At 35.8% G+C, this 122,090-nt stretch overlaps 8 protein-coding genes across 13 annotated transcripts; 3 read left to right on the top strand and 5 right to left on the bottom strand.

The window, feature by feature from the left end:
- Positions 1-5,096: 5,096 nt before the first annotated feature.
- On the bottom strand, positions 5,097-6,763 carry LOC132600032 (uncharacterized). Its single transcript, XM_060313167.1, has 2 exons — positions 6,630-6,763; positions 5,097-6,262 (listed from the first exon to the last, which is right to left on the bottom strand). Exons 1-2 carry the CDS (start codon positions 6,684-6,686, stop codon positions 5,675-5,677), a joined length of 645 nt encoding a protein of 214 aa, XP_060169150.1. The 5' UTR covers positions 6,687-6,763; the 3' UTR covers positions 5,097-5,674.
- Positions 6,764-20,459: 13,696 nt separating this feature from the next.
- On the bottom strand, positions 20,460-24,320 carry LOC132645710 (uncharacterized). Of its 2 annotated transcripts, none has more exons than XM_060362856.1 (7): positions 24,198-24,320; positions 23,621-23,855; positions 23,098-23,192; positions 22,914-22,994; positions 22,546-22,621; positions 22,369-22,461; positions 20,460-20,863 (listed from the first exon to the last, which is right to left on the bottom strand). In XM_060362856.1, exons 2-7 carry the CDS (start codon positions 23,847-23,849, stop codon positions 20,700-20,702), a joined length of 738 nt encoding a protein of 245 aa, XP_060218839.1. In that variant the 5' UTR covers positions 23,850-23,855; positions 24,198-24,320; the 3' UTR covers positions 20,460-20,699. The 2 variants fall into 2 exon arrangements, with proteins under 2 accessions (XP_060218839.1, XP_060218840.1); XM_060362857.1 differs by having other exon boundaries at positions 24,204-24,274.
- A 17,126-nt stretch (positions 24,321-41,446) lies between these two features.
- On the bottom strand, positions 41,447-45,736 carry LOC132645707 (uncharacterized). Of its 5 annotated transcripts, none has more exons than XM_060362850.1 (7): positions 45,513-45,736; positions 44,294-44,673; positions 43,577-43,749; positions 43,418-43,498; positions 42,427-42,502; positions 42,268-42,345; positions 41,447-41,916 (listed from the first exon to the last, which is right to left on the bottom strand). In XM_060362850.1, exons 1-7 carry the CDS (start codon positions 45,719-45,721, stop codon positions 41,780-41,782), a joined length of 1,134 nt encoding a protein of 377 aa, XP_060218833.1. In that variant the 5' UTR covers positions 45,722-45,736; the 3' UTR covers positions 41,447-41,779. The 5 variants fall into 5 exon arrangements, with proteins under 5 accessions (XP_060218833.1, XP_060218837.1, XP_060218836.1 ...); XM_060362854.1 differs by having other exon boundaries at positions 44,294-44,676; positions 45,462-45,671; XM_060362853.1 differs by having other exon boundaries at positions 45,462-45,669.
- Positions 45,737-49,734: 3,998 nt separating this feature from the next.
- LOC132645706 (probable protein S-acyltransferase 14) lies at positions 49,735-56,074 on the bottom strand. Its single transcript, XM_060362849.1, has 7 exons — positions 55,673-56,074; positions 53,648-53,867; positions 53,467-53,558; positions 52,474-52,597; positions 52,293-52,378; positions 51,302-51,367; positions 49,735-50,219 (listed from the first exon to the last, which is right to left on the bottom strand). The coding sequence occupies exons 1-7, from the start codon at positions 55,886-55,888 to the stop codon at positions 50,094-50,096; spliced, it is 930 nt and encodes a 309-aa protein (XP_060218832.1). The 5' UTR covers positions 55,889-56,074; the 3' UTR covers positions 49,735-50,093.
- Positions 56,075-56,355: 281 nt separating this feature from the next.
- On the top strand, positions 56,356-60,058 carry LOC132645705 (vestitone reductase-like). The gene is made up of 4 exons (XM_060362848.1): positions 56,356-57,043; positions 58,380-58,904; positions 59,404-59,605; positions 59,712-60,058. The coding sequence occupies exons 1-4, from the start codon at positions 56,914-56,916 to the stop codon at positions 59,851-59,853; spliced, it is 999 nt and encodes a 332-aa protein (XP_060218831.1). The 5' UTR covers positions 56,356-56,913; the 3' UTR covers positions 59,854-60,058.
- A 999-nt stretch (positions 60,059-61,057) lies between these two features.
- LOC132600031 (protein transport Sec1a-like) lies at positions 61,058-73,403 on the top strand. Its single transcript, XM_060313166.1, has 22 exons — positions 61,058-61,320; positions 63,155-63,213; positions 63,951-64,032; positions 64,403-64,481; positions 66,881-66,931; positions 67,045-67,141; positions 67,237-67,269; positions 67,539-67,667; positions 67,966-68,151; positions 68,239-68,322; positions 68,398-68,496; positions 68,579-68,649; positions 68,893-68,989; positions 69,481-69,606; positions 69,700-69,795; positions 70,646-70,759; positions 70,850-70,927; positions 71,602-71,816; positions 72,087-72,177; positions 72,273-72,362; positions 72,918-73,019; positions 73,134-73,403. Exons 1-21 carry the CDS (start codon positions 61,245-61,247, stop codon positions 72,972-72,974), a joined length of 2,010 nt encoding a protein of 669 aa, XP_060169149.1. The 5' UTR covers positions 61,058-61,244; the 3' UTR covers positions 72,975-73,019; positions 73,134-73,403.
- Positions 73,404-75,438: 2,035 nt separating this feature from the next.
- On the top strand, positions 75,439-104,608 carry LOC132645704 (uncharacterized). Its single transcript, XM_060362847.1, has 10 exons — positions 75,439-75,775; positions 76,694-76,799; positions 96,979-97,039; positions 97,205-97,497; positions 99,888-100,027; positions 101,063-101,137; positions 101,633-101,723; positions 101,817-102,020; positions 103,466-103,510; positions 104,085-104,608. The coding sequence occupies exons 1-10, from the start codon at positions 75,551-75,553 to the stop codon at positions 104,168-104,170; spliced, it is 1,326 nt and encodes a 441-aa protein (XP_060218830.1). The 5' UTR covers positions 75,439-75,550; the 3' UTR covers positions 104,171-104,608.
- A 1,070-nt stretch (positions 104,609-105,678) lies between these two features.
- LOC132645703 (methylsterol monooxygenase 1-1-like) lies at positions 105,679-109,501 on the bottom strand. The gene is made up of 5 exons (XM_060362846.1): positions 108,932-109,501; positions 107,033-107,358; positions 106,773-106,920; positions 106,490-106,522; positions 105,679-106,008 (listed from the first exon to the last, which is right to left on the bottom strand). The coding sequence occupies exons 1-5, from the start codon at positions 109,259-109,261 to the stop codon at positions 105,943-105,945; spliced, it is 903 nt and encodes a 300-aa protein (XP_060218829.1). The 5' UTR covers positions 109,262-109,501; the 3' UTR covers positions 105,679-105,942.
- Positions 109,502-122,090: the final 12,589 nt, after the last annotated feature.

Raw genomic sequence — 122,090 nt, 5'->3', positions numbered from 1 at the left:
CTAAGCCTTCGGACCACACATAAAAAAGAAGTACGATTCTTAATATTAAAAAGAAAGAACAAAAAAATACTGGAGCCATATCTTCTAATGTATATGTGGATAAGATTTGATGAATTCCACAGATTATATATATAAAACCACATCTTATGGAGTAATATATATTTGCATAGAATAAGCTGATGATAGCTGAAGGCTTAGAAAAGTACAAAACTCCTTCACAGTTTATGAAGTTTGACACTTCGCTTTCATATTTCAATGTCCAAAATGTGTCGACACTCTAAATGTGTCATAATAAATGAGAAATTGAATTAGAAATAAGAGCATGATATCAAGGAGACAGATATGTGATCGTCATCTAAAATATATTAGTACTACATATAAATTTAACTAATGGTACAAGAAACTAAAATAGGTCTAAAATTAGATAAAAACTCATAGACTCTTGAAGTACCTACACTAATTAGCTACATATATATATTAAGAATGTTGTTTAATTTTCTAATTAGTGCTGACAAACTTTAGACAAAAATCCTGACTGCTCCTTTTTTTTTTTTTGGATCATTTCTCGATTTATGAATGTCACCCTTCCTCTGTTTGCTCCATCTTCTTCTGCTTCCTCTTCTTACTTATTGTACAACAAACTTTTACCTTAAACAACTTTCAAGAGGTTATATGTGCACTTGGCCCTTATGCAAATGTAACAACTCGAAATTTTCCGAGTGAATTTTAAAATTATTTTCTTAATTATAGTTTACTAATTTTAATGAGTTTCACATCAAAGTGATATCAAAGTAAGTACTATTAAAATATATTTATATAATATATACGTGCTACTAAAAATATTGCTTTTACACATATAATGTATGAGATAGTTTATTAATTATAAGTAGTAGAGGGGCAAATTTATGTTAGTGGACGTTATATATATTTGGTTAATGAAAAGATAGTGGGTCAAGCCCACTTCTTTAATGTTCACGTGCAACAGTTGGCTTAGAAGGGTAATAGGTGTTTTGGGGGGTTTCTTTTGAGGAGAAGCATTAGTAGAAAAGATTTCATAAGGCAGTTCATGCTGCTGCTATAAGAACCAATACAGAGGAATATTTTTTGTTATTTCTCTTGGTGAAGAAAGACAAGCATTCAGGTACATATTGCTACTGTTTTTAGTATGAAAGCATAGAATTGGTATTGCAGAGATAGGTAGTGGTGTATAGCTGCGTGCTTGAATTGGCTTAGGGGGAAATAACATTAAATATTATTTTAATATAGGAAGCAATTATTATGCAATCATTGGAGGGACTAAATAGCATTAGATTGAAAGTGGGTTTTCAAAGTGTTGAATTTGTGCAATTCTCGTGCACTGTGTCAGTGCCAAATTTTTATCTCAATTCTTTCCTTCTTTATATATTACGGTTATGACTATTTGGAGACTAGATCATATTTGAAATTTGTTTATTAGAAGTATTATTAAGATACAGTTTGATCGTTCTATGGAAATCATGAAATTTAGTATAAAATATTGACATTGAACCTTTAGCTTACAAATTAGGAACATGAGATTTGACCCATTAACTTGGACCCGTTATTTATGATATTGAATAGATTGAGGCTATCGGAAATCGTTTGAAGAGAACTTGGCATTTCGAGAGAGATTGCGTTCCGGCTATAAGGCAAGTGAGACTTAAACTCTTAGTTTACTTGCTTTTCATAAAAAGCATATGGTTTGTGTTGTATGTATGCATTTAAACCATTTAGTTCGTGTGAGTGGGCAAGCATGATCTAAATTGGATAATTTCCAAGTTTCTAAAGTAAAGACCGTATGAGTCCTTTAGCGTAATTTCGCTTAAATAGATACTATTTATATAAATGTAAAGTTTAGAAGTGGTATTGATTGGATGTATGTTCCACTTATCATATCTTCAGAGGGGCATACTTCCATAGGTCCCATTGATGTTCGGTGAGAGATAGATGCTAGAATTTTAAGTAACCCGGGTAAGATGGGAGTAAATAATGCTCTCTTCGGATGATGGGGTAAAACATAGACAAATACGTACTATGTCCCGTGAGCATAGATTCAGATTCAGTGTAGTGCGTCTATTGCTCGTCCGGGTAAGATGGGGGTAAATAATGCCCTCTTCGGAAGACGGGGCAAGACATAGACAAATACGTACTATGTCCCGTGAGCATACATTCAGATTCAGTATATTTCATGTATTGCTCGTCCGGGTAAGATGGGGGTAAATAATGCCCTCTCCGGAAAACGGGGTAAGACATAGATAAATACGTACTATGTCCCGTGAGCATAGATTCAGATTTAGAGTATTTCATGTTCTGCTTGGTTGTGCATCATGATTTTAGCTTTAGCTTCAGTGTTTGTATATATTTAATATACTTGTACTGTGTAATTGCTTTTATGCATTATCAGGGATTTCAAAGACTTGCCCCAGGAGTAAGCTGAGAGTGTCGATGATCTTGCGGGGTCTTTTAGACTCACACTTGTTGATGTTGTATGTGTGCAGGTGTGGTTAACGGTGACCAGATAGCCGATACTTGATTCATTCCAGCTTTGTTCAGTCCAATTCAGTAGAGGTGAGCCACCATTAGATCATGACGACCTCTTCTTCTTTAGTTGACTTAGTAGTATTCCGAGCTACGTCTCATACTTTTATATTTAGACTAGCAGTTCCATGACTTAGACATTTTTATGGGGTTTATTGGCAAGACTCAATATTTGTATTTCGCTTCTGCATTTTTCTTTATATTATGAGACTTTGCGTATTATTCATTTTATTCGTTAATTTTCGCATGATTTGCTTAGAGGGTTCGCCTTATGGGTAGAAGCTCGTCAGGTGCCCGGTCACGGCCTGAGTGTCAGATTTGGGGCGTGACAGTGTAAGGCTTGCCTTAGGCGAATCCCACATCGGTTTAGGCGAATCCCACATCGGTTGGGGAGGAGAACGAAGAGTGCTTTATAAGTGCTTGGATACCTCTCCCTTGTAGACGCGTTTTAAAACCGTGAGGGGCAAAGGCTCCAAAGCGGACAATTTCTACATGCGGTGGCTTGGGCTGTTACAATTGGTATCAGAGCCGGTGCCGGGCCGTTGGTAGGGCAAACTCGGTGGTGGGGCAAACCTCAGCGAGGACGCCGAGTCCAAGGGGGGGGGGGTTGAGTGTAAGGCTTGCCTTAGGCGAATCCCACATCGGTTTAGGCAAATCCCACATCGGTTGGGGAGGAGAACGAAGAGTGCTTTATAAGTGCTTGGATACCTCTCCCTTGTAGACGCGTTTTAAACCCGTAAGGGGCAAAGGCTCCAAAGCGGACAATTTCTACATGTTGTGGCCTGGGCTGTTACAACAAATCACTCAAAAAGATTTCATTAATGATTCTTGAACCTAAAGTCCAAGAGCAAAAGAGTTTAATCCTAAAACCGAGCCAACTGCCAAGTGCGTTTTTGACTTTAAGCTTTTGCAATTATTTTGTAAAGAAATCGTTAAAAGACTATGTGCTTATTCACAAAATACGCGATAACTCACTTCTCTAAGTGTATTATCATAAATGATAGTACTTTTTGTTTATTCCTAAATGGCAGATCTTTTGACAAATTTAGCATATCTTAACTCTTAAAATAACTCACGGATAAACAAGGGCCACTAATTAAGGAATTCATTTAAATCTTGATTAAACAGATTAATACATATCATTTTCTCTTTCATCATCATCTTTTTCACTAATTAAAAAGTTAGTAGTATACCACTAATAATCCTAATCCTTTCTTTTTCATCATTATTTTCTCAACTATTTAAGGAATTCTTTTACCATTAATGACCCTTGTTTTCAGTTTGGTTATAGTATAGTATGTTATACCATGTATATACATGGTATAATAATAATAATATACATGGTACATAACATATAAATACGTATGTGGTCTAATAAAATATGCACGGTATAGCATATATAACCATACAGTGTAATAAAGATATACATGGTATATATATATATATATAATTAGCAGATGTGCGTTATACTTAACATATACCACTAATACATGTTTTGTTACATATATTATTGAAATAGAAAATATGCAATTACCACCGATTAAAGTTATAGAAATGTTAAAATAAAAAGTTAATATTCAAATAAAGGAACAATAGGAAGAATTTGCATGTATAAAAAGAAAATAAGATAGAAAGGCAGGAGAAAAAAAAATGACAAAAAAGAATGAAATGGCTGTTGTGGGAGATAAAACTTTTACCGGAAAAATAGGATCCAGCTGAAATTTAGGAATTTTTAGTTGGAAGTTGTTTTATGTGTTAATATTTAGTTGCCATGGAATGATAACTAGCTAATGCTGCTACTGTTATGCAAATACTTTAAATACAGCCTTGCAATGTTTTTAAAGTTTCTTTAGTTTGCTATTGCTGGGCTTTTCACAATGCTTTACGGAGTGGGCCTCACGTATGTTCAAAAGAAGATCCTAACTTATTTGATTTTGTTCTCTTCTTTTCATTTCGTTTTTTCTCTTGGAGAAAATTGCGAGTATAAATGTATAATTGACTCAATTGAAATTAGCTATCATGAAAGAATCTCAACATCTAAATCAAAATACTAAAGATATAGATGAAATAGTTTAATCGTTATAACCCCCTTTAAATACCTTCAAACAACTGATGGGAACGTTATATATATGAAGGAAATAACAATTCAGCGTAAGCGTTGAATATTTTTTTTTTTCATCGGTCAACGACAGTGTTCTTAAGCTTATACACAATCTAAAGATATTACCGTATCATACGTATAGGTGAATTTTGGATTTAATTTTATAGGCTTATTTTAAGGTTTTTAGCGTTGAATTCATTGAATTTTTAAAAGTATCAGTTCCTATATACTATTTGTTATACAATTTTAATAGATTTTCACATTATAAATTTATGTCTCGCGTCGAAAACGTTGGGTTCAAATGAACCCCGTGCTGTAATGCTGCATCTGCCTCAGATCATACAACACATAAGATTTCGGACTAAAACAAGTTTATAACTAAAAAGATTAAAGCTATACTTTAAATTTCTCTAATTAAGTACTGACTGGGCTGAAAAAATAAAAGTTACTGGGCGGAATTTAATTATCTCTCTCACTAGTGAGAAAACGACAGTCATATATTATCATACATTTATCTATTTCTAAGGTCATTTGCCCTTTGCGTTTCGTTGTCTTTCTTTTTGTGCTTTTGTTAATGTAATAAAACGGAAAAAGGGGAAGAAATCAGGATTTTAACAGATGCAGTCATCAAAGCTAGTAAACAAATAGACACATATATCAATTTTCAAACCTCCTCTTAATAATTATAAAGGATAGAAACTATGGCAAATTGGCATTTGGCAATTGGATGTATATTTACAACAGTTGTTAGTAGTCATTGGATTTACTGATGCATCCGAAGTTTGATGTAACCGTCAATAAAGTGGATGCACGGTACAAATTCCACCAGATGCAAAAATAGTTGAAGATATATGATTCTTGCGATGCTCATCTGCTTAAGTCTTGATGGACACACATAATAATTCGATGCTAGTACTGGTAAGAGATAACAAATATGTTGTGAGAACGTCCAAGAACGAAACCTGGCTCGGACACCACATCACCAAAATCCACATAGACCTTAAAAGTTCTAGTACTTTAATTTGTATTTGGAGAAGTACTGACCCTATAAACATGTTCTTCCCCCGTGAGTTCATCAACCTCGACAATCCAATGGCTCCTCCTTCCACTAACAATATTACCTTCTGAAACACTAATTTTACTAACTAGTAACCCTTCTCCAATTGGTAGAAAGTAACCCTTGTGATCAAAATTTAACCTAGGTCCTTCATGTAGGGCGTTGTACCCTACAATAAATGCACCTTTAACACTAACACCTTGTTGTGCTGCTTCAAATACTTCTTGAAAATCCTCCAATTTGCAATCAATAAGTACAAAATCAGCTCCTTCATAGTTACTTGCCAATAAAGTTTTAACATCATCACCAATCACTAACTCAAGAAAATTTGCATAGTCTCCCAATAATGTTTCTTTAATTGCATGCATTTCTTGCTCTTTACGTAATATACACACCACCCGGCCACCAGTTTGTTGAGCCGCCGCTGCTAAGCCTAGTAGCGCGGATCCAGGGTGGCCGGAGCATGCCATTACCATGAGCTGCGAATTATTTCCAGCAGCCATGGCAGATATGAACTCTGTTACATCAGGCACGTTTCCTCTTTCACCCTAAAATCTCCAAATAAAAATCAAATTAATGATGAGAATATTACTGAAGAAAGACGAGCTTTAGAACAAGCAGGTCAAATTATTATACACTGTATATAAAATGTCAAAATTGTTTCTTATGTCTATATGCTAGAAGTTGAATTCCCTTGACATCTTCATGTGTGCTTTATATTTTGAATCTCTATAGTGAAACAGCTCCGCCACAGACGACATAAATATCATAGATTTACATAGCTAACCCAATTAACTTGTTTGGGATTAAGATGTAAATATAGCTATGTTATTGTTATACTACTGAAGAGAAAATAGCTAGAAATCAGAAAATGAGTACAAAGGAGAGGAAAAGATTAGATTGCGTGTTACTTACCATTTTTAGAGTTTTGAGAAAAGCATTGGTAGCATTTTCAGCAGACCAGCAATCCATTCTTCCCGATTCTGCTGTTAGTGTTATTTTGGATTGTTTAAACTATTTATAGGAAGGGTTTACAAGATTGTCTTCCTTCAATTCTAAATAATGAGGTCAAGTTACAATAATAGTTGCATAGGAACAACTGAGGAAGGTATTAATTGAACAAGATTTCAAATTTGTTGACCAAAGTGGAGAACGTCACTTTCTTGTTTGTGTTGATGAGGAGTATTTTATTGGAAAAGTTGAACTTATTCATATCAACGTATGCTACAAAGTAATAAGTGAAACACGAGTCTTTTGTATGAGAAATTTAATCATAATGAACTTTACTTCAATTAAAAAATTCCAACATCAACTCAGATAGTGTCCAATTGCCTACATTCTATTAATTTAATATTACTACATCTATTTATCACTTAATTTGATGTACGTACCTGGTCCAATTATCTGTGTTCCCTATTTTATTTGTTTGTATGCTTCTGCCACCTAATAAAATATGGTTAATCCATTAGATACGTTCTTATTAGGACGATAAAAGGTCTAAAGAAAGTTATACTATCTTTATTTTTCTTGTTAGGTCAAGTCACATGATTCATCTAAACTCTTTTCTAAGATCCGGAAATTGAAAGGGAGAACGAAAACTAGAACTCCAATTATTCGGTGTTTATACTAATGACTACACGAGATATGTAATCAAATATACTCTTATCATTAAATAATTAACATGTATTCTCGTCTTAATTTATGACTTAATCCTAACTTTGTAGTCCATAAAGTGAATTGAGAACCATGACAGCTCAGGTTCAAATATCAGTAGAAGCAAAACACTAGGTGATTTCTTCTTATATGCCCAAGTCTTAATTGGTAAATAGAGTTACTAGGTATTTGTACTAGCTAATGGGAAGTAGCAGGTACCCCGTAAAATTAATTGAAATGCGTGCAAGCTAACCTGGACACTATAATTATTAAATTATACTATATAGTACTATAAATAGCAAAGGGATGCGAGTAAATATTTCATATCTAAGACTCCTTTCTCAACTACTAGCAGTTTGTAGCCTAATTTTCTCTTTTTCTCATACATGTTTTCACTAGAATTTGGAGTCCTTTTCTTATGAAAAAATCACTTTTAGTTTTCTGGAAATGGAAAAGTCTCTTTCTTCTCATTTTGATTCTCCATGGCATGGCAATAAACTAAGATATATATGGAATAGATGACACCTCGCTGAATTACTTAATTATTTATATATAGATAAAACAATTTAATTGAATTAGGTTCGGCAACTTTCAGCGGGTAGGTAATGCAGCACAAAGAACTCTGAATCCACAATTACTTCTTCCCATATCTTGTCCTAATAAAATGACACATACAAAACTTTTTCTCTATTACGTATTCTTTAACTTTTCCTTTTAAACTAAAATATGATATTAGTTTGGCAGGGTTAAACTATGTTTAATTGATATCGATTAATTATTAATCAGATTGGACACACGCGAACTCTCCCAGACTAAACTCTATCCTCTTCAATTGGTGGGGGTATTCCAATCAGTTCAATTTATACATTTAATTTGTCAATTTCATTGAATATATGTATCTTTTGACCGGTACACATCTAGTAATTTCATACATGATCTTCATTCCAATTTCATTGATAGCTACGCCATAGTCTTAAGTGGACACTCTTGCAGGCTTATCTAATCATTAACTTTTAAATCACATTACTATAATGTTTATGTGTAACGCAAAGTGCGCTCCAAGAGTGAAATGTTAGATATTACTACTATATAGAAGCATGGGTCTCAACCCATGCTTCGTCGTCCGTAAGCATTAAAAAAAATAAAAATAATGATGTGGTCCCCATATTAAATACCAACCAATATTAAAAAAATTTAAAAAAAAAAAACCAATATTAAAAAAAAAACTAAAAAAAGTGGAACCCACCATCTTCAAATTCACAGAAAAAAAAAAAGTGGAACCCACCATCTTCAAACTCACAGAAAAACAAAGTGGACTCCACATTAACAAAATCAAGCAATATAAAAAAAAAAAAAAAAAGTGAATCCCATATTAAAAAAATAAACAATGTCAAAAAAAAAGTGCAGACTTTGTATTCGTAGCAAACACTAATATAATAAAGTTTTAGATACGGAGCACAACTTATAATGTTATATTAATCGTGTTTTGAACATAGTATCCCATATTGACAAAATCAAGCAATATAAAAAAAAAAAGTGAATCTCATATTAAAAAAACAAACAATGTCAAAAAAAAAAAGTGCAGACTTTGTAATCGTAGCAAACACTAATATAATAAAGTTTTAGATACGGAGTACAAACTACAATGTTATATTAATTGTGTTTTGAACATAGTATATATATATATATATATATATATATATATATATGCATAAAAATAGTGCAAATTAATAATGTCAAAAAAAAAGTGCACTCCATATTAAAAAATCAAATAATATTCATGTAATTTCCAAAGTATCTCATTAAGTCAATAATGATGGATTCATTTCCACGTGTGTATCAATCCATTAGTGGGTGCAAATGAAATTGCTTTTCTTCAAAAGGTTAAATAGTCAAACCATAAAATTTTCTTTCCTTTTTATATTAGTCTGAGATCTAATCTAGATATTAAACTGTTGTATTTGCTATTCCGCCATGTCATTTATTTGTTATGTTTATATTTATATTTTAAAATAAGATAGAATTTAATTATTTTTTTATTTTTATTCTTACTCTAATAAATGTGAAAAGAGATTAATGTCATAAAAAATATATATCAAATGGAGATCAAATAATGAATAAGGTAAATTAGTCAAATTATAATTCTAATCGATGTTTTCTTAAAGAACCATGCAAAAGACAACATGACAAGTAAAATGAGCTAAATCGAGAATATTTACCAAAAATTAAAAAGTAATATTTCTTCGTTTAAATAGAAAATTAATTTCTACTTTGTTTCATTTTAAACATGTAAAATTAATTTAATAATTTAAATTAGAATTATCCAAATCAAAATTTGATAAAAAATAATAAGTATTTTACACCTTTAAATTAATCGAATTAAAATTGAAAGTATCAACTGATGCTTAAATATTGCTATTGTTTTATCTCAAAGAGAGGAAAATAGTTTCTTTTTAAACAAGTCTTCTCTTTTAAAAAATATCAATAAATTTGTCGATTTTGATTCGTAGCAAACATTAATAAAATAAAATTTTAGATACGGAGCACAAACTACAATGTTATATTAATCGTGTTTTGAACATAATATATACTCTCTCTCTCTCTCTCTCTATATATATATAAAGATAATCACTATTCAAAGACAACTACATACACATAGATGCACTCTAATCTAAAGTGTTAGGTCCGTGCGCGGCACGGGCATAGGCCGTCTAGTACGAAATAATAAAACATACTCGTACTATATAAGTGCAGTTTTCGAAGTCACACGCGTTTAATACAAAAACATAGTCATATCATATGATTTAATTAGCTATTGACGTAACCCTAATTAATTTAAACACCCGGCCCGTTTATTCAGATTTGATGAAAATAACTTTAAGATTACTCTCCTAATAAAGGATTAATTTCCTTCCGACAAGCAACTTGGAACTGGTGCACATCCACTTGATTTTGACTAAAACCTATGCTATTTTCTTAGGGAGGCAAGATCTATGTATTATAATTAAATCTAAGTTTTCAACTTTGTCGGCATATAAGATTTTTTCTTATGGAGCAGAAATTTTCTAGAATTTGAGTGTCTACTTGAGGCGAAAGGGACACTGGTAATATGATACTACTATGTTTTTGGTAAGACAATAATTCATATGGAAAACACTGGGTGGAATTACACGGTTTGACGGGGTTTAGTTAATTGATTCTCCTTTCTCAAAAGTTATACTGTGCTTAAGGGTAAAACAGAAATCTTTGCATATAAATAAATTATTTAATCCTCTTAACATAAGGAAATTTTTTAGTGTAACAATAAAAATGTGTCAAAATTTATTTCATGGGACATATTTGAATCCCAAGTGCAGTACTCTTACTTTTATTTCTGTTCTCCTTGCTGGCATTCTTGACTCTGTTACTGAAAATTCCTGTTTGATTAGAACCCAAGTGACTTCGACATGTCATCTTATGACTTCAATTTCTCTCACTTCGAACTAGATTTTTTAGAAATTGAAATAATTCAAAAAAATACTTGTCACAAATTCAAAAATTGAATTTCCCGAAGTACTCTCACGTGCGGTATTAGCTATTATGTCTAGTTCCAGGTGAACCATAGTACATTTAACTGCAAAGGGAAGAACAATGCTCATTTTAACTTACTTTTCTAGCAATTTTTCCTCGGACAAGTTGTTCAATGTCTGCGTTATTTTAGGCACAACCCTACATGCTTGGATCCTGTCATTTTATAATCATATGATATTGGAATTAACTGGTTCGATTAATCTAATTTTGCACAACAAATTGCCAATTAAATATAACTGCAAAGGATAAGTTCGAATTGGATGGGAATCCTAATTTAAATGTAACACCTCGTGCATTCGGGTTAAGATTTGACTTGTAAAACAGGGGTATAATGAACCCAATTTGAGTAGTGTATAAATGGTGTTTGAAACCCAATCAAGACATGGGAAGAGTCCTTGAGCAAAGTGAAGTCGGAAGCTACCCTACGGAGCGTGTTTTCAAGTTAGTTTGCACCATATCTCAATTAAAATGAGTATACGGAAAAATCTGTAAGGAATTTGGGAAACTTTTCTTCTTGAAAGTTGTAGATCATTGAAATACCTTTCCAACAGTCTATTATGGAGGTCAAACAAACATATGTACAAAAAGTTATGCCTGTTTTACTAAAACAGTGTTCTGTCGATTTACGGTGGAATCTACGGGCCGTAGATTTGGGCCGTAAAACTGGTCCAGAAAGCCCAAATCACTGTGATTGATTTACGGTGGGATCTAAGGACCATAAAACTTTTACGGGACGTAAAATAGGGAGTAAACTGGGTCCGACAGCAATTTTAAAACTTCGTTTTAAGGCTTTTTCACTTCATTCTTCACACCCCCAAGCCCTAGAACGGCCTTCTATTCTCTCCCATCATCAAGAACACCAAGGTAAGCCTATTCTAATCATTCCAAGTCAATTCTAATACATATCCTTGTAATCTAAACAAGAAATCATCATTTCTAAACTAGGGTTTTCAAGAAAACCCATCTCAAGGTTCAAGAACTCAAGATTTTGGAAATCTTCTTCAAAGTTAAAATCTTTAATTCAAGTTTGGAGCATTACCAGGTATGTAGAGTTACTATCTACATGTGGGAACATCATTGTTCTTCCCCACGCCTCCTAATCCATAAATTATGATTCTCTACTAAAACTAGGGTTTCTACACCATGTTCATGACAACCCTAGGTCCATGTCCATGAATAGATTATGTATGAATTGCTATTATTCTATCATTGTGTTCTTAATAACGCCATATGATTATTGAGAATCAGTCTGTAATCTATGAAAACTCATATCTTGTATTCTATGGGTTCTTGCATGCATGTTTTTAACTAAGAATGATTATTTCATGAATATTCTACATGTCTACAAGTTTTCATGCAACTATATTATATAATTACTTTCATGCCATGATACAAGATACATACAGGCTAAATACAAGCTATTTCATGAAACCATGTTTACAAGTTATTTCGTGAAACCATGATTACAAGTCAAGTACAAGTTAATTCACGAAAATCATGGGCTTCTTAGCCAATTATATCATGTTTATGTTTTTGGGAGTTGCACGAATTACCGAGAAGGCTCAGATAGCCTGAAACTACGTAGCCACCGTAGGACAAGAATCGCTCCGCCCAGTTAGGACGATTCCTTAATTTTACACTGAATGGATCCATCAAGCACGTTACCACCCTATACCCTGGCAAGGTATGGTGGCTCTGCTGGTCCGGCGAGGTACCAGACTCCACGTACCCACGTGGTGATATTATATTGTCGGTTATGAAATGCTCTCCCTACCTACCATGTTTTACTCATGCTTTATATTATATATGTATTCATGTTCATGCTCATAACCAGGTTTCAGTTTCACGTTCAGTTCTTATCTTTATTATTTTATGTCTCATGTTATTTCATTGAGTTGCTTTACATACCAGTACATTCAATGTGCTGACGTCCCCTTTTATTTGCCTGGGGGCTTGCATTTCACGATGCAGGTACTGATTTACAGGACGACACATCTCCTCAGTAGGACAACATTCGTATCAGCTTATTGGTGAGCCCCATCTCATTCGAGGTTTAGTCAACTCTTTATTTAATGATTAGCTATGCATTTAATGTATGCTGGGGGCCTTGTCCCAGCGAGTATGTTTTCCATGCTCAGACTTATGTTAGAGGTTTCATAGACTAGACAAGTCAGTTATGCCATGTCACACTTTCGGAGTCGTATAGCCATTTTGGCTCATTCATGTTATTTCCGCACTCATGTTTAAACAAGTATTTTGATTAAGTATTATGACTTATTGCATTTTGTAAAGGCTCATCATGCATTCACATTATATTTCGCTCATGTTATGCCTCATGATGATTCAGCAAGCCATGTGGTTTCCTCGGTCACATGCAGTAAAGCACCGAGTGCCATGTTTCGCCCAGGCCATGGTTTGGGGCGTGACATTAAACTTCTAAAATTATTGTCGGAATCTTGGACCCAAAACTTTACTAAGTGCTTGTTTGATCGTCTTTAGGTGTTGTTTGATTCCAAATTTGAAATAGAGCTGCATGCTTGGATCTTGTCATTTTTTAATCATATGATAGTGGGAATTAACTGGTTCGATTAATCTAATTTTGCGCAACAAAATGCCAATTAAATAGTACTGCAAAGGATAAGTTGGAATCGGATTGGAATCCTAATTTAAACCTCTAAAATTATTTTTGGAGTCTTGGACCCAAACTTTACTAAGCGCCTTGTTTGATCGGGCAATTTGCAGGATTGCCCTTCGCTGGGGTGGTCTTTAATTTTTACCCCTCAAATTTGTGGTCTTTAACTTTTGCCCTTAAGATCCAAATTTTGCCTTAGCATGGACAGTTTTGCAAATTCTGCAGAATTTGCGAAATTCTGTCTTGTGAATTTTTTATTTTATTTTGCTGAGCTGAGGTTCGAACCCACAACCTCGGGGTATTAGGCGAAGGGCAAAACTTAAAGACCATCAATTTGAAGGACAAAAATGAAAGACCACCCCAAATGAAGGACAATTCGCGCAAAAAAAAAGTGTTTGATCGTCTCTCGGTGGTGTTTGATTCCAAATCTGAAAAAGAGTCCTTGCAAAAGAAAATTTAGATTTTCCCAAAAACATACTTTTTCAACAAAAGAAAAGTTTTTAAATTGTTATAAAAATCGACAAACTATAACTATTAATTAAATATTTTAAAAATAAAATAAAAATAAAGAACAGAAAAAAAAATTGCAAACGTATTTTCAGGCACTTTTTTCCGTATTGTTTTTATTGGATTCAAGATTACTTTATTTTAAATTGATTCTCGTTCGATTTTGTTTGGTGAAGACTGCAAATTAGGTTGAATTCCATAATATTCTGCTTTGACAAATCTACTATTATCCAAACTTAAAGTACCATTTAATGTGATATTAAGCAATAATCTACATTAAGTCCAAGAATAAAATCACACCTTAGAATAGTGTTATTATGGTACAGGATAGAAAATACAGCTGTATTCATTATTCAATGAATTTGTAGAGTGGTTAGATTCACCCCTTCATTGTCATTCGTCAAAGAGCAACCACAAAGAAACTTCCATGAATAACATAATATTCGATCAATCACGTCGCACTAAACCCGTCAACCGGTCCGGTTTTACTGGTTCAAATCGGTAACCGGACCGATAAAACCGGAACCGGTTGAACCGGTTTACCGATTCCGGTTAACCGTATATTTTGTACCGGTCCGGTTCCAATTTTTTTGAAACCGGAACCGGTTAACCGATAAACCGGTGGAATTTAATTTTTTTTTTTTTTTAGTTTGTAGCCGTTGCGGCTTGGGTCCAAATTGGACCGTTGGGCAACGGTCCATTTGCAAAAATGGCCGTTGCCAAACGGTCCCCAACTCTTTTTTTTTCCCCTCAAACCCCCCAAACTTTTTTTTAACATTTTAACCCATCCGTCACCCCTATATAAACCCCTCTCCATTTCTATTTTAATCCACACCAATTCACTCTTCTCTTTCTCTCAAATCTCAATCTCTCAATTATAGTTATTTTGCAACAATTAGCCACTTTAAATTTCTCTCAAATAAATATTATAAAGTCTTATTATAGTTTCAATTATTAATTTTGCAATTATAATATTGTTGGTGGAGTTGGTGATTTTGCAACAATCCGAAGTAGCTTTGGTGGATTTGCAATTATAGCCGCCTTCACTTTGTTGGAAATTAGTCCGGCAATTTGGTACCTTCGTTCCAACTCTATCTTTATTTTTCGCAATTTAATTTACGCAATTTAATTTGTTGCAATTCATTTTCTTGTGATTTATTTGAGTGTGATTTAAATTAATTCTATTTAATAATGGCGAAGAGATTTAGACGTGGTGCCGGTAGTAGTGGTATTGTTAGGCGTGGGCTTAATGAGGAAACATTGTGGAAGAAACACCTAATTTAGGTATTGATATTGGTGGAAATAATCCACTTTTAGGTCATAAGGCAATGCAACAACATTATACCGACACTTTTAATGAAATTGATGATGATGATGATGATGAAAGACAACCCCCCGAAAATCCCATACGAGATACATGTCCTGCATAATCACATACACAAGACAAACTGCCTAGAACTCGTAAGTCAACCGCTAAAATTTGAAAATTTATGACTAAGGATTGGGAAAGCCAAACAGCTAAATGTACCCTATGTGGACAAATATTTACTTTTAAGCAAGAAACTAGTAAGGATGGTGGAACGAGTACACTAAATGGCCATATGAGAAAGAAACATGTGGATGTTTGGGGAGAGCAAACGGGTTCAAATGTGGGGGGTATTCAAATGACGATAGACCCACGAACCGGTAAAATTTTTAAGTATGACAAGAAAAAAGAGCGTGTAGAAATAGCTAAAATGGTAGCTTATGATTGTTTACCATTTTCCTTTCCTTCGGGTTTGGGGTTTGTTACTTACATTCAACGTTGTTATAATCCGTTATTTGAGGGTATTCCTAGAAGTACTTGTAGAGCGGATGTTATAGATTTGTATACAAAATATAGATTTTATTTGCGTCATGTATTTAATTCTTTAAATTGTAATGTTTCTCTTACCGCTGATTTGAGTCTTAGTCTTAACAAGTTAGATTTTTTTGCTATTACATGTCATTGGGTTGATGACAACTGGATTATGCAAAAAAGAATTATAGTTTTTTTATATGATGAAGGAAAAGGTCGTTACGATGGAAAAAATTTAATGGATTCAATGTCTACTATTATGAGATTTTTTAACATTTATAGAAAAACACTTTGTATTACTTTAGATAATGCTTCTAATAATACAAAGGCGATTGGTCTTTTAAAAAGAGAACTAAACCCTCCGCTAAGAAATATTTTTCATGTAAGATGTAGTTGTCACATTTTAAACTTAATTGTTAAAGATGGTCTTGTGCGTTTTGACGATTCTATTCAAAAAGTACGAGATGCGATTGCGTTTCTTTTTTGTAATGCTAATAAGGGAAGAATTAGAGATTTTAAGAATGCTTGTGTGGAAAATAACCTTAGACCTATGAAAATTCAAGTAGAAATTGAGACTAGGTGAAACTACACTTACATTATGTACAACAAGCATATGAGTATAGGATTCCCATACAACAAGTTCACAACAAATATAATATTAATAGTGATGATTGGTTAAATTTTACGGATTGGGAAGATGTTAAGGAATGTGTTGAACTCTTAGAATTTTTTTATAATGCAACTCTTGCTTTTTCTAGACAATTCTATCCCACGGTAACCGAAATTTTAGCCTACTTAGCGGAAATAGCTAGAGTTTTACAAGAGTATAAATATAAACCCGGTTATCAAGCGGCTATTTTTGATATAATAACAAAATTTAAGAAGTATTTTTTCCCATCCCAGCTTTATTTATATTGGGTTCTCTTTTAAATTCTTGTTTAAAAGTGTCTTATACTAAAGCATTGGTTGGTCAAATTTATACATTTTTAGAAATTGAAGAGGGAGTTCAACCATCTTTAGCTGAAGCCGAAACCGCTATTGATGACGAGTTTAGAAAAGTTTTTACTCATTATTCTAATTTGGAAGAACATGCTACACCCGTTGCTCCACGCCCTACCACTTCTCAAAGTAGCAAAAAGGGCTTGTCGGGTTTAAAAGTTTTACATTCACATCCCACTCCTTCTTGTAATGCAAACTTTGATGAATATCACTTTTATTTGATGCAGCCAAATGTGGATATCAAGGAATTAGATGAGCTGGACGTCTTAGCATGGTGGAAGAAATACAAGGCAAGTCATTCGATACTCTCAAGAATGGCTCGAGATATCCTTACGGTTCAAGTATCAACCGTGGCTTCGGAGAGTGCATTTAGCCAGGGAAGACAATAAATTGGAGACCATAGACACTCATTATCCGACTTTAGCTTGCAAGTACTAGTGTGCATTCGCGATTGGATTAGATCGGAGCGATGCAACCAAAACTTAGAAGCGGAGGAAGGCGAAGAGGAAGAGATTGAAGATTTGATAGCAAGTGGACCGGACCAAATGGAAGACTTTGCAGATATCTCCATGACCGAATATGATATGGGGGAAATTAATCAAATGATTGAGAATTAGTGATTTTATTATTCTACTATTTCTTTGCAACTCATGTATTATTTGCAAGTTAAAAAAAAATTACAACTTGCAAATAAATATTATCCAAGAATGAATAAAATAATTGAGCTTTCTTCTATTTACTTGTGTTCATATTTTTACTTATATTAAGTTAGGAATACACCTAAAATATACTAAGAACATACTTATAATATACATGATACATCTACTTAAATTAAAAACTAGAAAGTTATATACTTGAAAAATAACTAAAATATACTAAAAATATACTTATAATATATATTATACATATAACTTAAATATATATATATATATATATATATATATATATATATATATATATATATATATATATATATATATATATTAAGTTATATGTATACTATATATATGTATGTTTAAGTCATATAACCTAAGTATATTGATATATATAAGTATATTCTTACTATATTTTAGGTATATGTAGTATAACTTAAGCATATAATTTAGGGAAAATACATTAAAACCCCCCTAACGTATAGCCGGATTAATTATGACGCACCCAACCTTTGCGGGCGACCTATTACCCCCCCCCCCCCCCCAGTCTACATTTTTCTGTATTTTTGTAACATTTTCTGGCTGACGTGGCAAAAAAATAAATGAATCCCAGTTGCACGGTGGAGAGTGTGCAACACTCTCCACCACGTCACCGCCACGTCACTGCCACATCACCGCCACTTTTTTTTTCATTTAATAATTCAAATTAAAATAACACATTAATAATTAAATTAACACATTAATAATTAAATTAACACATTAATATTTAAAATAACACATTAATAATTAAATTAACACATTAATAATTAAAATAACAAATTAATAATTAAATTAACACATTAATAATTAAAATAACACATTAATATTTAAATTAACACATTAATAATTAAATTAACACATTAAAATAACACATTAATAATATCTCACCCACCCCCACCTCCACGTCACCGCCACGTCTCCGCCTGTTGCTGCTGCTGCTGTGTGACGGCAGCGGCGGTTGAGGAGAAAGAAGAAGAAAGAGAAAAAGGAGAAAGAAGAAGAAAGAGAGGGAGGGTGGGGTGGGTGAAATATAAATAAATTTTTAAAAATTATTTTTTATTAAAATATCTCGTTTCACTCACCATATTTTTTTTTTGCCACGTCAGCCGAAAATGTTATAAAAATACAGAAAAATGTAGATTGGGGGGTAATAGGTCGCCCGCAAAGGCTGGGTGCGTCATAATTAATCCAGCTATACGTTTGGGGGGGGGGGTTAATGTATTTTCCCTATAATTTAATATATATATATATATATATATATATATATATATATATATATAGACACACACACGTATATGTTGTATTGCTGACTTGCTGTTAGCCTGTTAGTCAGTAAATATATAAACTTTACTTATAAACTTATATAACATATGTAAATATACCTACAATATACTAATAAATACTATAATATATATATACTATACAAAAAACATAAACAAAAAAGAGGTTTTGGACGTTTTGAACCGGACCAGTTCCGGTTTCGGGTTTCTAACCGGTAAACCGAAACCGGTGGCAGGTTCCGATTTTTAGACCGAAAACTGGCTGGTTTTATAACCGGTTGCCAGTCCGGTTCCGGTTCAAACCGGTTGACACCCTTACGTCGCACGGTACAAATTTTATTTCTTAAATTTTTGGGGAGATTTAAATCTCCTTGATATACACACACACACACATCGATAAGTACAGCCACCCCCCTTAAATTATTTCTAATTTATCTGCGTGTGTCTTGTTGCTTTTGCATGTTTCCTATGTAATTGATCGGTTTTTAGCCTTTGCACTTGTTGTCCAGTAGTAATATTTTATTTTTCTATTGGAGGACAAGTAAAAAGAACCCAAGAACATAAAAAGGCAAGGCAGATGTACAGTTAACGGAGCCAATAATTCATACAAGAGATCAGAAGATTCAAAAAATACTAAAGCGTCATACCGAGGATTTGGATTTATGATCTGATACCAGTGTTGAACCTGTTTGCCACTATACTAAAATATTCTCTAACGTCAATCGGATTCAACAATTAATACTCTATATGATAAAAAATGTTTTTATATTATTATTGGGTAAAATTTTCTGGTTATAGAGATTCAATTGAAACCCTTTTCCTTCCTCTAATTCTGCCACCCTTAATCAGCAGTGTGTATAATGCCGGCCAGCATGCATTGTAAAATAATAAAAGGTTCCTCCACTTTAAACGAGATCGTACGTTTGGTACAACACGCTAAAACTCCTCATAGATGACTTTTTACGCGCGAATAGAGTCAGTCAGGCTAATGAAACCAACAAAAAAAAAAACGGTGTATGAGTATACTCAATCCTCCCTTTGCGTGATGGAACATCTATATGGAGTCATTGACGTAAGTCACAACTCAGAGACCCTATGCTCAATTCATCTTACAGGTTTCAAACATTAGCAGCAGAGCCTCATTGGACAGACAAGGTCCAACAAATCGAACAACGAAAAGTAAAAATACTCCGTACACCTGTATATTGCTTGGTGATAAATAAAAAGAGTTAGTTACCAAAAAAAAAAAAAGAGCTGTAGTGCTTTTGCTGCTTCAAAAACCAATTAATTTAGCTTTGAAACCAAACACGTTCTTCTACTATCGTAGCTCCAACCAAAAAAGGGCACCGAAATGTACTGCATTTGTGCTTCCCTTTGTTTATTTAACTGATTTCCCTGCTTGTTTTCTCTCTATTTGATGAGTATTTCAGTAGCTAATAAAGACAGATGTTTATTGGGTTTTAGCTTATCAATTTTCACCAAAATTAGAACACCTAAAGCATTTCGTCTTATAGATATAATTTTCAAACCAACTTATCCAAACACACATAATTCTTTTCTAAAAACAAACCAAAATCAGAAGCAAAATGAGGCGGACTTTGACATCACAATCTCACACAGTATTAGTGATACATGGTCAATGCAGGAGCCTTAATAGTCTAACTTCTTAAATTCAGTCTTTAACACATAATCTCACTGAAACATGCTCAACGCGAAAAGACAAGAGACACTAAGCTCTGCTAATAGAAGAGGTGTTTACACTGGTAGGATGATATATGTTGTCCCATTAACTTCATCATCAAAAGAAACATCCCTTTACTCCACTGGGACGACTCTTCTGGCTCTCCTAGAAGAATTTTCCCCTGATTCACCGGCTTGTTCCACCAGTCCTGCATTTCCATAGTACTCCAGAGCTGGATGTCCCCAACCACCCAAACCCTTCCAATTTGCAAATTCATCCCACAAGCTGCTAATAGACCCTACACATGTTGAATAGACTGTCAAAACTACTCGTGCAACATATCAGTGCAAAACCATACAGCACAAGCATAATACTCTTTACAGGATACACACAAGTTAAAAATGCGCATGTCCAAATTCTATGACTACAGGGAACAAGGAGATTGTATATAGTTTCCTATAACTGCGTAAGTCAAAAGATCAACAAGTGTTACATCTATAATTGCAGCAATGCTGCACATTCATCAGTATGTAAGATATGGTCTTCGTGCAATGGTCTTCTTGTAAGATAGTTCAGTCACAAAGTTACGGTCTTGATTTTGATCTCTGACTTTCATGTAAGATATGGTCTTCTTGCAATGAACTCTAGCTGCTAGAAAGTTCTGTACTCGGTAAAGTATGCACTTTATGTTTTGATAGGTGCATTCATGCAGGGAAAGTTCAGATTAATCTCAACTCTTATAGCTGGTTTAGTGTTTCTCATCTGAAACAGCTACTATTTGCTCATTTTCTTTATGAAATGAGAGTCCCTGGTAAACAAAGCGGACTTACTGAGCTGGTACTAATTATTACCCGTTAACGGTATTCAGAAGTATCATGTGCAAGGAGAAGCATGTCAACGTTACTTCTGCTTTTTAATAAAAAAGTTGGATGAAAACTAACGTAATCAAATATAGCATAAACACTGACAAGCATATAAAAAGAGGCAGTATTCTTCATATGTCTAAACACGCTAGCAATTAGAGGAAATTCTGAAATACAATAACATAGTTAGAGCTGTTTTAGACATGAAAATGCAAAGCTTTAATCATAAGTATATGGTGAGCTTTTGAGTCAGAGATATTTGTGTGGGTGCACTGATCTCAAGTGGTTTTAATCTTTTACAGTAAACACAATGTTGTCATGGAGTTAGGATCAGCCTATATAGTTAGGATCAGCCTATATAGCTAAGCAGCTCGAGGAATCATATTCTTTCACCCATTTTTCTTCTTCTGCTCCTAAGCTGTGTTCAATCAATCATTTACCATAAGTACATTGTTGTCGATTTATCCTATCAGAGTTCAAAAGTAGTCCCATCTATCAAACTGACTTGGGGACTCATTTCCTTTCACCTATATGTTTTCTTCCGCCTCATTAGCAGTCATGGATTAAATGAACGGATTTGCCAATATTTGCTAGGACTCAAACAATTCATATGGTCTTAATCAAAGTTACTGTTCATACACTAAAAGGTGCCACATCCTAAACAGGCCCTAAATCACCTTCTTAAAAGAAGAAATAATTATTAGCTTTTGTTGAGTGCTGAACTGGACACAGAAAATGAAATGCCTGTGCAAAGAAATATGATTATAGCTAACTAGAGAGTCCACCGGCTGTAACATTTGAACAATTAGGTTAACTGGAAAATCATGTTAACTGGATAGAAGCAGCAAAATCAACGATATTTCAGTGTTTGTGTATTCTCAAGTATCAAGTCTGGAAATTAATGGCACGAACTCAAGGACATGGAATTCAAACAACCTACCTTGATTCTCCAGCAAGCTGAAACCCTTATCCCATTCGGGCAAATACTTATCAGCATTAGCTTTCCAATTTTGTTCAAAGTCGCCAAGCTCATCTAAATGTAAATCAAATACCATTATATTAGCCCTCCTCTAACTCAAAAGGCATGGCATCTATCACGTTGTTGAAATGGAAATACCTTCATTGAGATTGTGCAAAGTCTGCAATGTGTCCTCTCGCCCATCTGAACTATGCTTTTTTGTGACAGAATGGCCCTGCATAAAGCTCACGGATATAATCAGGACAACAATACAATCTCTACTCAATTTCTATTTACTACCGAGGGATAACAAACGAGGCACTTAGTTATTTTTTGTAAGATAAAAAAGTAATTGCATTATAGAGCAAACAAGGCAACTTAGTAGAATTCGATGTCTTGACAAACACCTAAAAGAAGAATTTCAATCTCGAAAAGAGTTTAGTAGTTTATATCTAAATAAACAAATAAGTTAAAGAGGACCAATGAACTGTGCCCTTTAATTATACATTTATTAAGAAGAGAAATACCTTGTCATGAATCCCTTTGGATATTGTGTGCAGGGACTCGCCAAGCCTCTTATCGTCTTCTTTCATTTCTGCTAGAACCACCTATGCAGTAAAAAAAAACATTGCAATTTGTTTAAACAATGTACTAATAATCATACAAGAAGCACGAGTAGTTACTTCTCTGATCCCGATAAAAACTACTCACCCCATCAGGACCAGTCATTCTTCCTTCCGAGCAACTGTAGTACATCCCATTTAAACCACCATAAGCAACTCTGCGGTAGCTTAAACTGTGGCTCCCTATAAATTAAATTCACAAAAATTCAAACAACAACAACTACACATCAATCTCAAAACAAGTTGGGATCGGCTATATGAATTTGCACTTTCATTCAAGCTCATTTCATATCATCAACATACTAAATAAAATAAAGTATGAACTATAAGTAATATATATACATATATAATAATATTATTACTACTACTACTATTACTACAAATAATAATAATAATATTAATAATAACGACAATAACAATAACAACAACAACAATAATAATATTAAAAGTTCTCTAGTAAGACCAAAACTCTCCTCAACTAGTAGCTATCAACCTATCACCTATATGGAAAAAAAATGAATTCTATAATTTCACACAGAAAAATATGAATTTTATGTATATACTATAACCAGGTAAGCTAATTGAACTCTAAGTTAAAGAACAGCACTAACCGTTGGAATTTTTACTTGGTTTCTTGTTCTTAACAACCAAGTCTTTACTTGGTTCAGAATTTTCCTGAGCCTGATCACCATCACCTTCAGGATTTAGCTCTTCAATGGTAATTTGCTTCCCAGAGCCTTGTTGTCCACCAAACGGGTCGTTCCGACCAAACCAACCACCAAATGGTTCCTTGAAAAATGGATCATCAAAAGGGTCTTTTCCTCCAAAGAACTTCGACATTATTCACTGTTCAAGAAAACGATCATTACAAACAAACCCCACCAAAAAGGAAGTAGCTTTTTCACTTCTTGTATAAAACAAATGTTATTTTTTGTCACAGGTTAAGCTAATACCAGATGAAATTTAGAATACATATTAGTTCCTCCGTTTAAATTTTGTTTAAAGAATGCAAAGAAACTTTTGAATTTTGCAATTGTTAATTAAAGATATGTTAGAATGTATCAAAATATTCTTTAATTTTGTGCTCTAAGTTGGAATTAAAGAGTTGCAGAAAGGACAAGCCAATTGAAACAGACTGTGTAGTTACTTCAAGATTCAGAATTGAGAAAATCAGTTGAAAGAATTCACCTTGACCTTGAGAGCTTGTGCTACTTGCTTGCTTCTACTTCCTTGTGTGAAACAACGAAAAGGACAGTGCTTTTAGTATATGGTGTCATATTGATAATGAGTGAAGCTTCTCGAATTTGCATTTTACAAAACTATTTTGACCCACCGAATAATTCACTGGCCCTCCATCAGTAAAACTTACATAAATAACTATCTTTTAATAGCTTCTAACAAGTTAATAGTTATAACTTGAAAATTTATAATTCGTAGCTGCTTTTAGCTGTATTTCAATTGTATCTCACGTTTTTTAAATACAGTAAAATACAGCAAAATACAGTGCATCTGTTGAGTAAGAAAATGCTATATTTATGACAATAAAAATCTTTTTCTAATTATATGGTAATTTGTATTAATGGTTCCATGATTCACGCAAACCTAATGAGGTTCCATTACAGCTAATGTCTCTCTATCAAAATCACTCCATTTAAAAGTTTTTTGATAGTTTTTATTGTATTCGGTTGTATTTCGCGTTTTTGAAATGCACGAAAATACAAAATTCGCCAGAATTCGCGTTGTTGAAATACACGAAAATACAAAATTTGACAGAGTAAAAATAGACTGTATTTATGTAACATATTCTCTTCTTTCGTTTTAAATGGTAAGTCAAATTAAATTAATCATGTATCACGCATGACGATTGAAATTTCATAACAACCCACGTTTCTCTCTCCAAATTGCTCCATTCCAAACTTTTAAAAATACTTCCAAATACAAAAATATATACAATGAAATATGATTGATTGTTTAAGAAATATAAAATTGTAATATGTATATATACAATGGAATACAATGAAATGTATCAGAAACTGTTTCATAAAATAGAAATACATTGAAATATAGCGAAACATACTGAAACAGTACACTGAAATATATTGAAATATACTAAAACAGTACATTGAAATACACTAAAAAAAAATGACGAATATACATTTTCTCCTTCGAAATACAAGCGAATACAAAAAAATACACTATAACAAAAAAAAAATAATACAACCGCCACAACCACAAACCCTACCGAACCACCACATCAACTGGAAAAACCCTCCTCCTTCCTCCGCCGCCTTTCTTCGGATCCACCATCCTGCTCCATTCCAAAAACCATACCGAACCACCACAACAAACTAGAAAAAACCTCCTCATTCCTCCGCCGCCTTTCTTCGTTCCACCACTGTCCTCCTTCACTCCAAAAACCATACCGAACCATCACCAGATCTAGTTTCTCTCTTACACGATATTTCCCTCCACCAAAAACCTTCATAATAGACCTGAGTAATGGAGTCCTAGATTGAAGAACCTCAGAACATGTAACATCTTTTGGACTCACCACCTGAGGAGTAGCTGAAGGCAGCTGAGTTGGCGTTATAGGTTGTTTCCTTATCTCCCTGGATGACTTAACCCACCCTCCAATCACAACTCTCTGTGAAGGAGATGAGATGAGAGAGGTGTGAAGGAGATGAGAGGAGAGACGCGGCTGTGTGACAGAGACTTTTTCTTTTGGGTTTGGAGAAAGATGAAAAATCTTAAATGTGTAGTGAGGGAGAATCGAGAGAGGTATTTGTATTTTGAAAGTTATTGAACCAGTTATGAAATATAATTTTGAAAAAATAAAGCTACGAAAATTAAATAAAAAATAAGGTAGTTATTATTTATAAATAAGTTTTAGAGATAGCTATGATAAGTAAAAATTACCCTAAATTACTCTCTTTTATTGTGTGTGTAATTTATCTTTTTTTTGAAAAAAAAAAATACAGTATGCTGTTATACCAAACTCTCTGGACGTTTGAACTTTTGAGAATTTTGTAGAAGTACCTCGCTATTACTGGTGCCTCTGTGAGTTTAGCTGATAAGTAGCTAATAAATAGTAGTAATCGGTCAAAATATCTTTAAGTAGGCTTTTTGCCATAGTTTTCAGATATTTTTTATTTTATTCGGACTTTTTAAAGTTGGAGTTGAAGAAACAGTTGTGTTTTAATTATATACTTTTTGCAAGGAGAAATAGGCATTTTATTTGATTTTAAAAAAAAATTATAAGTGGTCTTGGAACATTTTTTCAAATTTAGAATCCAACTCCAAATTGGATTCGAAGAGACCTCAACTAGCAAAAAGAAACAATCTTTTCGTTAAATATCATCCATTCCATTAAAGAATAAAAAATTCTAATAAAAACCCCTTTATTCAAATCATGAATTCTACCTTACCATTTATGAAATCATTACCCACTCCCCACGCCTTAAATTAAAGACTAAAGAGAAGAGGTTGTTCTTTGATTTTGACAAGTGGAGAGAGTTTGAGGAACAAATTGAAGTGCCAATATACTTAATATTAGCACTACACTTGTCAACAGAAACATTTACTACTTGAAACATGTTATCTGATGGAGGCTAGTAGGAGTGGCATCAGAAAGAGGTATGGAAAAGGGGAATAGAAAAGAGCAAAAGAAAAATAGAGTTAGAAATGGAGGGGTACACATCATGTGAGATATATCGTGTATACATCACAGATGCTATTTGTATGGCTGTGAAACAGAAACCATTAGTCACCCTATTTGTATTGACTCATTATTGACCAACTATGTTAGTTATTTCTCAACTTTGCCGCATCAAAGGCTCCATGCCTGGAATACATAAAAAAAAATAAAAAATTGAGTTGTTGATATAGGCAAGAGTTGGAACAAAATACGAAATAATTGAAGGCATACAACTCCTCCTTGTATGTGGTGGATGATTTGGAGAGAAAGGAATTCAAGATATTTTCAAGACAATCAATAGTTAGTCAAGAGATTAAGAATTTATCTTGTTATTTCACTTTCGTGCAAGAAGGAATATCCAATTAAGTTAGAGATTCATTCGAATTTATAGAATTCCTCCAACATTTGCGACTTGTACAGAAAATTCCACACCTACTTCTCTGTCATTTGCGAAATAATTATTATTGTTCAAGAAAGAACCAAATACATGTGAACCATCACATGTATAACGTATAAAACACATTTTTTTGCACGCTTGTATAGAAAAAGCACTACTTTTATGTCGTTAATTACCATCTAAGAAAAAACAAATTCATGTGATATCTCACATGTATGGTGTTCATAACACGCATTTCAAGAGTATCTTTTCAATTGAAGACAGACTTTCATGAAACAGATTCCTTTAGTGGAGATTAGTAAGACGGAAAAGGTTAGTATCTTGGAGGGAAAAGGAAAATGGAGAAAAACAAAGATAATAAAAAGTCAAAAATGGATTACAATGTACAAAACACGTGAGACGCGACGAAGAGAGGTGATGCATCCGTGAGATATGGGAAATAGGGAAGAACAAAAATAGCAGAAATTAGAATTAGATGAGTACAAATTCATGTAATATGGATTGTGTATGACATTCAAATCACTGTGCAAATCACGTGCTTTGAAAGTATCTTTTTGGAAGAAAAACCGCTTTCAGAAAAGAAATTTCACACCTACGTTTTTGTCATTTGCGAAATAATTATTATCGTTTGAGAAAAAACTAAACACAAGCGAACTATCACATGTATAACGTTCAAAACACCTTTTTTTTTTTTTTTTGCTCTTGTATAGAAAATTTAAGCACTACTTTTTTGTCATTCATGAAAAAAAATAATTACCGTCTAAGAAAAACAAATTCATGTGATATCTCATAGAATGTATAGTGTTCATAACACACATTTTATGAGTTTCTTTAAAATTGAAGACAGACTTTCATGACACAGATTATTTAATTTAGTGGAGATTAGTAAGAAAGAGAAGGATAGTACCATAGAGGGTACATAGGGGGTGTACCTGTTTTTGCTTTTGGACAAACATATATTTGTACACTTTGCTAATTTTGTGTTTCATTTGTGTTTCAATCATCAAATGAGAGAGCTGGACGATTGAGACGTAATATGCCTTGAAAATTTTTAGGACAGTTTTATTAACTCTGAGATAGAGTTAGATTAGTGTAACACAAAAGCGGTGGAAGGGTTGAGATGTAATAGGAGAAATGAAAGGTTTGAGAAAAAATTCCCAGGATGCAGGCCATGGAGAAAAATAAAGATAATATAAAGTAAAAAATGGATTAGAATGTTCAAAACATGTGAAACGCGATGAAGAGAGGCAGTGCATCCGTGAGAAAAGGGAAATAGGGAAAAACAAAAATAGTAGAAATTAGAATTAGATTAGTACAAATTCATGTGATATAAATTGTGTATCCAAATTACGTGCAAATCACGTACTTTGAAAGTATCCTTTTGGATGAAAAATAGCTTTCATAAAAGTTCCATACATACTTTTTTGTCATTTGAGAAATAACACCTTTCAAGAAAAAAAAATACATGTGAACTATCACATGTATAACGTTCAAAACACGTTTTTTTGGTCCCTTATATACAAGCACTATTTTATGTCATTAATGAGAATAGTTATTATCGTCTAAGAAAAGTAAATTCATGTGATATCTCACATGTAAAGTGTTCATAACACGCATTTCTAGAGTATCTTTTTAATTGAAGATAAATTTTCGTGAAACATATTTCTTTAGTGGATATTAGGAAGACCGAGAAGGGCAGTATCTTAGCGGGAAAAGAAAAATGGATAAAAACAAAGATAATGAAAAGTAAAAAATGGATTAGAACATTCAAAACACGTGAGACACGACGAATAGAATTAATGCATCCGTGAGAAAAGGGAATCAGGGAAGAACAAAAACAGCACAAATTAAAATTAGATGAGTACAAATCAATGTGATAAAAACCAACCCATATCAAGATTTTGGCTTGATAACACAAAAAGCATGGGTAAACAGATAGAGTTTAAGATATATACCTGGATACAAGAAGTTTGGGAAAATGACACAAGCTGTGAGTGTACAGTTTTGTGAAGAAGCCATGGAAGTGAAAAAACAGAAAGTGAAATGAGAATGGTTCGAGAGAGAAAAGAATGAGTAATGAGGAAGCTGCACAAAGGTGAAATTCGAGAGGTGTTTTGCATGAGCTTCAGTTATCACTTCCCCAAGCATATCTGTATTTATTGTTCTTTTCCATTTCTTATGTATACTTATTGGCCTTTTTTCTTTTTATTCTTAATTTTCGTAATCCAAAGTAGATACATTTGTCAAAATTAGTATTTTTTGTTTCAGAGAAAAAATTAACAAGAATGAAAGTATTTTCACTTTTTGAGTTACTATTTTTAAAAGTTTTTAAAATCCTTTTTGGTGTTTAGTTGAAAAGATAGTTTTTCCAAGAAAAGTAAAATAAAAAGGGATGAAACACTTCTTGAGATTTTTTAAGCAAACGCCACATTTGGGGGAAAAAATAAAGGGCTTAAAAACACTTAAGAGTATCTGACTTTTTATATTTTAAAAATACATATTGATTCAATTTACTTTCAGTTGTCACTCCGCAGGGCGTAGCATTCGTATAAAATTCAACACACTTAATATAATGTTTGATTTGTAATTTAAGAACCCGCATAACTAATATATATAAAAGTTATGAGAAATCTATGTATTTATTTATGCAGGATAGAAGATGGATAATCAATACATAATTACTAAATCATGTATAACTAAACCCTGTATAATTAATCCCTGCATAAAATAATACATAATTTTCTCGTAACTAATCTCTGTTAGTACCTGCAAAATCCTAACTAGCTATCTAAACGACCCCTTAATGCTCATGCAAAACATCACGCGTTCCATCAAAGTTGACAAAAGTAAACTTAAGATTTACCAGCGAACTTTTGAAACGCCGGCAGTGAAAGAAGTGATTTTCTTAGAAGCAAAATAAATGAAGTTGTTATAAAATCTGGGGAAAAAATGAACGTGCTAGCGAAAGAAATGGAAAATGACATGAGCTTTTGATTGCACGTTGGCGACGGTGAAAGAGCCTCATAAGCTTCATAGGCCTTTACTAGATCTACTAATATCGAAAGCTTCGAGCTTATATTGGTCATGGGTTGGGAACGGGAGTTGAACTCTATGAGATCGAATCTCCTGTTGTTCCTCAGTAGCTCAGTGGTAGAGCGGTCGGTTGTTAACCGATTAGTCATAGGTTCGAAACCTACTTAGGGAGATTTGATTGATTCTGAATTCTTTAATTCAGAATAAAGGGGCTCGCTTTGCCCGTTAAGAGTAGGTAATCCGACCCACTTACTTCTATTATGTCAATATTAATCACTACTGTTGGAATTATGGTTCTTATTTATAGTGATAATTTATATGGCTCATGATCAAGGCTATTTGAGATTTTTTGCTTATATGAGTTTTTTCAGTACTTCCATATTGGGATTAGTTACTAGTTCGAATTTGATACAAATTTATATTCGACGGCTCCCTATTCAGTGCTATGCATGGTTCCTTGGTAACCTCTAGTTTGATCAGGGAAACCACAAAAAATGAATATGCTAATGAAGGTTACAGATATGGTCGAAAGGAAGAAACTTATAATATCATAGCTGCTCATAGTTATTTTGGCCGATTGATCTTCCAATATGCTAGTTTCAACAACTCTCGTTCGTTACACTTCTTCCTAGCTGCTTGGCCTGTAGTAGGTATCTGGTTTACCGCTTTAGGTATCATCACTATGTCATGGGATCCTTTTCTATCAGATAGGAAGGGCTGTAGCACAAAATGTACTTCTAAGTAATTGCTGCATAGATCCTATATCTATCTATATGAAGAAGAAATCATGTAATGAAGGTGATTCTTATTTGTACAAATGGTACTTCGAGCTTGGAACGAGCATGAAGAGATTAACTATACTTCTTTTTCTTTTGAGTCATCATTACTGAATTGCAAGACCTCGGAAAAACGGACATGGGTATTGTGGAATAGTACTTGTATGTAAAGCAACTAAATGAAAAACAATAATGGGATGCTCGGGGGATTGGGCAACCCAAACCAATAACATGAGTCATAAGAGAATACTGAACATAAACATGGACATAATCTGACATGAATATAATAACATGAGTAAATCATTTAGGTTGGGGGAGCCTTAATATAATCGACATGACAAATTGCGTATGATGTTCAAATCATGTGCAAATCACGTGCTTTGAAAGTATCCTTTTGGATGAAAAATAGCTTTAATAAAAGAAATTTCCCACCTACTTTTGTGTCATTGGCGAAATAATTATTCCGTTAAAAAAAAAAACAAATACATGTGATGAACTATCACATGTATAACGTTCAAAACACGTTTTTTGCTTGCTTGTATAGAAAATTTAAGCTCTACTTTATGTCGTTAACAGAAATACGTCAAAGAAAAAACAAATTTATGTGATATCTTACATGTATAGTGTTCATAACACGTATTTCAAGAGTTTTTTTTTTTTAATAGAAGAAAATTTGCATGAACCGGATTCCTTTAGTAGAGATTAGTAAGGCTGAGAAAGGTAGTAGCTTAGCGAGAAAAGGAAAACGGAGAAAAACAAAGATAATAAAAAGTAAAAAATGGATTAGAATGTTCAAGACACGTGAGACGCGACGAAGAATGGTGATGCATCCATGAGATAGGGGAAATAGGGAAGAAAAAAAATAACATAAATTAGAATTAGATGAGTACAAATTCATGTAATATCGATTGTGTATGACGTGCAAATCACGTGCAAATCACATGCTTTGAAAGTATACTTTTGGATGTAATATAGCTTTCATAAAAAAAATTACACACCTATTTTTGTGTCATTTGCAAAATAATTATTACCGTTCAAGAAAAAACCAATACATGTGAAATAAAACCAATACATGTGAACTATCACATGTATAACGTTCAAAACACTTTTTTTCCGCTTGTATAGAAAATTTAAGCACTACATTTAAATTGTTAATGAAAATAATAATTACCGTCTAAGAAAAAACAAATTCATGTGATATCTCATAGAATTTATAGCGTTCATAACACGCATTTTATGAGTTTCTTTAAAATTGAAGACAAACTTTCATGAAACATATTCTTTTAGTGGAGATTAGTAAGAAAGAGAAGGATAGTACCATACAGAGTATATATGGGGTGTGCCTATTTTTGTTTTTGGACAAAAATATATTTGTACACTTTGCTAATTTTGCGTTTCAATCGTCAAATGAGAGAGCTAGACGGCTGAGATGTAATATGCCTTGAATATATTCAAGATAGTTTCATTAACTCTGAGAGAGAGTTAGATTACTGTAATACAAAAGTGGTAGACGGTTGAGATGTAATATGAGAAATAAAAGGCTTGGAAAAAAAAAAAATCCCAGGATGCAGGCCATGGAGAAAAACAAAGATAATAAAAAGTAAAAATGGATTAGAATGTTCAAAACACGTGAGATGCGATGAAGAAAGGTAGTGCATCCGGGAGAAAAGGGAAATAGGGAAGAACTAAAATAGCAGAAATTAGAATTAGATTAGTACAAATTCATGTGACGATATAGATTGTGTATCCATATTACGTGCAAATCACGTGCTTTGAAAGTATCCCTTTGGATGAAAAATAGCTTTCATAAACGAAATTTCGTACCTACTTTTATGTCATTTGTGAAATAATTGTTACCTTTCAAGAAAAAACCGAATACATGTGAACTATCACATGTATAACGTTCAAAACACGTTTTTTTGCTCCCTTGTATAAAAAATTTAAGCACTACTGTTATGTCGTTAATGGAAATAATTATTACCTTCTAAGAAAAAATAAATTCATGTGATATCTCAAATGTATAGTGTTCATAACACGCATTTCAAGAGTATCTTTTTAATTGAAGACAAATTTTCATGAAACAGATTTCTTAATGGAGATTAGGAAGACAGAGAAGGGTAGTATCTTAGCGGAAAAGGAAAATGGATAAAAACAAAGATAAAAAAAGTAAAAAATGGATTAGAATGTTTCAAACACGTCAGACGCGACGAAGAGAGTTAGTGCATCCGTGGGAAAAGGGAAATAGGGAAGATTAAAAATAGAAGAAATTAAAATTAGATGAGTATAAGTCCATGTGATAAAAACCTATCCATATCAAGATTTTGGCTTGATAACACAAAAATCATGGGTAAACAGATAGAGATTAAGATATATACCTGAATACAAGAAGTTCTAGAAAACGACAAGAGTTGTGAGTGTACGGTTTTGTGAATAAGCCATGGAAGAGAAAAAACAAAAAGTGAAATGAGTATGGTTTGAGAGAGAAAAGAATGAGTACTGAGGAAGCTGCACAGAGGTGAAATAAGAGAGGTGTTTTGCATGAGCTTCAGTTGGCACTTCCCCAAGCCTATCTGTATTTATTGTTCTTTTCCATCTCTTATGAAGAGTTATTGGGCTTTTCTCTTTTTGTTCTTGATTTTTGTAACCCAAAGTAGATACACTTGTCAATTTGATATTTTTGTTTCAGAGAAAAAAATTAACAAGAATGAAGATATTTTCAGTTTTTGATTTACTATTCATAAAAGTTTTTCAGTTTTTTTAAAAATAAAATCCTTGTTGGTGTTTAGTTGAAAAGATAATTTTTGCAAGAAAAGTAAAATAAGTTGGATGAAACACTTCTTGATATTTTTTAAGCAAACGCCATTTTTGGGGGGAAAATAAAGGGCTTAAAAACACTCCAGAGTATCTGACTTTTTATACATAAAAAGTACATATTGATTCAATTGACTTTTAGTTGTCACTCCACAGGGAGTAGTGTTCGTATAAAATTCAACACACTTAATGTTATATTTGATTTGCAATTTAGGAACCCACATAACTAATAACTAATATATGTAAAAGTAATGAGAAACCTATGTACTTATTTATGCAGGATAGAAGATGGATAACCAATACATAATAACGAAATCCTGCATAACTAAACCCTGTATAATTAATCCCTGCATAAAATAATACATACAATTTCTCATAACTAATCTTTGCATTGCTAGTACCTCCTGCATAATCCTAACCAGCTATCAAAACTGTCCCTTAATGCTCATCCTAAACATCACACCTTCCATCAATGTTGGCGAAAAGTAAATTGAAAATTTACCAGCGAGCTTCTGAGATGCCGCCAGTGAAAGAAGTGAATTTCTTAGAAGCAAAATAAATGAAGTTGTTATAAAGCCTGGGAAAAAATAAACGTAATAGCGAAAGAAGTGGAAAATGATACGAGTTTTTGGTTGCATGTCGGCGACGGTGAAAGAGCCTCATAAGCTTCATAGGTCTTTTACTAGATCTACTGATGATATTACAGAATTGCAAGACCTTAGAAAAAGGGATGTGAGTACTGTGGAATAGTACTCGTACGTAAGGCAGCTGAATGCAAAACAGTAATGTGATGCTCGGGGAAATGGGCAGCCCAAATCGATAACCGGAGTCATAACGTAATACTGAACTGAAACTGAACATGAACATAATCTGAGATGAATATAATAACATGAGTAAATAATTTAGGTTGGAAGAGCCTTAGTATAATCGACATGACATATTGTGTATGACGTTCAAATTACGTGCAAATCACGTGCTTTGCAAGTATGCTTTTGGATGTAAAATATATTTCATAAAAGAAATTCCACACCTACTTTTGTGTCATTTGCGAATTAATTATTCCGTTCAAGAAAAAACCAATTACATGTGAACTATCACATGCATAACGTTCAAAACACGTTTTTTTTTGCTCGCTTGTATAGAAAATTTAGGTTCTACTTTTATGTCGTTAATGAAAATAATAATTATTGTCTAAGAAAAACAAATTCATGTGATATCTCACATGTATAGTGTTCATAACACGCATTTCAAGAGTATACGTTCATGAAACAGATTCCTATAGTGGAGATTAGTAAGACGAAAAAGGGTAGTATCTTAGCGGGAAAAGGAAAAGAAAATGGAGAAAAACAAAGATAATAAAAAGTAATAATGGATTAGAATGTTCAAAACTAGTGAGACGCAACGAAGAGAGGTGATGCATCCGTGAGATAAGGGAAATAGGGAAGAAAAAAATTAGCAAAAATTAGAATTAGATGATTACAAATTCATGTAATATCAATTGTGTATGACGTTCAAATCACGTGCTTTGAAGTATCCTTTTGGATGTAAAATAGTTTTTATAAAATAAATTACACACCTACTTTTGTGTCATTTGCGAAATAATTATTACGTTCAAGAACATACTAAATACATGTGAACTGTCACATGGATAACATTCAAAACACATTTTTTGCTCACTTGTATAGAAAATTTAAGCACAACTTTTATGTCGTCAATGAAAATAATAATTACAGTCTAAGAAAAAACAAATTCATGTGATATCTCATAGAATGTATAGTGTTCATAACATGCATTTTATGAGTTTCTTTAAAATTGAAGACAAACTTTCATGAAACAGTTTCTTTTAGTGGAGATGAATAAGAAAGAGAAGGATAGTAGCATAGAGAGTATATAGGTGGTGTGTTTGTTTTTGCTTTTGGACAAAAATATATTTGTACACTTTGCTAATTTTGCGTTTCAATCGTCAAATGAGAGAGCTAGACAGTTGAGATGTAATATGCCTTGAAAATATTCAAGACAGTTTCATTAACTCTGAGATAGAGTTAGATTACTGTAAAACAAAAGTGGTGGAAAGTTGAGATGTAATATGAGAAATGAAAGGCTTGAGGAAAAAAAAATCCTACGATGCAGGCCATGGAAAAAAACAAAGATAATAAAAAGTAAAAAATGTATTAGAATGTTCAAAATAAGCTCTGCTTTTATGTCGTTTATGAAAATAATAATTACCGTCTAAGAAAATATAAATTCATGTGATATCTCACATGCATAGTGTTCATAACACGCATTTCAAGAGTATCTTTTTAATTGAAGACAAATTTTCATGAAACGGATTCCTTTAGTAGAGATTAGTAAAACTGAGAAAGGTAGTAACTTATTGGGAAAAGGAAAATCGAGAAAAACAAAGATAATAAAAAATAAAAAATGGATTAGAATGTTCAAAACACGGGAGACACGACGAAGAGAGGTGATGCATCCATGAGATAAGGGAAATAGGAAAGAGTAAAAATATCAGAAATTAGAATTAGATGAGTACAAATTCATGTGATATCGATTGTGTATGACCAAATCATGTGCTTTGAAAGTATCATTTTGGATGAAAAACTGCTTTCATAAAAGAAATTCCATACCTCTTTTCTGTCATTTGCAAAATAATTGTTATCATTCAAGAAAAAATCAAATTCAAAACATGTTTTTTCGCTCACTTGTATAAACAAATTAAGCACTTGTTTTATGTCGTTAATGAAAATAATTATTATCGTCTAAGAAAAAATGAATTCATTTGATATCTCACATATATAGTGTTCATAACACGCTTTTCAAGAGTATCTTTTTAATTGACGACAAACTTTCATGAAACAGATTCCTTTAGTGGAGATTAGTAAAACTGAGAAAGATAGTAACTTAGCGGGGAAAGGAAAATGGAGAAAAACAAAGATAATAAGAAGTAAAAATTGGATTAGAATGTTCAAAACACGTGAGACGCGACGAAGAGAGGTGATGCATCCATGAAATAAGGGAAACAGGAAAGAACAAAAATAACAGAAATTAGAATTAGATGAGTAAAAATTCATATGATATCGATTGTGTATGACGTTCAAATCACATGCAAATCACGTGCTTTGAAAGTATCATCTTGGATGAAAAATAGCTTTCATGAAAGAAATTCCATACCTCTTTTCTGTCATTTGCAAATAATTATTATCATTCAAGAAAAATCAAATCCAAAACACGATTTTTCGCTCACTTGTATAAAAAAATTAAGTACTAGTTTTATGCCATTAATGAAAATAATTATTACCGTCCAAGAAAAATGTATTCATTTGATATCTCACATATATAATGTTCATAACACGCTTTTGAAGAGTATGTTTTTAATTGAAGACAAACTTTCATGAAACGGATTCCTTTAGTGGAGATTAGTAAGACAGCGAAGGAGAGTATATTTTAGCGGGAAAAGGAAAATGGAGAAAACAAAAATAATAAAAAGTAAAAAAATGAATTAGAATGTTCAAAGCACGCGAGACGCGACGAAGAGAGACAATGCATCTGTGAGAAAAGGGAAATAGGGAATAAAAAAATAGCAGAAATTAGAATCAGTTGAGTACAAATTCATGTGATATAAATTGTGTATGACGTTCAAATCACGTGTTTTGAAAGTATCCTTTGGATGAAAAAAAAAAGTAAAGTTTTCACAAACAGCTACCTTTTAGCTCCTTCTAACAACCTATAACTACATGTTCTACATTTACAATTCGTAGCTGGAGGACCTATATTTAGCTACTAGACACGTCGATTTAAATATAAGATAAATATAAAGGAAATACACACGCTGAGAAAACTGAAAGTGTTATATTTATGGAAACAAAATCTATTCCAATTTAAATTAAAATCAGTTTTTAATGTTCCCTGATTCACGCAAATATCCTCCCATTCCATATCTGATCTCATATCTCATTCAAACAGCTAGCAAATTAAAAAAAAAAAAATGAATTCAAAAAGTACATTCATATTTTTAACCAAAAAAAAAGGTTCAAAAACTAGTTCATCAAAAAACTTTGAAAAATAACAATATCAAACCAGTGAACAGAGCTCGTTTTTAAACGACGAATATATATTTGAATTCATTTGTTGAAATATCGAATTCAAATTGAGTTCATAATTGAGGTAACAACGTTTTCACTGCAATTTTTTTATATTTTTTATTTTTCTGAAATTTTGAAAAATATAGTCAAAATATATGAAAAATATATCTGAAATATAATCAACAGAAACCAGAATAAGTAATATTGAACATAATAATCAAAATACAATTAAAATATAGCCAAAATATAGTCATAATGGAGTTCATAATTGTAACACCACGTATCTTTGAACTCGTGTTAGACTCGTATCGTTAGAGTTTTAGCAAAAAAAAATTGAAAGTTTGTACGTATTACGAAAGTGGTTGACCAGCCTACTTCGGGCACCCGTAACTCCTTGATTAGTTGATAATTTGAGAAAGTTTAAAACATGAAAGTTGTATCCCTTTGGAATAGATTTCCAACGGTATCTTATGGAGCTCAAACGGAGCTCTGTGCTAAGAGTTATGCCTGTTTTACTATCACTGGTCGGAGCAGAATTTTCAGACTTTGGTTACGTTTTTAGCCTTTTCCTACTCCAATTGGGACTCCTTATTTTATTATTGTATGAAGTAAAAACGTCCCTAACACTATTCTAAACCCTAAGAGACTATTCTTTTTCTCTCTATCTCCATACCTAAAGAACCTAGACACTTCAATCTTGCAAGAAACTCATTCTTGCAATCAAGAAAAATCAAGAAACCTTCAATAATTTGGTTTGGCAATCTAGTTTCCTAAGGTGTCCTCCAAGGTAAATATTTTAATCAAGAACCTTTTCATTCTACAAGATTTATCATTTATAAAGACTAGAATAAATCCATCCATCCCGTTACCCTAGAAAAATCAAGAGTTGTAAAAAAGTTGGAGAAAACTCTAGTATTTTTCTGTTGAGTTTCATTCCGACCAGTCATATTAATTTAGTATTTCCCGATAATCTAACCGTTGGATCAAGCCCAAATTTTAACAGAGTGTTCATAACACATAAGTATAAAATGTGATTGGTGGAGATTGGATTTGGAGGTCTGGAACAACACCATTTGAGCCACGAACAGTAGCTACGAAAATCAGTGAAAATCCTCTCAAGGTTTCCAAATTCAAAACTTTTGGAATTCTTCTTCAAAGATTCAGACTTTTCTTCAAGTTTTGGAGCGATTAAGGTATGTGGAGTTACTATCTACGTGTGGGAACATCATTGTTCTTCCTCACGCCTCATAATCCATAAATTATGATTCTCTACGAAAACTAGGGTTTCTATATCATGCTTATGATAACCCTAGGTCTATGTCCATGATTATATTATGTATGAATTGTTATAGTTCCATCATTGAGTTCTTAATATTTTTTTATGATTATTAAGAATCTGTCCGTAATCTATGAAAAACTCATATATCTCATTCCATGGGTTCATGCATGCTAGTTTATGATATATTATGATATTTTTAAGAAAATACTATACATGTTTTACAAGTTCATGCAAGCAAGCTATAATTCATGATATCCATGTACAAACAAGTTATATTCATGAAAACCAGGGGCAACAAGTGCCACTTATTTTACATATTCATGTTTTTGGGATTTGCTTAGTTAACCGAGAAGGCTCAGTAAAGCCTGAAACTACGTAGCCACTGTAGGATAAGGGTTGTCAGCAAGGAGACAACACCTTCATTATGCAGTTTGGATCCTTATATGCTTATTATTACTTAAATCTCATATTCCTGGCAAGATATGAGTGTTCAGCTGGTAGGACGCAAGTACCAGATCATATTGTCGGTTATACTATAGCACTCCCCATGTTACAAGCAGTTATATATACATGTATTTCCATTGATTTACTGTTTTCAGACTTATGATTATTGAACTCCATGTTTTCACAATTCATGCATGTTTACTTTATATTCCGCATCAGTTCATGTCCCATGTAGACTTAGCAAGTCATGTGATTCGCTCGGTCACATGCAGCAAGGCACCGAGTGTCGTGTTACGCCTAGACCATAGTTCGGGGCGTGACAATAATTGAGGTAACAAAGTTTTCACTGCAACTTTTTTATTTATTTTTAATTTTTCTGAATTTTTTCTAAATATAGTCAAAATATATGAAAAATATATCTGAAATATAGTCAACAGAAACCAGAATAAGTAATATTGAACATAATAACCAAAATACAATTAAAATGTAGCCAAAATATATATGAAAAACAACTATTAAAATATCAATCCAAAACATTAGGAATTGAAAATTCGTGAAGTAACGAAAAAAAAAACCGAAAATATAGGTTAAATACACGGTGAAACGTAAAAATCAGTATAAAATCTTACCTTTTTTGGGAATTAGATTTGAATTATGAGTGAAATTAATGAGTAGTTAATTAGAGATAAACAAGGAAGTTGAACTATTGTAAAACTGATTTGAAATTAAGGGATATTGAGCATAATGGCGTGTATTTAGGGGGATAGGAGAGAGGGACGCTTTTTTTGGTTTAAATTTAGGGGTGTGAGAAGTTATCAGATGAGTGGTAAAAAAGTGATAGCTATAGGAAGTAAATATCTTATATTTTAGCTACTAAATATAATTATTGTAAAGTTTAATTATGTTCCATAAATAGGTAATAATGTAAGTTATGCCAAGTAAATTTTACAAAAAAAAATTCCTTTAATGGACAGCAGCACATTAACAGCGACAGGCCCAGAATTTGAACAGCGGAGGCCCACTAAAAGAATTCAAAGTACTTCAGAGTTAAGACATTGAAACCAAACCATCTAACACGAGCAGAACTTAAGCAATAGACTTGGCCAATGCCCCTAACCAACTTTCGTGTTTTCGTGTTGAATACACAGAATTCGAATACCTCTGTTGCAACTAATACGTAATGAATAATTTCTTCCCAGAAAAATTACAACCAGCGAAAAGAAAATTTTATATTGGATAGACCCCCGTCAAAATAATAACTGAAAAGTTACTACTAAGTTATATAGCCTAATTTGACTAGCTTATAGACTTACTCAATCACCTAAAAAAAAACAGCTTTTCCATATTTTTCTGGTCTGATAAAAGAAAAAAACAAAAAAAGCCGAAGTCATGTTATGTAGGTCAAAGAGAGTCGATTTCTAGAGGCACAAATAGATCGTACTACTGTTGCTTAAAATTACTTCCTATCTTTTCGACGTCAAAAGTGAAAAAGCGAATAAACTATATATATACATATATATAGTCAGTCTGAGACACTTCATAACGGATCCTTTCACTAACTAAGAAGAAACAATAGTGCCAGATATCACCTTTGATTAATACTCTAACATAATCTTCTTTTAAATAATTCTCTCGGTATCAAATGGCTTTTCTTCTCCGACTTTGGAAATCCAACTTCAATGTAATTTTTACTACTGTGATTTATGTAAGACGTGTGTAACAGAGCCAATACTCAAAAGCACCTTTTAAAGTACCTTCTAAATGAAACGTTGTTTCTTCTTTTCTCAAGTTTTTCTCTTCAACAATTGTGTGATGTTCACAACTAAGTTAGTGATGATTAATAAGTCTAAATCTAGATAAAGGAATCACAACCACTATAATGCGTACATAACAAGTGGTCGCCTACACGAACTCCATAATATCGAAATGTCACTGATGACAAAAAGCATTGATACTGCAAACCATCCAGATATGTTTATTCTATCAGTCATCTTCAGAAAGACGAGCAATCTAAAATCACTATGGCTAAACAGATTCTAACCAACACTAACGTCCAGAAACAAAATATTACTAACATACTAAATCCCTTCTTTATAGACGTACAACTGCTCTTGTCACCTCTCACCATGACTCTAAGCAACTACCAAATATGTAGATATTTTTTTTGTTGTTGTTGTGGCTTGACAGGTATAGTATAGTCTACCGGGAAGTTCTCCATTCCCGGGCTTGATGTTGATCTGGCGAATACGTACATTCACTCTATATTGATCCGGACGACCTTCTTTGGCCTTCCACTTTGAGTCCCTGACTGAGCACAGTTATCAGGTCTCACACCAATAAATTGATCTCGGACTCCAGGATTCCAGTTCGTCAGCCAATCACTACTTGTTCCTGGATAACCGAAACAGCATACCGTTACAGGATCATGCAAGCATAAGTTTCATCCAATATAAGAAAACCTCTCATTCCGAAGTAGCCTAGAGGGCAACAAAAAGCATTGCACGAGATTGGCTGGTCTTCATTTGTCATAAACTAAGAAAGAATAGGCCTAAAAATTGTTTAATGCCTCCATACTTGAGCGTGCATTTAAAGCCAGGTCAAGTAATCAGCTCAAGTCTGGCGTTAGGAATGCAATATACATATACTGAGGAGACTGCAGAACTTCATCAGATACGTTGTTGAAGTATGTACTGTACCATTACTATTCATGAGTAGAGAAAGGCATATCCTTTGCTTACAAACCTGCATTTGCGCTCTTCCAGACAGGGATTTCCTTATTAGCATTGCCATTCCATGTCTGTTCAAAGCCAGCTAATTCATCTGCACAATAAAGAAACAAACAACACAAGATGCAAAATAAGAACAGAACATCTAAGTAATCTTATTGAAGATGCTTGCTACCTTCTTCGAGATTATGCAATGTTTGTGTTGTGTCCACCTTACCATCGGAGGCAAGCTTCCTTGTCAATGAGTGCCCCTAATAACGACAGAAGAATGTCAATGAGAAACTCTTTTCCTATCCGTCAAAATAAGGTCACTGTTATCAGAGCAATGAAAAGGGCCAAAATTCAAATATCCCTCAACTATACACATGGAAACTATGTTTGAGAATATCACATTACCGCCACCGTGGACAAAGTAGTGCCAGTCTTGCAATTCATATGAGAAACTCAGACCAATTAATACTGTCCGCTTGATTATCAATATTGGGATAGATTATTAACATCTCTCTGGCATAGAACACACAACAACTAGAATCCACTAAGATGTACATAGCAATCTAGGAACTCGATAGTCAGGTCGCAGTGGTGGACCCAGGATTCAGTGGTCCTGGGTGCCCACCTTAAAATCAACAAAAAAATATATTGCTTTGAGTGGAATTCGAACTTGGCTCCTCCATGGGTTAGCCTAAAGCCTACAACCTTTTAACCAAAGCAGCAAGATCTTTTATTGTATCCTGGGTGCTATTTATTATTTTATACCAAAATTTCAATATTTGCTATATGTCTACATGGGATATCCGCCACGGTTAATGGGTGCTTGAGCACCAAAAAACAGTACATGGATCCGCCCCAGGGCAGGAGTCAACTCCTTTAATCCTCGCAGCCACATTTACTCTCTCCGGTTTGTTTTTCCTATCGTTTAAGCTTTAAGCATACCTATTATGAAATTCATTTGACAGCATCAATCATAAGGAGCATTTGACTAAATTACCATTACCTCTTCCTTAAATAAATGATTAATGATTATATGCCTTCTTGGAATAGGAAGTACACTGCCAAAAGTATAAGTTTAATAAAACTTAAAGCTTCTACACATAAAGAAGAAGATAGGTTTATCAAATATTTTAAGAACATTGCCAAAAGTATATGATTAACTTATACAGTTATACCTTATCGTGAATGCCTCTGGAGACTCTATGTGTTGCTTGACCAGTTGTTCTATCTGCTTGCTTGCTCTCCTCTAGCACCCTCTGTTTCACAACATATGCACTGTTAGAACCAGCAAGAACAAGATTATTAAGCCAGGTCATCAATGGAAGAGAACATACTCCATCATTTCCAGTCCTCCGTGTGGTGGTGGCGCTGTAATATGTCCCGTCTATTCCACCATATGTAACTCTTCTATAGCTCATACCCTGAGTCTTCGATTGTGCTCCTTCCAATTTTAAGTCTTTCATTCCATGAGTAACATCTTTGCTTACGCTCTTGCTCTTGCTATGGTCTGGAACATAAGTAGAATTAATGATGATGAGCAGCAAGAATATTACTATGGACAGACACCAAAAACTGCAAGAATCGAAATAACAGAACGTCATCTGAAAGCTAACAACATACCCAGTGAAGTCCCACAAAGTGGGGTCTTGGGGAGGGTAGAGTGTACACAGACCTTACCCCTACCTTCGTCATGCTGAAGCTAACGAAGCAAATCAGACAACAAAAAAGAAGTATACTAAAAGAGGGATAATACTTTAATATGGTTTGGTCAATTGACCTACCTATGAGATAACTAATATAATAGAAAATATATCGGTAGAATAACCTCTCGTCAAGACTCTTTTAATGACTACACTGTAGACGTTATTATGTTATAATATAAAGGAAGGATCCTCAAATTGTAAAAGTGCAAAGACTTTTTCTCCAAGAAAAGGATCAGCTTCCTTTTCTTTTAATAGTAAAACACAATTATGGTAAGGAAATCCTAACAAGCTAAGAAATCAGGGCAAACCCTATTGTACAAAAGGAAGATGAATATAAGCAAAATTTACCATCAGTTTGGTCTTCAGGGTGTTCAACAAGTGGATTTCTGTTAGCAAAAGCCCTATCTCTTTTCTCCTTAGAGCCATTAACGTCCCTGTCTTCCTCCTCTAGTTCAAGCGATACTTCTTCCTCATCATCCATATCTATCTCTTGAATTACTGGCCCACTGACTTCATCAACCTGCTGCAACTCATCAGCAGGAATTCTTGGATGTAACATGGAAGACGGAGACAAGTTTGCGAAAGGGCGAGTGAAAAATGGGTCATCAAAAGGGTCTCTTCCTCCAAATATACTTGACATTATGCCTCCAAATCTATCAAATTGACTGCTAAAGGAGTTGAAATTGTCTCTGCCACCTCTTCCTCTCTGCATATTCTCACGCCAATCCCTACTTCCAGAACAAGGAAACTTAACAACTCAGTCTTTTAAAGCTGTTGAAATTGATTGAAAATTGGATGATACATACAACTAGAATCAGCAACAAAGAGGAAATTCCCAAGGTTTTAACTCATCCCCTAGTGCCAAAGCCGCCTAATTAGTGACGGAGCCAGAATTTTAAATAAGGGGTTCAAAAATATAAAGAAGTAGACAAACGAAGAAGCCAAAGGAGTTCAACATCTAATATATATCCATAAAAAATAATTTTCAGTTTGTATATACAGTGTAATTTTTGGCCAAACCCTTGGCCCTTACTGGCTCCGCCCTGTCCTTAACCCCGAAAATTATACCGTGTAGTTAGGTCATATTTTTCTTGAATCTCATTAGCTTCATCGTATGTTTACTTCTTTATATTTTCATACTCTTTTGATGAAATTTCCGGCTTCGCCACTGCTCTAACACCAAACCTCTCAAGAAGCATAGAGGCAAACCTATCTATCTATATCTACGTAATTTGGTTGTGTGTATCGAAATCAGCAACATCTCAGCTCCTAATTTAGTATATTATACAGTATTGCAACATTTGAAACAGTTCACGGAAAAGCTAGTTTAAGCCTTGAATTTAACAAAGATTTATTAAATCTCTGGACACATGCACTAGAAATTAATCATAGAAAATCTCTAGAACATTCATTTTAATCAAAGATCAGTGGACAGCTAGTGCAGAACCTACCAGTTACATGACTGGACAATGATCAAACACAACCAGAAACATAAACATCGAATATTGTTCATTACCTTTTATCAGGATTGCGAAATTGATGAAGTATGAAGAAGACGTTGAATTACCTTGGGGGCAGAGTCAAAGAATAATATATAAGTAGTAATAAATTGCTTAAGATGAATGAATGTACGTGGCTAAGCTTTTGTATATGAAAAAAAGGAGTTGTGTGAGAGTGACACGTGTTATGTTGATGAGAGGTTAGAATATTGGAGCGTTTGGAGCCTAGATCCTTCCTTTTTTTCCTTACATTTTCTAGTATTCTGTTTCTCTCCATGCAGTCAGAACCTTCTAGTTCTCTCTCTCTCTTTTTTTTTGTTTTTTTCATTTCTATTCTAGCTAGAGGTGTATGAGGTAGAGGCGTAGCATAATAAAGAGCATTATAGTTAGGTAATAAATACTCTCACTGATTCAATTTATGTGACATCATTTGAATAAGATGAAATTTAAGAAAGAAGAAAGACTTTTAATATTTGTGATTCAAAATAAGCATTAAATATTTGTGTAATTATAAATCATCTCATAATTTTAAATTATTTTTTAATATAGAAATATAACATTCTTTTTGAGACATAACATAACATAACATAACATATTCAGTGTAATCTCACAAGTGGGGTCTGAGGAGGGTAGGATGTACGCAGACGTTACTTTTATCTTTAAAGGGACATCCTAAAAAGAAAAATACGCCACATAAATTGAGACAAAAGAAATAATAGATATAAACACATATCGTAAAGGATATAATAATGGTTTAATGCTAATAATCTTAAAATTAAACCCATAAAATTTAAATTTTGGATCCGTCCTTGCTCTTAGCTACCTTGTTTGTTCCTTTTTTCTATTTTTATAACTTCAAAATTATTCTTTACTCGAATTCATTAAAAATTATTCGTGGTTGAATAGTAACAAATAACATTTGTAAATAATAATCAGTGGATGGAATCAATGTTTCAACTTTGAGATTGATGATACCCCTTTATGGATGCTTATAAGTTTTAATGTGAAAACCTTGCAGGTAGATTTTGTATCTGTCACATGAAATAAGTTAAGCGGCAGTATAAAGAATTTACTTAATCAATAAATTAAATTGTCAGTAATTTAATTTAACTGATTGATCTATGTAGTGTTAGCATGGGGAGTCAGATAAAATTTAATGAAAGACTTCAAAATTGAGCCAAGGAGTGCAATTACAGTTTTTAGTGAAATAATTTATAATTTATTGTGATAAGATTAATTCATATATTTCAAATTAATGCCACAATTGGAAGCCTAGTAATAAACTCTATGGTCCCGACCGAAATGGAGTTATCGGAAATTTTGGAATTAAGACAGAAAATAGTGTTGGCTTGTAAGTTTAGGAAGAAAAAAGAAAAAAATTGGGTTTTGGTTGGTGAGGTGGCATGTCACATGGTATTTACTTTATTAAAATATTAATGTCACGTGGGATTGGGCTCCATCTTGATCAACTTTAACGGTGGAGGGATATATTTGAGTCAATAGTATAACGTTAGGGGTATATTTGGATCCAAAGTATAATGAGGGGTATATTTGGCATTTTTTCGATCTTACAGGGGTCTATTGGCCCTTTTCCGTTAATTAATGGACTTGGAAAATAGTTCTGCACGTTTTGGACTCGGGTTTACACCCTAAAAAGTGAGTTATAAATAGAATACATGTTCATCTGTAAGACTGGCCTTTTTTTAGCCGTAATACTTGCCCACACGAGTATTCTCTATCCAAAGGCTAGTTAGGTTACACAGCAGAGGACTGTAGACTGTAGAACTGGAGGACGATCGCGTGAATAATTTGTTGCTTGTGCTTGAAGGTTTAATTTGCGGTCACGAGCACGCTTCAAGAGATAAGTATCGATTTTATGTTTAATTAAAATCTGTGATTATATGTTGTCTATTATTCATTTAAGCAGTATGTTTTTGAAATGCTTCTTGTTGTGCATATTTTCCATCAATGCTAATTTTTTATCTAGAATGGCTTTTCTCGCACTTTCACTGAGATTTCCTAGTGTTTCTAAGCCTTTTCTAATCATATTTGGTATACAGAAAAAGAAGCAAAGTACATCTGAGTGAGTACCTATTTCTAGAATAAGAGTGTTTGACTGATATATACAGATGCCTCATAAGACCACATAATTAAATAACTATAAAGTTGATTGAGATAATTTGACCAGATTTAGAAATAAACTAATTGCGCAATCTGGTTTGGAAGGTATTTATTAATTACTTTCTTAAATGGATGTAATCAAAATCCTAAAACTCAATATTGAAGTTGGAGAAATAATCATATTTTCATATATTCGAATATGATTAAGAGTGAAAGTTGCTCTAAATAATCATATCAAAAGACCAATTTTTTACACAATATCGTAGGTGTATTAAGAGTGAGTCGCTCTAAAGTTTTTACCTTGCCAACTCTTTATATGAAATTATGATTATTTCTTCAACTTCAATATTGAGTTTTAGGAATTAATTACATCCATTTAAGAAAGTAATTAATAAATACCTTCCAAATCAGATTGCGCAATTAGTTTATTTCTAAATCTGGTCAAATTATCTCAATCAACTTTATAGTTATTTAATTATGTGGTCTTATGAGGCATCTGTATATATCAGCCAAACACTCTTATTCTAGAAATAGGTACTCACTTAGATGTACTTTGCTTCTTTTTCTGTATACCAAATATGATTAGAAAAGGCTTAGAAACACTAGGAAATCTCAGTGAAAGTGCGAGAAAAGCCATTCTAGATAAAAGATTAGCATTGACAGAAAAAATGCACAGCGAAGCATTCCAGAAACATATTGGTTAAATGAATAATAGACAACACATAATGACAGATTTTAATCAAACATAAAATCGATACTTATCTCATGAAGCGTGACCGCTACCGCGAATCAAATCTTCAAGCACGAGCAAAAGATTATCCACGCGATCATCCTCCTGTTCCGCAATCTCCACTTTTATTTTTACAAATATGTACTCACTCAGTTATACTTTGCTTCTTTTTCTGTATACCAAAGATGATTAGGAAATGGCTTAGGAATACTAGAAATCTCAGTGCAAGTGCGAAAAAAGTTATTGTAGATAAAAAAGCATCATTATGTAAGAAAGCAGAAGAGCCTATCTATTGTACATGATATAGAGTCGTTCTAATTGTTTTTATTTTCGAAGAGATCAATGCTTCTTTTGCTTGATCACCGTCTTTAACCTAGGCTAATGACATAGTAAAGGACCATTTAGCTTCCTCCGAGGCCCAAAGAGAAAAAAAGTTAAAGTAAACATGAAGCCTAAATTCAAAAAAAAAAAAGTGAATGCTCAAGAAATAGAGCAAAGGTCCGAAGAGAAAGAAGTGGAAAACCTCTTGAACCAACTTGTTGAGGACAAAAACTTCAATGAACTTGATGCTAGAGAAATTAAAGAGTTGTTAAAGCTATCTACTGTTAAGAGGACTAAACTTCACATACGGAGAAAACAACTCATTGATGAACATGTAGTTGGAGATGTTGCAAACAACGTGCGTGTTAATGACAACAATGCGAGAATGATGGGCATCCGTAGAATGTTGATCGAGCATGTAATATTTTTTATTTTCTATCTCTGTTTTGTCATTGTGTCTTCTAATAGCATGTCCTAGTTATAAGTTTGTTGTTTATCGTTCACCTATTTATGTTATTGTTATCATCTTAATGTTATATAAAGGATATTCTAAAATAAAAACAAAAACTAGTTATATGCGGTCAATGAAGTGAGTTGAGAATCCTGAGATCTCAAATTTAAATTCTAATGGAGTCAAAAACATTGTGATTTCCTGTACTTGTGCTGGTGAAAGGTAACAAATACTCCTTAAAATTAGTCGAGGTACGCGCAAGCTAATCTAATTGTGTAAAACATTAAATAATAAGCAAGAAATTAATAAATTACATAATATTAAAGTTTTAAAATCATTCAACAAATTAATTAGAAGTATGAAATTGTAAAGCATAACATTATTAACGGAATATTATCAATGATTTTGGCACGTTATAAAATAAAAACAATATTCCGATTCCTTCCAATTAAATAAATTTATTAGTGGAGTTTCATTTGTGCATCCAACTTCAACTCATTATTTCGGTTCCAAAGGTGTGTACATACGCAAAAAGTATATGTACATATTTATGTCTATAAAGTCTATTTATGTGACTAAATCGTGACAATACCGGATTATCCAAGGGATGTTGCAATTTTAAGACAATTCCATGAGAGCTTAGAACCACTTTAGACAAATCCAAGACTAGGAAAAATCGATTTACATTAACACTTACACGTATGAAAGAGTCATTGAAGACCAATCTACATTTCTAATCAACCAGTTGACCTTACAAGAAAACCTGTTGTCAGACTTGAAACATAAACAAACCTACTATCTTACAGAACCCATTTTCCCTAACGGATACTCAAACGAAATGAACATATCAATACATCATTGCATCCTTTGGCTGCTCGGGCCGCCTCTACTATATCTTCGCGTAGTTTCGGCACAGCGCCAGTAGAAGTGATCACACCGGATGGGCATCATTAGGTACTACTCTATAATTGTTACAAAAAGAAAAGGAAAAAAACAAACTCAGCTTGGTCATGTACTTGATGACCCTTAGAATTCTTGGGATTCTAGTTCGGGCTTTGATGGGTATTCAAGACCATGAAGAGCGGGTATCCTTCTTAAATCTTCTTCTGAGTAAGCCGGGATGAACCAATACTTCTTGTCTAGGCCAAAAACCTGATGCAAAAATATTACAACTTTAGAAGGGTGAAATGTGATGGACATAACATATAGTAACACAGATGAAGGTAACACCACAAACTCGAAGAGCGGATTCTAGCTAAAGAAGATATCAAGCAACTGTACATGGATTTGAGCAGTCAAAAATCACACAGGCAGAGTCTTTGTTGGATAAGCTTGGGATTTGGTTCTTTCTAACAGTAAGTTGTTTTGCTGTGGCCAACACCAACACCTCATATGTTCCATATCAACACCAACACCTCATATGTTCCATATCAAGGGAACGGGGGATCAGTATAGAGTACAAATTTCGAGAATGTGTAGAAGATTCTTGCTCTGGCATCCCTAATAACAGAGTTAAATTTACTAGGAACCAGGGTTCTGTCGCGAAGAACCAGTTAATTCCCAACGTCTCTACTGCTCAACTCAAAAACAAGATAAATAAAAGTACAAACTGTTTAGACCAAGTTGGTTCCCCATATGCTGAGGCACATTTGGGATTCTAGAAGTAATGTGATATAACTGCTAGAAAACAAAGACAATTGAGATAAAGCAAGCAGGTTAAGAAGGTACAATCAAGTTTTGCTCCAACCTTTCCTATCTAAAAAGTACATGCATACATCAATGTATCACTTCTTTATAGGATATCCTCACTTTTCAGAATTTGATTCAAACGCATGTGGTATGCATGTGTAGATAGATATACACGTTCTGAGTTGCTGTCAACTGCTTCCTAGTCCTACTGCTACATGAAGAAGTATTCCCCCTTTTTCCCCTTTATTGCTAAGGCGAAGCTTTATGTCCGATTTTCTACAAGTATACTTTAGAATAGATAATTGTGATGCACAATTGAAAGTATTTGACCCAGCCGCAAACATACAGACCCCGCCAATAAAAGGATACCACTGATAGCACCTGGTACAAGAGATTACCTCCCTTGATCTTGCACCTTTCTATGAGTTTTATCTAATTTAGATCATAATGCTACATGAGATGCATCATTTTTCACATTGCAACTGAGAAAAACCTCCATAAAAGCAGACAAATGACAATCACAATGTCTTCCGCAGTCAACTAACCTGTTCAAAATTCCTCTTCCGACCAAGATCATAACGCCATTTTGGAGTGGTCTTCTTCTCATATGCCTGCAAAGACAAGACGTGTTTTAATGTGGCCAAGGATACACATAATCCTGTCAGTCAAAGGTGTCAATTAACTGCCGAAATTTCAAGTTCAAACGTCCCGAGTGATTCTTCTCCGAAAGATTCTTCATTTCTGATTTATTTAATCCCAAGGGAAGTACAAGCAGTAGCCTCAAAGGAGCAGTTGGTTCATGAAACCAAGAAACGAAAAATAAGAGCTTGAGCTTCAACCATCTAATTGGAGGAAGCTTATCATTAGAAGATGTAAGCTGTGGTCTCATTGGGTAAACCATGTAGTTTAGTCCAATAGCCAAGGCAAATGTATTTTCCACAATTTCAGAAAGTAGTTTGAAGGGACAAAGTTAAATTTTGAGTTGCCATCGGCAGCAGAAGGATTCTATGCAAGGAGGCGACCTATGATCAAGAAGAATACAGTCCAAACACTGATAAGAAGTCCATTAAAATGATAACCAACTTTGTATTTTCATCTGCTATCCGGCCCAACTCTGGCTGAAGAAGAGTTTCGCGATCAGTTTCTCCTATGAAGCCACCACCGGATCCTCTAGGTAAAATCAAGGTTCTTGGTAGATTTGAGTTTTAGAAAAGAAAAAAGATGTGGCGAAAAGTTAAATGGATGAGGAATCACTCTACTTCAATTTTGTTTATTTGTTTCTTTTTGTGGGGTGAAGAAAATATGAAGAGTGTGACCTACGTGATTCTGCAATAAAGCAACTTTAATAAGGTTGTCGATCAAAACGAACCAAAATAAACACGCTTAGATAATTGATCTAGCAAGCACACCTTCCTAAACCCAAGACATGGAGAAACAACAAATTGTAGCAATAGTTTTCCCCTTATGATCAGATAGCAGTTCACCCATTATACTTTCAACCCAAAAGTAAGGAAGGTATTAAGGAAGGTGTAATACCTCAATGGTCGTGGTATTACCAGCCACCAATGATATGTGCATGATCAGAAACCCCAATACACTCAAAGTAAACGCAATGTTAAAGACTGCAATTGACAAGAATTGTGTCAATAAATAGGAAATTGCATGCCTATGTAAGAAATTACAGGAGAAGTTTGGAAGCAGGGTTTCTACATCTTACCAAAAGCAAGGAAAGTGGTCGCAAGAGTGCCCGGAGTCCCAGGTATTTCTCCATCATTGAAGAATGCAATAAACTGTGGCAGTAATGCTAGGCTCACAAGAGTGGTTTCAAGGAATGTGTAGACCTGCATAAAGAAAGGACGTAATTAATTCGGGAAAAAGGGTCAATAAAGTATTTATTGTCAGCCAATGCAACATTAATAGTGGATATGTATCTCCATTGAAAATTGATAAATACAAGTATCACTTGACAGGCATAACATGAAGGAATAAGGTGGAGAATATTAACTCAATATCACATGCAAGTCAATTGGTGAAACAATTAGGAATCAAATCCAAACTAGGTAGGTTGGTTCCATCATAATTTGATTAATATTACGCTGGCCAACAACTTACCACAACTCTCCTTTACCCGATCTTGGTGCCAACTATGCAAAGCTAACATAGACAGATTTGCAAACCAACATAAAAGGAGAAGTAAAATTTGGCAAAGAACAAGGTCACAGAAATTTGAAGCAAGTAAAGTGGTCTTTCAAATTTTCCAAATGAAAATAGCCAGTTCTTTCCATACTTGTACAACTGGCAGGATAGAAGCTAGGAGACAAGTCATATACTAAGATTCTAGGATGATTGTACTTACGATCAAGAACTCACAGCTGCTCACGATTGTGCACTGTGGATCAATAGGTGAATATGATTTTCCAGTTGCAGCTCTTTCCTATTGTCTGTTTAACTTAAGGAGTTGGTCTAAAATAAAACCTTTGAAACTTTGTGGTATATCCATTGAAGAACGGGAAGGTGCAATCAATGTAACACAGAATACATTGCATAGCAAAAGGGCTAGTAGCTATTACAACAGAAAGCTAACAACAAAGGCTGAGAGCAGTCAGTGCAGAAAAACCATCAAGAAATTTCATATTTGCTGGTAGACTATCAATTTTGTTTAGGTTGCTGATAGTAGAATCTTATCAACAATTTAAGAATAGTAACTTACCAGAAAAAGAAGGAAATATTTGTAGTTTAGTGCTCCAACGCAATTGACAACCCACACGCAATGATGGTCCATCTTTAACACACACCTTCCACCTAAAACACGGAAACATGTACAACTCAATCTCGAATGAATAAAAAACAGAAACAAAATTCGTCACAGAAGGTGCATAACAAGAACTCACAAACAGAACAATGATGGCACCGAGGTGGTTTCAACTGGTTGCACTTTTTACAAAACCGTACTCTTGGGTTTGCTGGATCAGCTGGTGAAGCCCCAAATTCAGATGCGGTTAAAGGATCAGTGTCACCTCTTTCTTCATCCAAGACCGGCTTCCAATTTGGAGGTACGCTACCAGGATCCGTAAAAACGACAGAGAAGTAACTCCACAAAAGCATCACCAACTGCGGTTATTAAAGAACAACGACTCTTTCAGATAGAGAGTATAGGTTGCCACAGCCTCATTTGGCTTTTATATGAACCCCAACATTAGAAGATACAGAATTTCTAAGCGGAGAATAAGATTTTCCATGATGGTTAATGAATACTATTAACCCACGTGAAGATTGTGAATAAATGATTATATGATCACGATCAAGGAATATCCATCTTTATGCTAAAGAGATTGGATCGAACTCGTATTTTGTTAGATTTTCTGTGAGTGCCAACTAAGTAATGCAAGTACATTGTCGATCTTCATTTCACGCAACGTAATAAGAACTATCTCTGAGAGTTTCTATAATAATTGGCATTTTGCATTACCAATGATCAGTCTTCTCAATGTTTGAATATAACCTAACTTGACTTAGAAGGTATATTTTTTTTGCGCAACGCTCATTAATACCTTCCACTAGAAGTTGAGAAAATTTACCATCTAAAATAGAAAACTTGGAATTCAATGCATCTAAGCTACAAGAGTGAAATTTGTGGACAAGCACGTCTCAATCTCATATTAGTTCGGGTCAGCTATATAAATCCTCTTAACTCTTCCAGTGTTGACGACAAATGGACAAAGGAATTGAAAGAAAACTATTCTCAAGGGAAATAATTATTGTCTAGAGTCATCTTCTTCAAGTCAGAGCCCATGGGTAATGTGAGACATGTGCCTTAGGAGCGTTGGTGCCTTACTGAACTGTTGTCTAAGTGAGTGAAGAGCTCAGCTTATTTTGCACGTAGCTTTAGTGCTTACGTGTGCCTGAAAGCGAGCCTTCGATAATGCCAAATCGTCTGGCTCCATTTGGGCCTGTTTCATTCACTACTCAATAATTGGCATTTAACTATGATCAGTCTTCTCAATGTTTGAATATGACCTAACTTGACATAGAAGGTATATTTATTAGGTGCAACGCTTATTAATACCTTCCACTAGAAGTAGAGAAAACTTACCATCTAAAATAGAAAACTCGGGATTCTTCAACACAATCTAAGCTACAAGAGTGAAATTTGTGGACAAGTACGTCTCAATCTCAATCTAGTTAGGGTCAGCTACATAAATCCTCTTAACCCTTCCAGCATTAACAGCAATTATATCGATAAAGGAATAGAAAGAAAATTATTCTCAAGGGAAATAATTATTCATCCTCTTCAAGACAGAGCCCATGTATAATGAGACATGCGCCTTAGAGGCTTTCGTGCCTTAACAGAACTGTTGTCTAAGCTAGCGAAGACCTCAGCTTATTTCACACCTAGCTTTATTGCTTACGCGTGTCACAAAAGCGAGCCTTCGATATTCATTTGGACCTGTTTCATTCACTACTCAACATTTATCTTTCATGACAAATTAGAAGTTCCCCGAAAATTAGGATTCTATAAATCTCACACATATCCCTTTACTATCATCTATTTCTGACCATCCTAAACACACCCATGTACATTCAGGTGTGCATGATACAGAAAAAAAAAATCTTCAAATATTCCCAAAGGCCTAACTTTTAGGTATAAGCATACGCTTGGTATGTTGTTGTTGTTGTTGATTCCCAAAGGCCTAACTTCAACAAAGATCCCAAGAATATACTCATACATCCTATAATCAAAACCCAATACATCCACATTCCACACCATGTAGCATCATTCTCAAAGAACAAACTTTAGTCAAATAAAACACCTAAAAGCACCCAACAAAAAAAAAAAAAACACATTTTTCACAGTTTCTTGACAAACCCATTAAAACGAATGATAAATAAAGGAACCCCAAGTCAAGAAATTTTACCAGAGAATGAAACAAGATAAGCACAGCAAGAGAGATAAGGGCATTCAAGAATCCATCGCCACTAACAAGGGATGGACCATAGCAGGTCAAAACGACAGCGTAATAGGTAACACCGACAACACCTAAGACTAACAAGATCATAATTGAACCTAACCCTTTTAAGGCTGTACAAAATCTGAATACATTCCAAGCCATCACTGTTCCAGATCTATACATAATAATAAAGAAAAGAATTACACAAAATAAGAATCAAAAGGGGGGTTTAATTTTGTTTTGTTAATTGAGAGTGTTTTGTTTTGATTAATTTGGTCTTAATATTTTTTTATGGATTCCTAGTTGAGAAAAGTGGAATCCATGGTTGATGAAGAGTGAAATTGGTTGTGAGGAAGAAGGGAAACTGAGAAGCGGTGAAGGGGTAAATTTGGAATTTCAACAGCGCCCATTATATTGGGATGTTCGGTCAAGCTTGGCAAGTTCCCAACTGCTACTGATAGATGGTGTGTACTTAATTGGTTAATTAGAAGGTTCTTTTTCTTACTTTGGCTCATTCTCATGGGTGATGCAAAATTGACTTCTTTTATTAGGTAGTACATATATAAAGATTATTCTGTTTGCATGTGTAAAATTAATTAACTACTAGCAATTTGACCTTTTGATGTGGTTCTATTTTCTTTCTTGAATCCCTACTACTAAGTCCATCTGAGCTTGGTCGGATGGAAAGAGATAATCTAGAAATTTGAACCTAACATTCATAATTTTTAAATTACTTTATTGATCACTGTATCATATTCTTAGTTGTTGATTTGGTTTTATTATATTTTTTTTATGTTCATTAAATTAAATTGGAGAAAATTGTATTAAACAGAATAAATAGAATAGATTTGGGCTAAAATTGTTCATGTACTATACGATATTCGCCCAGTAGCGGAGTCAGGAATTTATGTGTAACTAGTAAAGTTTGGAAAATTAAATGAAATAGTTTCATAATTTTATAAAGGTACAAAGCAATAACTGCTGGAAAATGGTTGTTTTCTTTGGAAACTTGTTTATATAGAGAACATCGCTCTCTGCATATGTTTAATTTAATACATTTCTTTCTCTATTACCAACTAAATTGAATAATTAAATACATGATTAACAAGAAACAAGATGTACTTTCATCAAATTGTCAATCCCAATAGCTATATATCAGGTGCTAATTTATCATTAGTTTCACATAAGATACATAAATTGTAAAAGGGATGGAAGGAAAAGAAAAGGGTAGCAGCAGAGTATGTGTAACAGGAGGAACAGGATTTATTGGATCATGGCTCATCATGAGGCTTCTTCAACATGGCTACTCTGTCAACACCACTATTAGATCTCATCCAGGTTAATTGCCTTCCATTCAAAATAGGCTTAATGCATATGCGGCCCCTTAAACTTGCCTTTTTTTTTTTTTCATTTTAGCATCTCAACTAAGTGTTGTTCCTATTGAACCCTTGAACTCGTCTTCAAGAGTGTCTATCAAACACAATCCGACTTACATAATATTTCATTTTCAATGTAGCAACATGCTAATATATATTCTAATTTAATTATCCATCTTTAGCTAAGATTAACAGTAATTGAGAGGGAAAAAAAAAGAATAGCTCTTAATTAAGTTGACCTAAAGAATAGCTTATCACATGTCTAAAATATTACTCCACCTTCATTTTTCCAATTTAACTTTTGCTTCTAATAAAAATCATTTAGGGGGTTTGTACACACTTGAGGATGAGTTCTGGGGTTCAATAGGAACAATACTTAGTTGAGATGTCAAAATGGAAAAAAGAAACAAGTGTAGGGGTCGCATATGCATTAAGCCTTCAAAATATCTCTCAAATAACTCTCTTAAAATAGAAAACTAGAGTTACACATGATTGCCATGCCCATTCGTATGTGAGATCTGGCAATACGCACGGAGAGTGTCCGCCTATATCCTCATCAAACAATACCCCTACTATCATGGGGTAGCTAACCCTAACCCTTTGGGGCACTCACGTAAGGGAAAGTCAAATACAATGGAGGATATAGCCTATTAGTTGTTGGTTAATTTAATCCAGTATTTTCGATACGAAATACGTCTTTATATGCAAAAAGTTGTTAAATTTTAATAAATGTATACTCCAAACTCATATTTAAAAAAGGGAAAATGCTCAAATATGTCATCGAACTATCGGAAATGACTCATTTATGTCACTCGTCAATAGTTATGCTCATTTATGCCATCGAACTATCAGAAATGGCTCATTCTGCCACTCATCAATAGTTTGGTTCAATTATGTCATCACCGTTACCAAAATGACTCATCCATGCCAATTTTTCATTAACGCCTGTTTTACAATACCAGAAATGACATGTGACCTCCAACTAAATTATGGTTGTGGCTGGGTCGGGTGTATGACTCGGATTTTTTATTAAATTGGGATTTAAAATTTAGCTGGTTTAATATTAGAGATCTACGTCGTTTATTTAAATCAGCCCAATTTTATTGAGCCTTTTCCGTTTAAAAAATACAACAAAATAGTAGTAGTAGTAGTATTTTCTGGATATGCTTTGTAGACATACCTGTTTGGCCATCAATAATATACTTAACTTCAGTTTCAAAAATATTGGTGAAATACTGGAAAATTTGTTTGACTAGTATTTCAAGAGAAATAATAAGCCTACTTCAACCGCATTTCAGATAGGAAGAGAGATATTAGCTACCTCACAAACCTAGAAGGTGCATCAGAGAGGCTTCAAATTTTCAATGCTGATATCAAAAATCCAGAAAGCTTTTCTGCAGCAATTGCAGGATGTGTGGGAGTTTTCCATCTAGCTCAACCGATGGATTTTGAAGATGAAGAAGTCGACGAAATGAAGGTCAAAAGTGTCATTGCAGCAACATTGGCGATTTTACAAGCATGTATCGATTCAAAGACAGTTAAACGAGTTGTATACACTTCTAGTGATGTTGCTGTTTTATTTAATGATAAAGGCTTAGACATAGTAGATGAAAGCTCTTGGAGTGATGTTGATTTCATCAAATTTGCAAAGACAATAGTACCATCATATTCAGTGTGCAAGACTTTGACAGAGAAAGCAGCAATTGAATTTGCAGAAAAAAAGGGACTTGAACTTGTTTCTATACTTCCTTCTTGGGTACATGGACCCTTCATAACTCCTCACTGTCCCGATACAGTTCGAATATTTTTGGGCATGATATTTGGTATGTATATTTCCTTCACTAGACAGATTTAACTTATATACATGGATAAACAGTGACGGAGCCACAACAAGTCAACAACTAAGGAAAGGGGATCCTCGTTGTTGGAAAATAGACTGTGTAAAAGGATAGAGATTTTTTTGGATATATATTAACTTTTGAATCCCCTTATAGCGGCACTGGTAGTTCAAAAATTATTTTAGGTCACACGTTTGAATTTTTTAAATCTCCTTTAAAACTCTTGGTTCTGCCAGTGCTAACAATATAAAGAATTTATCAGCATGTTATAACAGATAATTTGCTTTATATCCAGGTTAGCAATCCCACTTTTTATAGGAAGTTACTTGTAGTTTATTTAGGTGACTTAATAGTACTTATAAATATTCTTTTATACTGTAATTAAATCACTTTTCTACACATGTCAAGACAACAGACTGATAATCATTTATTTAACATAATCGATTGCCGTTTTTCAATTATAGCTTTTCTTATGTTATTACAGGAAATCGTGAATATGTGCTAGAGCAACAAAAACTCATTCCTTTTGTACATGTAAATGATGTGGTGAGTGCACATATCTTTCTTTTCGAGCATCCAAATGCAAAAGGGAGATATATTTGTTCTTCTGCAGAGACAACAATACATGAACTCTCCAAATTTCTTTCAGTCAGATGCCCTGAATATCAAATACCAATTATAGAAGAGTAAGTCCATATAATGTCTGTCATCAATATTATTTCTTTTTGGTTCTTGAAATAATTAATGATCAACAATATACAAAACATAAATTGATTATCATCTCTTTTGTAGTTCTTTGGAGGAGAGTAGTGGCCTAAAATATCCCAGACTTTCATCTAAGAAGCTTTTGGACACTGGATTCAAGTTCAAGTATGGACCAGAGGAAATATATGATGGAGCCATTGAGTGTTGCAAAACAAGGGGTCTGCTCTAGTCATTTAATTTAGGTTCAAACCTCTAAGATATATGGGTCTATGTTTTCACATTCTGGAACTGAAGAACACCATGATCTTAATATCTTTTTAAAGATCCTGTAGATGGCTTTGTGCATTTGATTACCATTTACATATTTCGTTGAATAAAGAAAAGGTACAATTGTACTTCACTCCTCATTTTTTGAGGGGGATAGCATCCTCCCCTTTAACTATGCGTATTGGCCGAAAATTTCTTAGCTAAATTGCACTAGACACCTCTTTAATGCGATTCAATTGCATATATATACACCCCTTATACTTTAAAATCATAAACTTGATCCTCATACGCAAGATTAGTTTAACTAATATTTCTATTTTGCAAGTACGTCAAGTTTTTAGTTTTAAGAATATATCCATAATTGAGTATATTAAGAAAGAACAATTAAAAGGCAAATTAAAATTACAAAGAGAAATTACCTATGTATTTAAGTTTTGAAATTTAAGAATGAGAGAATAATTTTTTTTGTCGCCCACTAGAAAATTTTATTGACAACTGAATTATTTTATATGAGTGTTTTAGAATAATTTACTCAATTTCTTATTCAAGTAAGAGAATATAACCTTGGCAAATTGAATAAAAAGGCCAAAAAAAAAAAAAACGCAAGATTAAGGGAGTAGAATATTTTTTAAGCACAAAAAAAGAGAGAGGTATGTCCTATTCAGTTAATGCACGATTAGTTGGTCGCCAATAGCAGTTTGTTGGAGAAACCAACATGCACGTCCAAGTCTAAATACAAATTACTTCCTCCTATTCTTAACTTTCTTTTTTCCCCAACTACTTTCAAATATGTATGAAAAAAAAAGTGGCACTAATTAAACTCACTCAAGATTTGGCTCTAGCAAACCTAATAATGATATCTTGAGCGATATTTTAAAGTTTTTTTTTGTTGTTGGCCTCTTATTGTAAGAAATATTAGAAACATAGATGGAAATAAATACTTAATAATTTTCTACTAGCTCAGTCTTAATTTTTTCACGGTCTTGGTCAATTGCAAGTGTGTTGGAACACATATACAATCGATATTTATAGCATTAATAATATAGTTAGATGTATAACTAATACTAGTTGGAGAATCGGAAAGGGTCGAAATATATAAATAGAAATAAGAGAGAATTGGAGGAGGAGGATGAGATATATTTAAATTCACCGTTAGAGCTCTTTGTGCGTCCCCACGAAGTTTTAACGACCTTTTCAGACACTCTCTGATTCCCTCCTTAAAAAAACGAACTCCCTCATTTTTCTCCTTCCACTTTGTATCTACGTGGCTCTTCTCTCTCACAAAATTTCAATTCCTGATTCATTCACTTCATGTTCAGATAAAATTCAGTGAATAGAATTTGCAAGGAGAATATGTCATTTTCAGATTCGGAGACGTCGTCCTCTCATGGCGGAGAATACAAGAATTTCAAGCAAATCAGCCGTGATCGTATGCTCTCATCTTTTCTTATATTGCATTTATTTGTTTGTGTAATGAATGCCCAAATTTTGAGAATGTGCGTTCGTAGCATACTTGTATTTCAACTTATAAAATGCTCTCCGTAAATATATTGGTGACAGATATGAAAAATGCGCATTTTGGTTCTCTTTCTTATAAAATCAGTTGACGGTGTTAATTTCGTTTTATATAGCGACATTGACATGAGAAAGAGGTACATCATGCTACATAGTCTATGTTTATTCTTAAGTCATTTAAATTTCTGAGGGGTTCAACTGCTGATATTTCCCACGACCAAAAATCTATCCTAAGTTGTACCCCATTTTCACCAATAGGATAGATCATAATGAAGAACAGAAAAGTAAAGACATAGTATTTTTACGCGGAAACCACCCGGCTCACAAGGGTGAAAAAAACTCATGACCTACACCTCTACAGGATTTTTCCCAAAACTTTAATACAATTGTGAGCCTTTGCAAATTCAGATTACAAACTCTGCAACCTAGCAACTAACTCTAATACTTATCTCAATGATCTCCCTAGACTATTGAGCCCACTTCAAGTTGCTCTCAACTTGAAGCTGAATTTGACAAGTGTTTATACCTATGACAATTGCTTCTATGAAAGCTGGAAAAGTACAACTTGATAAAACAATCCTAATATAAGATTCTAGACTTGAAGACTGTATAACATTACACGATGAAATAGGTTCTTCAATTTTGTTCTTTGTATCAAGCCTGCACTTCAGGAATCAGAACTCACAAATATTGTGTTGATTGTATTTGCTCGAATTTTGTTTCTCTCTGTGTGAGTGCGTGAGATTCTTCAAGAGAGGACTTGGATATATATAGCTTTTGGTGCGCAGTAAGTCGGCTGAACACAAAACCTACATGATGAGGCCCAATAGGAGAATTATTGTTTGAGTTGACTTAAGCTTCTTGCGTGTCATGCGGGCTTCAATATCCCTTTAAGAGTCTAAAATTTATCCCGAATGATTATGGAAAGGACTCCTGTAACTTGTCCTCCAAGTTCCTACCTCAGAACCTTTTCATTCATGAGTTCTACTCGCAGCAGGACTTTCAGCTGGAACATGTTCATAGACCTGGTTCATTCACTTTGTCTCGCATCTGTTACTGAGATGGAACATGTCAATAGACCTGGTTCATTCACCTTGTTTATTCACTTTGTCAATCATCAAAACATACAAGTGCTTTCTGTTGGGAATTGTAGATTTGACCAAAACTTCTTGGATTTCCAAGTAGGAGCTGGTAGGGTTCAAAATTTGTTGCTTATACAACTTCTTTCCCTTTCTTTGAAACATCTCCAACTGTAATAAGTGGTTGGTTGCCTTCCTAATCTATTGTATAATAAGCTGAATCTTTAATGTTGATGCACAGCAATGAGTAGCTGATAGAGAAATAATCTCAAGCAAGACAACTCTTCAGGAAATCAGTCAGGTCATATATATAATAGAAGCCGTTTTACGCATGTGGTGTACAACTCTTTTAATAATGCAGTGGGAGTGAAATACTGAAAAATGGAAGAACAGAAATGCAAAATGGGAGCCAGTAAAATCATCTAACCTTTTGTTAGCATCTTTCAATCTAGCAACAAGAAGTACGTTATCCAAGAAGCCTTATAATATATGGAGTAATGAATGTAGACTAAATTTGTTTAATTAAATTATATTGCAGCATTAAACTATGTTAATACCACCAGATTGCTCTATGTCCCTTCATCACCGTGGCTGTGTATGGCACTTTACACTACATTAAAGATGAGTTTCTACTAATGCACTGACTGTGTAGATGTATTTTTGTTCTAGGACTATTACATGAAATGCTTCGAACTTCGGGTTCAGGAGATTCAAGATCTTCATGGAAGGTATGTTAACAGGAGGAATTTATTCCACGAATCAGTTTGTTAAATTTTGTCTTTTCTCCTTGAAACAATTTTATTTCATAGCCTTAAATACTTTATAAAAAATCTTGTCTCTTAAAGAACTACTCTCATCCAGATGTTTGGGGAAAGCTAGTACGTCGTATTTTGTTATGTTGTTTTTTGCACCAGCTCCAAAATGGCTTACCTTGTGTCCGAAGTGCTTCCCAACTAGTGGGGGTTAGGGGTAGAGTGGTGTATACTGTAGGCAGACTTCTCCTTCCATTTCTATAGAGAGGTGGTTTCCACTGCTTGAACTTTAAATCAAAGGAGCAACTTATCATAGTGAAAACTCATCAGCTGTCTTGTCAATGCCAAACTTTCTATAGTATCTCTTGTTTTACCATCTTATCAAGTTTTGACATGCATGATTTGTAGTAAAATATCTTACCAATATGACTTGATTAATTTAAAATGAATAGCCTAATTTTATCTGTGTTATTACGCAATGCTTGATCATATAACAGCGGGAAGTCTCTTGGTGAGTATGTCAATAGTCAAAGTGGATCATGAACTTTTTAAACCTCTACCATACCTTTGCATAAGAATAAAAGTTAGGAGTTATTGTTGTTATTGACTTCTTTCTCTATTTTTCCTTTCAGTTATGTGCAGCCCTTATGTCTTGACAACACAGGAGACTTGCATTTCAAAAATTTATGCTCTGCTTAACTAATTCTTTGCAGGTTCTTATCATGGATAAAGTAACGGTAAAAGTGATGTCTTCCACATGCAAAATGGCCGATATCACTGATCAAGGAGTTTCATGTAAGCTCCGCATGCAATGAACTCTTTTAGTTTATCTGTGTCATTGTAGATCTAGTTGACAATCTAGCCTCACTAAATTATCAAACCCCTTCAGTAAACCAAGAAGTAAGAGCATTTTTCAATGAGAAGTGAGTGATGACTAGGTTCATTAGGTTATGTTTCTACTCCTATTTCTGTAGAGAAAAAAAAAAACATTTTAAGGCACCACAGAAGTTAGTCTGTGATTTCTAGTTCTACTCAGTCAGAAACATAAGGTTTATTGACTTTGTCACCAAACCTGGTGCAATATGAGTCACAAAGTCCCATGTAGTGTATTCATTGGTTGTAAGTCTTGCATGTTCTAATGCATAATGTGTATTTATTGTGACAGTGGTGGAAGACCTTTTCAGAAGAAGGCAACCTTTGCCAACAATGGATGCCATATACTTCATCCAACCGTCAAAGGAGAAGTATGATCTTTTTTCTCAAAATCCGTTCTCTACATAATCATCATGTGCTTGATTTTTTGTAAACAAAGCAAGAGAACTGCATATTGATTTTATACATGATCTTGAATGTTCTATTTCCCCACCTGCCTGCCCCTCACACTTAACTCCAAATTCTCATATGAGTTGTACCCATTTCCAAAATTTTCTATTCATCATCTGTGTCAGTCATAAGTTTTCTATATATTTTGATTAACTTCATCAGGTAAGACGAAGGCTGGTTTGCATTTAGAATTGAAACAAGACTTTTGTTTTGGAGGACCTTCATTTGGTCTTTATACTTTATAGTATCTGGTTGTGACCCTGCTGCTAAGGATACAAGGAAAGCAGGACAACATTGGTGCACTGTTTGGTATTTATAGATTAAGAATAGTATAAAGGTATAGCCCTCTCCATAGGACCATAACCTGTTCTTTATTTAAATGTTGAGAATAATAAGGAAAATTCTGGGACGTTCTGATCGTGTCACTTTCCATCAAAGAAATAAACTTTTATAGTAGAGACACAAATTACTTTGATTGCAAAGCTTACCATTGCAGACTATAGCTTACAGATATCTGACTTGCTACTCCTTTGCTAGTGCGACCAGTCTTCCATGATCCAGACATCTCAAAAGCCTATGGTAAGGAATATTCCAGTGGTAATAGAGGGAGATTACACTTCCCATACTTATGAAATAAAGTTACAATTGAATCAAACAACCCCCCTGTCCTCCTATTAAATTTAAGTCTCAGAGTCTTTGTGGGGGCCTCTTGAATCCTCCTTTTCCCTCTTCCTGCAAATTCCTCTCTCCTTCAGTTATTAAGTAGAAAATGGTCATAGGCATTCTATAGTCTACTTGACCGGGTTTATGAAGCTTTTCTTTCCTGTAGTCGACTGGTAATGCCTCCATTTGCTTGCCTCCTTTCAGCTCAGGATGCCCTATGCCTATTATGTCTGTCTATAATGCCTATTATATCTGTCTAAAAATGAAGTATTAATATTTTTGTGGTCTTACGGACCTTATATCACCTGGAAAATGAAATAGGAAAAAATGACCTAACTAGTTTCAGACTAAGAATTCTTTTATGCGGCGATGAAATTATTTATGCTTTGGGAGGACGTAATCCAGGGATCTTGGTCATTTTTCATTCCAGTGGAATTTCTGGGTCAAAAGCAGGCTGGAGAATTTGTCTTATTTTGTAACTGTACTTGATAATCTTAGATGTCTCGTGGTCTGCTATTTAATTTCTGATCAACAAGATGAAAATTCTCTGCTTCTCTGCTAAAAGTTGAGAAAAATATTTTCAAGTGATCAAAACATTTACCCAGGATTGCAGGTCGAAAGCTTTGTGCATTTAAGCTTTACCAGTTCCTGTAATGAGAGATTATTCTGCACTGAGATCCCTACTGGTTTACTAAAATTTATTGTCCGGCCTGTCATAATAATGTAGAAGAGAACCTTTTTTCGCACTTTGGGATGTTTGAGCAGGTGGAAGCCATATTCCCCTTTTAGCTGTTTCTCAAAGTAAGGAAAAGAGAATCTATTTTAACTCTACATAGTTCTCAATAGTCAGGGACTGGGCTTGGATGCCATCAATGCTGAGAACATTTATTGCACAGCAATTTAGATTAGACTAGAGATGATGTGCTTTCTCTCTCTTTCTTTTTTCTTCTAAATATCCTTTTGCTGTCCATTTTCCCAGTTTAACTTTAACCTAGCTCATGGCCATGCTTTGCATAGGATACAACTTGTCTTCTATGTCTGTTTACATGGATAACTTTTTATGTTGTGTATCTTCTCTTTTCAGGAAATAATACTTAAACTGATAAACAAAACCGACGGAATAAACTTGAGAAGACTGTAACTATTAGGACAAAGATTTCATTTTAGAATGAGAAAATATATGTACTGAGTAGATGATTAAAACGTAAGCAACCCTCTACTTCACATGTAAGAAATTTATTTGATTTGACTGAATAAATTAACAAACTTGGATGAAATTACAGTATTGGATGAAATGGATGAAATTACATCAGCAAATAAAAGAATGTGCCTGCCCTTGGAACTACTAAATAACAAGGAAAGTAGCTGAATTAGATACAAATTGTCCATTTGAATAAATAAATTTGTCTAGTTACTTAAAGAAGCAAATTAAAATATTACTGTCCATGTGGAATTTGATGGAAGAGGACCTCATCCATGGCTTGCATAAGGTTTTACACATTTTGCTACATGATGTGGATTTTTGCTTGTACTTTCTCCTCCATTATGTCTGATCTCTAAAGTTAGTTAATTCATTGATTCTTGCCCGAAACATGAGTACTTTTTCCCTCTGCAGCAGTTAAAACTGAGAACTAACAGTTAAATTTTGAATTTGCAGTGTTGTCATGTTCTTGTCGGATATGTCAGGAAGAGAACCTTTGTACAGGAAGTATGTGACAGGATCTTGTTCTCTAGAAAATTTAGTGTACCATACTTTGTTCACTTAATTGAATCTTCTTGTTCTTGTCTTCTTACTCCTGTTATTTCCCTATTATTTTTCAGAGCATATGTATACTTCAGCTCCCCAATACCGAAGGACCTGGTTGCGCGCATCAAGAATGACACAAGTGTCATACCCCGTATAGGTGCACTAGGAGAGGTAATGATCATGTGCCTGTCTACAACACTGCATGCATCATGAAAATGATCTCTTCACAAGTTTGACTGAATATTTTTTGTTTTTGCACAATGCAGATGAACTTTGAGTACTTTCCAATAGACAGCCAGGTAATTTGGAAAATCTCTGGACGAACACTTTTCTTGCTTTACTCAGAGTATTTAGTTCTATGTCTGTTTATAAACTGGGAGTTAAAAGAATTCTGCAATTTTTATGAATGAAATATTATGCAGACATGAAATGGACCTGAATTGATAGGCATAGATATAGAAGATTCACATAGCCGACCCCAACTAATTTGTAATTGAGTAGTTATCTGTTGATTGATTTAAGAATTATGCAGATTGAGACTTTATTAATGCGTCAGTTTTTATCACAGGGATTTGTCACTGACCATGACAGAGCACTTGGAGAGTTGTTTGGTGAAAGTGCTCCAAATTCCCGGCGTGCTGAAGTGTGCTTGAATGTAATGGCCACAAGAATTTCCACTGTTTTTGCTTCACTGAAGGTAATATAAACTTCACTAATGCGATGATTTGTTCTTTCGTCTGAAGTTCTCTAAACAAACCAAAAGACTACTGGTAAAAGCCTTGTATTAGTTTATGTTACAAATGCTCTGTCAAATAAAATTTGTTGATAAGGTTGGTACAATTGTGATTGCTCTTTAGCTCAAAGTAAAGAGTTTTTGGCGGCAGAAAAGACGTAGCATTATCACAAATGTCTTCGATGTTTATTTTTGTGTCTCTTCCTGTTACTGTTCCCAGTGACCAACTTAATGTTGGCTAAAACTCTGTCTTTACATCCAGGAATTTCCTAATGTGCGTTATCGAGCTGCCAAGGATGGATCAACAGCAACAAATTTCCGTGAATTAGTTCCTGGAAAGCTTGCTACAGCCATATGGAACAATATCACTATGTATCGGTCTAGTATTCCTAATTTTCCAAAGAAGGAGACATGTGAATTACTGATTCTGGACAGATCTGTTGACCAGGTTTTGAATTGATTTGTTGATAAAATAATAATCAGCATTGTCTTTTTTCATTATCAACTTGATACAATGACGAATCTTCCCGTTTAGATTGCTCCTGTGATTCATGAATGGACATATGATGCCATGTGCCATGACCTGCTTGATATGGATGGAAATAAATATGTACATGAGGTATGCATTGCTTCATGTTCTGGATCTCTTATATCAATATTTTCCTGAAGTTTGACCGAAATGTATTCACATCAGATTCCTAGCAAATCAGGTGGTCCACCTGAGAAGAAGGAAGTTCTTTTGGAAGATCAGGATCCTGTCTGGTTGGAGCTACGGCATACTCATATAGCTGATGTAAGTCTCGTGAATTTCCTTATTCCTCAGATGCTGGTGCATGTCATATGTACTTCAACTCCTAACTTGAAGACTTTATCAGGCTAGTGAACGACTCCACGATAGGTTTACAAACTTTGTTTCTAAGAACAAGGCAGCACAGATGGAGCAGAGGTTGGTATTTTTAAAGCTGTATATGATAATTTTTGTTCCTTCGGTAAATTTGTGGAAACTTGCATCTTAATGAGTATAGCATCTGTGGCTGATGCAGCATTCAGTGACTTATTAATTGTTTTAGTTGTTACCAATTGATAATAGCTGTTATTTATTAGCTACAGATGAGTAGATGTACAAAATTTTATTCATGAAACTTCCATTTTTCTGATAATTTCTCAATTAAAATATATTTTTACATAGGGATGGAGGTGAATTATCTACACGGGACTTGCAGAAGATGGTCCAAGCCTTGCCACAGTATAATGAACAAAAAGAGAGACTCTCTACCCATGTCGAGGTTTGTTCCTTGGTGAACTGGATCCATGCGCAAACTTCTTCCTCTCTTTCAAAAAGCAAACTTAAACTTTATCCCTTCTTAACAATTAGTAGTTATTATGGAGTAACACTTTAACAATTCCAAATGCTAAAGTCATTCTTGAATAGAGGTGGACTACAAGAAATTAGACTTTGAGGTACTTTTGGATGTATGACTTTTAGGAGCTAGTTTCATTGGTTTAGGGTTGTATTTTAAATTTGTATAATGCCCAATAACAACCAGCTTCTTCCTGACTCCTTCTGCGGTAAACTAGGGCTCATGGAGAGAGTCATCTGTTATTTGAACACAAATGCAGGTGTTTAAAAGACATAACAGCCTCCATGTCATTGATCTTACCAATGTTAATGTCCATATAGTTATTCTTTGGTTATTTAGGACCAATTGAATTTGACTATGTGATGAACCTACCTGCAATAAAATGCTGAAGATTAATTCATTACTTGATTGATCAGATTGCAGGAGAGCTTAATAAAGTTATCCGAGAAACAGGTCTTCGGGAACTTGGCCAGCTAGAGCAGGATCTTGTCTTTGGTGATGCAGGAACAAAGGAAGTTATCCATTTTCTAAGGACGAAGCAGGTGATAAATTTGTGCTGGCTCAGAATATGTATTCAAACTCATTGTAATTTCCACCGCCAGGCATGGTCTTAGTAGCAACTTTGCTGCATGCAGGATACTACTGGTGAAAATAAGTTACGCTTGATGATGATTTATGCATCTGTTTATCCAGAAAAATTTGAGGGCGACAAAGCAGCGAAACTGATGCAGGTATTTCCTACATGCTAATATCTTGAAACAGTCTGAATTCCATCTACCCTATCATTGAGGTTTTGTTCAAACGTTATGGTGGATTGGCATGCCTGTTTTATATGGACACATAATAAAACAATTGGAGATTAGTAGTTCCGGCCGTTGCTTTAAGGGCAAGAAAGAATCTTCTGAAGAGCAACTGGAATTGATTTCGGTAATGCATCGAGAAAGATGATGCCCGAAAATTACTAAAGAAGTAACAGAATGCATAATATCAGAAGAATATGAATAGGGTGTTGCGAACAACAAGGTTTCCAAGTTAAAATGTTGGGGTTTCTATGCATTTTGCCAAATAAGACAAGAACAATAAAAAAAGGTAAAAGAAAAAAATGGTTCCTCTGAACAATAATGCAGTTAGCTTAATTGAGGCAGTTTTCTGTTTCGACTTTTCAAGCAGTTTTTTTCAAGTACATTATAATGTGTCACTGGGTGTAGTTTAGGGAATTTGAAGCAAATTCTGGAGTGAGAAGAGTAGATCAAGAGGACAATTTCTAGTTCATGTAACAATTTCACCATGTGGGCCAATAAAAGTTATCTCCTTTGTATCAATGCTCTCAGGATTTCTTGGCCGCTTGGATACTATTTTGAGAATTAACCAGTTTTTGAGCAAAAGTTCTCAACCAAATGTATTTATGCCATAAGAAAATACGGTCATCCCCAATTTATCCATATTCTGTCCTAGAATCAACTTGTAGAGTTGTTATTCTTTTTCTCAAATGCATGGCTATATTTTGTATTGGTTCATTTGTACTGCTATTGAAGCTAAGGAAACTTTGAAAATTTTAATATAGAATTTTTTTTCTCTTAGTTAGCAAAACTGTCACCTGAGGATATGAAGGCTGTGAAAAATATGAGAATGCTAGAGGGCTCAGAAAAACGGAAGCCAAGTGGAAGCTTCTCCCTGAAGTTTGATTCACAAAAGGTAAGCACTAAAACTTTCCTGGAGTTTTCAGCTCACTTAATGCCAGAAATGAGACCTGACAGTTGCTAGATTTTGTTGTTTGCATATTAGAAAGGGAATGCAGCTAGAAAGGATCGAACTGGAGAGGAAGAAACATGGCAGCTATTCCGGTTTTATCCCGTCATAGAGGTTAGCTATAAGATTTCCTAATCCTCCTTGAATGTAATTTTGCAGAAGTAAACTGGGGAGATATTTTCATCTTTAGTTTAGTACTTATAAGCTTGTTACTGTAAGAGGTCACAGTTTTTGTTACCATCCATATGATTATATCTTCTTTATTTTCTAGATTAAGCTGACTTTTAGTATTGGAATAATAAATTAACTGTCAATTTTGTGACCAGAGAGAGGTTAATTAGCTTCAAATTGCTACACGAACTGTAGGATTTAGTCCTAATTGACTGCTGAATCCACTGAACGACCTAGCAATAAATATATATATATATATATATATATGGTGGATCATTTGACTGGACTTAAGGACCAATTTTACCTGCTTGCCATTGGAGGGTTCTGAATCATATTCCAGAAAACTTCCATACTTGGAAACGCAGGGTCCAATTGCTCTTGCCTCTCTTATTGGAACTCTATTTTTGAGTTTGGGGACTACAATGCTTAGAAAGAAAGACATAATGCTTGTACAAGAAGAGATGCTTTTTCAAATTGCCATTGTGTGAAAGCAGAATACATTCAGCTTCGATTATTTTCCAGGCTTTCAAATGATTCAATGCTTGCAAATAGCTCTTTCAATGGCTTAGCTCGTACTTCATGCTTCCTAAATCATATAACCATCCTGCTTCTTTCAGGAGTTGGTTGAGAAAATGTGTAAAGGTGACTTGTCAAAAGATGATTATCAGTGCTTGAACAATCCTCAATCAGCTACTCGTGAGGTCAATGGATCTTCTGCAAGGAATATCCCACCAAAGGCCACTGAATCTACTAATTCTAATCCACGCTCAGTGAGATCAAGGAGGACTCCGAATTGGGCACGTTCTCGCACTTCGGATGATGGATATTCAAGGTTCTCCCGTAGAACTCATCTTTAATAGAATTTCTATTTCTTTTTAAACCGAGAAGATCCAGACCTCATTGACTCCATATCAAGGAACTGTCACTTTTCAGAAACAAGAGTACCATATTTATTCATTTAATTGTTCATCAGTATTCCATGGTATAGGATTTGCATAGCATGCAGCATTAATGTACTTAATTTTAAATATGTTCAAGAAATTGATCATTGCAATTTAACATTCCTCCCCTTGTCTTGTGTCTTTGTTGGAATTTTTTCTAGTGACTCTAGTCTCAGAAGTTTTTCAACTGATTTTAAGAACATGGGACAACGGATTTTTGTTTTCATTATTGGTGGTGCAACTCGATCTGAGGTAATTCCTTAACTTTTAATTTCCATCCACTGGCTTTCCAATAAGTGAAGGCTTACGCATCTGAAATGGTGTATCGTTGATTTTCGTCTATGCAGCTTAGGGTTTGTCACAAACTTACATCAAAGTTAAGGAGGGAAGTGGTCCTCGGCACGACTAGTCTAGATGATCCACCTCAGTACATCACGGTAATATTAAGTCTTTGGCATGGTGCCTTTGATTACAATTTTCTCAGAATTCTGACAATCTTCCTCTCTTAAACAGAGAAAGAAAAGACTTGGAATAGCTCTTAACATGCTTGCAAAACATTCATATTAAAATGATCAGTCTTGGTATCAATCACTTGGAGACTTTAGGTTGTTCAAGATAATCATTCCATGATTCATGAGCTAAAATTTTACATATGTAGAGCTATTCCATGTCACATTAACTTCAATTTTGGTTGTATGTGAATATTGGATCTACTATTAAAAAAAAACTCGGTTTGCAAAGGCATGGAAGAAAAATATTCTATTAAGCTCCAATAGGCCTTCTAATCAATTCAACGTTCAAATTGTTTAAACTGCAATCTGGCTGGAGAAGCAGCTTTTCACAGGCAATGATAGCTATAAAATTTGCCAAAGTTAGAAACTGTGGTGATGGCTACGATCTGAAAAAGGAATTAATGCATCGCTTTCGTAACACTAATAGTCAAGTGAAATATATCCTCAGTCTGAACTCATTCTTCTCATCTTGTTTCACAGAAACTGAAATTGCTATCAGAGAAAGAGCTTTCAGTAGATCATGGCCTCGGAATTTAATGTGTTATTTGGGATTTGTAGACGTTTTTCATTGACACCCGAAAGGTCAGTGAGAAAGCTAAACTGATCATTGTTTTATGTTTTTTTCTCTCTTTTTTCTTCCATTTGAGGAACTACTCGATCCCTATAACTAAAACTTTCTTTCTTCCAATTTTAAAGTGCAGGATGCAATTTATATTCAAGAAGCAGATTGTTTAGTTTCTGGTGCTTCTCTTATTGTTTTCGCGGGAAGAACTTGATTCACTGCAAAGGCATATATCAATTTTATAGAAGGCTTCATGATACTGGAATTTTGCAGTTGGGTAACTGCCTTTATACTAATCTGCAGCTTAGGTAGAAAATTATCTTTGAAAGAAGATGATATAGAAACTTCCTTCCAACATTCAGGAAGCAGTGAAGGAGTTTGAATACAGCTTAGTTTTTTTTTTTTTTTTTTAAGAAAAAGAATTTGAAACACAAGCAGGATTGCACTCTTGAATTTTTGTAATTGTACTAAATTTAGTTGGCCAAGTCTTCTCTTAAAGGCATGTGCAGAAAGAAAAAAGATTGTTTGCATCTGTTTATTTAAGGGAATTTCTGATTTAATATACTATCTTCAATGCCTTTGGTTCAGAATTGGAGTCAATTGGTACATTCTCAGGTGATCAAACTTGAATTTCATTTGCTTGCGACTAAAATTTTAAGCTAAAATATTCTAACATTACACTTGATCCTAATAAGCAGTATACATGCTATATAGATAAGGATTATGCGTTAAACGTTATCATCAATCCTTGTTTAAAATCTTTAAACAATGTAATTTGTTTGTTGAATCGTAGTCTTTGAACATTTTATAACTTTAATAATTTATCTTGTCATTCCTACAATATCACATATAATCAGAACATTCTATCAACATTATGCATTAAACAGATGCTTAGCAGACTTTTCGAGCTCATTGATTCTCTAAGATCATTTTCTTTTGATTTTTCACACGAGTTTGTTAACGTATTTATTAAATTAATTTCAAATTTTGGAATAGGTATTTGGACTAGTTCGGAAAGTTTACGTTAGTAAATAACTACAAACAAAATCATATGTTAATTAATTGACCAATATTTTTACGTTCAATAACTTATAATAAAGTTTGTGAACCCCAACCAAAAATGCTAATAAAAGTATATTTTTCACATCACAAAAGATCATAGAGCCCATTCTCCTTTTGCTGTTTTTTCCTCATTCAAGATCATTTGCCACAAAAACAAAAACAAGAAAACAATATTTAACTTCTCTATACAATATAGATAACGTTCTATAAAGAGATAAGGGTAAAAAACACACCTTAACTATCACTTTTTTTTTTAGTTTCATACCTAAACTATCATATGGTTGAGAAAATTACCTAAACTATCACTATCTAATTTGCAAAACACACTTGAAATAAATGTGTGAACTCACTCTCCGAAAGGCAAGTGAAGCTGAAATTTTCTCAAAAAAATTGTCCACTTGGCATAAGTAATGCTATGGGGGCACCTACATGGAAATTAAAAAATAATATATTTTTATTAAAAAATTATTTTTTTAAAAAAATCAGCATTTAAAAAAAATCTGGATTTAAAAAAAATGAAAAAAATAATAGTTTTTGTAAAAAAAATCAAAAAATTTAGAAAATCAAGAAAAAAAAGATTTAAAAAATGGAAAAATTGTTTATTTTTTTAAATGTGAAAACTAAATAATCAGTTTTCTTATTTTCTTTTTTAAATAACTTTTCCATTTTTAAACTATTTTTAAAATTTTCTATAATTTTTTTTACAAAAATTATTATTTTTTAGTTTATATTTTAAAACAAATAGTTTTTTTTTTTTAAATTCCATGTAGGTGCGATGAGACATTATTTATCCACGTGGACAACACTTGGCAATATTTTTATATAAAATGGAGACTGTAGATCACATGTCATTCAAGAATAATTTGAGGTGTGTTTTGCCAACTAGACAGTGATAGTTTAGGTAGTTTTCTCAACCTTCTCATAGTTTAGGTATAAAACTCAAAAAAAAAGTGATAGTTGAGGTGTGTTTTTGACACTTATCTCTTCTATAAATTACATAAAGTAAAATTATACTTACTACGGTACAACTATTTGCTCCCTGTGTAATTTAAGTGTCTTTGTTTGACTGAACACAGAACTTAAGAAAATATTTATGGAGACTTTTCAATCTTGTGGTTCTATATTAAATATGAGTGATGGACTGATTTTAAACTTGTCATATTCTTTCGGGAACAGATCAAAAAGAAAAGTCAAACTTAAATTAGAACAAATGAAGCAATTGCTTTTTACAGGAAATCTCTTATCCTCTTAAAAATTTAATAAAAAAAATGACATTTTCAGATCTCTTACGTGTAAATCATTAAAGTCTCTTGTAAAATGTCCATAAAACTTAAAAAAAAATAAAAAAAATTGTAACCATAATAAATAAAATAGAGAGAGAGAAATAGAGTGGCAAATGTACATACTCAAGGTGCATTGAATTGATAACACTCGTCTTACAACTTGAGATATCGATTTGAGAACACACTCCATTTTCGAGAATTCAACAATGGATTCGATGCTTCCAATTGCTATTGTATCAGCGATTATCGGAATTGTGATTGCTTTTCTAATTTTCAGTAACTATTTCCAGAAAAGGAAATCTGAGGTTGAATCTATTATCCCCAATCCAGAAACTACAATTCATACAAATCAAAAAACTTCAAAGCAGTCTCACAAAAACACATTGAAGAAATCTCAACCTAAATCTCATTCTCACACCTCCGATCATAAGGTAAAAAAAAAATTAATTACTGCTATTTGTTTGAAAAAGTTAAATTCCTCTCTCTTTTTTCCTGTTTCTAGGGTTTATTGATGCTTTTTGCTATTGAATTATTTAAAGCTATTAACTTTGTGCTTTGGAAATGTGCGTATTTGAGATTCTTTCTGTATTCAATCTCAAGTTAGTGGAGTTGGCTATGTATGCATTTTTGTATCAATTTAGCTCCAAGGTGCACTTCATTGTTGCATTTTTGTCATAATTACATTATTTTACGCTACCATGAACTCAAACCAGACGACCAGAATAAGCCGAATCCAGTCCCCTAGCTATATATTGTTAAAAAGGGGCTGATAAGGGACAAATTGCTGTCCGTTCAATAACTAACGAAAAGCCAAACCTATAGTCCTTGCACAGCTCTGAATTTTTTGAAGGAAGCTTGACGTGATGTGAGCTAGCTTTTAGGGTTGAGTTAGGCCAAAGGTCCATTTCTTTAACATGGTATATATATAATAAAAAGGAAGCTTGATGTGATTTGTTAACCAAAAAGTCAAAGCCGTGGTGGAATTCTCTTCTCGTATACGTTTCACCTCCCTGCAAAGGAACCATCACACCTTACTAGGGTAGAATCAGTAGAGATTGCAACCCCAAGTGGAGTATGGTAAATTTGAGCAGTTTCCTTTAATAGCTTCACTTTTCTACATCCTGTTTCTTCCTTCAACTACTTCACTTTGCTGTGATAGCTCACTTCTTTTCAGCACTACGTATAAATAACTCTCCGTCGTTTCTCATCCCCAATATGTTTCAACAGACTAGCCAAGTTGCTATCATCAGTTAAGGTGTTTCTGGATTTCATTTGCAAATATAACCTTGAGCTGTGTATTCAATGATTAGGCAACTGAAAGTGACTTCTGTTACTGGCTATGTCTGCAGGATGCAAACAAAAGGCATCACCCACTGGACTTGAATACTCTAAAAGGTCATGGGGATATTGTCACAGGGCTTTGCTTCTTACCCAATGCACAGTCTTTGGCAACTGGTAATTTTTGGTTTTACGTATTTGTATTGTTTGAGCTCTAAGCTTCACAAACCAAGTTGTATAATCGCCGTACTTCTACAAGTGTGCACAAGTGTGCCAATTTGTTTGTCGCTACAGTTAATTTGTCAAGATATGCATGTTGGAACTAGCAACCTTTTTTCTTTTCATTTTTTAGATAAGTTCTCTTTGGTACAGGATTATATTGCTTGGAAATGAGCTGCGGTTGAAAGTGAGAAAGATATAATTCATATCAAAATCCCTTTGATTGCATTACAGTTTCTATACTTGGTACCATCTAACGAGAACTTTGGGTTAAAACTTTAAGCGCGAATAAGTCTTGCTTTAGTTTCTTCCTTCCCGTTGCATCCTCCTCCTGAAGCTATAGGATTGAGTTTCTTTTTATAAGAAAAACCAATTTGTTACAAAAATGTATTACAACACAGGGCAGAAAGAACTCAAGTTCTAAAAGGGTAAGGAATTAAAGTTTGACCAGAACTTTAATCAATTGATACAATCACTGGAAAATTGTATGGTATAAGTGCATGCTTTGTCCTAGAATATTCTAGCATTGGGTCATAGCTACAAGTAGCACTTAGTCGCTAGCATTGTAGCTCTTCCAAGAGCTTTACTTACTGCCTAAAACAGGGATAAAGAAACAGGTTCTCATTGTACTAAATTGTGACAACGAATCTAGGGGGATAAAAATTGCCGGATGCTGCTTAACATTGCCTTTGGAGTTTATTCTGTCAGTTTTCCTGCAATGGCGAATTCGTGGTCTTTGCAACAATTGTTTACCTGAAATTTATTCAGTTTCCAAGGCCTAATTCTCTAGAATTTTTTTAAAGTTTTCCATCTTTAAAAAGATTACAGTATTTTCAGTGAGGGGTACAGAACTCTTACATTCTTAAAAGACAAATTATTACCAGTATTGGGATGAAATGGGCCCCACATAGTAGAATTGAATTGAGGATTCATATTGTTTACCCCGGTTTCGGGTGATCAATTAAATTTATAGGTGGGTATAGGATATGTGTTTTGCTCTTGATGTGGACTAGGAAAAGTAAACAAAATATTTGAAGGTTAGCGATATATATAGGTTTGTGAGCAATGTATGGTACTTGATAGATGAAATGCGTTAATCACAATAGCGGGCGGCCTTGGCCGAATTAAATGATGAAAGAATTAGTATACAAGAGTTCCTCTATTACAAATGTTCTTGGAAAGTAAGAAGAGCCCAACCTCCTTAAGGGAGGTAGATATGCCCTATTTATAGCAGTGAGCCCATGGGCCTCATACAATAGGAATTAATAAAATACCAATAAAAAGGACAGCCCCTGCACGGATTTGGTGGGATTGGACTGACGGCGCCGTCTGACACACGCGTAGTTGGTGGCCGACCATGACGTGACACCACTAGTGCGCTTCAGCAACGGTCATAACGGACCAACGGATACACGGGAAAACGGTGTCCGGATCAATGGTGACGAACCCTCGGGTAGAGTCCCCGAACCACCGGTGGCACGGAGACCGGACCAAAGGGCGCCCCTGCTCAGCTTCGATCAAAGCGCTTATCCGGGAAGGTGTGACGCCCCTCGTGCGAACTCCCGGCCCTCTTCTTCCTCCGGTCCATAGTTTCTCCGGATGTGACTCATATCCGGTTTCTTTTTTTTGATGAAGTAAGATGTTGTCATTGATATAGGGCAACTGGAAGGTGCCATAATACAGAAGCAAAAGCCATAGGGATTTTGAAGCAAAAAACATGTTAGTCTCCATTACATTAACGCTATACTAGTACCATGGAGCTAACAAAGTCCAAAAAACTGTCAATGCTATTAACAGGAGTAAGAAAATTCCAGCTAAATAAAAAAACTAAGCATTTAGCCTTCAGTGAATGTGTTGGAGTTGATAACCCATCAAAACACCTGCGGTTTCTTTCATTCCACACGACCCAAAAGATGACTGCTGGGATCATTTCCCAGACCTTCTTGATGGTTTTGTCAACTCTCCAAAAAATCCAGCTAGTGTAAGCCTCCTTAATGGTCCGAGGAAGGTTCCAAGATAATCCAAAAATTGATAAGAACAAATTCCAGATATCAGAGGTGACAGGACAATGAAGAAGTAGGTGATTGACACTTTCTAAGCTTTGGTGGCATAGATAGCATCTGTTAACTAGTGAGATTTTCCTTTTGCAAAGGTTGTCCTGAGTTAAGGCTGCTTCCTTAAGAGCTGTCCAGGTGAAGCAGGAGACTTTGAGTGGCATTTTTGTTCTCCAAACATACTTCCAGGGCCAATCCTCAAGCACACTATTATGAGAGCACAAAACATTGTATCCTTCCTTGACTGTGAAATTCTTTTCCTTTGAACTTCCCCATAAGATTCTGTCTGGCTCCTGATCAGTAAAGATGAAAACCTCCAGTGTGGCTAGGAGAGCAATCAATTCATTGATCTCCCAGTCATTTAAGTTCCTTCTTAGTAAGGGCCTCCAAGTGTTGTCCTCTCTATTTTGAGCAATAGAGGAGTCCTTGTCGCTGGAAATAAGGAATATGTGAGGATAAGAGTCCTTCAGTAATTCATTTCCAATCCACCTATCTTTCCAGAATTTCACATTCAAACCATTGCCCACTTTATAAGACATGTTCTGAAAGAGGGCTTGATGGAAGCTGCTGATATGTTTCCAGGGGCCAACCCCATGTGGAAATGTGCTATCCTTTGGGCTCCAATGATTCTGAGCCCCATATTTGGCAATAATTATCTTTTTCCAGTAACCTGCTTCCGGTTGACCATACCTCCACAACCATTTCATTAACAAACTCTGATTATGTAGTTTTAGATTCCTGATGCCTAGTCCACCATTAGCTTTTGGCTGAGTGACTATAGGCCATTTCACCAGAGAGAATTTGTGACTCTCACTGCTTCCTTCCCATAAAAACCTCCTCCTTAATCTGTTTAACTGTTTTAGGACAGAGACTGGCATAGGAAATAATGACATGATGTAGGTTGGGGTGCTGTCAAGCACACTACTAATCAGAGTCAGCCTACCTCCCATAGAGAGGTATTGCATTTGCCATGATGCAAGTCTTTTCTCCACTCTTTCTATCACCCTATTCCATATTCCACTAGCTTTGAATTTGGCACCCAGAGGCAGTCCGAGGTAGGTGGTGGGGAAGGAACCAGTTCCGCAACAAAGAATTTCTGCTAATTCTTCCAAGTTATGAACCTCGTTGACTGGAAATATAGTACTCTTGAGCATGTTTATGTGCAAGCCTGTTAAAGCTTCATAAAGGAGCAAAATGAGGTTGAGATTGACAACTTGGGATCTTTCAGCACCACAGAATATCAATGTGTCGTCTGCATATAGCAGATGTGAGATATTGATTGAGTCATTTGGATTATATCCCACCTGAAAACCTTTTATCCACTGAAGTTCCTTGGCTTTTCCAAGTATCTGAGTGAGACCTTCCATTGCCAGAATGAAAAGAAAAGGGGAAAGAGGATCCCCTTGTCTTAAGCCCTTTTCGGGGGAAAAGAAACCAACCGGACTTCTATTAACCAGCACAGAGTATTTCACGGTTGAAATACAGAATTTTATCCACCTTATCCACCTTTCTCCAAATCCCATCTGTTTTAGGATATCAATGAGGAAGGACCAACTCAATTGGTCAAAAGCTTTTTCAATGTCTAATTTGCATAGAAGACCTGATTCACCACTATTGATTCTCCAGTCAAGAACCTCATTAGCAATCAAGGAAGCATCTGTAATTTGCCTATTCTTGAGGAAAGCACTTTGTTGTTCTGAAATCAGCTTGCTAATGACCCCCTTCAGTCTCTCTGCCAGTGCTTTGGCCACAATCTTGTACACACTTCCTATTAGGCTAATAGGTCTATAGTCCCTGAGCTCTATTGCCCCTTTCTTTTTGGGGATGAGGGCTATGAAAGAAGCATTACAGGACCTCTCCATGTGGCAATTGAGGTGGAAGTGGTTGATAGCACCCATTAAATCTGATTTGATAAAGTTCCACGCTTTCTGGAAAAAAGCAATGGTAAACCCATCAGGCCCTGGCGCCTTATCAGGAGCACAAGAATTTAGTGTTGCCAAAATTTCTACCTCTTCAAAAGGTAACTCCAGACCCTCGCTCTCCTCTGCTGTTAATGAGGATAGATTCTCAAAAGTTGCTGTTGGTCTCCATGGCTCCTTTTCTATATATAGAGACTGATAATAATTCAAGATTTCCTCCTTTATTTGATCCTTGTCCTCTATGAGTTCTTGCTCTACCAAAAGTCTGTCAATGCAGTTGTACCTTCTTTGAGAGTTTGCAATTCTCTGAAAGTAGTTAGTGTTCCTATCCCCTTCTTTAAGCCAAGAACACCTGGATTTTTGCCTCCAAGATATCTCTTCTGCTAGAGCAATCTGCTGGAGCTCTAGTTTCAGATTAAAAGCTTTGGACTTCTCATCAGCTGTTTGTATTCTCTGGTCAGCTATCTGATCCAATATCTTGAGATCATCCAGAGCCTTGAGTCTTCTATTAGCCAGCACGCCATACACATCCCTATTCCATGTCGAGATGTCCTTCTTCAAGGACCTAAGCTTCTGAATAAAAATGAAGTCCGGAGAACCAGAAATAGTATAGGATTGCCACCATTCCTTTACCATTTCCATAAACCCTTCATACTTGAGCCACATGTTTTCAAATTTAAAATAAGAGGGATTTGGTACCCAATCACCACTTTCCAGGACAATTGGTTTGTGGTCTGAGACTGCCCTAGGCATTGCTACCTGCTTCACATCTTTGAATGCATCACTCCATTCATTTGAGTATAAGAATCTATCAATTCTTGAGGCTTGATTGTGGTTCTCGCCCCTGGACCAAGTAAATTGAGCTCCATTTAAGGGAGGATCAATTAGTTCCAGCTTCTGAATGATGTTAGAGAAATCACGCATTGCCTTGGACCTCCTAGAGCAGTTAAGTCTTTCACTTTCATATCTGCAAACGTTGAAATCTCCAGTAATTACCCATTGATCCGACCATAAACCTCTGGCAGCTGCAAGTTCATGCCAAAATTCAAGTCTTTCAAGGTTTGTATGTGGTCCATACACCCCTGTAAGTGCCCATTTGAAGTCTTCAGTTAAGTTAGCTTTCGAATCTGCAAGTGATTGAAAAAATCCCTTGTTGAGTATCTACACATTTCCACAACCTCCTATCCCACAGTACAATAATTCCCCCTTTGCTCCCGTTAGCCTTGAGTTCAGCCCATGAAGCCCATCTGCTTCCCCAAATTTGACTAGACAAATAATTATTCCAACCCCCAATTTTGGTCTCCTGTAGGCAGACAAAATCAACTCTCCAGTTTCGAATTAGAGACTCCATTGTTCTCCTTTTATTCCTGTCATTAAGGCCCTGCACATTCCAACTAAGGATTTTAACCTTCATCTGGAAAAGGAGTTTTGAGACCTGCCCCTACCTTTTCTTTCATTGTTGTCCTGAAGTCCCCATGCCAATTTTTTAAGTTCTGATTCCCCCTTACTCCTCCCCTTTTTTTGACTTGCACTGCTCCTAGCCTCTTGTTGTTGTGCCAGTAATTGAGCCTTTCGTCTCTCCTCCATCCTTAGAATAATATCAAAGATGTCGTGTTCAAATCCTGCCGCATTGACCCCAAATGCTTTGAAAGCTTTGACCATCGTAATTTTAGTCCATCTCGATGTTTCTATCACTGTAGGCTTGTCCACCACTGGCATGCAATGATCTACTCTATCGTGCCATGGAAGGGGAAGAAAATCATTGATAGAATTCAAAGAGAGGTCTGATTCCAAATCAGATTCGACCTGGTGTGGCATGCATGATGTCTGCTCTGAATTAACATCCGCATTGGAGGGCTCTCCTTTTTCTTCTGTACTCATGACGCTGTTCGCATATAGTTCTGCTGCCAAAGGATCGAAGGAATTTTGATGCTCAAAGGGGGAGCGCACCTCTGTATACATGGGTCGGCTGTATTCCCCTTTGCTTTCCAAAAAGAAGTAAAATTAGGTCTTTTCCTTTGCCTTTTCTGATGTGGGCCTTTTGAGTAGTAACCATTAAATGAGCCCAATACCCCTTTTCCTTTAAAATTTTGGGCTTGAGCTTTTACTTTGGTTATATGTTTTGCTGGCTCATTAAACCTCAAGCTCATGCCCCTCACGTGACTCTTGTCTGCAACCGTAGGGCCCCTCCCTTTTCTGCCAGCTGTAGCAGCACGTGAATTCTCTGGAAAATCTGATATCACTGATTGCCCACAATAACCACTGGATATTGGCTTGGACCGGTACTCCGAGATAATTGCAATTTCAAATTTCAAACCCCCAAGAACAACTCCAATCCTTGCCGGAATCTCTGTGCCGGTGTTTCTGATGCATATTCGAGCCCATAAAAAGTGATTTCTGTTTTTCGTATCTTCATCTTCCCCAATGTAACCACCGCACAGATCCCCGATAGATTTGAAGGTTGTCGATGTCCATGCATTGAGAGGGACTCCAAAAGCTTTTACCCATATATTTTCCGGCCTATTGGACTCTGAGATTGTGCCAAAATCCGTAGTCCACCATTGAAGGGCAAGGTGTCTCCCTTTCCAGAACCAGTCCCCTGGTATTGTTCTCATTGCCTTATGCCTAGATGGAAATTCAAAGAGAAAACAATTATGATCCACGGGGGTTACTCTGAGCCCATCGCTGATCTTCCACCTACTCAAAAACCATTTCTGAATGATTTCAGAGTTGGGGCTGATGTTGAAAGGGTCATTGAAGACGCCAATCAGGCACCTGGAGAGGGAGAGGGGGTGCTCTGCTTCACCCACCTTTGGAGATGTGAATGTCGACTTTTCTGGCCATTTTCCAATTTTTGCAGCATCATAAAAGGTTTTCTTCAAAGGAGAAGGTGGGCAGAATGGTCCTTTAATGCTGGGGCTTCCCAAGAATCGAAGGATTTTGTCTGCAATATCTACCCAACCGATGTTGTACTTCACCTCCGGAATAATCACCGCTGATTTCCTTTCGCCTTGCCACACTTCCAGTCTTACAAATCTACCATAGATGTTGTAATTTTGATAAACCCTGTAAAGAAATTGTTGCTCAGTTCTTCCCCACCTTCTGTAGAGATCCCTTGTTCCCTTCGATGCTTGCTTCATAGCATTGCAAATCCATCTTAAGTTCTTTTCATCGACATTAATTCTGCTAGTGAAGCGACTGCTCCTTTCGATGAGAGAATACCAACTGATCTGAGAGTCCCCTGTGCTAATTAATTCAAAAGATTTATCACCTGAGATAAAAAAAATCTGTTTCCCCATAGATTGAAAAAAAACAGTAATTCGAACAGGAGAGGAAGAAAGAAAAAGAGGAGAGAGAGAAGAAAGGGAGGTTTTGATAGAGATAGAGAGAGGAGGAGAGAGAACGGATGTTTTCCGGTGATCAAAAGGACCACCGGAGTGGAAAGCACCGACCAAAGAGACTTTCTAGGTCATTGCCTTGGGAAAAGTGTCTGGGAGCTTTTTGAAAATTCTACAAATGTTAAGAGTTGAGACTCATATCCGGTTTCTACCGTATACAGATAGCCCCCACGCTTCCCGGGTCAACGATCCATCGGAGTAACGGGAAGTGAATGAATCATACAACCGACCTCCCGGATGGCCTATTCTTATCTCCTTATTTTGGCGGGAATAGTTGGGTCATGCCTTTTCCTTCGACGGCCACGTGCCCTGCTCCGGTTGGTCCGCTCCTGCCATCCGCCTTTTGCACGTCGTTTCGGGTCACTTCGCATTAATGATGGGGCACATGGCGATCCCCGATTGGCCCTCCTCGATAACCGTTCCCCTCCTTATGCCTATATAAAGCCCCTCATCTCCTCATTTTTTCACTTTTACGATCTTCTATTTTGTTTCTTCTCTCCTTTGCGTTCTACCTTCATCCTTTTTACAGCAAATCTACTACCAAATCTTCGCTTATTTTTACGTGAAAGGGAGATTAATTGTCATCATTCCCGCCAACGGCCCTTTGCTCCAGTTGCTCTTCAAACCACCATTTCCTCCGTTTCCTTTGCATTATCTTCCGGAATTCCCTTCCCTTCATTCCTACAACATGTCTGAAACCACTTCTCCCGAAATTCCCTCGGTTTCATCCCCGAGGACCGAGACTGTGTCTCCGACTAAGCAAAGGAGCAACCCCGAGACAACGGCCTCGGATATTATACCGGCCAAATTTAACTTCAATAAAGACCTCGAGGTGGAAAAGCCTTCTGCCGTCTCGGACCGGGGTTACGACGTGAGGCGATATCTTTCTTCTATAACCGAGGATAAGCTTGACATAGTCCGGGCAGACTGCGGGTGGAACATACGCCCAGTGAGGGTTTTTGCACCCGGGCCTGACGAATCCATTACCGACCACCGGGAAGGGGTCTTGTACGTGTACTCTTATCCCTTTTCCCTTAAACTCGACCCCCCGATTGATTCGGTTATAGTGGATATGTGCCGGACCTATGGTGTGACTTTGGCACAGATCGGCCCAATCGTTTGGAGGGTCGTCGCTTGCCTCCGGCTGCTGGCCAACAGAGCCGAGAAGGAATTCTCGCTGGGCCACCTAATACGCCTGTATTCTCCGAGAGTATTCCGGGGCGGTGTCATAAAACTAACCAAGCGTAGCCGGAACCCGTTCTTCTCGAAGATGGACGAAGACCGGGACAGGGGATGGCTAGAACGCTACGTCCGGGTGAAAACCGAGGACATAATCCCGGCCGCCCATCTACCTTTTCCGGAGAAGTGGAACGATAAGCATAAGTTCGATCCTTTGAGCAATCATCCTTACTTGTTTAGCCGTTCTTAGTGTTGTTTCCTTATTTTTTTGCAGCAAACGGATTTGTTCCCTCGGTTATCCGTGATCTGAGTGAATGGGTCACGACACTCCTTGGCCAGCTTCCCTATGAGGACCGAACATGGGCCCATTTGTCTCGTGGTCGATGGATTGGACAAAACCATGGTAATGTTTGACTTTCCTTCGTTTCTGTTGTATCTTTAGCCATTCGCGGTCGTCCGTTTTCTCAGCCCTGCCTATGCCTTTGTCGTTCAGGCTTGCCGAAGGGCTTGGTGGCATCCAGATCGGAGTCGGGGGTCGCTTCTCCTGCTCCGGCGTCCGCGTTCGACACGGCGGGTTCTTCCCGCGTTCTTGCCGAAGCTGCCAAAAGGAAACGACCCTCCGAAAAGGGAGAGCCGTCCAAACGGAAGAAGGCAAGAGGTGTTGCCCGGCCCCCGAGAGAAGAAGCGGAGCCCGACATCATAGTTCGGAGGGTCGACCCGGCTCCGTCAAAGACTCCAGTACCCGAGGAGCCCGTCTCCGTTCCGCCTTTGCCTTCTGTCAACGAAGGTCTCTTGATTTCCGTTTTTCCTTCAGGTGCGGAAGAAATCCTCTCCCCGGCTCCTCTCCAGTCGGTTGATTTTGTCGACATTTCAGGTGGAACTTCTCCGGAAGATACCCCCCTGCAGAGGGAGGGACCGTGGGAAACGACTGCCACTGCAGCCGATCAAAGGATTTCCCCAGTTCCGGAGGCCGAAGCCCCCATTCACGCACATCCGTCTCCCGACCATGAACCTGTGTTCACCGCGGAGCCCTCGGTCTTTGCCAGAAACATTGAGTCCACGCCAAGTTCGTCTACCCCGGCTCGGAGAGCTGAAGATTTTGAAGATATGTTTTCAACCACTCCTCCTGCTACCGGTGAAACTGCGGGTTTCGGCCATCTGCCAATTCCTCGGGCCACGAGGCCGGCTAACCGACAGTCAGAATCTGGCTTTAGAGATAACCTGGTGACCATCTTCCCAGCCCCGAGCGTAGAACCAAGAAGGACTAGATCGGCCGTAATCACCGTCCCCGAGGATTGCGGCTTTCTATCGCGCCCGGTGGGAGTAGCAAGCTACTTACGGCCTCTTGTCTCCGACTCGGACAAGCGTAAAATGACCGGGGTCACCTGGTAGTGCCTTATGAACGAAGGCATGCACGCGGGCAACCGGGTAAGACCCTCAGCCACTTTTATATATCATCATACTTTATGCTCACTTTGTTTGATTCTTTATGTTTGTTTTTCTTGCAGAGTGTGATACTGGTCAATGAGGCCTTCATCCGTGCCCAACACGAGATGGACGATCTTCGAGGCCAACTAGATGCCCAAAGCCGAGAAACGGAGAAATACAAGCATCTTCTCCGAGAAAAAGAGGAAGAGTTGGGTCGGGCGGCTGTTGTTGCCAACCTTCGTCCTGAGCTCGATGCGGCCAAGGACGAAAATCGTCGTTTGAAGAGCGAGTTGGTCGCCATGTCCGATTATAACCGAAGCCTCGAGGCTGAGAAGATTTGCCTTAGCCGAGACAAGGCCCATTTTTCGTCGAGGCTGGACGAGCTGGAGACCACCGTATCCCAACTCCGGGGGGAACTGGATTTGGTGAAGGCCGATGCAGCGGGCCTGGCCGAGAGGAACCGGCTACTGGAATCCGACACCGCTCTGTATAAAGAACGTATGAGAGTTTTTGAAGGGAAAGCCGAGGAGCGGTCTCGGATATGTGAGGGCTTGAAAGCCGAGCTGGAGGAGGCGGTGAGCGCCAACGATGTTCTTAAGGCTGAGCTAGAAGCTGTTGTTCACATGAGGAATATCGCTGTGGCAAACCGGGCCGAGCTGGAGACTAAGTTAGGTAAAGTCGAGGCTGATTTAGAAGAAGCCTGGAAAGGCGTGGAGGCGGCCGAGGCTCATACTGCCATCGTCGCTGAGTACGAGAAGTGGAAGTCTCGGCGGCTCACCCTCGAGGAAGCCGAGCACGGATTCTCCGACCTCTCGGCCTTGATAAGCCAGGCCAAAGGAATGGAGGAGGAGGCGAACCACGCCCTCGGGTCCGATTCAGACGATTCCGAGAGAACCGAGTCCGATCATTCTGCCTCCAGTCATCTAACATAGGATTTTTACTTGGCTTTCGCCTTTTGTCTTTGCTGGCTTTTTGACCCTTGATGTGAAAGTGTTCTTTGTAAGAGTATCTTATGTATATATGAAAGTTGCACTTTTCTTGTTTCTTCATTTGAGTGCTCGTTTTTATTTTGCTTTGAATTATCGGTCCATTTTTCGGACAAGATGACCCGTAGTCATTGATTAATTCTGCCCGTAGGGCTTACTAAGATGTTTTGTGACCTCGGATCTTTTCGTGCCTGTGATAGGCGCCTCTTTAGGACCGGCATTTTTTGTGGCCGGTTCGTAATGACCTCGTTGACTTTGTCGAATTTCGACCACAGTGCCCGGTGTAGGGCGTATAAATTGAGTCAACGCCGAAATACGACCAATGCCATGCTCGTTGTATTGTAAATGTTCGTACATATGAGAATTTTTATTTCTTGTATCTTTGCCGTAGCAAACACTAAATGGGACACGACTCATTATGATCGTTTAGTCCTTACATCGAAGGCGATGACCGGTGGCCAGCCTTTATTTTTGCTGTGACAAATACTGAATGGGACACGATTCATTATGATCGTTTGGTCCTTACATCGATGGTAATGACCGGTGGCCGGTCTTCGTTTTTCTCTATCGTGGCGTGCTTCGATGTGGGTGTTGTGCCCCCTAACATTTATCCGAGCTTCGAGGTCGGGTGAGTGTTATCAAGCCCCCACTCCGAAGGTGTGACCTCGTGTGTCCGAGTGCTGGCCCTTTATCTTTGTTGCGTAGCACGTTGTACTTGTTGCCTCATTAAAAACCTCGTCGGAAAACCCATTTCGGGACAAAACCGCACTAAGGAAAAGAGTGCAACACGTGCTTTCAGTCCTAAATTTCTAATTTTGTGCTGTCCTTGATTTCCTGCAAAAGAAAGATACGGTTATCAAAAAGCATGTGGGGAGATCATACCTTAGCAGTAGTATCTCTTTAGATGGGCTATGTTCCAGTTGTTGCGCAGGCATTGCCCATCTATGGACTCCAGTTGGTATGATCCTTTGCCCGTTACACCGGTTACCCTGTATGGTCCTTCCCAGTTCGGTCCTAGCTTTCCCTCGTTGGGGTTCTTTGTATGTAATGTGACTTTCGAAGCACCAAGTCCCCCACTTGGAAATGCCGAAAGTTGGCTCTTTGGTTGTAATACCTTTCCATCCTCTGTTTTTGTGCCGCTATGCGGACCGACGCTCCTTCGCGTAGCTCATCTGCGAGGTTGAGCTTCACGGCCATAGCCTCCCCGTTTGATTCTTCGGTGGCATATCTGAAACGGAGGGTCGGTTCGCCAACCTCCACAGGGATGAGGGCTTCGGCTCCGTAAACCAACGAGAACGGGGTTTCCCCCGTGCTTGATTTGGATGTGGTTCTGTAAGCCCAGAGCACCTCCGGTAGTATTTCCCGCCAATTATGCTTTGATGCCTCAAGCCTCTTCCTCAGATTTTGGATTATCGTTTTGTTCGTTGATTCTGCCTGCCCGTTTGCACACGGGTGATACGGGGTTGACACGATTTTCTTGATCTTCAAGCCTTCGAGGAAACTGTTGACCTTGCCTCCCACGAACTGGGGGCCATTATCACAGGTAATTTCGGACGGGATGTCGAAGCGGCAGATGATGTGGTCCCATATGAAGTCGATGACTTCCTTTTCTCTTATCTTTTTGAAGGCCTGTGCTTCAACCCATTTAGAAAAATAGTCAGTCATAAACAAAATGAAACGGGCCTTACCTGGTGCCCGAGGTAACGGACCAACAATGTCGATTCCCCACTTCATGAAAGGCCAAGGTGAGATGACCGAATGCAGCAACTCCCCGGGTCGATGAATCGTCGGAGCATGCTTCTGACAACCGTCACATTTTTGGACAAAATTTTTCGTGTCCTCGTCCATCCGGTTCCAGTAATAACCGGCCCTGACGATTTTCCGAACCAAAGCATCTGCACCGGAGTGGTTGCCGCAGGTCCCCTCGTGCACCTCTCTTATCACATATTCTGTTTCACCGGGGCCCAAACACTTAGCTAAAAGACCAAGGAAGGACCGTCGATACAATTGACTATCCACCAAGCAAAAATGGGCAGCCTTGGTCCGCAGCGATCATGACTCCTTTGGGTCCTTTGAGAGCTTCCCCTCACGCAGGTAGTCGATGTACTTATTGCGCCAATCCCAGGTCAGGCCCATTGTGTATATTTCGGCGTGCCCGGTTTCTATGGCCGTGTTTGATAAGTGCACCGTTGCCCCGAGGTTGATTTCCTCCCCCTCAACCGAGGATCCCAGGTTTGCTAATGCATCGGCTTCGCTGTTCTGCTCCCTCGGTATGTGCTGCATGGTCCACTCTTTAAATTGATGAAGCACCACCTGCGTTTTTTCGAGGTACCGCTGCATCCGTTCGTCCTTTACCTCGAATACGCCGTTCACCTGGTTCACGACCAGAAGCGAGTCGCTCTTTGCCTCTATTGTTTCGGCTCCCATGCTTCGAGCCAATTCCAAACCTGCAATCATAGCCTCATACTCGGCTTCATTGTTAGTCAACCTAGCAGTTCTAACGGACTGTCGGATAACCTCCCCGGCTGGGGTCCTAAGGACAACCCCAAGGCCGGAACCTCTAAGATTCGAGGCCCCGTCCGTATGTAGAGACCAAATGCCCGCGGTCTTTCCCGAGGTCAGCAAAAGCTCTTTCTCGACCTCGGGGACCATGGCCGGGGTAAAATCTGCCACAAAATCGGCCAAGATTTGGGATTTGATGGCCGTCCGAGGCTTGTACTCGATATCGTAACCGCTAATTTCTATAGCCCATTTTGTTAACCTACCGGATAACTCAGGCTTATGCATGATGCTTTTTAAAGGGTAAGTGGTTACCACACATATGGGGTGGCATTGAAAATAAGGTTTGAGCTTTCTGGAAGCGCTTACCAATGCTAAGGCCAATTTTTCCAAATGGGGATAACGGGTCTCCGCATCCCCCAAAGTTCTACTTACGTAATAGATAGGGAATTGCATACCTGATTCTTCTCGGACTAAAACGCCGCTTACCGCCATTTCGGAGACTGCCAAATAGAGGAAGAGTGGCTCATCGGACTTCGGCGTGTGCAGTAACGGGGGGCTGGATAAATACTTCTTCAATTCCCTTAGGGCTTCCTGGCACTCCGGCGTCCAGACGAAGTCGTTCTTCTTTCTGAGCAAAGAGAAGAAACGGTGATTCCTGTCCGAGGACCTCGAGATGAAGCGACTCAGCGCCGCTATCCGCCCGGTGAGCTTCTGTACCCCCTTTATGTTGTTCACGACCTCGATGGCCCTGATCTTATCCGGGTTGATTTCAATTCCCCGGTTTGACACCATGAATCCCAGGAACTTACCTGACCTGACGCCGAAGGTACATTTCTCAGGGTTGAGCTTCATGTTGTATCTTCGGAGCACATCGAAGGTTTCCTGCAAATGCTTTAAATGGTCCTCTGTTTCCAGGGACTTAACAACCATATCGTCAACATAAACTTCCATCGTTTTTCCTATTTGTTCTTCGAACATTCCATTAACTAGGCGTTGGTAAGTTGCACCGGCGTTTTTTAATCCGAAAGGCATGACATTATAACAGTAAGTCCCATAACGGGTGATGAAGGATGTTTTCTCTTGGTCCTCCGGGTGCATCCGGATCTGGTTGTACCCGGAGTAAGCATCGAGAAAACTTAACATTTCGTGTCCGGCCGTCGCATCGATCATTCTGTCGATGTGAGGCAATGAAAATGAATCCTTCGGGCATGCCTTGTTTAAATCCTTATAATCGACACACATTCGAAATTTATTATCTTTTTTGGGCACCACCACCACGTTAGCAAGCCAATCCGGGTATTTCACTTCCCGGATGGAACCTATATTCAAAAGCTTCGTTACCTCGTCTTTCACGAAGGCGTGCTTTGGCTCCGACATCGGCTTCCTCTTTTGCTTGACCGGGGGAAACTTCCTGTCCAAGCTGAGTTTGTGCGATGCTATTTCCGGTGATATACCTGTCATATCTATATGCGACCATGCAAAGCAATCGGCGTTAGCTCGAAGAAATTCAATTAACTTACGCCTGAGCTCCGGGGTGAGCCCCGTGCCCAGGTATACCTTTCTGTCCGGTAAGAACTCAAACAAGATGATCTGCTCCAGCTCCTCTACGGTTGACTTGGTCGCGTCCGAGTCATCCGGCATGACAAAGGATCTGGGCATCCCGAAGTCGTCCTTCTCGTGCACTGGACCTGGTCCAGCGTACCTTAATTGCTATTGGGGGACCTCCCCTCCGGTTGCACCCTTCTCTTCCTGAACCGGCTTCTCGGGCCGGGAAGCCGCCTCATCTACTGCGAACATTTCCTTTGCTGCGGGCTGCTCGCCCCGGATGGTTTTCACCCCCTCCGGAGTGGGGAATTTCAACAACTGATGCAATGTTGAAGGAACCGCCTTCATACCATGTATCCAAGGTCTGCCCAATAACGCGTTATATTTCATGTCCCCTTCGATCACATAGAACATCGTTTGTTGAATGGTGCCATCCACGTTTACGGGCAACGAGATCTCTCCCCTCGTGGTTTCACTTGCCATATTGAATCCGCTTAACACTCGGGCCACTGGTACGATCTGACCGAGCAACCCCAGCTGTTCAACCACTCTCCATCGGATGATGTTAGCCGAGCTACCTGGGTCAACCAAAATACGTTTGACCTTAGTTTTAAAGATAAGTACAGAAATTACCAACGTATCATTGTGGGGTTGGATGACGCCCTCCGCGTCTTCGTCACTAAAGAAGATGGATCCCTCGGTCGAATGACCCCGAGTGCGCTTTTCACGAACAATAGAAATCTTCGTCCGCTTCATTACCGACCCTCGAGGGGCGTCAATCCCCCCCACTATCATGTTGATTGTATGTTGGGGTTCGACAGGCTCGGGCCTTTGATAAGATTCTCTTTCCTTATAATGATTTTTGGCCCGCTCGCTCAGCAGATCTCGGAGGTGGCCATTTTTCAATAACCGGGCTACCTCTTCTCTCAATTGGCGGCAATCCTCGGTTGTATGACCGTGGGTTCCGTGGTATTCACACACTACGCTCGGATCCCGCTGACCCGGGTCCGACCTCAATGGTTTAGGCCATCTTACATCGGGGACACGCCCAATGGCCGAGACAAGTCCCGAAGTGCTAACGTTGAAGTTGTACTCCGAAATTTTTGGCGGAACCTTGTTACTGGCGGAACTTCTGGCATCGCTCCTAAACGAGAGTCCCCGACTGTTCGACGGGCGCTCGACCCGCTTACTGCCCCGTCCAGAGAAATGGCTTGGACTCTCGATTAGTTTTTCTGACCTGACATTTTGTCTCTCCGAATGGGGATACGGCCGAAATCTTTCTTTCGATGATTCGGACTTCGTTTCGTATCCCTTCCTCGGTGCCTCGAAACCTTTATTTACTTTGATCCTTACCGGTGGGAGCTCGAATTGATCATCCTCCACCCGAATTTTTGACTCATACCGATTGTGGACGTCGGCCCATGTTACGGCCTCGTATTCTAGCAAACTTTCTTTCAATTTGGCCGAAGCCACCGAACTTAGCATGTTGAGGCCCTTTGTGAAAGCCTGCGCGGCCCACTCTTCTGGCACCGGGGGGAGTTCCATCCGTTCCCTCTGGAACCGGGTGACGAACTCTCGCAGTAGCTCGTCGTCCCTTTGGGTTATCCGGAAAATATCAGCCTTACGGGCCTGCACTTTTATGGCACCGGCATGGGCTCTGACGAAGGCGTCGGCGAGCATTTCAAAAGAAGTGATCGAATGCTCGGGTAGATGGTCGTACCACGTTAATGCCCCCTTCGATAGGGTCTCTCCAAATTTTTTCAACAATACCGACTCTATCTCATCTTCTTCCATATTGTTGCCCTTTATAGCACAGGTGTACGAGGTCACATGCTCATGCGGGTCCGTGGTGCCGTCGTATTTCTGAATATCCGGCATCTTGAATCTCTTCGGGATCAACTTGGGGGCCGCACTCGGAGGAAAAGGTCTTTGAATATACCTTTTTGAGTTTGGCCCTTTTAGCAAAGGTGGAGCCCCCGGTATCTGATCCACCCGAGAGTTGTACGTCTCGACCCCCTTTTCGGTGGAATCCACTCGCTGTGCCAAAGTTTCGAGCATCTTCAGAACCTCGATGGAGGATCCGGCCCCAGAATCATCACTCTCGACCATCCGTGGTTCGTTCTTTCCGATTTCCGCTGTACCCTTAGCTTTCTCAGGCCCAGCTTCACCATTTCCGCTCTGCAGTCGGGCAATCGCTAATCCTTGCTCGGCGATTGCCGCCCTTTGTTCCTGCAACATTTCAAAGATTAATCGCAAGTTAATGCCATCGTTCGGTCCGTCCGGTTCTCTCCGGCCATGGTCCCGGGACAATGTAACGGAATGATGAGTGTTTAGGGGGTCGGTCGCCGGTGGGACGGCGTTCTCTTGGTCTACGGTATTTTGCCGGTTGAGTCCTTCCCTCGAGTCAACGGGGTTCGGATCAGCGGGGTTCGCAATGCCCGCAGTCCGCTCCCTTCGTTTTCCGCCACGATCTCGGCATTATTGACATGACGAGATTGCTCGACGTCAGCCATTTGAACCGTTTTCACAGAGATGGGTAGGGACGTTTTTGGCTTCGATGAATATGGTAGAAATCAAGTCCAAAGACCACTATTATCCTAGCCCCACGGTGGGCGCCAAACTGTTTACCCCGGTTTCGGGTGATCAATTAAATTTATAGGTGGGTATAGGATATGTGTTTTGCTCTTGATGTGGACTAGGAAAAGTAAACAAAATATTTGAAGGTTAGCGATATATATAGGTTTGTGAGCAATGTATGGTACTTGATAGATGAAATGCGTTAATCACAATAGCGGGCAGCCTTGGCCGAATTAAATGATGAAAGAATTAGTATACAAGAGTTCCTCTATTACAAATGTTCTTGGAAAGTAAGAAGAGCCCAACCTCCTTAAGGGAGGTAGATATGCCCTATTTATAGCAGTGAGCCCATGGGCCTCATACAATAGGAATTAATAAAATACCAATAAAAAGGACAGCCCCTGCACGGATTTGGTGGGATTGGACTGACGGCGCCGTCTGACACACGCGTAGTTGGTGGCCGACCATGACATGACACCACTAGTGCGCTTCAGCAACGGTCATAACGGACCAACGGATACACGGGAAAACGGTATCCGGATCAATGGTGACGAACCCTCGGGTAGAGTCCCCGAACCACCGGTGGCACGGAGACCGGACCAAAGGGCGCCCCTGCTCAGCTTCGATCAAAGCGCTTATCCGGGAAGGTGTGACGCCCCTCGTGCGAACTCCCGGCCCTCTTCTTCCTCCGGTCCATAGTTTCTCCGGATGTGACTCATATCCGGTTTCTACCGTATACACATATAGCGAAATCTAACTAATTTGAGATAGATTGACTAATAGTTGGTCAATTGATTGACATTCTGCTTAAAAATGTCAGCATAGTGTCTGGGACTTTTCTTTAAACCAACATATGGGTCAAGATATAATAGGAGTTATTGATCTGTATAACTTACTAACAGAAGAGGAAACGCCACAGATGCACAAAACATACACACATAAATGTGTTGGTTGTTTTTTTTTTTTTTTTTTTTTTTTTGATGACATGGGAACCCGCAGCCGCTACCCTTCGGGTGCGCACAGGGTAAACCCAGCTCCTGTGCAATAGCTCGCAAACCACGTAGGAGAGGTAACCAGCACTAGGCAAGCCCCGTGCAACGAGTTCGACCCAGAAGGCAAATCCCTTGCTGTCTTAGGCGGGGGTTTCAAACCTGAGATCTCCATTATGAAAGCCCCATGCTCAACCAACTAAGCCACCCTCGCGGGTAATGTGGTGGTTGTCTTTACTTTGAAACTTCTGAATCGTATAAGATTTTTTCATGTTCTCTACTACCTACATGGAAATTGAAAGCCAATTCTTCCATCATGCATCGTCTCCAGATGCCACATAATCCAGTTTCTGGGAAGGCAATATTCTACAATTTATTTGCCGAAATTGATGAATATAAAAAGTCATATAAAAGCCAGATCTCACTCTTACTCTTCTTATAATCAGCTTTCCATTTTATTCTCTTATTGGAAAAGAAAGGTTTTTTTTTTTTTTGATAAAGTAAAAGAAGAAGAAAGAAAGGTAAACATTTACTTCTCATCTTAATAAAGCGGCCATAAAATTCACATTAATTTTGGAAACAAAGTTGTAGCAATAATTTACTATTCCAATGAAGGTACCTTAGCAGTTGCTTTGCCCTCTTGTTGCTGATTATTTCATCCTTGGTATGTCAAACCATTGTGTTGGGACTTATTGTAGGTCTAACGTTACCATTGTGATTAGTGATTATGGGACAACTTCTGCTAATAGGATTTGATTTCTGTTGAAATATTTTATGGGCTCAACTTCACTTGTATGGATTTTTTTTCTTAGGTCAATCTGTTTGGGGGATGACAAGGGAGATATTTAACATTCTCTTCTTATACATTTTCACTGCATACGGGAAGATAACAAAAGAGAGTGGAAAATAAATGGAAGAAATTTTATGATTCTTTGTCCAAGTGGTTAAGCGTGGTATTAGGGAGATATACTTCTATATAGTACCCCGAATAGTCATGTTATGGATTCCGCTCTATTCGGGTTCAATTTACTATTGAGAGGATTCATTGAGATTATTTTTATGTTAGGCTTCAACCTACCACACTCTCCTGATTTGTCCGAGCTTGGATCTGCTATATGTTGCAAAACCAGCTAGGCAGAGTTTAGGATAACCTTGTTTGTTGTTATATTATTCACAAAACTGTTCTGGAATAGTGAGGGGATGTAAGAAGCTTTAAGAACATCGTCTCACTTATATTTTTGGTCTATAGGGGAAATACCTGTATGTATAGATAACTAGGTAACTTAAAGATATGACTTGGCCACATTACAAACTTCGATGGCCTTGGTGTGTTACTAATGAAGGACATTTTCTACTTAATGAAATATATTTGTTATCCTTAAATTACTATAATTAAAGAGAACATGCTATAAATCACAGTCATAATTACAATCGCATCTTCTATCACTTCAAAGGATTTATGGTTCTAGAAATAGTCGTTCACATTCCATATACGCATTTTTGTAGGAGGATGGGGGAGATAGATGTCAAATCTTCCATACTAATGTTTTCCTCTTGCAGCTTGTGCTGACGGGGTTGTTAGGGTCTTCAAGTTGGATGATGCTTCGAGCAAAAGCTTTAAGTATGACTTTTACTGTCTTATTATTATTAAGGCACTAATTATTATTAAGCTCCGAGCAAATTTTTTTTGTTGTTATTATTATTATTATTATCATCATCAATATTTTTGTTAGGTTTGAATTTAATTGCAAATTTCTAACTCTAATCTATGGTGCATCTTATTCAGGTTTCTGAGAATTAATTTGCCAGCTGGAGGTCATCCAACTGCAGTTGCAGTTGCTGATGAAGCTTCCTCAGTTGCAGTGGCATGCCATGGTCTTTTTGGTTCTTCCCTGTACATGTATGGTGAAGGGAAACCTAAAGCAGATGCTGATTCCAAACAGGCCAAGCTTCCTCTTCCAGAAATCAAATGGGAACAGCATAAAGTTCATGACAAGAGAGCAGTCCTGACTCTAGTTGGTACCAAGGCTACATATGGTAGTGCTGATGGGAGCACAATCATTGTTTCATGTTCTGAAGGTAAGGTTGGATTCTTATGAAATTCTTTTCAAGCTTACCCAGAGAACTCTTGAGTTAAAGCTCAATGGATATCCTGATTCTTGTAAAAGCTTCATGGGCTCATATTTGTAGCTGGAGAATGCATGATTATGAGAGAGCCGGCATGTATCATATTGATTTTTGAATTCTGTATTTGAGTTTTAAGTTTATTCAATTTCATTCTGTAGCTAGTGCTAATGGGCCTAACTGCCATGCTTAGCTTTTATCAGTACGTAAAGTTTTATTGAGGTAGCTAAAGACCAACACTGAGTTTGTGCTGGATTAACAAAGATATTCCATCCTTTATAGTACTATTTTTTAAAATATTACAGCTAATTCTATCAGGATGTCCTCACTATTTACAGCAATTAATTTACACCATTGTCCTAATAAACTAAGGCATGCTAACTTCAAATACTGATTGATGTAGTTTTTCCTTCGAAGAATCTATGGTTTCTTTCAGTTCAAACTACCCAAACTTTACATGGTGGAACTGTCATCCAGATTTTCTTAAGCTCCCTTGTAATTTTCCTTCCTTCCCAGAAGCAATAAAATTGTTTTTAGGGTTCTTGGCATGACTCTCCTCAAGCCAAATATCTGCAAAAACATTCTGCATAGTAACTACGCAATGCAAAAATAAGTGGTCAGTTTCTTCATTATCAAACCCACACAAATCTGACTTGCTGCACATGTGAAAGCCTTCTCTCTGAAGATCTCGCTGTCTTAAACAGGCATCATGTTACAAAACCCAGCTGAAGCAAGCTACTTTACTTGGTCCATAGACTTCCAAATCAAGGTTCTTGACCGTCGAGAAGAAAAAGAGTCATCCCTATTAACATTTAACTTGAATTCACAGTGAACTTTCTATTGCTATTTGCAGTCCATATGAGCCTGACAGGAGTCCCATTAAGTTGTCTTGACTGTCCCAACTTCAAAAGAAGTTGGGCATGCTTTTCAACTTACCACTTGAAGCAATTCCTTCTAAACCTCACATTCTGTTTATTTTCTTCTAACTGGCATGCTTAATTCTGACTTCTTTTGGCATTGTAGAGGATGATTTGGCCTGAGATTGTGTAGAAAATTGTGGACATGATATCTAATATGTTAATATTTTGTGTACATCAGCGCATCAACTATCTCAAAATTTGAGCATGTTGGTAGATAACCAAAGTCACTAATTACTGGAACTGTTAATTACCTACTTCCCTAACATATTTTCCTTAACTACAGTATCATGATCGAAAATGTTACCGTACCAAAATCACTTTCAGTCCTGCACCAAAAGTTTTTCCATGCCACAAGTTGGGAGTCTTTTTTTTTTTTTTGGTTATTACTAATTAAAGAAGGTAAATGACATTTTACCATAAGATTGATAATCTGTAGCCTTATTACAGAGTTTCAGAAGCAAATTTCCGATAGCAATGAAAAATCAATCCTATTTATTTTTCTTGCACACGTGCAAACACAATTCATTCCAAGTGCTTTAGTTTCCTCAACCTTGAGTCATATAATAGTATCACTTGCTTTAAAGTGAATAGATATATTACATTTGAAATTATTACACAATGACAAAATGAATAGGGAAAAAGAAAACATAAAATCGATATCAAAAAGAAAACATAAAATCAAGTTTCATTTTATCATTCAAAGTTTTGACTGGATCTTAGGATCAGATTGGGGTTGTAGAACTTGGTTGAAGTTGCTTCACTTAGTCCAAATTATGAAGCTTGATGACACTACCTTAGCTTGTATGTTTGGTGGCATTCTTTTTCCGGGTTCTCTCTCGACTCTGGGATCAAACACTTCTGCTGCTTGTTGCTATATTTGCAGGACGAACCAAAATAGTAGTTCAGAAACTTGTTTGGCAGAAAGTTCTGTTGTACATGTCTTTGACTGCCAAATTTTAAGATTAAGATTGTATGATGCAAAATATTTTTAAAATGCTATCGCTTTAATAAAGATGACATATTCAATTTAGTTTTATTGATGAAAGCAAATGATCTTGCTTCAGGCAATGCTCTTAATTGGTGTTTGTTGGAAAAATAAATCTCAATCTGATCTCAAACTTACATTACAATTCTTTTGGAAGAAAGTGGATGCATTTGAATGACATGAAGATTGGTTTTGATGTTCCAAGAATCTTTTATGCACTGTGTATGCCATGTTTGGGTTTTGATGGATATTAGTGATATGACGATAGATGTGTGACCAGCTCGCTCGTCATTTGTGTGTCTGAGATTTCATATCCACAAACATCTTTACTACCAGATTCTTCCTTTCCTTTCTTTTTTGTGTGGAAGAACCTTTTTTTTTCTTTCCATGAGGCAAAATGACACATGAAATAATCTGCTTCCGTATTTTTTGTGTTTTAGGTACTGATATTGTCCTTTTTCATGGAAAAAGTGGAAAGATTGTTGGGAATGTCGATACGAATCAACTCAGGAATAACATGGCTACTATATCTCCCAATGGGCGTTTTATAGCTGCTGCAGCTTTTACTGCTGATGTCAAGGTGAAGTTTGATGTTGGGTTCTTATCATTTTGTGAGACTGAACTGCTTTAAGCTTTTATAAATAGTCTCAACAGTGATGTGCTACATGTTGTGTCAAAGTTCAATCTAAGTTGAGTGGTGGGAAAATGATGTTAGGAAACTAGGTAGTAATAAGAGATATTGGAAGATGAGAAGAAAAAAGGAAACGTGAGTGTCCTTTTTCTGTTCAAAATTTTTTGGAGGGTTAGATGAGAAACAAAGAGTTCCAGCTAATAACCTGTACTAAATTGTTGCGCCAGTAGTTTCCTGAGACGTTAAAACTGTTAAGACTTTCACAGCTACATTCTTTTCAGTTGCCGTCTTGTCGTTCAGTGTCAAGTGTCAGGCAGTCTGGCATGTGAATCGGACTGTTATGTACAGTCTTATCAATGTGGTGGTTGGAAGGGCAGTTAGAACAAGGAGCTTATGGGGTGGCGCTATTCAAGGAAATACACATATGGTTATCGCCTGGTTCTAGTCATCTTGTATGCAGCTGGGCCAAAGCTTGGACAAAGATGGTCAAATGGTGTTTGCCATTGATTCACTCAAGAACATATTTCAGAACCACGTACACCCACCACCCATCCACAAAGGGGGATCCAAATGTTTGTCCTATGTAATCCGAAGAGAGTGAAAGACGGATGGGGTTATCCAAAGAATATGTTTTCCCTATGTGATCCGTGTGAATAGCTAAACACTTTCCAATCCTTCCTGAGAAAGGTGGAGATTGCACATCGTTTGATTTTATTTAAGTATTATCTTTCACTCATGGAAGTTGTAGATATTTGTCATTTTTCCAAAGAAGTCAACTAAATTGGGATAAGTTATGAAGGAAAAGTAGGTTATATAAATTTGGGGTGGCGGTTAAATACTGTGGTAAAGCTCTCATTACTTGTGTGTGGTTTGAGTCCTTTTAAGTTTTATGCAATTTACTTGGCAATGATTTTTTCATATATTTCTGACTTGGTTGTTGGATGTCATCAAAGAAGAGTTCCTGAAGAAGTTTCTTTTTGACAGGTTTGGGAGATTGTGTATTCGAAGGATGGTGCTGTAAAGGAGGTTTCAAGGATTATGGAGCTCAAGGGGCATAAGGTAAATGATATGACGTTCTTGCCCTATGGAAGTCTTATTTTCATTTTCTCCTTTTCTATCCCTCTCTAGGGTTCTAGATCAACATGATCTGAATTCAGGTGCGTCTGATGATGTTTCTAGTGTGAACAGGCTTACTATTGTCTTAATTTGTACTTAGTTTTTAGCTTTATGTTAATATTTTAGGGAAAGGAGAAATTGTAGAAAATTCCTAAGGGAGTGTCAATTTGAAGTAGCTGTTTCATCAAAGACCTCCATGATTCAAATACTTGTAGTTGATCGTAGACTGGGAACATCTCTTTTTATTTAGGTGCATGATTTAACTGATGAATGAAATCTTGTTTTTATTATAGAAGGTGTACAATGCTCTGTCGACTGACCGTGTCATTTAGTTTCAATGAACTTTTGCGATTGACCTTTTCTTTTTGGATTTGCTATTAATTTGTTGCTTTATTTAATCTTTCCTGTATATGTCTAAATTTTATGTGTGCTGTACAGAGTGCAGTGACGTGGCTATGCTTTAGCCCGAATTCTGAACAAATAGTCACTGCATCGAAGGATGGTACCATCAGAGTGTGGAATATTAATGGTACGTCTTCCCTCCCTAGCTCTTATTAGTTACCAATTTACCATTATTACCTCATCTAATTATATTCCTTTGTGCGACATTCTTGTTCTGCAGTGCGCTATCATCTTTCTGAGGACCCTAAGACATTAAAGGTGTTCCCTATTCCCCTTAAGGATGCAAATGGCGCAACTTTACACTATGATCGTTTATGTCTATCACCTGATGGAAAGATATTGGCCACCACTCATGGTTCAATGATGCAATGGCTATGTGCAGAGACTGGGAAGGTTTTGGACACAGCTGAAAAAGCACATGATGGTATGTTTTTAAAATTACTTAGCACCTATATCAGAAAATGTCCCACCATTTTCATCCCTTTGTATGTATTGAACCAATCTGTAGAAATTTTTCTATATTCTGAAGCAGCTATGAGCCTATGACTGGATGCTTCTTTGCAACAGTTCAACTTTTTGTTCCTTCACAATAGACAACAAGAACCTGAATGGAATACATTAGCACATCCTTTTAAAACCTTCTCCCAATCCCATCCTGCCACCCCTTCCCCATCAAAGGAGGAGGAAGATTCATAAAGTGTTAGCTAGAATCTAATTGGGACGTCATCCGCATCTTAGCTTTCATTTTATTGAGCACTGTATTGTCTTGATACCTTTTCTTTTCCTCACGAGTGTTCCTTTTCAGTTTCCTCAGGAGTCATGAATATTTTAAGTTAGATTTCATTGTTCCTAGATGCTGTGAGGCTCTGTTGGAACCATTCTACTTACTATTCTTGTTTAAGTCATGAGTTTTGTCTTAGAACCTCTGTTGCGCTTACATAGTTTCTGCGCTATAGGTGTAATTTTGTATGAAGCAATATGATATCTTAGGTCAATAGGAGATGAGAAGGGATGTCTTAGATCAATAGGAGATGAGGGTAAAGTTGTTCTATCATGGTGCTTGAAGGTGGCATGCAGATCTAGGATTTTATGGGGATCGGTGCACCACTGCTGACAGAAGCTGGACGAAGTCATGAGTGTAGGATGCCAGACTTGGAATTCTTGGGATGGCTAAAGTGAGAACTGAAAGCTACTGGAATGGAGTTGGATGAGAAGAGACAATAGTGATTTTCTTTTTCCAAAAGAGTTTAACTTTTATCAACAGTGTTAATTCTTTTTATATTATCAAGTTACAAGTAATTGATCAGTGACCCGCGAGAGATGATAGGCAAACTTGGGATTAGAAGAAAAAGAAAGGGCAATATTACACCAGGAATAAATTGAAAGAGAGAAGTAAAACAAACTGAACCAAATAGCAGAATAGTGTCATAAAAAATAAAAAAAAATAGCAGAATAGGAAACCATAAAAAATGATCATCTAATAAAAATACCATAAAGGAATAGAACCCTTGGCCTAAGTATCACAATTCATTACTTAACCGGTGTTCACAACATTTATTGTTTGTGCAAACACAATATAAATAAGAAACTTTATTAGAAAAACTTAACGAGAGTCTCCGATAAAGATGCAAGTAACTTGTGCATCACAATGCTTTTGGTCTACTGGGTGCACGACGATATTATGAGCCTGATTTACAAGTATAGTGTACAACACAAAACAAAATTTGGGGAAGTAGCATAGGTTTCCGTGAACCCAGCGTGTTCAACGTGGCTCTGCCACTGTGGTTGGTAGTCCAGCCATACCAGCCACGCTGTCAAGTTATATTAACTTGATCTGAAAATTTATATTCTTCCACTTTTTGTGTACAGGTGATATCACTGACATGGCATGGTCGCCTTCTCCGATTCCATTCGGTAAGTCTCTCTCCCATCCCAAGGGAAGTTCTGTATTATGTGTGATTTTATTTTATTTTCTTGTCTACATTAGGTCATAAAGAGGATCAGCTTTTTTCCTCTTTTTTTTTTTTTTCCAAGTCTTTTGTCACCAAGTCAAAAGATAGTTGGTCTCTTTTGGCTGGCATCTTGCTTTCAAGTCTTCTTTCTAGTTTTAATGGATTTTCTGAATTCTTCCATTTTTCCCCTATATATTTTAGCAACTATGGAGATGAGACTTGCTTTCTGTCTTATAGCTATGATGGGGAAAAGTATGAAAAACTGTCGCGAAAAGGAAAAATTGAATAGTAGGACCAAATCCTTGTGGTTTAGGAGGAAGCTATCATTACACTTCCTCCTGCTGTTGAAGAAATTCTAGTAACTTAATAACCATCAGGCTCTAAATTCATAGGTGCATTTAGCAAGGATTTGTGATGGCAGCAAAAGAAAATAATAGTGTTTCTTTTGTGCAAAAAGTTTCTATAATCGTTGCTTTCTGGAGATGGTCTCACATTATTATGTTGGTTTTCTTTTTCTTGTTGCAACGGTGAATCAGGTGACAAGCAAGCTGTGGTGTTGGCCACAGCCAGTGTCGATAAGAAAGTGAAGTTGTGGGCAGCTCCATCCCTGAATGCATCATGAATAAGCTACGGAGCCTTCCCCCGTCCGTCAATGACAAGCTATTGATGTCTCACCCAGTTTCTGAACTAATAGATCACATACTATATAATATATATAGGGTTCAAGTCAGAAGAGCAGAATGCAGACTAAGTTAGAGGATGAGTTCTTACATCTTTTGAGGGTTTTTGTTATGCAAAGTGAGATTTAACCAGAATGTAGTAAGCTAGACAAATTTTGATGTTTTATACATGGGTTAGTGGTTCTCTCTCAAGCCCTGAGAAGTGATGAGGTGTTCCTTATTTTTAGAGCTGAGAATTGGAAAAGGTGGTTTTATCTGTTTCAGGCTAAAAGAGAAATATATATTCTGAAGTGTTTGTTGTCAACTTATTGGAAAAAACAGGAGGTTCTCTTTTCTGTTCAGTCAAAAGTTAATAACAAAGGAATAGGGAGCTCTATTTTCCTTGCTGTAGAAAGTAGAAAATGATCCACTTGGTTATGTTAGTCATTTCCTCTTTTCTGTCCACAGCGAAAAAAGATGACAAAATATGGGAAGTTCTGTTTTGCTTGCGGTAGAAACTAGAAAGTAGAATGTCAAGTTGCTCTTTCAGTTTGGTCATCAACTTATTAGGGAAAATGGGATATTTTTTTTCTGCTTTCAGTAAATTAAAGAGAGAAAACAAGAAATTGCAATGCCATAAAAAGTGGAAACGGTTCTCCTTGTTGAGTCTCATCATCAACTTATTAAAAGGTAAAAAGGTTAGCACATTGTAATTTGCAGGTATAGTGACGTAGAGCATTTGAAGTGTTGAGGAAGAAAAATAGACAAAGTATGAGGGATCAGTGATCTTTGACGAATAAAGGTAATCATTAAATAATACTACTACCTTAGATCTAATTTATGTGGTAATTTTCTTTTAAACTATCCAAAAAAAAATGTCAATCTTTTAAAAAGTTTTTCTTTCATAAACATCAAGCTCAATCAAATAGTGTCCCATAAATTGAGATAGAGGAAGTAGCGGCAATCTCCAGAAAAAGCAAAGTTTGAAATCCAGAAGCGGCCAAAAAGCAACCAAAAAAAAAAAAAGATACTAACGCCACTGTGGGGCTCGAACCCACGACCACAACCAAGTGAGCTAGATGGGCTTGTTGTGGATCTACTGCAGTATGAAGTTGGATGTTGCGCTTGTTCCAGCTTTCTTGTTCATTTTGTACATTTTAAAATAATAATTGGAACCTAAAAGCCTCTTTTTGATGTCATGCATTACTCATGCTTGGTCCTTCGTCCTCAAATTCAACTTTTGAGAGAGTTTCTTTTCTCTTTTTCAGAAGAAACAACAAAATAACAAATGTGTAATTTCATCTTTCACTGTTACATGTCTATTCTTATTATTAGGATAGTACTTTTGCAACGTCTTTTACTTTGTGAAATGTAGGAAAGGTTCTAAATTGGAATAAGTTCCAATTGGTGTAAGGTTAAGTCCGTTCACTTGCATTGATAAGCATTAAAAAAGTGATAGCATAGCTTAACATAGGTTTCAAAAGATGGTGCATAAAGAAGAATTATAGAACTAGCCATATAACTAACATATCTAACTTTTAGGTTACATAAGAAAAAACACAAACTATGCAAGCACTCCATTTATATAGTGCCTGATAGAAGCAGCACGTACATTCACACTTAATCCAACATTTTACTATCAACTTGTCTCGAAAGAGAAAGAGAAAGGATCACACATTTAAAATAAAAAAGGAAAAAGGCAGAGTTTCAAAGCCTCAAAAAAGGGTCATTGCATTTATTCAGATTTGAAGGGAGGTGTAGATCCATCACGATTGTCTTCCATCCTCAATTTCTCTCTTCTCTGTCATATTCACAAAGACACAAGTTAGACAATTTAACATGCTTTCGTTGTACAGTCAGACCTCTCTATAATGGTTATTCTTTATAATAATGTTTAATTATTATAAAAAAATTCTCTGGGACAAGTTTTACATGTTATATTATATAAATATGTTCTCTGTAATAACATTTCGCTATAGCAATCAAATATATCCGAACAAACGACACTGTTGTAGTGATGTTTGACTGTATTTCTTTCTACATTAGGAAAAAGAAAACAAAAAAGCCAATGAAAACTCCTAATGTTCCCCCAAATGAAAGACATTCATGCTCTCTCCTCTGAATCTAATGATTAGATAACATTTTTCACGAATTTTCTTTTTAGAAAAAGAATGTTTTACGAATTAATGTGAAGGTTTTGTTTTTCTTTTTTCCTTTTTTTTTTCTTCAATTTGGCCGTATTCTGTGAAAAGGAAAAAAGAGAGAGAATGTTCTGTTGATACCTTTTCGAAGACTTCCTTCTGGTATCGGTATCCCTGAGACAAAAAAGAAAATATTATAGAATTACGAGGGTAAAACATTAGCATAACATATTTTGTTCATGTAACGCAACATTAAGTAATTCAGATTTTCAAAATAAATCCCGTATTTTTAGTACCTTTTTTTTTCCCCTTGTCTCGACTCTATAACAAGTGGTCTTTTTCCAAATTTTGTATCTTTTTATTTATAGAAAATCGAGTTCTTGAAATTTCATTTGTATGATATAAAGGTTAACGGTGAACAGACCTTGTCGGTTCCATAGAGGTAATCACAGTAAGTGAAGACTGAAGCAAAGTTGCTGTGACAACTTTCTCCAACAAAGTGGTGGTAATCATGGTATATTGCTCCCCCATAAAATGGTATGTATTTTGAAGGACTCCATGGAAATTCATAGCTGCATAATTAAATTCTATATCAAATATCATTCTTTCTTCCAAAAAAATAAACTAATCGAGTAGTAACGAATGGTCAATTGAGCAATAAAGTAATAGTCATGTGTACCCTACCCGCTGTGTGTCTCAATGGCTTCAATTTGCCTCAAGACAAACCAAAGCCAAAAGGTTAACATGTGACAAGGAACAATAAGTGGGCCAAGGAAAGAAGCCAAGCCCAAGATAATAATCTCAGCCCAATGGGCATAAGGTGCTGCAAAACCAATTGGGGCCACATATTCATGATGGACTCTGTGGATTTTGTCATAACCCCATTTATAGTGATGAAGCATCCTGTGAAGCCAATAGTTTGCATAGTCTTCAACTAAGAAATACACCAGTAATTGCCAGAACACTTCTGATGCAGATGGCAGGGGCAAACTTGTCCTTATCCCAACCCACTGCACAAAGCCCAAATAGAGTACTAAAATCAATAATGAGAAAAATATATTACTCCTATATTCTATCTTTCTTGGCCTTTACCTCCCTTTTTTTAAATGCAAGATGTTAACAGGAAAGTACATGAAAGTTTGGGCTGCATGTAAGGTTATTGAATTTTACCATTCAGTGAAAAAAAGATCCAGTTCAAAATTTTAAGACAACCTGTGAAATAGCTCAATTCAAGACATGCATAGATTCTTTGGTGTCCTTATATACTACATTTGATGGGAAAAATTTAAACCATTAAGAAAATTTAGATGCTTATATCAAAACATTATACCCTCCCCCACGTACCTTTTAAGTTCACTCATAAATTTGAATGTGATCGTACTAGTATAAAGAAAAGACTTGTAAAATGTTAATTTTGTTTTATTCGGTACAATCAGTGGCGGAGCCATGTTGACACCCCTTCGCCAAAAAATTACATTGTGTAAATACATAAAAAGATATTTTTTATGTATACATACTATGTGTTGAACCCCCTTAATTTCGTTGTAGATTTACTTTTTTATATTTTAACACCCCCTTAATAAAAATCCTAGTTCCGTCACTGGTTAAAATATGAAAAGTCTAAACACTTCATATATCTCCTGCAACTTCAAACACTTCAATTCTTTCCAAGATCTCAAAATAATAAACAGGATTTGTCTATTGTTAGTTTTAGACCTAATTCATAGCGTCATCCATGAAACATGCAAAGTAGTATTGGCAGTTTCGAACATGTATAAATGTAAGAATTTCAAATAATTTGCGTCAAAGGGGGAATCCTAATTTTGTAAAGAAAAATGCCCTTGTCATTTCAAAATAACTTTAAGGATGAATGGGACACAGAGAGACAGGGAGAGACGCATACAACATAGTCGGTAATAAATTCTAGTCAATTCAATAAGACACGCATACAACATAGTCAGTAATAAATTCATTTGCATGACACGTGCATGTTTCTTAACCGAACCTAATTTTTATTGCTTACCTGTATCACACCAAGGCGATCACACATACAAAGAGTTTTAGTCGGTATGCTATATTAATAGTCTAATTTTTAACACTACCGGTATATTTTAAATTTGATATAAATAAGTTATTAGTCTTATTTTCTAAAATATTAAATTAAATTTTTTACTTGGTGTTGTGATTTTATTTTAACTTGACGGTATTTGAATTGTTCGAAATGGGATAACTTGTTTTGAATAGTTCAAATGTATTTTTGGTCATTTTCCCCAATTTTAATTGCATTTTTTAGCTTGAGCAACATTTAGTGGAGAGGTCATTATTACGCTATTAATGGCCAGACACTTAGGAGCCAAAAACCAAAAGAAGGACAAAATAATTCCATTTCAAAAAACTTTATCATGTGCTTTGGTTTTTGTTTGTCTCATGAATTGGTGGACCAAATCTAACACTTTTGAGTTCATAGATTCTGCTCCACTAACCCGTGAGGCAAAAAAAAAAAAAAAATCACTCAACTAATGTCCACTGTGTGTAAAATTTTCATCAAACAAATAGAACAACAGTGCATGGATGGATACACACCTCAATGATGGGATAGGAGAAAAATTGGAGGGGGCCAACAGCAAATACAAAAGTGATGAGGACTTTTCTGTAGCATTCCATCATCTCAGATAAAGAAAATCTGATCTTGGGTTGAATCTTGTAAACATCAAACTTGTTGGACCTCATTAGCTCAAGAATCACCATTGGCAAAGGGACCATTGTGTAGAAAATGATCAGAAAAATTGTGTTGTGGCAATACAGATAGAAATCTGATTTATCAGCTGTGTATTTGAACCATAATGTCTCTCCAAATGTTAGGTTCCTCCCTAGAGACATAGAGGCCTCTTGTATGCTCTCAAAAGCCAACATTTTTGCAAATGTGGTTATTTTTTCAACAATATTGGCTCATATGGTTCTTCTTCTTTTTTCTTTTTCTTTTTCTCTCTCTATATATGTAGAAAGATATACAGAGAGAGAGGAAAAAGATGAAAAGGAAAGTTTTGCAAATAGATGTTGCAAAATTTATAGGAAAAAGACTAAGAAGGAGGAGGAGGAAAGTGGACTTTTTTTTATTTATTTACTAGGAAGGAGGTGGTGGAGAGAATTCAAAGGATTATCATTAGGTGTACTATAAATGTGGATTGGCTATTTCCCCTTTTTGCTTTGGATCCGCACTTTTTAATTTTCTAGGGGTATTTTTATTTGTTTCGACTCTTCGTTTTGTTAGTTATTTCATAATTGGATGCGGTAAGTATTAACATAGAGAATGTTATGCGATGAATAATATTATATAAAATTAATAATTACTAATAGATCACGTTGTGATTATAATGTTACGATTTTGAATTCCAATTGTCTTTATGTTTAGTTCAACATTTCTTATTCTTTGATGAATTATATTGAGAAAAGAAATTTCTTCTTCCAGTGAACAAATCCCGTGAGTAGGGGCGGAGCTAGGTAGGTCCAAGGAGTTCATCCGAACCCTCTTAGCGAAAAATTATAGTATTGTTTATACATGACTAAAATTATTTTATAGTAAATGTTGAACCCCCTTTGACTTCTTTATGTGTTTACATCTTTATATTTTAAATACTTTCGGTGAAAATCCTGATTCCGCCACTTATCGTGTGCTTTTGAGTAGATTTAACACCAGGGAGCTTTTGAATGGTGCTATTTGATGCAGAGTCATAGTGCACAACATATTTAAAGTTTAACCATTTCATTCCTTTTCCTTCTCCTTCTTCTGCCCCTCCTCTTCCTTCACAAGTCAAAACGCCATAAACAAATTAAATTACCGTGACAAATAAGATAGTTGTTGAACTGAAAAATTAATTCTCTTTGATTTATTAAAGTGGCCAAGCGAAAAAACTAATCTAGAATATTTGACAACTGACAAGGGACTGAGGGAATGAGAGAGTAAGTAGAAGTGTTATAAATACTTAGTACTTCGAAAAATAAAGTGTGTAACTTTATGTGCTCGTTATCTTTTTGTAGTTGAGGTGAAAGATTCAAACTCCATAAGCAGCGTGTCATTCCCTTTTTATTTCCACTTTCCCCCTCTCTTTACGTAGCTATTAAAAAAAAAAAAAAAAAGTGTCTTTTTAAAATAAATAAAAAATATTACATAGGGGATAGGAAGGAGAAGTGGGGATGAGATTACAACATGGGATTCGAACCCTCACCAATAAGGTGAAAGTTCATAGAGCCAACCAACTGAGCTACTAGATCCCTACAATTAAAAGAAAAAAGTGTCTAACTGACAAATGGTGAGCAAAATTTAAGGGACTAAATAGGTATTTAGATAATTTTTTGGCTGAAGTGGTTAAAACACCCCTAAACTTGACGCAGATTATTACTTTAGTCCTCGAACTATGCTTAGTATTAAAAACACCCCTAAGCTTACCTGAGTGAGTTTAAAACACCCCCAAAACTACCACATGACATAGCAAGTGGTCTCAGTCTCTTCTACACACGTGAGAGTGTAAAAAAACCCCGTTTTTACATTTCCCTTTATTTTTAATCTCAACCCAAGAGCTAAAAAGGTTTTTTTGTCTTTATTTAAATGCTCTTCATTAAAACACACCCCAAGTTGAACTCACAATTTTTTCTTGACCTTCTTCTCTAATTGGTAAAGTTCTTAGTTATATTTGTAGGTTTCTTGTCAATTATCTTCATAAGTACTAAAATTTAAGATGGATGGAAAAAAAAGAGGTTGATATTGAAGTTACTATCGAAAAAAGACGGTCCAATTGAAAAGGGTGAGGTAAATGCGTCTAAGAGCTGATTAAAACTCCAACCATTGAAGGGGACTGCAAAAAAGCTTTAAAATTTCTGCAAGTGATACAGTTGAGAAGAAAAAAATCAAATTAGATATTTGAATAAGACAAGTATAATGGCTAATTAATCCACAAACTTGAACCCTTCCACCCTTAATAACCCCAAGAACTAATAGAATACGACCCTTACAATCAATGTTTATCGAGATTTCTTGACTAAAACACTAAGATTTCTATGGAAATCAAAGGAGATGGGTTTTGCGATTTGAGAGGGAGGGAGATTTCTAGAGAGTTTTAACGGGTTGGTAGATATGTCTGATCGGGTGGGTTATTGGGTCGGGTGTTTTAATAGGTTAGTTTTTTTTCCTTACTATTTGGCTTTTAAATTATCCACGTGCACTACAACATAATGCATCTATTGCTACGAAATACATTATAGCTAAATGTGAAAATTTTCGTAGCTAAACACTTTAGTCACAAAATTTTCTTCCCTAGCATTCGTAGCAAGAAGTAGTGTAGCTAAAAGTTAGCTACGGACTTTACATGGTCCATGACAAAGGACTAATACTTATTGCCACGGATTTTTTGTGTGTGTAGCTATATTGGTAATATTCGTTTGCCACGAAGAATATGCTTGTAGCAAATGATCTTATTCTTTTGCCACGACAAAAAAAAAAAAATTGTAGCGAACTTTATATTGTAGCCACAAGATGTTATGTTGTGGCAAAAGATTTAATTTTTTGCCATGAAAAAATAAATTTTATGGCTATTGTTATATTTTAGTTTCGTGGCAATAGAGCTTGTATTTAGCTACAAGTTCAAGAAATTCATAGTTATGAATTGAAGTATTTGCCACAAACATTTTCATATGTAGCTAAGGATCCATATTTTTTGCCACGAAGGATTTTATTTATTTGCTATGGGAAGTGAATATAGCAATGTTCTTTTCAATTTAGATATTAATTTGATGAATATTTGATTTTGTGATACCATATAAGAACTTGTTTATGCAAGCAATTATACCTATCGGAATGTAAAAATCTCTTTGAAATTAAACTACATATACATATTTCTATAATTCTTTATCTCATTATAAAAGTGGTTACGACTAATTTATTGTGATTATATTAGTACTATTTTTATGATAACTTCAATTGTACAAAAAAAATGTTTAATGGCTAAAACATACTATTTCTACAACAAATTCAACTAGTGGTTAAAAATATTGACTAGCTATGAAATTTTATCATAATAATAAATTTGTGGCTCTATCATTTTGTCTGACAAGTAATTGTAGCTATTCAGCCAATTATTGCCACAACTTTTTAGTACTAGAAGTAAAATATTTATTTAAATGATTTTTGGTGGATAAAAGGTTACTGCTGCTACAGTAAGCTTCAATTATGGCAAAATTAATAGTTAGCTATGAATTTTTGTTATAGCAAAAAAATCAATGGCTACATAATTTACTTATTGCCACAATATTTTTGTAATTTGAACCAAAAATATTTATTTATCTACATTCCAAAATATATTATGTAGCTACAACACTTTGTTTCAAATAATTTATTGTGGCAAAATGTTATTATTGCTACAGTTAATTTCAACTCGTGGCAAAAATTAATAATTAGCTACGAAATTTTGCTATAGCAAAAAATTTGTGGATATATCATTTTACTATTGCAACAAATTTTTATAACTTGAAGCAAAAATATTCATTTAGCTACAACATTTTATTTCAAATAATTTATATTGGCCAAAAGGTGACTATTGCTTCAGTAAGTTTTAACTCGTGGCAAAAAATTAATAATTAGCAATCAAATTTTGTTATAAACAACTATCCGTGGCTATATCATTTAACTATTGCCACAATCTTTTATAACTTGAAGCAAAAATATATATTTAACTACAACATTTTGTTTCAAATAATTTATTGTGGCTAAAACATTACTATTGTTACAGTAATTTTCAACTTGTAGCAAATATTAGTAATTAGCTACGAATTTTGTTATAACAATAGAGTTGTAGCTATTGAAGTAATTATTGCCACGATTTTTAGCAATTATAGCTAAAATAAAGAATTAGCTCTGTCAATTTGAATTTTTGTGGCTAACAAATTTTATGAATTCGTAGATAGCTACGAAATTTGAACTTTTGTGGCTACTGCTAAGTCATAGCTACGGATTTTAAATTCATAGCTTAGATTTCGTAGCTATAAATACATTGTGTTGTAGTGGTGGAGGACACATCAGCTGGAAATTCCAGCTAGACCGCGAGTAACTACACTCACTAAGGTGTGATCGAGGGTGTATTAAAATTCACTTAATCAAGCTTAGGGATGTTTTTAAGACTAGTCATAGTTTGAGGAATAAAATAATAATTCGCGCCAAATTTAAGAATTTTTAACCACTTCAGCCTAACTTTTTACTTGTTTCTTTTATTCCTCCCATCTCACTTATGATATGCATCTAACTTTAATATGTGAGGAACGTGTGATTAAAGCCTATTTGCTCCAAAAAGTAAAGATAGGTTGCCACAAAGATACTGAAAAATCCATTATAACATTGCACACCATAGCAAAATACTATAGAGTAATAAATTATACTTATGTAACTAGTGTATTTAATTATTGGATAGGTGTTAGGCTAAATAGGACCACAATTTATTTCCTAGGAAGTCTCAGCCGTAAAAATAAGAACCTTAACGTAGTCATGTAGAGTTTTAGATCGAGGCTTTTTTCAGTAGCCACTATTTGTTACTTCTTGTAGCACAATTTTGTGAGAATAAGACAAAATTAGTACATTATTAAGAAAAAGATCATAGTATAGTTTTAATGAGAAATATATAACACTTCTACGACTTATAGCCTGTTTGACCAAACTTCTAAAAATAACTTATTTAAAAAAAATACTTTTCAAAAAAGTACTTTTGGCTAAAAACAGTTTGTGTTTGGCCAATTAATTTAAAAAGTACTTTTGAACAGTAATTAGTGTTTGGCCAAGCTTTTAAAAAGTGTTTCTATGTGTATTTTTCTCAAAAATATTTTTCAAAAAAGTGTTTTTGGGCAAAAACTATTTTTTTGAGCTTCTGAAAAATTGCTTCTGCTACTCCCCAAAAGCACTTATTTTCTCCCAAAAGCTTGATCAAACACTTTTTTTTTTTTTTTTTAAATAAGCACTTATTGAAAAAATAAGTACTTTTGGGAGGGAAATAAGCTTAGCCAAACAGGCTATTAGTTTTCATTTTATTTTACTTTTTTTGGCCAAACTTATTGCAATCCTAACAACTCACGGTAGTTTCTCATGATTAATAACTTCTACCAACAAGGTTGTGGAGAGGGATTGAAACCCTCTATCTTTAATCAGAGGTATCGGATTTAAGTTCTGAGTATAAAAAATTATATTAGGAAACACTTCCTTTTTAAATGAATTACGCTGTCCGAATCTAAATTAATCGAGATTTTAATATAATTACCAACTGCCGAATGAAAAAAAGAAAAAAAACCTCTCCCTTCTCGTAATTTGATGGAAATTAAAGTGAAAGATGGACCCCTTATATTTATGGAGAATGACACAATTGAAAATAGTGCAACTTGCATGTACGACTCGTGGAAATGCTCTGTGCTGTCTCGGTGATGTAATTGTGAGCCGTTTGGACACGAGATGCAATTATATTTGGACATGTAATTTGAATTTTTTAAGTTGTAATTTTTTTTATAAATATTAAAACTTCACAAGTTATGAAAATCATTAAAATTTTCTCAATTCTTATACAATCTTACTAAATGAGTAAATTATAGTTCATGATAAAATTAACGGAAAACGGCCTAAAATACCCTCTAACTATTAGAATTGGTACAAAAATACCCTTCATTCACCTTTGAGCCCCCAAATACCCCTGTCGTCCACCTATGGGGTATAATATATCCTTATTTCTAACAACCCCATCTCTTTTATTTTTATTTTTATTTTTTATTTTTTATTTTAGTAAAAGGCGAAAGAATCGTTTGCTTTGTGCTTACTGCATGGCTGCGTTCTAACAACCACATCTCATTTATGACGTGACAACATTTAATTGGTTAACCCATAAAATTGACTAATCTGATTAATTTTAAACTATGTTGACCGGATCCCAACTCACCTACTCTACAAACTCGCCCTGCCCTAAGTATACCATAAGTATTTTCCGGTGAGTGAGAAAGGAAATGGTTACCCAACACTTATTGCATACTGATTTTATTTTATTTTTTCTAATTTTAACCTTTTTTCTTTTTCATTTGGTTTTTGTTAAATTACTATTCCTTTTAGAAGGTTATTTGAGGGTTATTAGCTGGATGAGAGTAACTGAGCGAACAGTGGATAAACTATTATGCAGTCTGGTATTAGTGCTTGAATTAAGCATTAATGTACTACAATTTTTATTTTTTCCAGCAGAAATAAGTGATAATTTGATAAAATAGCTTCATTTTTACCCTTATTTTACTTGAGGCGGGTCGGGTTTGTCGGGTAAGTGGGTTTAAAATTAATTAGATTAGTTAATCATATGGGATAACCAATTAAATGCTGCAATGTCATTAATCAGATGAGGTTGTTAGAAATAAGGGTATATAAGATCCCATAGGTGGACGGCAAGGGTATATTAGACCCCATCGGTGGACGGTAGGGGTATTTGGGGGCTCAAAGGTGGATGGAGGGTATTTTTGTACCAATTCTAATAGTTTGAGGGTATTTTAGGCCCTTTTCCGTAAAATTAATACGCTACTAGAAGACCTTTCTAAAAAATACAACATCAATTTATCAAACTTTAGTTCAATAAAAAGGAAAATTTAACATGAATAGTAATGTAACCACTCTTTAATATAATCCTCTCACATGGTACGAACAATATATCTACCAACTTATGGTTGGTAAACATGATTGGTAAATATATCTACCAATTTATGAGTCTTTTTTTTACAAAATATAAACGTATGGATCAAATTTTACATTTATATTTTTTGAAATCATGATTTTAAATCCCATATCATGCCTTTTGGGATATCATCTCATGAGATGAAATCAGAGATGAAATCGCATGTCCAAACACTGATTTCATCTCATGAGATGAAATCGCATGTCCAAACGCCTACTAATAGTTTTGGTTATGAAATTTTTTATTTTGTACCTCAAGCAATTGATATTAATAGTGTGAGATTTCTTTTTATTTCACAAGTTGGTATACTTAAATTTTACACTTTTTGATTTATAAATTTTTGTGAGACAACAAGATATCTTGTACAGCTAATGTCAATTGAGTAATACACAAAATGAAAGATTTCATAACTAAATCCATTAAGATCCGTGAGTTAAAACGTCTTTTGTCTAGTCAGTATCAGAATTAAGTACACACGACTCAATGAGTTTCTCTGTTGAAAAATTAATCTTTGATTAGTCTGATTAGAACAAGAGAGAACTACGTGGCTTAATGTTAACCCAAAACTCTTTTACTCTGTTAGGATCGATAATCCGGATAATGAGAAATTTAGCCAAACAATATTATAATGACAATAACAAAGACAATAGTTAGTTGATAACAACAGCAAGTAAAGAAAATAAATGAGGCACAAATTTAACGTGGTTCGGTCAGTGTGACCTGTTGACACCCAATTTTGTCCCGCCTCTCCTCCGAAATACCTATTTACGCTTCTAATATTTTGGGAAAATTAAAAAATATATATTTATATTTTACTATAATTATTAGCCTCTCATTAATACTCATGTTTTATTATTCTATTACAGTTACTATTATTATTATTATTATTATTATTATTATTATTATTATTTACTATTATTATTATTTCATCATTTTAGCACATTTTACCGGTTTACGCACTCACATCGCATTTATCTTCGCCTAATTAAATAATAATTTTATTTACTGTGGATTTTCGAAATATTATTGCACGGCTATTACAACGCCATTTTTTTTATTATTATCTGAGTGCTAATAATTGCGTATTTTATATCGAGTAATATTTTAACACAAGTTATTTAAATAGGTCTTTTATTTAAAATGTAGTAGCCCAACCAACTCACACTATTTTCGGATCAATTCACAAAACCAGTCCACATTTTGATTTACCTGACATCATTTAATTCATCCCAGCCCAAATAATTAATCAACATTTTCGGACCAGCCCACTCTTTTAATTTTGCCCAGCGCATATTTTAGCCAAACCAGCCCATTTTTAACTCGACCCGGTCCAGTCCATCCCTTATTTTTTTCTTTAACCCTAAATCCCTAATCCCCTTCGTTTCCTCCGCCGCACCCTCTCTCTTTCTCCCCTTTCTCTTTCCCGCTCCCCTCTCCACCGCTCCTCTCTCTCTCTCCCTTTCCACGCCTCCACCACGCTCCTCTCCACTTACCCCTGTCCCCCACGCCTCTGTCACCCCCACTTAATCTTGTCTCCCCCCGCTCCTCTCTCTCTTCTTGTCAATCGAAAAACCCTAAATCGCCTTATAAATACTCATCTCCAAATCAAGAAAAGGGGGGATTTTTGGGGTTCACGAAGTTACCTGAAGAAGTGGAGGATTTTTTTTTCGGATCGGCAAGAATCCCCTTACAAAAACGAGTTCTTGAACCCCTAAACTCCACTATAAAGACAGGTTTTTCAATCGCAAAAAGGGCCGAAAAAAATGAAAGCTCTGAAAATCACAAGAAATCCCCATAGACGATATTAATTCTTTTCGCTGTATTGTTCGATATCATGTCAAAATCCACATCATTTTGTTCTGTTTTTGTCTTTAGCATCTGTCTAGATTCGAAAGGGTATACAAATTCGGGTTTTTAGTGTTTCGAAGTAGATTTGAAGTGTTCGAGTGGATATCGAAACCTTCGCCTCACTTCGCTGCACCCGAAGAAGGTAATCCTCCTTTTCCTTTTTATTTTTTATTTTTTCTGTTGCATGTTTTGTTCTGTGTTATTTTCAGTTTTATTGTTCCATAATTCAAGTATGTTAGTTTTAGTTAAGCTATTCCAGTTCGATGAATAAGTCTGTTTCTGTGTTAGTCTGTTATGTGGTAAAACAGATTTATATATGGTAATTTAGTTTTGGTCTACTTAAGTGTGTAAATAACTCTTCTCTACTTAGTTTGTTTCTGTTTTAGCAGTCAAGATGTGTTCTTGTGCTTACATGCCAAGTTCGATTCAGGTTTAGTTAAATACGTTTCTGTGTTAGCCTGTTTATGTGGTTAGGAATGATTGTTTAGTTTAGTAAGTCCCTTTTCTTTGTCTAGTTCTATTTAATCTCTGCTTGTTTATTTTGTTGCTATTCGCTTCATTTGTGTTTGGTTGACATATGATAACTTGTTAATAGTAATAGGCATGATTTAGCTATAGATATCTAGCATGCTAGGTTTATTTTGAGATGATGTGGGTATGGTCAGACTGAAGATATGTTAATAAGGCTGATCAACATTTTAGATTCAGTTTCAGTATCTTCAGATATATGTTAGGTCTCTGCTAAATTCCGAAAGTATATTTGAGTTTCCTTATGGATAAAACATGCTAATTGTGTGCTATGTGATCATTCCCTGTGGAGTTGAATCTGTCTAAGCTTGCTCCTGAGCATTGTATGAATCATATGAGTGTACATCCTTAGGGATATTCATTTAAACATGTATGAATGTTGAAGCTGCTACATCTAGTTAACATGTTGAAATGGGAATACCAAATGTCTGTTCGTTTGATTACCTATTTGAAACATATCAAAACATCTGGGTATTCCCTCTGTTCCAGTTAGCTGCTGCTGGTAGGTTTTAAAACTGTAGTAAAAAAAAAAAAAAGACTCTAAATCCTAAGTCTCTTTAAATTTCGGACTGATCTGTTGCTGCCCGATAAATTCATTGTTATGGCTTGTTGTTTGGTTGCTGAGCATTAAAAGAAAGAGCAAGGCTTAACAGAGATGGGATCTAAATCTTAACTCATTGAAAAGAAGTCTTCTGATCACTAGGATTATTTAAATCCTTTTCTTTCAAAAGCGTAATTGATTTCCTGCCCTTTACCCCTTTTCTTTGATTTATAGCATGTGTAAATCTTGAATTCATCTATGCATGCCCGATATCATTTTGAATTCGATACTCCCTCTGTTTTTGCCTCTGTAATGCATGCATGTATGCCGCCTCCTCTCCCTATTCCTTTCTGATTTTTCAAATAGACTTAAAGTCCATAATTAACCAGTACCTGTGCACCTATCTGATCTCTTTTCTGGGGTTTGTGATATAAAAATGATAGTCTAGAGTCACTGCTTATTCTCATTTCAGAGCAACATAAATGGTGATGGTTGAGCTTGGAACTGAAAATGCCCATATCTGATATATAATGTTGATATTGAACCAATGTAGACTAATTCTGTTTGAAAAGACTGAGAAAAAGGATTTTAACCCTGAACCACATATTGAACTGTTTTTTTTACCTATATGACTATAAATTACTTTATGTTAAAAAAAGTAATGGTCCAGCACCTGTTAGCATTATGCGTTTATGCTGAAACTCATCAGTTCTCTTTTACCTTGGTTGTTGTCTTCTTTGTCATTCCACGATATATTTGATGTAGTCACTTGTGTTTGTCCTGATAATATGAAAAATGTGGATTAGAACGTATCTGAATATTATACAAACCCCTCTTGAATTCATTGGGTGCTTTGTATACCATAAATCCGTCATGTTTAGGTTCAATATGCGCTGTGCGTTACTAGTGCACATCTTTTACACTCTGCCCGTGCCATATATGTAAAATGCTCTATTTAAATTCTTCAAATGGTTGAGTGTGATGAATATATTATCTATATTATGTGTATCTCGTGGAATGAATTTTGTGTTGGCAAATTCCACATACAGCGCAATTTCATTTCAATTTTGATTATGCTTATTTCTGAATTCGTGTGCGGTAGATATTCCTATTAACCTTCTATGCACCTTTGTGAATGTATATACATAAGATATACCGAAACATACATAATATATACATAATCCATTGGTTTGTTTTTTTTGAGTTATATTTTCACATGTTTAACCTTATTTGTCGATTAGATACTAATCTTTTTCCTTTTATTTTTCGCATGACCATCATATACGAGTCTGAGAGACTCGTTCTTCTTCCGCATTCGGTGTTGGGCTAAAAACCCAACGCAATCTCCTTTCTGGTCAATCTACGTCCGCAGCAGATAGAAAAAAAAAATATTCTGGGCAAAGCCCATGCAGCAGCAGGCCACAGCAATACAATGAAATTACTGGGCTGAAGCCCAACAGCAATCTGATCATAGCAGCCATGAAATGGGCTGAGCCCATTTAACTTATTTACTCCTCTATTTTATTTTTATGCATTTAATTTGTATCACATGACTAACACTTGTTAATTTAGATGAACCGTAGTGAAATTAGTGGGGTTTAGTTTTAGTAATGGGTAGTAAGTTTAAGGAAGACTAACAATCAATTCCATAAGTTTATTCTCTTTTTTTTACTTTTCATGTTAAAACTATTTATAATGTCTAATATTTATTTTATTTAGCATAATTGATTTGCAAAATAGCATGACCTTATATATTGAGTTAAAAGAATCATATTTCATGCTCACTATCCCAGAAATTCCAAAACATCACTAATATGCAAATATAAGTTCAAATACATTCTATGAATAATTTTTCAAAGTTTATCCAATAATATACTTCTTTTAACCAAGTATAGTTAATATAAAAGAACGAAACTCATACCCTATCCCTCACATTTTAAAGAAAATAAGTTTAGGTATTTTACATCACCAATATTGATATAATACAAAATTTTGTCTTATTTTGCAAGTCTTATTTTCAAGAACATTATTATATTTTCATTCAAGGTTTTAGCATATCCAATTTTTATTTTAAATAGCCATTAAAATCTTCTTTTATGCAATACATCATATTTTCTACAAGTATTATTTCAAACGACATCATTATTACTTTCATATAAAGTCTTAGCAACATGTTAAGCTTTATTTAAATAGCATCTAAAATCATCTTTTATGCAAACTATCTTTTATAAGTTTTATTTCTAAATAGCATTTGATTTAAAGCCTTAATAATATTTACGAGTTTATTTAAAATGGCATTCAAAGTCCTCTTTTATATGAATTTCCATCTTAATTAATTAACCTAAGTTTGGTCGGATAACCGTAAGTTAACGGATTCTAAAGGATGCCTAACCCCTTCCCTTTAGGATAATATAGAGCCCTTACCTAGAATCACACTGGTTAAGCAGACTATTAATTGAGGTTTAGTGTTAACTTTCCCTTAGTTAATATATAGGTGTCCTAATTCACCGTTAAATTAATTATGTGGCGACTCCTTAAAATCAAAACAAAATAGGAATCACCAATACGTCATACTCCTTAAATTTAACCCGGTTAAAATGGGGTGCGACATGACCTACGTCCACAAGCGGAGAGGAGCAATTTCACTATATCAACAAGAGTACAATAGAGAGTACAAAATTAGAGTAAATACTCTAATTACCCCAAAAGTATCCTAAGAGAATAACTTCACAAGATCACTCCAAAGAAGGGTTCACACAAAATGTTTCCCAACACATAACTCTCTTATAATAATACTCTAAATAAAAAAGGGAGGAAGAAGAAGACAAAGCTAAGAGATGAGAAGCTCTTGAATTGTTTTGGTGTGTCTTCAAATGGAGACAAATGCCTTCCTTTTATAGGGACCAAACTTGGCCTCCAAGTTGTGGAAAAGGAAAAATGAAAAATAATCAAAAAAATTTCATCCATACAAGCAAACTTTGGCTCCAAGCATAATATTTTATTTCAAAATAAGGCCACATTACAAATCTCCACCCTGGCCTAATTTTGAGTGATACAGTAATTTTGCTCCGCCCTCTCCGCAAAAGCCCATATG

The sequence above is a fragment of the Lycium barbarum genome, chromosome 6, assembly GCF_019175385.1.
Source record: "Lycium barbarum isolate Lr01 chromosome 6, ASM1917538v2, whole genome shotgun sequence".
Taxonomy (NCBI): domain Eukaryota; kingdom Viridiplantae; phylum Streptophyta; class Magnoliopsida; order Solanales; family Solanaceae; genus Lycium; species Lycium barbarum.
This window is presented reverse-complemented; position numbering and strand designations above follow the sequence as displayed.

What these genes read in the sequence shown, in the direction of transcription:
- LOC132600032 (XM_060313167.1), bottom strand. Translation starts at nt 6,686, where the DNA reads ATGGATTGCTGGTCTGCTGAAAATGCTACCAATGCTTTTCTCAAAACT. An exon ending in TTCTCAAAACTCTAAAAATG is followed by an intron (nt 6,263 to 6,629) that starts GTAAGTAACACG and finishes TGGAGATTTTAG; the next exon opens with GGTGAAAGAGGAAACGTGCC.
- LOC132645710 (XM_060362856.1), bottom strand. Translation starts at nt 23,849, where the DNA reads ATGTCGAAGTTCTTTGGAGGAAAAGACCCTTTTGATGATCCATTTTTC. An exon ending in GAATGACTGGTCCTGATGGG is followed by an intron (nt 22,995 to 23,097) that starts GTGAGTAGTTTT and finishes TTTACTGCATAG; the next exon opens with GTGGTTCTAGCAGAAATGAA. An exon ending in TTTGCACAATCTCAATGAAG is followed by an intron (nt 22,462 to 22,545) that starts GTATTTCCATTT and finishes ATTTACATTTAG; the next exon opens with ATGAGCTTGGCGACTTTGAA.
- LOC132645707 (XM_060362850.1), bottom strand. Translation starts at nt 45,721, where the DNA reads ATGGAGAGAAACAGAATACTAGAAAATGTAAGGAAAAAAAGGAAGGAT. An exon ending in CCCTGAAGACCAAACTGATG is followed by an intron (nt 43,750 to 44,293) that starts GTAAATTTTGCT and finishes CTTATGTTCCAG; the next exon opens with ACCATAGCAAGAGCAAGAGC. An exon ending in GGAGGACTGGAAATGATGGA is followed by an intron (nt 43,499 to 43,576) that starts GTATGTTCTCTT and finishes GTTGTGAAACAG; the next exon opens with AGGGTGCTAGAGGAGAGCAA.
- LOC132645706 (XM_060362849.1), bottom strand. Translation starts at nt 55,888, where the DNA reads ATGTATAGATCTGGAACAGTGATGGCTTGGAATGTATTCAGATTTTGT. An exon ending in AATATTTCCTTCTTTTTCTG is followed by an intron (nt 52,598 to 53,466) that starts GTAAGTTACTAT and finishes TTCTTTATGCAG; the next exon opens with GTCTACACATTCCTTGAAAC. An exon ending in GGAAGAGGAATTTTGAACAG is followed by an intron (nt 50,220 to 51,301) that starts GTTAGTTGACTG and finishes TTTTTGCATCAG; the next exon opens with GTTTTTGGCCTAGACAAGAA.
- LOC132645705 (XM_060362848.1), top strand. Translation starts at nt 56,914, where the DNA reads ATGGAAGGAAAAGAAAAGGGTAGCAGCAGAGTATGTGTAACAGGAGGA. An exon ending in CACTATTAGATCTCATCCAG is followed by an intron (nt 57,044 to 58,379) that starts GTTAATTGCCTT and finishes ACCGCATTTCAG; the next exon opens with ATAGGAAGAGAGATATTAGC. An exon ending in ATTTTTGGGCATGATATTTG is followed by an intron (nt 58,905 to 59,403) that starts GTATGTATATTT and finishes ATGTTATTACAG; the next exon opens with GAAATCGTGAATATGTGCTA.
- LOC132600031 (XM_060313166.1), top strand. Translation starts at nt 61,245, where the DNA reads ATGTCATTTTCAGATTCGGAGACGTCGTCCTCTCATGGCGGAGAATAC. An exon ending in GTATAGGTGCACTAGGAGAG is followed by an intron (nt 67,142 to 67,236) that starts GTAATGATCATG and finishes TGCACAATGCAG; the next exon opens with ATGAACTTTGAGTACTTTCC. An exon ending in CTGTTTTTGCTTCACTGAAG is followed by an intron (nt 67,668 to 67,965) that starts GTAATATAAACT and finishes CTTTACATCCAG; the next exon opens with GAATTTCCTAATGTGCGTTA.
- LOC132645704 (XM_060362847.1), top strand. Translation starts at nt 75,551, where the DNA reads ATGGATTCGATGCTTCCAATTGCTATTGTATCAGCGATTATCGGAATT. An exon ending in GCTTCGAGCAAAAGCTTTAA is followed by an intron (nt 97,040 to 97,204) that starts GTATGACTTTTA and finishes CATCTTATTCAG; the next exon opens with GTTTCTGAGAATTAATTTGC. An exon ending in TGGAGCTCAAGGGGCATAAG is followed by an intron (nt 101,138 to 101,632) that starts GTAAATGATATG and finishes TGTGCTGTACAG; the next exon opens with AGTGCAGTGACGTGGCTATG.
- LOC132645703 (XM_060362846.1), bottom strand. Translation starts at nt 109,261, where the DNA reads ATGTTGGCTTTTGAGAGCATACAAGAGGCCTCTATGTCTCTAGGGAGG. An exon ending in GCCATTGAGACACACAGCGG is followed by an intron (nt 106,921 to 107,032) that starts GTAGGGTACACA and finishes TTAATTATGCAG; the next exon opens with CTATGAATTTCCATGGAGTC. An exon ending in ACCTCTATGGAACCGACAAG is followed by an intron (nt 106,523 to 106,772) that starts GTCTGTTCACCG and finishes TTTTTGTCTCAG; the next exon opens with GGATACCGATACCAGAAGGA.